At 33.6% G+C, this 121,365-nt stretch overlaps 13 protein-coding genes and 3 non-coding genes across 21 annotated transcripts; 7 read left to right on the forward strand and 9 right to left on the reverse strand.

The window, feature by feature from the left end:
* Window positions 1-4,229: 4,229 nt before the first annotated feature.
* Window positions 4,230-7,324, forward strand: LOC110599751 (solute carrier family 35 member F5). Of its 2 annotated transcripts, XM_021736326.2 has the most exons (8): window positions 4,232-4,578; window positions 5,400-5,804; window positions 5,886-6,103; window positions 6,239-6,309; window positions 6,400-6,501; window positions 6,643-6,760; window positions 6,874-7,009; window positions 7,109-7,324. In XM_021736326.2, exons 1-8 carry the CDS (start codon window positions 4,498-4,500, stop codon window positions 7,196-7,198), a joined length of 1,221 nt encoding a protein of 406 aa, XP_021592018.1. In that variant the 5' UTR covers window positions 4,232-4,497; the 3' UTR covers window positions 7,199-7,324. The 2 variants fall into 2 exon arrangements, with proteins under 2 accessions (XP_021592017.1, XP_021592018.1); XM_021736325.2 differs by having other exon boundaries at window positions 4,230-4,578; window positions 5,886-6,309.
* Window positions 7,325-8,518: 1,194 nt separating this feature from the next.
* On the reverse strand, window positions 8,519-12,920 carry LOC110599750 (ubiquitin C-terminal hydrolase 22). The gene is made up of 3 exons (XM_021736324.2): window positions 11,821-12,920; window positions 11,442-11,566; window positions 8,519-9,760 (listed from the first exon to the last, which is right to left on the reverse strand). The coding sequence occupies exons 1-3, from the start codon at window positions 12,699-12,701 to the stop codon at window positions 8,988-8,990; spliced, it is 1,779 nt and encodes a 592-aa protein (XP_021592016.1). The 5' UTR covers window positions 12,702-12,920; the 3' UTR covers window positions 8,519-8,987.
* A 1,993-nt stretch (window positions 12,921-14,913) lies between these two features.
* LOC110600031 (actin-related protein 2/3 complex subunit 3) lies at window positions 14,914-17,313 on the reverse strand. The gene is made up of 5 exons (XM_021736716.2): window positions 17,162-17,313; window positions 16,949-17,016; window positions 16,556-16,664; window positions 16,191-16,460; window positions 14,914-15,274 (listed from the first exon to the last, which is right to left on the reverse strand). The coding sequence occupies exons 2-5, from the start codon at window positions 16,949-16,951 to the stop codon at window positions 15,132-15,134; spliced, it is 525 nt and encodes a 174-aa protein (XP_021592408.1). The 5' UTR covers window positions 16,952-17,016; window positions 17,162-17,313; the 3' UTR covers window positions 14,914-15,131.
* A 1,658-nt stretch (window positions 17,314-18,971) lies between these two features.
* LOC110600030 (monogalactosyldiacylglycerol synthase 2, chloroplastic) lies at window positions 18,972-22,405 on the reverse strand. The gene is made up of 8 exons (XM_021736715.2): window positions 21,776-22,405; window positions 21,185-21,357; window positions 20,572-20,733; window positions 20,337-20,478; window positions 20,029-20,253; window positions 19,881-19,943; window positions 19,713-19,787; window positions 18,972-19,623 (listed from the first exon to the last, which is right to left on the reverse strand). The coding sequence occupies exons 1-8, from the start codon at window positions 22,097-22,099 to the stop codon at window positions 19,363-19,365; spliced, it is 1,425 nt and encodes a 474-aa protein (XP_021592407.1). The 5' UTR covers window positions 22,100-22,405; the 3' UTR covers window positions 18,972-19,362.
* A 5,910-nt stretch (window positions 22,406-28,315) lies between these two features.
* Window positions 28,316-28,389, reverse strand: TRNAR-UCG. Its single transcript has one exon. It is a non-coding gene; the product is annotated as a tRNA-Arg (tRNA).
* A 1,257-nt stretch (window positions 28,390-29,646) lies between these two features.
* Window positions 29,647-35,062, forward strand: LOC110600074. 3 transcript variants are annotated; one of them, XM_021736784.2, is made up of 3 exons: window positions 29,647-29,907; window positions 32,130-32,488; window positions 32,788-35,062. In XM_021736784.2, exons 2-3 carry the CDS (start codon window positions 32,142-32,144, stop codon window positions 34,904-34,906), a joined length of 2,466 nt encoding a protein of 821 aa, XP_021592476.1. In that variant the 5' UTR covers window positions 29,647-29,907; window positions 32,130-32,141; the 3' UTR covers window positions 34,907-35,062. The 3 variants fall into 3 exon arrangements, with proteins under 3 accessions (XP_021592476.1, XP_043806433.1, XP_021592475.1); XM_043950498.1 differs by having other exon boundaries at window positions 29,647-29,832; window positions 30,105-32,488; XM_021736783.2 differs by having other exon boundaries at window positions 29,648-29,832.
* Window positions 35,063-35,267: 205 nt separating this feature from the next.
* LOC110600075 lies at window positions 35,268-40,320 on the reverse strand. Of its 2 annotated transcripts, none has more exons than XM_021736785.2 (4): window positions 39,996-40,320; window positions 36,849-36,892; window positions 36,306-36,597; window positions 35,268-35,862 (listed from the first exon to the last, which is right to left on the reverse strand). In XM_021736785.2, exons 1-4 carry the CDS (start codon window positions 40,057-40,059, stop codon window positions 35,567-35,569), a joined length of 696 nt encoding a protein of 231 aa, XP_021592477.1. In that variant the 5' UTR covers window positions 40,060-40,320; the 3' UTR covers window positions 35,268-35,566. The 2 variants fall into 2 exon arrangements, with proteins under 2 accessions (XP_021592477.1, XP_021592478.1); XM_021736786.2 differs by lacking the exon at window positions 39,996-40,320 and adding an exon at window positions 39,805-39,980.
* Window positions 40,321-49,700: 9,380 nt separating this feature from the next.
* LOC110600150 (arogenate dehydrogenase 1, chloroplastic) lies at window positions 49,701-53,687 on the forward strand. 2 transcript variants are annotated; one of them, XM_043950563.1, is made up of 3 exons: window positions 49,701-50,969; window positions 51,635-52,610; window positions 53,306-53,687. In XM_043950563.1, exons 1-2 carry the CDS (start codon window positions 49,855-49,857, stop codon window positions 52,539-52,541), a joined length of 2,022 nt encoding a protein of 673 aa, XP_043806498.1. In that variant the 5' UTR covers window positions 49,701-49,854; the 3' UTR covers window positions 52,542-52,610; window positions 53,306-53,687. The 2 variants fall into 2 exon arrangements, with proteins under 2 accessions (XP_043806498.1, XP_043806497.1); XM_043950562.1 differs by having other exon boundaries at window positions 49,703-50,969; window positions 53,320-53,687.
* Window positions 53,688-54,197: 510 nt separating this feature from the next.
* Window positions 54,198-56,396, reverse strand: LOC110600151 (protein SRG1). The gene is made up of 4 exons (XM_021736913.2): window positions 55,505-56,396; window positions 55,168-55,415; window positions 54,720-55,047; window positions 54,198-54,567 (listed from the first exon to the last, which is right to left on the reverse strand). Exons 1-4 carry the CDS (start codon window positions 55,730-55,732, stop codon window positions 54,331-54,333), a joined length of 1,041 nt encoding a protein of 346 aa, XP_021592605.1. The 5' UTR covers window positions 55,733-56,396; the 3' UTR covers window positions 54,198-54,330.
* A 4,432-nt stretch (window positions 56,397-60,828) lies between these two features.
* Window positions 60,829-60,900, forward strand: TRNAE-UUC. The gene has a single exon. It is a non-coding gene; the product is annotated as a tRNA-Glu (tRNA).
* A 1,191-nt stretch (window positions 60,901-62,091) lies between these two features.
* On the forward strand, window positions 62,092-62,163 carry TRNAE-UUC. Its single transcript has one exon. It is a non-coding gene; the product is annotated as a tRNA-Glu (tRNA).
* A 1,083-nt stretch (window positions 62,164-63,246) lies between these two features.
* LOC110631178 (protein SRG1) lies at window positions 63,247-65,740 on the reverse strand. Its single transcript, XM_021778915.2, has 4 exons — window positions 65,434-65,740; window positions 65,116-65,363; window positions 64,072-64,399; window positions 63,247-63,594 (listed from the first exon to the last, which is right to left on the reverse strand). The coding sequence occupies exons 1-4, from the start codon at window positions 65,677-65,679 to the stop codon at window positions 63,358-63,360; spliced, it is 1,059 nt and encodes a 352-aa protein (XP_021634607.1). The 5' UTR covers window positions 65,680-65,740; the 3' UTR covers window positions 63,247-63,357.
* A 32,961-nt stretch (window positions 65,741-98,701) lies between these two features.
* Window positions 98,702-101,625, reverse strand: LOC110631248 (heparanase-like protein 3). Its single transcript, XM_021779009.2, has 9 exons — window positions 101,260-101,625; window positions 101,000-101,036; window positions 100,732-100,915; window positions 100,493-100,641; window positions 100,171-100,401; window positions 99,897-100,086; window positions 99,636-99,761; window positions 99,249-99,348; window positions 98,702-99,174 (listed from the first exon to the last, which is right to left on the reverse strand). Exons 1-9 carry the CDS (start codon window positions 101,506-101,508, stop codon window positions 98,794-98,796), a joined length of 1,647 nt encoding a protein of 548 aa, XP_021634701.1. The 5' UTR covers window positions 101,509-101,625; the 3' UTR covers window positions 98,702-98,793.
* A 5,803-nt stretch (window positions 101,626-107,428) lies between these two features.
* On the forward strand, window positions 107,429-109,402 carry LOC110631135 (monooxygenase 2). The gene is made up of 4 exons (XM_021778859.2): window positions 107,429-107,962; window positions 108,061-108,301; window positions 108,400-108,619; window positions 108,697-109,402. The coding sequence occupies exons 1-4, from the start codon at window positions 107,742-107,744 to the stop codon at window positions 109,275-109,277; spliced, it is 1,263 nt and encodes a 420-aa protein (XP_021634551.1). The 5' UTR covers window positions 107,429-107,741; the 3' UTR covers window positions 109,278-109,402.
* Window positions 109,403-109,745: 343 nt separating this feature from the next.
* LOC110600353 (triphosphate tunnel metalloenzyme 3) lies at window positions 109,746-112,808 on the forward strand. Its single transcript, XM_021737193.2, has 2 exons — window positions 109,746-110,720; window positions 112,490-112,808. Coding segments are annotated over exons 1-2 (606 nt in total). The 5' UTR covers window positions 109,746-110,115; the 3' UTR covers window positions 112,491-112,808.
* Window positions 112,809-113,495: 687 nt separating this feature from the next.
* On the reverse strand, window positions 113,496-116,801 carry LOC110630876 (phosphopantothenoylcysteine decarboxylase subunit VHS3). Its single transcript, XM_021778507.2, has 4 exons — window positions 116,650-116,801; window positions 116,394-116,526; window positions 114,110-114,168; window positions 113,496-114,016 (listed from the first exon to the last, which is right to left on the reverse strand). Exons 2-4 carry the CDS (start codon window positions 116,511-116,513, stop codon window positions 113,683-113,685), a joined length of 513 nt encoding a protein of 170 aa, XP_021634199.1. The 5' UTR covers window positions 116,514-116,526; window positions 116,650-116,801; the 3' UTR covers window positions 113,496-113,682.
* Between the last annotated feature and the right edge of the window lie 4,564 nt (window positions 116,802-121,365).

A 121,365-nucleotide genomic window follows, 5' to 3' on the forward strand; every position in this document is an offset into this window, starting at 1 on the left:
GGAAGTACTCGAAGGGAAGTAAGCCCATCCATTGGGCAAATAAGAAACTCATTGAAAGACTAAAAATTGAGGAGATGAAAAAGCTCATAGACATGTAAAATCTATTAATAACACGACAGCTATATACCATATTTAGAAAAGACGTATAAACTTTATCATTCGTTTTGATTCGCTAGTGAAAAATTTGATTTATACATCAGCACTTTTAATTTTATTAAAATTTAGAAGATAAATAAATCTTTTTAAAACTCGTATCACAAATAAAAATTACAAAGAAGATCCTCCTGATACAGATCAGGTAAATCAAACAAAACTTGATGAAATTAACTAAAATACTATAGAAATAAGATATAAACTAAACAGTTTTATATTTATTATCCGATCACTCATCATTAATCAGCTGTCTAATACATTTACGATGAAACATTTTCGTCCATTTTTTAGATCTAAATATATATATATCACTGATTTTTAACTCAAAAGATGTACTACATTTTTTTCTCTTCAAAAATAATTCTTAAACACATGATCGCTCTTTTAATTATAATTTTTTAAAAATTTATTTTTAATTTTAAATAAAAGAAATTAACAAAAAGAAATAAACTAAATGAAAATCCTTATCCCTTTAATTTGTTTTTTCCTTTTATATAAAATGAAATTATCTTTATCAACATTTGCTTAATCTAAACATTTTCAAACTTCAACTACTACACTTTTAGATCATATAAAAATTAGTTATTTAAACTCTTTTTGTTATATATATTAAAAAAATTAAAAATTATTAATATAAAACTCTAACACATCTTATTATATAAGCAAAACGTAAATATTAAATTCACTAAAAAACAAATATTAAATAAATAACTATTTTTAAAAACATTTTTATAATTATAAAAATAGAATAGGATTAATAATTTTATTATTAACAAAATTTTTAATGTAATTTTGAAAATATAAAATAATATTGAATTCATTATTAAAATAAATTTATGCGTCAGCAAATAACCCAAACTAATCCGCTTCAAAATGATATTGTAATTAATTTCAAGAATTCATTTTTTTTTCAAGAATTTAATTTTGAGTTTAGTCTAAAATCAAATTGAAATAATCTTTGACTCTCACGATAAAAAACAGTGAAATACTAAGAGCAATAGCAAAAAATTTTGCTCTAAAAAATATAAAATTTACTATTATAAATTTATAGTAGTAGTATATTAATATTATTATTATCATATATATTTTATAATGAAATTATAATTATTATTAAAAAATAGTTATTCACAATAATAAATATTACTATTTTTAAAAAAATTACTAATACTTACAATTTTTGTTATTATATCTTTTAATGTATTATTAATAAAAAATATTTATATATTTTTTTAAATTTTACTCAATATAACATCACAGTGAATGTTATCATTAGAGCAGGTTCGATTTTAAATTAAATTGAATTAAAAAAATTAAAAATTAAATATTAAAAATATTAAAAATTGAATCAAATTGATTATTAAAATATAATCAAATCGAATTAATAAAAATTGATTCGATTTAATTTGGTTATATCAAAATTGAAATTTATAAATTTAACACGTTTGGACTTATACTATTGGTTAGATTGAATAAGAGAAAAGAGATTGGATTTGGACTGCTGACCGAATTGGGTAAGGATTAATATAATAGTATATAATAAAATTGATTTGTTCAATTAATCAGTTATTTAATATGTTTAAACTGAATCAAATTGAAAATTGAAAAATATTAACCGAATCAAACCAAATGTTCTAATTAACCAAACTAATAAATTAAAATCAGTCAATTCAATTCGTTGAATTTTTTAATTTGAACCGAAATACGTTTCCCCTAATTATCATAAAATTTTTTTTCCTAATTTTAGTATTTGTTGTAATATCTAAATCTTACATTGTTTGAATTTAATATTAATTTTCATATTTAAAATGAAAGAATTTATTTTTTAAAAAATAAAAACATTATATTATTGTGTAAGAATTTATTGTTTACAAATGAATAATTCAAAAAAAAAAAAAACCTTCCACCATCAATTTTCTTTCAATTCCCTTTTCTTATTAAGAATGTCTAAAGTTAATGTCTTGCCAAAAAAATGGGAACAAATTTAAAAGTTAGGAACTATTATAAACCCTTCTTAAAGGATGTATGGATTAATTTATGATATAAGGTAATTTAACCTCAAAAATATTTAAAATTTAATTCAACATAATTTATTAATTTTAAATTAAATAAATAAATATTTTATTAAAAGCTAATGAAAGCAAATTTTTAATTTCCTTAATTAGTGTAAATTGATGAATAAAGAAAACATTTTGGTGAAATTTTAAAATTAAATAAATGATAATACTAATTTATGTAGTCAAACTAATTTTAACTATCTAATTTATAAATATTAAAATGAATTTATTTTTTATTTATTTTTTGAAATGAAAATTTATTTTTTACTTGTAAGCACAATTCATGGGTTATAAAAATCTATTAAACGAATAAGTAAATTTAAAGTTATAAATTAAATCAAACACATCTGTATATACCAATATTTATACAATATTTTTCCTATACCGATTTTGGTGATAGAAGAAAACTTATTTTAATAAGGACCGGATAGACCGAGCAAGATGATCGGTATTCGATTTAAACTGAAAAAATCGATGAAACTAAATTAATTTAAATTTTTAATTTATTTTTTATTCATTTTGGTTCGGTTTAGTTTAGTTTTTAATTTTAAAAATTTCAATTATTTCAGTTTGATTCGATTTTAATCAGAAAAAATTAAATCGAACCGATTAATAATAATAATATATTATTTTCAATAACATAAAAAATTAAATTATATTAAAAATTAAATATTTTAATTAAATTTTAAAATATTAAAAATACAGTATAAAAAAATTTATTAAAAATTCAAACTAATTAAATCGAATCAAATTAAATCAGACCGATTCAATTTAATTCGATTTCTGATTAAAATAAATTCAATTCGATTTTCATAAATATCAAAATTTTAATTTATTCAATTTAATTCAGTTTTAAACCGAACCGATCGAATGCACACCTCCATAAATCTTTAATGTGATGGTTAGCTTCATAAATTTTTATCGAAATGATAAATTCATCGAAATGATAAATAAACGTACTATAAATTATATTAATGTGGCGTAAATGAATAATAAAATAGAAATTAATGTACTTTGTATTTATTAATCGATTACTCAACATGTTTATAGCTGAATTAATCTGAAGAATTAATCTGAACCAACACAAACCGTATGTATTAATTTTTCAACAAACTAATCCCAATTCATTAATTTCTTATTTAATCAAATTCATTGGAAGTGTCCACATCCGGCGAGTCATTGAATGTCCATTCATCACCTCCACTATGTCGTAATACAATAATCATGCATTTATTTAAATTTAAATAAAATCTTAAAAAGTGGACCAATTCCAATTATTGTTTTATAATTGGACGATGATATTAACACTTTCCTATAGTGAACATATTCAATTTGAATTGAAATTTCAAATCTACTTTAGATTAAAAGTTGGATTCAATTTATCACGTAATTTACTTTGATTTAGTTCAAAATTTTAATGAATTTAATTTATTCATATCACTATTACCCATCAAATCATGTCCAAAAATAAATAAATAATTAAGCTAAAATAGTGAAAAAATCCAAGAATTCTTCCTGATTAAGTTATAGCTAATTCACAAAAAAAAGAATGCAGACAAAAACTTGGGTAAGGCTCGCATCATATATATAAAGATAGCAAAATCAAAAGAAGTCTGTCTGCCACAGCCACAACTTTCAATCTATGGATCAACTTGTAGTTCTAGTCATCTTGCAATTGCCCGTGGTCTAACATATCCCAATTCCGTACTATCTTTATATTTTAGAGCACTTTTAATAATTTATTGATTCGATTAACTTGAATTCGCGTCGAATATACTCATTAAAAAAATGATTTCTACTGCATTTTAAAATTACTCTCTATTTAGGACTCAAATTTACTTTGATTAAATAAAAATAATTTATGTCATCACGACTCACTTCTTGATATTTTAATATAATATTAATTTTTTCTATTTTTTTACAATAAAAAGGGAGCATCAATCTTTGATGGTGCAACTGTCAAGGCCAGTGGAAATAGGGAAATGGTGCATGAGATTTGATATATAGTAAAAGAAAGACTGGTGAACTAATAATAGAAGAAAGTTTTGTATTTGCTGAGAAATCCTTTTACATGCTTCAATGGGCTTCCACTTTTTTGCTTTTCATTCTTTTTATCTCCATTAAATTCTAAAGGAAGAAGAAGAAGAAGCAGAAGGGACAGCACTACCACACACTACTCACTAGTAGCCACCTTTTTAATAATCATTGAGAAATATTGGCTTTCTGTAGAGAGAGAGAGCTTATTTATGAGAAGAAGAGATACCCTTTAGTTTATGAGCAATTTGGAGAAATGGGTTGGAAATACAAAGGTGGTTTGATTCTTATCATCACAGTTGTGATCCTTTGGGTCACCTCTGCAGAGGTTACCCAGGTCAGCTCTCTCTCTCTCTCTCTCTCTCATGATGGCTTTATGCTTATATTTGCTTGATCTGTTTGAGTTGCAGACTCAGTTTCACCATTGATGTTGTTTGATTTTTTTTTCTTGGTGAAAGATAGCCTTCTTCATTCTTCAAATCTGAACTACAGATGAAATTATACTATACTGGCATTAGGGTTTAGCTTTTATCATTACTTTTTTAATAAATTACAAGTTAATTTTGAATATTATCATTATTAATCTGTGCTTCTTCCTTCCTCCTATTTAATTGTTAGTCTCAAAATAAAAACATTCCAATGTTGTTTGAATATGACCCAAATCCTCTGGAAAAAAAAATTTTAATTTTAATAAATGAATTAATAAATAATAAAATATCTAATTATTACTAAATCATAACTTTGCTTTATCTTTCCTTTTCTTTTTTAAATTGAAATTATTGTTCTTCTAGTGTTAATGCTTAGTGACATACTAAAAGCATAAGGGTTTTTATTAAGTGCACTAAAAAGCTCACTTTTTCTTTCTTTTGGACCTTTATTAACTTTTCCCTATTGATTTCTTGTGTGGTGGTGGCTTAGGTTGTTTTTTTCTCTTTTCTTTTTTGGTTGATTCTACTTTTCGGTTTAATATTTTTACACATTCGATCCCATTAAATTTTATTAATATATAGGCAAATTGATTAAAAAAAATTTATAATTTTATAAATTTTCATATTTATTATTAAAATTTTTAATTTTAAATAAAAAAATTTTACCACCCACAATGATTTATGTGGAAAAACAACTGGAGATTTCACCTGACTGATAATTGTTCAACAGGGTGTATTCACAGATTATAATCACCCATTTGCGGTGACATATCTGGGAACTTCTCTTTTAATTGTTTATCTTCCGATTGCATTCATCAAAGATTGGCTGCTAAAGTTTATGAGAAACCAGAATGGTAGAAGTGGCAAAAATGAAGCAACCTCTGATAAGCCATCTGCAGCAGGCATTGATTCTCCTGTCAAACAAAACAAGACACCAGATCATTTTGAAATTGAATTCCATGGACCTTCTGCTAATAAGGACTGTTCTATAGATCTTTTCTCAAAAGAGGATGGAAATTCATTAGTCTCTCAGAGCAACAGCAATGCAGAAATCCTGAAAGCAGACAGAAAGCTCACTGGCCGGGAGACTACACTGGTTGGCCTATGCATTGCTCCTCTATGGTTTCTCACAGAGGTGAGGAAGCAAAATCTGAAAGTTAGAGGGAACTTGAGTTTGACTGAAATAGTTTGTTGATGGTTTTTATGTAAACTGCAGTATCTAACAAATGCAGCACTTGCAAGAACAAGTGTTGCCAGTACAACATTGTTGTCTTCAACATCAGGCCTTTTCACTCTTTTGATCGGCGCGCTTCTGGGTGAAGAATCCATCACTGTGGTCAAAGTGATTTCTGTGCTTGTGAGCATTGCTGGTGTTGCAATGACAATCGTCGGCAAAACTTGGACTGCTGGTGGATCACAATCAAGCACAGCTAAGTATGTACTCTCGTTTCGCGATATAATTAAGTTCCGTTTGTTTCGCGGAAGATATTTTTTAGCATTTGCCACAAACATAGTCCTAGTAGTATTCTTTTTCCCTTTGTTTGTATGTTCTTTAACATCTGTGTTCAGAGATCAGAAGCATTCTCTTCTAGGAGATCTTTACGCTGCTCTATCGGCATTGACCTATGGTCTGTTTACAGGTGAGATACACAATACCTTGTAAAATATTCATGCCTTCTTCAAAGCTTTAATTTTCATGATTATAAGAAACTAACAGAAGAAAACTGCAGTACTTCTTAAAAAGTTTGCAGGAGAAGAAGGAGAGAGAGTAGATGTCCAGAAATTGTTTGGCTATATTGGATTATTCACACTCACTACCCTTTGGTGGATTGGTAAGGACAACAATGAGGTTTTTTTGGCTCTTGCCTTTGGTTTCTCCAAGTAATGAATGGCTTTTGCTTTGCATGGTTGGACAAATTTAACATTGATTGTTTCTAAGTAACCATTGATTGTTTTAACATTTTCATCTTCAGTGTGGCCTCTCACTGCCATAGGTGTAGAACCCAGTTTCAAATTTCCAAGTTCCACTAAGATGGAAGAGATTATCCTTCTCAACAGTTTTGTTGGGAGTGTTCTCTGTGATTATTTCTGGTACATCTAGGACAACAAAACAAATTTTAAAGAAAGAAATCTGTGAATGATTTCTATGTTTCTTTGTCTTTTTTCCTTTTTCTCCTGACCTGGAAGCCAAATCACAATTGCAGGGCACTGGGTGTTGTTTGGACCAGCCCTCTGGTGGCTGCACTAGGTGTTTCTCTTACCATACCACTTGCCATGTTGGAGGACATGATCATCCATGGCCAGCAGTATTCAGTAATTTATATAATTGGCTCAGCTCAGGTAATAAATCTAAAGGATTGCAAGAGAAATTAATTCTTCAGTTATATAATTTCAGTTGATGGATGAGTAATTTGAATCCTAATTTTGATGTCCAAACAGGTATTTTTGGGATTTATAATAGCTAACCTGGCAGATTGGATTTCCCAGAAGGCTAAAATGGCAGCCCTTTACATCACCAGAATTTTGTAATTACTGTTGTCTTTTTCTTCTTCTTTTTTTCTATTTTCTTTTTTGCTGATATTGTCTTTCCTAATGTACTTACTTCGTGGGCTCTTACTAATGTGATGAATAGCAATGATTTTCTTGGCCTTTTAATGGCTATATATTTAACAAATATTACAAAGCTTAAAAATATTATAAATTCTAGCAATATATAGTCAAATTTGCATTTTTTGCTAATAGAAATCCACAAGTCTTATTTCCCACTGGGTTTGTTATTCTGCAACTGTAGCACCAATTTGAAAGCTCAGCTTGCAAAAAATGACCTGAAAAGTTTATGCTAAAAGTAGCTTTGACACTAAATATCTGCCATCTTCTGATCTGTATTGTCATGTCGATATGGCTGCAAATCTAGACTGGTGGCCACTGTTGTACCCTAAAGGATGGGGAAGAAAATTACAATTCACAAGAGGTCCTCAACCTTGTAGGCTAAATTTGTTCTTTCCTCTGGGAACCCATATGGGACAAGCACTAAAAAATTAAAAGTAGAGATGGTTTGATCTTAAGAAAGGTGAACATCAGCTGACATGGATGAGCTCATGAAGAACAGAACAGGCTAGATTAATGCATCGAAAAGAACAAGCCCAACTAAGAATAAGAGAAACAGTATTGGGTAGCCTCAAGAATATTATACTAGTGACAAGTCTTCCTTGTCTTTTTATCTTTTTCCTGGAAATATTCCCCTTTACTGCTGCAGATATTGCTGTACAGGAAGAAAACAAGATTTTGTGCCCAAATTTCCTCCTAATGTGAAGACTGGAGGGGAGAAACTTTGCACCAAAAAAATAAATATGGGTATCCTACTTGCATCACAACCATTGCAATCACATCTCATTTGGTCCAACAAGATCAAAATTGATCACGCCATAAGATCTAAAATCCAACGCTTTATAAACAAAATGCATTTTGGGAAACAAACAAAATGATAACAATGCTATTATAAACCGGAAGAGGAGATATCCTTAAACTCATTGCAACAAATGCATTTTGTGAAATAAAGCCAATTGTTGTGAGTTGCTAATTGCTGTGCATTTATTTAGGGAAAAAAACTAACCCTGGGTCCTTTTTGGCTCAAATAACTGAGAGAGAGAGAGAGAGTGAGAGAGTGAGAGAGTGAGAGAGTGAGAGAGTGTGAGAGAGAGATTCTTTATGTTTTAGCCTGCAACAATGAACAGGCATAAACAGAGAGAGAGAGAGAGAGAGAGAGAGAGAGCCAACATTATGCATCAATTCTTTATATTTTAGCCTGCAACAATGAACAGGCATAAACCAAGCACCAAAGTCTTAATGGAAAAGAAAATGAACTCATATCAGATTTTATATGCCATGTAAGAAAGATTAGTACACTGTTGAAATACACTTCCAAGCACTGCAACTTCTGAGAGGATCCATGAGACAAAAAATAGAATCAACCCACCAACAATACTTGAATGAGCAGTGGGGAAACCCTCCTTAGGGGAAAACTTTTAAATCAGGAATCAATTTGTAAAAGTCCATACCTTCATAAAACTTAAATTCACCAAAATGTTGAAGTGCCTCAAAAATTCAGGCTCACTTAATGTTCCAAGTATAATAAGCCATGACTTAAAGAACTTAAATAAGTGTGATGCTTCAGTTTCACCGATAGAAAGAGCAACTTTCCAACATTTGCTTCCTTGGCATATAAAACCAGCCATGGATTCACTCAGACGTAGACCAAGACTTCATTGATTGCTATTTTCCAGTGCAGACGAGTCAACCACCAATTTTGGTCATCACATCATGAGGCTACTTGGTTCTCACTTGGTTTGTAATAAAACATCTTCTGTACATAAAAAATCATGTAGCCTTGTGCAGCCCTCACAATATTCTCATTGACTTGAGTGACCCAAGCATCATCACACTTGTACCATTGATTACTTAAGCGTAAATAGGTCACATAGTGACCAGCATCAAGTTTACCTGTGTGTGTGACGACAGCAAACAACTCAAACTCTGATGACATCTCATTTGAAGCATCTGGTTCATCTCCATCAAATGGGAAAATCCTATTACCAAATCGACTTCTCAAGATGGAAGAAGAAAGATAAGGTGTCATGTCCAATGAAAAAGGAAATTGCAAATAACGATCAATTTTCCTTGACATTTTCCTTATGGAAGAATGCTCAAATCTTTTGATGTGGAAGCAAGAAACCAAAGGAAGCTTCCTTATAGACATCTGTTTGAGAGACTCCTGCCTCACCTGACATTGTTGGCAAAAGAATTTTTGGTCAGCCCCCAATCTCTCAGGTCTAGTAAACCGGTCCAAACACCCCATTAGAGTAGATATCCCACAGTTTTGGCCAGAATTTATGCTATCTGCCTCACCATTGCAAGAATGATGAGTCTTCGTAGATGCTGACTTTGCAGAGCCCCCATGGTGAGATTCTAAATCCAGTGAGATGTCAACACAGGGGTCATATGTTGTGGATGTGAAACCACAAGCCATACACATAACATCGGATCGTAAAATACCGGAAAAAACTCTATGAGCGATACAACAGTCTCCATGGCCTGCAGTTCCAAAAGCACAATCCTCAAGAATAATTCATTGATACTTTAACAAACAAATTCCATTAAGGAATGTGCACAGAAGAGAATGCAAAATCATTTCAGGAACATAGCATAAGACAATCTGGTTATAAACACAAACAACTTTTATCAAAAATAGTAATCATGTATCTTGATTACTTTCAGCTTTCATGAAGAATGTAACACTCGTTGGATAGGATCTCTCCGTTTCTTGACTATAACTGTGAATCAGCCAGTATACTTAAAATTCCCTTTCATCAGAAAATCGGCAAAACTTGGGATGGCTCTACAGTGAATTATCGGCTCAGATGCTGTTATCTTAGAGGTAGACAAGACAAGTAAATTGATGCACTTACCCTATTTTCACTTGCCAAAATGGGCACTACAAACTTGTCAGCTCATTTACATTTTATATCAGATTTATAATTACTAATTATTGCCTATCAGCAAGATAAATAACTACAACTTGGAAGAGAATAAGTACAACCTATTTGCCAAGAGATGGAAAACTAAAAGGACAAACAGATGGTTGAAGCCGAACCAATTATGCAAGCAGCTGACAGTATATACCCAGATAAATATAAAATGATATTCCAATATCTTTGTCATATAATAAGTTTCACAAAGAAAGCATGAAACACAAGCAGCATGAGAATTGAAAATTTCCAACACATAAACAAGAATCTTATGCTGAAAGAGAACCTAATTAAACTACTTCATTACTCTAGGAACTGGGACCGGCTTTAGGATGACACAAGACCCTAGGAATAAGAAAAAAAGGTTGGATTAACACGAGCATTACAGTTGAGAATCCCACAGTGAAACCAAGTAGACTATGAAAAAGTTGGTTACTAGAGCAAAGCAGGTGACATCACCTAGTCTGAATGTTGTTGAAAATTATCCCTAAATATGGGAGCACTTGTCAATTCCTAGGGCAACGACAGAGAACTAGAACCACATCCTGCAGTTAAAAGTTACTTGGGAATCTTCCACGGTACTTTGGATAATGTTGATCAAAGAGAATTACCACAAATAGGAGGGTCATTAGCAGCTTAACAGAAATCTAGGTGATCTTGAAGTTTTTGCATGTTAACAACTTTCACTCATGCTATATGACCAAATAATCACTCTCTCTAGGGCCTCAACCAACGCAAAGTCCAGGATGTGCTCCAAAGCCTTCTACGGGATTCCCTCATAATTTTGGCCACCTAAAAGCTAGCACTACGAAAATAAGACATCCTAGGTATACCAAAACAGAAGAAAATCAGTATATGCAATTCATAAAATGGCTTAAATTAACAATTCAGAAAAAACAAGGTCTTAGAAAATATCAGGATACAATTAAGCAGACTCAAATTCCCAACAAAAATGGTCAATATAGCCTTGCACAATGCATGAAAATATTTGGGGCCCATATCTACAGTCTGATCAACACTTAATGTTAGTTCTAATACCACTAGCGATGTAAATTATCACAAAAATAGAACCCAGAAATCACTATATTCACATTCCACGTGTGACAGCACAAGTATAAATGCAATTTACAATAGCGCATTCCCTTAGTTGCAACTATTACGCTACTGAAAAAGGTAACTGGTACATCCAACGTGGCATGTACATCTGGCAGAAAGCATCAGAAAAACCAAAGAAAACGAATCTTTACCTTGATTGTGGGGCTTCCGTAGATCCTTCTCCACCTTTTCATGGATCCCATCAAGCATGGAGATGAAAAATTCATGGGCATCCTGTTGCTCATAACTTGCCAAGTTAGATGCGTGTTGCCACCAACTGCAACCAATATAATTCAAATCAATGAGAAGGGGGGAAATCTTAGGAAATGTCTAAAGTAAGATCCAAATAAAAATTACAAAGCGTGTACAAATCAGATCGAGAAGTACATAAATACTAACTGCTGCAGAATAAGGATAAAGCACAGAAACTAAATCCCAACAAATTCTTTAATAGGAACAGATAAACTAATAATGTCAGTGAAAAACCAAAAAGGGAAGTTGAAAACTTCACATTGGCATAATGCTTGATACCTGTACAAAAACTTTGCCGGGCTATAAGGCCTCCGATCCCCTGAGAAAACAGCTGAAAACATCGCATCCATGTCACAAGCCAAGCATAATCGCGCATTCTTTTCGCCATTACCATCACCAGTACACGCATTCCTCTTCCCATCAGCATTAGTATTAGTAACACCATTTTTCTGCTTACAATAGTACCTATTATGCCGATCGCTCAAGAAATAATTCCTCAATGGAGGGGTATGGAGCAATGCCTGAAGCACCGAGTTCATAAAGCAAGTGTTTCCCAGGTTATTCAACCCTCGCAAGCCTCGGGGCATATCAGACCCGTAATCCAGGGGACTCGAGCCGCTCTCCATTAACACACGATCCCGCAGATCAGGAGACCATGGACGGTAGTCGACTCTCCGGCGTTTACGGAGATTTTCCGGTTTCGTCGACTGGATTGTGGCGGAATTGAGAGTGGTGATTTGAGATAAGACCACCGCAGCATCGAAATCGCGGTCATAGATCTGATCGCGGCAGGCGCAGCAGAAGAGTTCCGCGCGATCAACGTCCACCGCAATCTCATGGCCTGGAGGCATGGACGTGGCATGCACAGCCGCATGAGATGGTCCGGGGGGCGCGTGGCAAGAGATAGCAGCGCACGCCACGCAAGCATAGAGCCGAGGCCGCGCAGACTCTCCGCAAGCGCCGCAGCGAGGAACCTCTGAAGGGTCCCGTCGTATCGCGGCTCGGCCGCCCGGTGATTTCGCCCGGAGACAATCTTGGAGAGCCCGAAAGGGCTTAGAGCCGTTCCGGGCACGGAACTCGGCTAAGTGGGGACAAGGAGGAGGAAAAATCTGGGCGTTGAATCTGTGGTGGTAGTGGTGGCGGTTGATCTTTGATGACATGGGTGGAGATTAGGGTCGTATGCGGCGGCTGACGGTGGAAACCCTCGATTTGAAGAACCTAAGATTCATGGATGAAGAGATCAACGGCTGGGACCAAAGGAATGAGAGTGAGGGAGCATGGAGAATAATGAGGTCGAGTATGATCTGGTGAGAGATTGTACCTGTTTGTTTGGGTAATAAAGTTAGTGCTTCTCTTTGCAAAATGAGATATTGCGAGCAGAACATAGACTAATTTTCTATTTCTTTCTTTTGTTTTTGGTCAATTTCTTTTTTTAAATTTCTTTCTTCTATTTTTTTCTGATTGGATACACATTTAACAATTATTTATTAATTAATATTCTTATGGATAATTAGTTAATCTTATTATATGCGATCCAAAAAATCAAAATAAATCAAATTCAAATCAAAAAAATCAAATCAAAAGAAATCAAACCTAAAATTAAATCTATTAGAACCAACAGAATTATAAAAATAATAAAGTCACACTGATCCACTAACAACGATATGAATCCGAAGCCGTCATAAAAAATGTGAAAGACAGAATGCCGAAGCTAGTGGTAATTTGGATTGATGGATTCACAATTCAGTAGGAATATAATTAATGAATCGTATAAAAGATTTAAAAATTAATATAATTCTTAAATTATATAAATTAACATAATATGACACCATTAATTTAAATTATATTAAACTTAATGTTACAATCTATCTAAAATGGTTTTGTATAATTCAACATATTTAATAAAATTATATAACATGTGAATTTTAACATGTATTAATTTAATAATATATAAAAAATAACAAAAATAATATTTCAATATTTAACTAATTAATATTTTAATAAAAAATATAAATATTTAACTTTGTCATATAAATATATAAATTAAATAAATTTTATAAAAAATAATAAAAATTGATTACTATAAAATAATAAATATATATTTACATTGATGGAATGCAGGTGAACACATTAAGATGAATAATAAATCTTATTATAAAATTATTAGATTTATTTATGTTCGTTTCTAAATGTTAGCTTCTTAACTTGAGACATATCCTAATTTCCTATCCTAAAATATTAGCCTCTTATTTGGCATAAATAATTTTATAAAAAAAGAATTTAAATAAATTTTTATAATTTTATCATGAAAATTTTTTAAATTAAAAAAATTTTTATTCTTTTATTTTAAATAAAAATTTTACAAGAAAATAATTTAATTAAATTAAATTTTTATAACCACAACTTATGACCTATAAAAGTGGATATTATCCACCAATATGTAATCAAACTTTATGCTTTTTCTATGATAATCGGATAATTTTAATGCTTCAATTTTATTCATAATATCTTAAGTATAGAAAAATAAATATAGAGAATCAAGTGAAAAAATAAAATAAAAATTTCACTTCTAACTTTTTTTATAAATATTTAGAGATTAGATATACATTATTAGAGCAATGTGTGATTTATTAATAGTTTGATTAATTTGTTTTTCAGTAATGTTGATTGTTTTGCTGCGATTTTGGAGCAAAGAATCCTTTCTTTTTTTTTTCAAATGTTTTAGGGGCAATTTTAAAAAAAAATCCTAAGCTGAGCAGATATTAACCAGGCAGAGCAACTGGAGGCCATTGAAAAACAGAAGACAGAATGCAAAAGGAACTTGCAAACAACTCCAAATGGAACATATTAATGCAGAATGTAGAACCAATATTCACCCATATTAAAGTCTGAACTTCCACTGGAAGTAAAATTATTCAATATCAACTCTGGAGTATGGCAATGTAAAAATTGGATTTTCTACAGGAACACACATGCCCTTTCTAAAGGAGCATCCACAACAGCTACAGATTCAATTTGCAGAGAAATTTAAATCTTTCCCATTCCCTTTTCTCTTATCATATCTAACCACGATTTAGATGATCGACATAATCTAGAAAGGAAACATAATGCAGTACAATGTTATATGTTACACGGTAGAGGACTTGAGACATATTAACACGTCGACCACTTTGAAATTCTAAATTTGAGAATCCCACACACAAATGACTCAAACAAAGTGAAAACACAAGAAATGGATCACTCAGATTCACTATATGAACATATTAGATTGATGTTGATGCATCCCACAAATGATTTTTAATGCATAAGGAAGCTTTTACGCTTCCTTTTCCTTCAAGAAAAATGAGAAAAAGCAAGGATACAAACTTGTTAAAAAATAAAATCAAATAACAGGTAATTTGCTTACCAGCTATCATGCCCATATTTTGGCAGTTATCAAACAACAGTTACACACGAACAATATATTTTTTTTTTATTATTTTGACAGGACTGTCTTCCATGGTTTGGTAACAGAGAGTATTCACACAAATAATTGTAAAATTCAGTCTCCTATTACATGCAACTTCTAATAGAACACGTAAAAAAATTACTCAGAGAGCAATGACATTCATAAATTTCCTCTTAGCAAATGCCAACCACCATTTGTTTGGAGTTCCATTAGGTCTATATGCAACGCTCAACAATCTTCCACTTGTTTCTTCCCTTATCTGCTTCAGGTAATCTCTGAACAGTTCTGCATGTAAGAAGTAAGAACTCAAGAAGAAATAACCATAAGAATTTTAGTCCAGGAAAAGCAAACCTAACTTCTGGTCTCATATAGTTGACTCGAAACATGGAATGCAGAATGTCAACTAGCTTCAAAAAGAACCAAAACCAAGGACCTTGATTGGTCATTTATACCATTCAGAGTAATGGCCTATATAGAAAATTATCTATTACAAATACTAGAGTCTACCATGGGCAATAATATTTTATTATATTTACTCATCATATTTTGGTCCCAGAATCCATAGCTAAGTAGATTTTAGTAATTTAATAAGGCCAGTGTTAAGGAGACCCACCTCAATTAGGGCAAGAACTAACAAAGATTATGCTAAGCAGATAACAATGTTATGGAAGGGCAAAGACAAAAACTGTTATGTCTTGAGAAGTAAGTCAGAATGTCAATAACATAAACTGTTTACCAACATATGGACCGTTCATAAGCAACTAAGATCAGAAAGGCCACAATGTTCTGTAAAGGTAAATGACGGAATGGATGAGAAAACTGAATTTACAATTCCTCTACTAAGAATAAGAAAGAGTAATACACAAAAAATCAGTTTAAAGTAGTTGTTTGAAAGCTCAAGTTGATAAATGTTTGATGGTACCCAAGCAGTGAAACCACAAAAGTGATTATTCTCTGAGTTCTCGGTAACTCCAGATGGTTAATGCAATTATTTTTATAATGTGCATGCATGCAACACACACAAAAATAAAAACCTACACAATTTGATGCTTTATCTAAAACAAGGCTTGAAAAGTTTAAAAACACAGTAAAGAAATTTGCAGAATAAAGAATTTATGGTTGTCTAAAAAGATTGGAGAGACATAGCTTAAAATATGTTCTCTAAATGTAACAATATCACAAAGATATGAATTAATTTCACCTGCTTCCTTCTGAGATTCAGGATGCACAAAAAGGCCAGGGAAAGGAAATTCAGGTTCTCCAGGAACAGGAACCTTCTCAAGACCCAAATTAATGATCGCTTTGGTTCCTTCGGCCAAAGTTCTGCATCCTTCAAGCTTCTTCAAAGCCACATTGATGTAGAATGTCAAATAAATGAGGAGCTTATCAGCTGGGCTTTTAATATCAAAATTTCTAAAGAAAACATTGGCACGAAAGAATGTAATTGCTTCATCAACTATATCAGTTCTATCTGCACAAGCAAAACATCCATAGTTGAAGAAACCAAACCACTTCCGGAACAGTCTTTCAACATAACAAAAAAATAAAGACAAATAAATGTGTAACCTTGATCTGAAACAGGAGCAGGACCCTTTATATGGCTTTTCAAAGGCAGTAAAGGACACCCACAAGCTCTTCTAACACCTTCCTCATCCACAAAGCTAGAGTGATAAACCTGCCAAAACAAATCAATTCTTGAGTTCTATAGTAGGCATTCAGGGAACAACTTCATATTAATAGAAAGCAAAAAAGACTCCCAGAACCAAATAAACCCAAAATCTAATCACTTCCGAGATGGTCCAATTTAAAGATTAAAACCAGAAACCTTAGATCTTCAATAATGTACATGGCCAATCATTTCAGCGTCAATCAATTGCAGGGAAAGAATCAAAATGATCACATTCAAGAGATTGTCAACTATAAGGATTTAAAAAAACGAATTAACTAGATTTGGGTTACCATTTCTAAAATAATGCGATTTCTTGAGCTCAAGAATCAAATTATCGGAGAGGTGCAGTCGCGAATACCTGAAAGGACGATTTGCAAGGCAGTCAATTACGATCTTTAAGAATGAATTAACGAATTGGAGATAAGAAGGATACAAAATTAAGATACATCGAAATGAGTGTATAAAAGAGAGGCCATTGAAGCTTTGGGAGTCGAATAATTTACCTGATCAAAGTTTCGCTATGGAGGCAGAGGAGAGGAACAAATTCAGCTTTCAAGAACAGTGGCTCGAGCTTGGTTTATTTCGCCCTTGTTCAATGTATCGGATTCGATCGGCAATAGCGGTTTGGTCGGAGCCGATTCAATTGGACCGTAAATTTTTAAAAGAGAAAGGAAAAAATTATTATTTAATCTCTATAAAAAAATTTAATAATTAATTTTAATTTTTAAAAATATATTAAAATATTTTTAATCTAGGTTATTCATTAATTTATTATTAAATATTTTACTATTTAATTTTTATAATTTAAAAAAATTAATTAATTAATTTTTTATATTAAAAATATTTAAATTTTTTATAATAATTAATAACTAAAATTAATAAAAAAAAATTAATTTTAAAAAATTAAATAATAAATTTTTTTATAATATTTTTTTAAAATCAATTACTTCAAAGGAAAATACATATATTTTTTAATTATAGTAATAAAAATTTTAATATTAAAAATATAAAATTAATATTTTATTATTTATATATTTATATTATTTTAATATTTTAATATTTTAATATTTTTTTTAGCAGAAAGGAGCAAACCTTTATCCTAAATCAAAATGTTTAGATAAATTGGGAAAACAAGTTAATTTTGGAAAAAAATGGATATATCTCCAAAATTCAGGAGTGAAAATGAAATTTACTCCTATAAAGAAATTTCATCAAGGAGTATATTTAATATAAGTTTGGTTTTATATCAAAATGAGTTTAACAGTCATTGAATGAAATGAAGTATCCAATAATAAGCATTTAATCATTTTTCTTATTTAAAATGAAATGAATTAATTATTTTTTATTTAAAATATTTTTCATTTTAAAATTAAAATCATGCATAATTTTATATAAATTTATTACAAAACTTATCAAAGAAGTACCATGAATGTTAGGTGAGTTTTTATAGTTACAAGAATTATTTAATATATTTTTAAAAACATAAAAAATAACTAATTAATTTCACCATACCACTTGCAATTTTAACAGTCAAGATTAAACCATTCAATTTCCAAAATGCAATATCAAATTATAATATCATTCAAAATTTTAGGGACAAAGCAGTAATTTTACATTTTGAAAAATATTTTAGAAGTTACGTAAGCACTGGGGACCACTAGCTTAAGATTTTCGGCAGGCCTTTTTGGACCAATTAAAAGATTTTCCTTAATTGACCAGTAATTTCCCTTTTTAAAGAAAAAAGAATGAAACAGACAGCTAAGTAATTTAATTTCCAAAGACACGTGACTTCCCAGCTTGTTCCACGTGTTGGAGAACATACAATCTGGCATTCATGTCCTTGTACCAACCACTCGGCAGGCAGCCAGCGACTCCACACGCCACAGCTTGGCTTTGAAACCTTAAATTTCCAAGCAAGAATCTTAGCCTGGAAGTTAAAAGCCGTTTTCTATTTTGAAGTCTTGCTTTTTGATGTGGGTCTTGTAGTTGTACCTCATTTTTCCACAATTAAGTCTGCTGTTTCAAACAGTGCTCAAATGAGTCAATAACTACCATTCTTCTATCCATATTATGAGTATAACAACCCCTCAAGTTGCATGATCTATCACCATAAATTATTCTGTGAAAATGATAGAAAAGCTCAAACTTTTTCATGTCCGAAGAGAGCTTCTACTCTTTCCAGTATCTGGATTAATGTCTTAACTTCAAAAGCAATCATATTGAAGGTGTTATTCTAAGACAAGCAAGAACTTGAAACCTTGCTTGGAAAGAAGATTCATCCTACACAAGCGTACATAGAGATTCAAGCATACAAGAACAAAACTTCAAGTAATAACATAACACATACAGAAACACTGATTATTATGAATAAATTACAACATAATTTTCACAACAATCCTAACTTCTCCCAAAACTAATACCCTAAAATCATAACCTTTTCAAACATCAGAGCACGCTTAATAGAATCACACGTCACATTTTGCGTTCAAAGTCCTTCCCCCAAAACCCTCCCCTCCTCTCCCCCAAACCTGCTTTTCCCCCATTGATATAAGAGCATGCTTCCCAGAATTTTACACCTCATTTCTGGTGTTTGAATCCCCCGAGGACAAAGAATGTTACTATTTTAGATAGCTGTACATGCATTGCAGTGGGACCTTGGTGTGATAGATTGTAATATAGTGGAAGATATAGATTGATATATCAATCAAATTAGACTTGTGAATGATGATGTCAATTCATAGGGCATATTCGCTAGAGGACCACGCTCTTGGGCAAGATTGTGAAGGTCTCTTACAATATCGAACACTGCCTCCGGTTGTGCTAGCTTAAGTGCATTTTCTGACATCCTCTTATGTTCGTCCGTCTTCGTGCTAAACCATTCTGTCACAATTCTTGCAGTTTCTTTAGGACTTCTGGTGAAGACACCGGCTCCGTTGTCTACTACGTAAGGCACATTGCCCTTTTCCTGGAGTTGCCAAATGAAGAAGAAAAAGAAGCTGAATTAGTGTCTGTCCTCCATTAGCGAGCGCAGTTACCAAATGTTTGAGCACTTACTTGTCCAGGAATGTAGTCATTGAGAACAATAGGAAGGCCTCTAATCAATGCCTCGGCAATTGTACCAGGTCCAGCCTAAAAACAACCGGAAATGATATATCTTATCAGAACACAGTAACAAAAAATATAACAACATATGATGCTAAGATAGAAATATCTCAAGCATACTTTTGTGATTATGCAGTCACAAGCTGCCATCCATTTCTCCATCTGTGTCTCAAATCCTCTAACCTGAAACAAGAAACCAAGAAAAATCAATCAATGGATGCTCTGAAGCTTCATGTATTATACAAATTCAAGAAGTAAACTTAATTACCTTAATTGGGATCTTCCAATCCATAGATTCTAGCGTAGATTTAAGAACCTTATTTCGCCCACATATAATAATCAATTGGCCAATTGGCTTATCAAACTCCTTGTTAACAAGTGATTCTCCTAGAGCCTCTGCAGTTTTTCTAACAGGACCCATACCTTCACCGCCTCCCATTAGCAAAACTGCAGGCAAATTAGGATCCATCTGGAGCTCTTCTCTTAGTTCATCCTGAAAAAAACATACCACGAAATGAGAATTACATTCTAATAGTAAACATGTGTGCATACGAATGTATGATTATAATTATTCACCTTGGAAAGAACTGCACGGGCAAAAGAAGGCCGGATGGGCAAGCCAAAAACACGGATTTGAGAATCTTCAAGGCCATCAAGTGAAGCTCTCTTGGCAACCTCCTTTGAAGGGCAGTAGCATCTACTGACTCCAGGATGAAACCTGAAATAATTTCAGTGTTTATATACATTAGCCACCTACTATCAATAAGCACAAATTGATATGAATATGTTCAAAATGATCTTGTTAACTAACCATGTACGATGGCAGGAGTTAAGATCCGTAATCACCGTGACGAAAATCACTTTCTTTTGCAGACCTTGCCATTTAAGAACCCATAAAGGAATATGCTGCATCATTGGATGAACACTGATGATAATATCTGGCTTGTACTCCATTAGACCTGCCTCCACCTCCCTTCAATCCCACAATGGAAAGGATATCAGAAAAATTCAATTAAATTATGAAGATAAAGTTTGGATTCAGTCATCTTTCTTGCAACCAATCACATTTGCAGTTCAAGAAACAAATTATTTTAAGTTCAACTGCAATCAAACACGGACTTAATTTTCTAACTTTCAGCATTGATTGAATGAGAAGTGGGTTCAGAAAAAAGAACCCTTCTGAAAAAGAAAAATACAAATGCATAAACAAAATTGAAACTGGTGAAAGCATTATGAACTTACTAGAACTTCCAATCAAGTATCGAGGCACATAAAATAACATGAGCATTGTTAAATAACAAAGAAATACTAATCACAATAACCAACTAGAACCCACTTGCATTCAATAAATTATATACTAGAATCACAAATAACTCCAAGTTAAAGATGATGAAAGGGAAAATGGTTAAGGAAGTGTAAAGTACTTGGCGTAGTAGGCAGCCATGGCTGCTAGGTAACAGCTGTGGATCCATCTTGGAGAGGTACCATGGAATGCAAACTTCCATAACTGTACATGTTTCACCATGAATTTATATTGTCTTTCCATGTCATTCAATGGCCAACCTGTGTACTCTTTCCACACATCCTTCACGATTACCTGAAACCAAAATTCTCTACTGCTAAGTTGAATCATAACTACAGAACCAATTGTATGCAATTGAAGGAGATTTTTTATTTTTCTTTTTTCTGTTTAAACAAGAAATTGAAATACTTCTTTAATACGCTTACGTATTTTGTCATAGTGCTTCAATAATCCCAAAATAGGAAACTTCATGGAGGAATTGATTGAAATAATCTCATTGAAGAGAAGATGAGAATAAAAGAACGTAGAAAACAGAGAAAATGAAAACACCTCAAACAAGAGAGTCGAAAGAAACAAAAGCAGAAGGCAGAGATCCAAATAAGAAGGGCATGTAATGAAAATACTATTCGAATACCCAGTGGCAAAATGAACCCAAAAGGAGAACAAATCCAAGAACATAAAGATCTAGACAAGAACAGAGACTAATACATACCCTGTATTCATCGCCATACTCCAGCTTGAAGGCATCGCGAATGGCTTCGGCGGAAGCACGATGGCCACCGCCGGTGTCACTCATAAGGATCAATACATTCTTGGTTCTTTCAGCGCCAATCTGGACCAGCTCCATAGTCCCATCTTCCTCCTCAAAATCATTCTCAGTCTCGTGAATCAAATATTTCTTGGGTTGATGATGATGATGATGGTGGTGGTGGTTGTTACTATACCCGGTACTAGTATTGGCGCTAAAATTCCCATACACTCTCTGCAAAACCTCCGTTAACGACGCCTTCCTCGGAGACGCCACTTTCATCACCATTTCCGTCCCAAAATAATAATAATAATAATAATAAACCAACCAACCAACCAACCAACCAAACTAACTAACAGAGCCAACTAACTTTCAAACAAAGACAATAATAATCACAAATCAAGTAAGAAAGAAAGAAACCCAGGTGGTTCCAACGGTTGAATTTTCGTTCCCGCCACCGGAATATGGTATACTCCGGAGGAGATGGACGGGGAGAGGAGAGTGAGAGGGAGAAGGAATTTGGAATTTGTTAATGTTTAGGGTGCTGGCTTTAAGGCTTGTGTGTCTGAGTTGGCGTTGTAATGATGGGTTAAAATTGTGTGTGGAAGATGGCATTGTGCCAAAGAATTATTCTATTAGAAGAACTTATGACCGTCAGATCCGCATTTTATTTTGGAATGTTCGGATGGGAAGATTCGAATCTTTTTTCTCGCCTAAAATGTTTTTAACATTTGAGCTGCGGATTTATTTTAGGTTTTTTGCTAAGATGCCCTTTGTTTTTTAGTATTTACTTGTTATGTCTGCTACCGAGTAAAATTGATTTGGCTCTTCTGCTCTCTGATGTGGACACTTTGCCAAATTTGCCCTTTGAAAGCGCCACGGACAACGGTTGTTATTTACTCCTTTTTGTTTCATACACATTATGGCGAGTAAAATTAATCTTTGAATTATAAAAAATTTTATTAATTGAATTTTTATTTTAAAAAATATATTAAAATATTATGAATCTTGAACATTTATAAAGGAAAATTGGTCTTAGATAATTTTATTTTAGATCATGAGTTAATGTATTATTTTAAGAATAAGAGATACGGTAAGAATTATGAAACGATATTAAAATTGAATGTGAATAAACAATATTAATATATAGAATGAGATTATTTCTATCATATGCTTACATGCTTAGGTTTCCATACACTTAGATTTCATGGATTAACATGTATCCACATTTATATATTCTTTGCAGATAAATGGCTAAAAAAATTCTTTATTATTGTTTATATCATAGCATTTGATCGGTTTAGAATTAAATTAAATTAAAATTTAAAATTTTAATATTTATAAAAATTAAATTAAATTATTTTTACAAATTTAATAGAATCAATTTGATTTAATAATTTTTTAATGAGTTTTTTTTATTTTTTACACTTTAATTTTAGTGTTTTAAAATTTAATTAAAATATTTTGATTTTATTTATAGTATAATATCCTAAATTATCAAAAATAATATATTATTATTTATTAACCGAAATTCTTTCTCAATTATTTTTGTTACCTCTTTTTCTCATTTAAAATTGTATGATTGTACTATATATTTTAATAACTTATATACATTTAAATAAGTGAAAATCATATATTTAGCACTTAACTTTGATATTTATTAAAAAAGTTACTTTGCACATTCACATTTTAATTGTATAACTAATGTGATTGATACAAATTTATACTCGTGTGGTATGAATAATTTTATATGAAAAAAATTTAAATAAATTTTTGTAAAATTATTTATGATTTCATTTTCATATAGAATGAAAAATCTTTAAATTATTTTATTTTAAACAATAATTTTATAAAAAAATTTAATTTAATTAAATTTTTATAAAATTTTTTATTTCAAAATCAAGTTTAAAATATACCGGCTAAGGGTTAATTTTGGTTTTGATGGTTTGATTTAATTTATGAATCGAATCAAAATCAATTCAATTTATAATGGTTTAAAAAGAATTAAAGTTATGATTATTTATAATTTCGGTTCTGATTTCAATTAATTATAAATTCTAAACACTCAATTCGATTTTAATTTAAAAAAATTAAATAAAATAAAATAAAAAAATAAATATAAATCTTAAATATTATTGAATTTATATTTTAATTAAATAAGTAAAATGTACAAAATATGCCTATTTGAATATTTGAATATTATATATAATATATAAAATAAAATAATATTATATTTAAATGGAAATAATATTTTTGTATAAGTGAAAAAAATATTTAAATTTAATTTGTGTATGTATCAATTGCAAGTAGCATAAATTTATTAAACGTTTATTTTAAATTTAAAATCAAACTGAAATAATCAATAGATTTCAGTTCAATTTCAATTTTAATTCAAAGATGAGAGGTCTATCATTAACGGCCTCCTAATTTAAAGTACTTCAAGAACGGAAACTAATAAAACAGATCAGTTTTAATCTGATTTATGGTCCAACCAAAAATGAAGTTCTTCAAGAACTGAAGCATACCTAATTGCAGCTAATAGGGGGCCAACAATAGAGCTTCAAGATCAGCCTAGAACCCTAACGATTGCTTAAAGACCCAAAGGACAATTTCATTCCAGAGTAAGAAGAACCCTTCTAGGCATTAATCCAACAGATCCACAAAGTGCCCAAGGAGCTCAAGTAAACATATGAAACCTATAAATTTTATTTTCCAAGTGTTGAGATTTAATTTTTAAAAATTACACTTTATACATCTAAACAATAAATAAATATGTCGAACTATTTATTTACAGTGAAACGATTTGTTTGGTTGATAAATGACATACAAAATTTATAAAATTTATTTCAGATTAAATCTATAATTAAAATTATTTCATATCAGTCGGTAATTATTTTATTTATAATATTTTTTTTTTCATATTAAAAGTTTAAGTAAGTTGGTGGAAAAATAATTATATACATTGGATGATTCAATATTAAAAAGGTGATCAATAATTGAATTAACAAAATTAATTTCTATTAATTTTCGTCATTCCAATTAAAGATAAAACAATTTTTGCAATATTTTCATTTTTAATCAAGATGGTGATGGTGCACATAATAATAACAATAATGATGTGAATCATGTTTTCCACAATGAAGACCTCTCGTAGAAAAAGTATTGGTGAAATTTTATTATTACGAAGCCGGATGATTCAAACTCGAATTAAATTAAATTAAAATTTTGGTGAAATTTTATTATTACAAAGCTGGATGATTCAAACTCGATTTAGTGTAAAATTAAATTAAATTAAAATTTTAATATTTATAAAAATTAAATCGATTTTAAATAAAAGTTGATTTAAATTGAATCCATATAATTTAATTGATCGGTTTAATTTTATTAATTTTTTAAATAAAAATTAAATTAAATAAAAATAATTAAAATTTTTAAAAATAAAAATTAAATAAAAAATATATAAGTAAATTAAATTTCTATGTATTGATGAATGTTTTTAATTTCCACTATTTTTTTTTAATTTAAACTAAATTTTTTAATTTAAATCAAATATCAAATATTACATACTCATCTATAAATAAATCACATTATCTCTATTCACTGCATGTCCCACTTTGTGCATAGTCCTTCATCACAGCTAATTATAAAAGCCTTGTTCTACAATATTAATATTTTAATATTTTTAATTTTTAGCAGCTATTAAGAAAAAAAGAATTAAAAGAGAACTTTTCATGAATTATTATTTAATAATATTTTAATTTTAATTAAAACACTAAATATTATCTTAAAAATTATTGTCAAATAAATTCAACAGAAAAATAATTGAAATGAAGTAGTTATGATAAAAAGAAAATTTGGAAAATTAAAAAATATTTAATATTAAATTTCACTTTATATTTACTGCAGGAATTCAATGTAGCTCATTTTTCAATTGTTTGTTCTAATTACTCCAAACTTTAAATTTAAGTTTAACTTAACTAAAAAATTAAGACAATTAAGAAATTAAGCTTCCTAATTTTTAAGTTAAATCAATAAATTAAGAAATTTTATTTAAAAATTCAAGAAATTAATCTTCTTATTTTTTATTTAAATAAAGAAATTTTAATAATAAATTAATAAATTCAATAATTAAATAATAAAGAGATATAGTTACCATTTAAACTAATATACAACTTGGGCAAAAAGAGAGCATATCGATTAAAATAATTTTTAAAATTAATATTTAAAATTTAATTTTATTTATAAAATTTTTAAAAATTTTAATTTAATAATTTTTGAATATGATGAATTAGTAATTTTTTAAAAAATTTAAAAATTTAGTAGTAATTATTAAGAAAAAGGAAGTACACGTCATATATTATTGGTAAAGGAAAAGGTACTTGATGGACACTCCAAGTAATGAAAACAAAAACTTTAGACCATGAAACCCCACAAACCTCATATCACCATTCCCCCACACACCTCTCTTATCAACAACAGGCAGCTGGGATTGGCCTTGAAAATGATTGCACCAATTTTTTATTATTTTTTTTGGATATAATTGAAAGGGACACTATTCTTGTGGGCGCAAATGGAAAAAAAGAAAAAAGTAGTAGTATTTTGGGGGGTATAAGGGAAGTTGTGCAAATGTGTAAGGGCTTAGTAGCAAAGATTTATGTGGGACCTTGTAGGAATTTTGAAGCAAGTTTTCTAGCTGGCGACGACGCCAAAGTGACGCTGTGGTTTTTGTGGAAGTCAAGTGGCTGAGTGAAGCCGTGAAAGAATTAAGAGAGAAGTACAAAAAGTTGAAAAAAAAAAATACAAAGAGTAAGACGTGATTTTATTTTATTTTATTTTATTTTGAGATTTATGGTTTATTTTAAATTTTATAATTCAATTTTTTATATTAAAATAATTTATTTTAATAATTTATTATTAATAAATAATAATAATTTTTAAATTTTATATTATGCAAAATTTATATTATAATATAAGTCTAATAAACTAAATAATCCACATATTTTTATATATTAAATTTTTAATTTTAAATAATTAAATTAAGTTTTTAAAATTTATTACGATTTATAAGCTCTAATCAATTTTAACCATAATTTAAAAATGATATATGTCGTAACTTCTTTTATTATTTTTTAATTGACTATATTTTTATTTTTTAGATGAAATAATTTAAATTTTATAACGAAATAATTTAAATCTTTTTATAATGTTATAATTATATTTCAATTTTTTAAATAAAATAAATTGAATTTTTTATAAATTTATATTTATACTTTAATATTCAAATTTTAAATGGTAAAAATATAATTATCAAAAAAATATAAAAAATCAACAACGGCATCCTTAATCATCCTTAATCAATGCATCAGTTTGAGAAAAAAATTAAATCGATTAGCGATTTTTTTACTATTCTAATTATAAGGAAAATGATAAAATTTAAATAAATAAAATGACCATAAAAAAATATATAAAAAAAATTAATTTAAAAAATAAAATAATTATTTATCTATTTATAATTCTCTTCGAACTAATTTTCTTTCTTATTATTTTTATTCTTTTTGTCATTTATTCATATTCTATTCTCTCCGTTATCCTTAAAATTACAAAAAAACCACTGATCAATTTTGAGTGTCTTTGATAATTATGTATTTTAATTACTCATGTTTTTGAATTGTGTTTTATTACATTGTCATATCTAGTGGAATAATTAATTTTTTTTTGTAGTTATAGCTGTTATTATACTGTCATATACAATTTTTTTTATAGTTTTACTATACAATTTTTTTTGCAGTTAAAAAAATTTACTATAATTCATACTTTAATTTTTTATAATGTAATTAATTTTTTATCTAAGTGTAATTTAATTTCCTTAAATAAATGTAATGTAATTGCATCGAATAAAACTCCATCACTAATTGCGCACTACGCTCTAACCAAAGAAGAGCTCAGAATAAAGACTTCCCCTATTTTGAGAGAAAAGGGAAAAAAAAATATTAGCGCCAACCCTGCCACTCAACAGCCAAGGAGATAGACCCAACGACCATGACATGAAATCCAAGTTGCAGTTCCTTCGCATAACCAGCAAATCAATTGGCAGAAAAATTAGCTCCTCAAAGTTAGCATGCAAAAGATCACGAGCAAGCGAAACATATAAATTTATAATTAAAATATATAGAAACATATTACATTATAAATCTATACTTTTCATTTGATATGATTTATTTTTTAAGAATTTAAATAAATTTCAATCAAATTATACCTGGTTTGATTTTCTTTAAAAATAAAAGTTTAGTAAATAAAAAAAATGAATTTTTTTATTTTAAATAAAAAGGAAAATTGAATTTTTGAAAAATATTTGATTTCATACATGAAGATATTGATCTCAGTAGCACGTGTCTGTGAATTAGAATATGGTGTTTATTATAAAGTTATTATATGCTTTTATAAGAGAGTTTTAACTCAAAAAATCAATTACTATTTTTAAATAAAAAAGTGAGAAAAAAAACTCGACCACAGTGGGAGTCGAACCCACGACCTTTTGATCCGAAGTCAAACGCGCTAATCCACTGCGCTATGCGGTCTCAATGTTAAACCCCTTTGCATTTAATTTAAATAACAAGTAAAAGCAGTAATTTTAAGATAAATTTTGATGGAGAAATGAACTAATTTGAGAATTGGGGTTCTATTGCTCCAAATCATCATAACATTCATCTTATCTAGATTTGCAGGAGATTTGATGGCATTACAGATCTTTCAGTGTTTGAAACTTTAGCATGTAGAGGAACTCTTCTCCTTATTAAATCACAGAATTTCTTTAAGATTATTGTTTCTATTATTTCCTCCCTTAAGATAATTGAAAATTAATTATTTTAAATTATTTTATTTTTATTATTAATTAATAAAATGATAATATTATTTTTTTTGAAATAAAAATTAAAAATTAAAAAAAACAAAAAAAATAATAATAATATATTTCTTATTAATTAAGTTTTTATTATATATTTTTATTTTAGATCTTCAATTTCCACCGTAGCATCTCTCCTCCCGAGTTACAAAGCGTACAATATGTTGGATGAATTGTTTACCAAAATTAATTACTTAATTTTTATTTTTGAAAAGATTAATTAAAACATTTCAAACGTTTTAATTATTTTATTAAATTAATTAAAAATATTAATTAATTATTTAATTTTATTGAATATTTTTTTATCCACTGATTTTAATTTTATTAAATAATATTAATAATTAAAATTATAAAAATTAAATATATAAGCACTCCAAGACTTATTCTTGTAACTTTGAAAGGTCTAAAATTCGACTCTCCCAATCCTTATTTCAAAAAAAAAGAGATTAAATATATAAATATTAACTCTACAACAAGGTGATTAACTTTTTTGTTGTTGAGATTAAAAGCTTTAATTTTTTTAGTTTAAAAAAAGCTTTTTATTTTTTTTTATTTTGATAAAATGTAGGAACTATTTAAAAAAAAAAATTTTTTTTGATTAATTATATGAACGGGATAGCAATTTATCCTAGAATATTCCTAAAATTCCATCACACCCCCTTAAATCTTCTTTACTTTCCAATTGTACCCTATTTCTGTTATTTCGTTTTCCAATTCGTCCTCCTCATTATTTACTTGCATATCCTTTCGTCGCCAAATTTACCCTAGAATAATATATTACTAAGATTCCAATATAGCCCCTTAAATCTTTTTTACTTTCCAATTGTACCCCATTTCTGTTATTTCGTTTTCCAATTCGTCTTCCTCATTATTTACTTGCATATCCTTTCGTCACCAAATAGTAATTTACCCTAGAATAATATATTACTAAACTTTCAATATAGCCCCTCAAATCTTCTTTACTTTCCAATTGTACCCCAATTCTGCTATTTCGTTTTCTAATACGTCCTCTCTTTAATATTTGCTTCCATATCCATACGTCACCAAATTTACGCAAAATTCCACAAGGCCCCAAATTCTAGGGTTTTCCTCCACCTAAAATCCCTGCAACTCTTCTCTGGTGAGTCCTTATTCTCTCCTCTTAGAATCTACGATTTCTATATTCTCTCAAATACCAATATCTCCTTTTTAACAGGTTAATCACGTACTCAATTAACTAATATAAACGTTATTATGTTAGTTCGATCATTTCGTTCTTTGTTTGTTGCTTAATTGTGATCTTTGGATTTTTGGATTTCTGAGTTTCTTATAGAATAAGCTTGTGCTGAGCAATTTTCGCTTCTGAGCTGAGTAGCACTAAGTCATTTTCTTTTTGGCTCAACTCTGATACAGAAATGGCCATTGGTGACAGTGCATGTGCTGAAAGTAGTAAAATTTTGGGTTTGTATGGGAACTGGGAAGTGATGCTGTGATCTTCGGCCTTTGAAAAGGCTCAGTTTTTTGTCCTCTGTGTGTTCTTGCTTTCTACATTATTAATGGTGGAGATACTTTATAGTGAAATCTTGAACTGGTCGACTATAATTTTACTGTAGGAATATCCAAGGATTTTTGTGTTGATAATTTTTAATATGTTTCATCATTGTGTTAGTTGGAAGCGGACGCAACATGCAAACTATCAGTCATCTATGCCTTAGGTAAATAGTGGCGGATTATAAGAGCAAGGGAGAATTACTATCAGGTGTCTAGATTTTTAGAAAATTCACTAATTTATCCTTAAATTAAAACCACTCGATTAAAACATCATTGTTTTTCTAAAATATAACTCATTAGTCATTCTGTAAAGGAACCATTATACTGATTTACATATTATTTAGTTCTTATAGTTTTAAATATTTATATTATTTAATTATTCGGACTAAACTTAAAACAAGTTAACTAATGGCTTATCCAACAAAAGGATTAAACAATTGATTTCACAAAATATGGGACATTGTAATTGGTTGATTTTGAAATAGAGATGAATTAGTGGTTTTCTAAAAACTCAGGGACTTGGTAGTAATTCTCCCTAAAAGTAAAGAATATACTTTTGAAAATTTACCATTTAGTCCTTAGGGTTTTTCACTGATGATGATTCGGTCTGTATATTTTGGAAAGACTATTTAATCCCTTGTTTTTTCTTCTGTCATATACTAGGTCCTTCCATCCCTTTGTCGTTATTATCTTAAGGTAAAATAATATTAAATCCCTAGATATTATAATTATTTACAGCTTCAACCGCTTAATTTTGTAATTATTTATTGCTTTATCTATTAGTTTTATATCTTCATCTTTCCTCTCTTCTATGGGGGTGGAGAGAGAGAGAGAGAGAAACAAAGAGAGACAGAGGTGAATTGATGAATGTGAGAGTTGATTAAATTAATTATAAAATTGAGAGATGAAACTATAAAAAATTGAAATACTCAAGAATTAAATAGTAAAAAACTAGTGTGTGACGGAAGCAAAAGTGAGGGACTAAATGGTCTAATTTCCAAAATACAGAGAGTAAATCATTATTAGTGATAAATCCCAGGAACTAAATAGTAAACTTGCCTAAATTTTTATGGAACATGTTTTAGCACCTACTTGGTAGAAATCCAAAACTTGCAGAGATTGTGTGATGCAGCTTATGTTTATGACTTCCCTGTCAAGATGGTTCTATCTATTGTTATTCTCAAATTGGTTGTGGCTGGACATACTTGCATTGTTTCATATCCGGAATAGTTCCATTGCTAATTTTTTTTTTTTCTTGTAACACCTTTCTCTAACATAATTGTCATTATCATGGTGCCATTGTGGAGCTAGAATTATTTAAAAAATTCATGAATTTTAGTTAATAAATAAATAGAAGGTGTGCTCCTTTCTTATTTCTGAGTGCAGTTTCTTGTATTTGCCAATTAATTTTCATTTTCGAGGTAAATATAATACATAAAATGATCTAATAATTTAACAATCTGTAATATCCATGAGAAATGTTAGATAAAGAACTAACTTCATGGTGTTCAAATTAATGAATGACACTTGTAAAGTATCTACTTTGTTGTAGCTCAAAATTAAATGTGTGTAATATTAGCATTTATATTTTTAAGTTTTTTTTTTAATAAGGCAGGAGGGGCATACAATTATATAGAGGAGGCATTTCTTTTTCCTATTTTGGGAAGGGAGGATGGTCTCCCCAGTCACTGGTATAACTGCATTTGTTTCTGATTTAGTTTACTAACTTCTATGGATTGGAGGGTGTAGACTAGGCATACAAATTATAACCTGCACTTTGCTTTGAAGTTAATTTGCATATAGAAGTGTTACCTTGGAGCTGGCATGTACTATAAGATATAGGTTTGTTTCTGGTTGCTGTATTTTAATAATTAATCTGAATTGCAGAAGTGATTTCCAATGTCGAGAAAAAAGCTTATACTGATATGTCAGTCTGGTGGTGAATTTGTTACAAGCGATGATGGGTGTTTATCATATACTGGCGGAGAGGCAAATGCTCTAGATATCAATCTTGAAACTATGTTTGATGATCTCAAGCTAAAAATGGCCGAAATGTGCAATTTAGAATATAAATCGATGTCCATCAAGTACTTTCTCCCAGGAAATAGGCGAACTCTCATTACTTTAGCTAACGACAAGGACCTGAAAAGGATGTATGATTTTCATGGTGACTCAATTACTGCAGATGTTTTTGTTCTGGGTAGAGAAGGTTTTAATCATGAAGACTTGCCCATGCATGCTAGCAGGTACATTTTCCTTGAGATATTTCATGCTTCTTGTTATGACTCTTGTGATTGCTACTTCCGTTGAAATTTATTGCTGGTAACAAACTGTGATAAAATGCCACTGCTTACTTGAGTGCAAAACATAATTTATGCAATGTAAGCATAGTAACCTTGGCTTGTTGCTGAAAATTTCCCCTTCATATAAGAAAATTTGACTCTGCACTTATCTTTTATTTTGCGACTCTGATTGACAATACTTTTTGCTTTTTTCTCCATTTTGTTTTGACTTTTATTGATCCGTGTTAATAATTACTCAACAGACCATGTGGAGTAAAACTGGCCGAGACTGTGCCTTCTGCCATGGCCTCTCAAGATGCAGCTGCTACACCTTTGGTTGCTCCCGGTGGTGATCCAACTGCACACAGCTCTATTATACTTGATATGAATGCTACCCCTGCTGATACTGTTAAGAAGCGTAGGCGCACTGCATCCTGGAAACTTGGTCCTACTGGTACTGCCATTGTTGTTTCTGACAAGGTTGAGGAGACAAGAAAAAGTAGATCACCGAAGAAGAGTTCTCAGAATCATGTTGCTGATGCCAAAATTTTTCAGGTGGAACAGCAACCAATATTATTTGATGTTCCATGGGTAGACATTTCTCATTATTCATCTGGTGGCATCAACTCCAATGGGGTTTCTCTGGAGAAAACCGTTGCCTCTTGGACAGATGTAATTATTGGTGTAGGCCAAGAATTTAACAATGTAGTTGAATTTCGTGATGCGCTACAGAAATATGCCGTTGCACATCGTTTTGTTTACAGGTTGAAAAAGAATGACACCAGTCGAGCAAGTGGTATATGTGTAGCTGAAGGTTGCTCTTGGTCGATTCATGCATCTTGGGTTCCTTCTGCTCAAGTGTTTAGGATAAAAAAGATGAATAAAGCGCATACATGTGGAGGGGAATCATGGAAGGCTGCTCATCCAGCAAAAGGTTGGCTGGTCAGTATTATAAAGGATATGCTAAGAGATAGCCCGCACCACAAACCTAAAGACATTGGTACTCGTATTTTTCAAGATTTTGGGATTAAGCTGAGCTATACACAAGTGTGGCGTGGAATTGAAGAAGCAAGAGAGCAACTTCAGGGTTCATATAGAGAGTCTTATTCCCAGTTGCCTTGGTTCTGTGAACAGATGGTAGAGGCAAATCCTGGTAGTTTCGTGAATCTTTTAATCGACGACGACAGCAAATTTCAACGTCTTTTTGTATCATTTCATGCCTCGAAACATGGTTTCAAGAGTGGTTTCCGTCCACTTCTATTTCTCGATTCTGTGAGTTTTAATTCAAAATACTATGAGACTTTATTGACAGCTACAGCATTAGATGGGGACGATGGTGCTTTCCCAGTTGCATTTGCTGTAGTAGATATTGAGAATAAAAATAGTTGGCATTGGTTTTTGGAGCAGTTGAGATCTGCAATTTCTACTTCTCAATCCATAACTTTTGTTTCTGATAAAGAGAAGGGACTAATGGAATCTGTGAATGAGGTATTTGAGCATGCTCACCATGGTTACTCTATATACCACCTGCTGGATAACTTCAGGAGAAATTTGCGAGGGCCATTCCTCGGAGATGGGAGAGCTTCTTTGCCCGCAAGTTTTTTGGCTGCTGCACATACAGCCCGACTCGATAGTTTCAGAATGTTCATTGAGCAAATTAAACAGGTTTCTGCAAAAGCATACGATGGGCTTATGCAGATTGAGCCGGAATGTTGGACAAATGCATTTTTCAAAGGTGAGCCTTATAATCAAGTTACAGTAAATATTTCAGAGTCATACACTAATTGGATTGAAGAAGCTCGGGAGCTGCCTATAACACAGAAGGTAGAAGCACTCAGGTGCAAAATGATGGAGTTGATGCACAAACGTGAAATGGATTCAAAAGGGTGGACTACAAAGCTTACTCCATCCAAGGAGAAAAAGCTGCAAGAGGAAACTCTGAAGACACGGGCTTTCAAAGTATTATTTTCATCTGATACCCTTTTTGAGGTTCATGACGAATCTATTAATGTTGTAGACATTGTCAAAAAGGACTGTACTTGTCTGGAATGGAAATTGACTGGATTACCTTGCAGCCATGCCATTGCTGTCTTCAATCGCACTGGAAGGAGTGTATATGATTATTGTTCAAAATATTTCACAGTTGATAGCTTCCGTTCCACTTATTCCAAGTCCATAAATCCAGTTTTAGCCGTTTTCAACCCTCTAGGTGAAGCAGTTGCCTCAGAGGAGAAGCAAGTGCTTCCTCCTACCACCCCTCGGCCGCTGATTCAACGGAAGGAAAAAGAAAATAGAAGAAAGGGTGAACTTAAAAGGGTAATGACTTGCACTAGGTGCAAGGGAGAAGGACATAATAAGGCTACCTGCAAGGAACCCTTGTAGTTCTGTCCTGGTAGGGCATAATAAGGCTACCTGACGAGGTTTCACTAATTGTAGAAAAGAAATAGGAGGAAATCTCATGTCTGTACTTTCTTTGTGCATGTGTGACATCGTACAGTTTTACTTTACTGAAGTATGAACAACACAATGCCTTAATCACTTTGCATTTTTCTAGTAACGTTGATTAACAAGAGTTCTCTGATATTGAAATTTGCTCAGCTCAAGAACTGATTACACAAAGTATGGGGTATGCATCAGCTGCAAGGGAATCATTGGTCACCAAGGGGTAAGAAGAAGACATCTCTGGTTGAAATTTGTTACCATTTTCACTAATGAATATGCGTGATAACATTAGGAACATGCATAAGAGAAAACTGGAGAACTATTAGCAATATTACACTGTCAATATTCTAGCTTCCATCAGTTAACAAAGACATGGTACTTCCTGCTATACCTAATACAGAATGAAGCACACATACACAGTGCTGCATTGAGAAATTCATGGGGCAATAAGACCTGCCAAATACTGCAAGTCATAATCCTCAAGGCAGTCTCCCTAGTCTAAATTAACCAAACTATGTTTCTGAGTTTCCAGCTAAATATTTGTGGTTTATCCTAGATAATCAGCATCATAAAAGTGAAGTCAATATCTGTACATTACACTTATTCTCTTGTGGTATCCTCTTGAGATAGAGGGCCCAAGCACAATGGACACGGGGGATCACGTTTATCTTCAAGACTTGTTCTCTGCTCCAAACAGTCTGCATGATAAACATGACCACAGACTAAAACAGCCACAACAGAACATTCCGCAGAGAGCGTCTCTCCTAGAAAATATGGTTTGCGTCTTAACAGCTTCTGGCAAATCCCACATACAATCTTCACTGTATCAGATGCATCCATAACCAGGGAACTAAGCCTAATTCGGTCTGGCCTGCCAAATGCTTTTTCCCTGCTACCTGAGAAAGTTGGGGGAGAAAAATTGAAGTCACAGCCGCAGCATAAGAAGATTATATGGTGAATCCTAAGTTATATTCACAATTGATACTAATCTAAGTAGATATTAAGTACTCTGATACATATAGTCTGCAGAAAATTTGAACTCAAAACTTCTACAAATTTGAAGCAATGCTACTTAATTTCTCCAGCAAAAGAAATTCCATTTAGAAAGATATGCATTTGAAATGGATGTGGATTTCTTTTATTTGTGTTTCAAATGAAAATATGAAATATCATAAAATTTCAACATTATGTCAAATTCAAATACCTTATCTTTTGAAATCCTAATCTATCTAAATGGAGCTTTATAGACTTTATTTAAGCACCCAATTCATTATGGAGCTTTCCTGACCTATATTAACCAAATATTGTATTCAACATCACAGGGCATAGATATGTTCACCTGTTTGGTGTCCAAACGCTGAACCAGAAAACATGAAGGGAGGTCTCTCATCACGTAAAGGGGCAATCTTCCCATGAGAAGTTGATGCTTTAGCATGGTTCCCTGAATTCCTCCGAGAGTATTTGTGACCGTAGTAGTGACGTGATCGTTTCAAGGATATAGAATGGCCGACATTGTAATGCTGATGTGCAACAGAAGAATGCACATTCAACAGCTTCATGGTGCTATCTGTGGCATCCATTCCAGGTGAAAGAGGCTTTAATTCACGAGATTCAAGGAAATAAGAAGGTTTCTGCAAAAATGAAAAACTAATGACTACCTATTTGAGAAATCAAGCACAAGAAAAGAAAGAGGAAAAGTCCATTGCAAACTGTTCAGATCCACATAATTTTCAATTTTCCCCCTCATTTATCAGGCAAGACGTTTGCATGAGGATCATTCTGTATGACAAAGAACTAAGAAAATATACAAGCAGCAACATACAATGAAATGCAAGAAATAATTGCAATTTTCAAAATTCAAGGAAAAAAGGATAAAACTCACCTCACTAGACAATAATTCTACTCGAGATGAGCATGGCATGTTGTCTGCAATATTAAAAAACAAACAAAATTAATAAGCATGTTCACAATTCAAGATGAGCAGGCATGTTGTCTGCAGCATTCATAAATAAACACAATTAAAGAGCATGTAGACAATTAATGAATCACAAATGAAATTATGAGAAAGAGTGAACGAGTGCAAATTTAGGGATACTACTAAGGTATCGGAGAACTAGTTTGGCTTTTATACTAGGTAGATCTACAACAAAGCCTATCCTTTTGTAAGAAGATCAAAGATGGAATATATAGGATGAGAAAAGGATTCCACATGATATTCCTAAACTTAGAGAAGCAAATAATACATTACCAAGAAAAATTCTTTGGTTAGTGTATGCTAAAGAAGGAGTCAATCTAAAGTATATAAATAATATTAAGGACATAATAGGCAATCACAAATGTAAGAACAATTGAGGGACACAAAAGAGTATCCAGTAATACTTGGTTATATTACGGATCAACTTTGAATTCATTCCTATTTACCTTATTTAATAATATCAAGGACATAATACTGAGGGACACAAAGAGTATCCTGTAATAGTAGGTTACATTAGGGATCAACTTTGAATTCATTCCTATTTACCAAGCTAACAAATCACGTTCAAACTTACAAATGATATTATCTTGGTGAAGGAAACTAGTGAAGCAGTTGATCAAAATTTGGAGTTGTAGAGAACTCTTGAGATATAGAGGTTTAACTTTAAGCTAAATAGAAATAAAATGAAATATATACAATCATTTGATGATTGTATAAGGTAGCTAAATGCAATCAATTCAAGTATTTAGCATCTATTATTTGAAATAATAGCTTAAGACGAGGATGTAACCAATATTATCAAAACATGATAGACTAAATGGAGGAGTCCAATGATTGCAAATGCAGCCATGAGATCCCTTACAAAGTGAAACACAAGTACTATAAAATTGTGATCGAAGTAGCTATGTTTTATGAGAGTGAACGTTGGGTATCTAAAGTCAGCATAGTCACAAGATGAGTGATTAGGTGTAGTAGATATGCAGATGTTAAGATGAACATCTGATGACATGATAACACATTAAGTTAGGAAAGAGCACAATACATTAAAAGAATACATGGCATACATTGGAGATAGAATAAAAGAGGGTCAAGTAAGATGGTTTGGTCATTCCAACATAGAGCACCAAATGCCACAAAACAGAAGTGTGACGAGTTAGCAAAGGAAAGAGTGAGAAGGGGAAGCAAAAGGGGAAGGCTGAAAATGTCATAAAGGGAAATGGCATCTAAAGGATTTACTAGTTTTGAAAATAAATGCAGACTTGGTATCTAACAAAGTTGAATGGGAAAAAAAGTATTCATTTACCCGATCACAACTAGTTTGGGATGAAAGCTTAGTTATTTTTTTACTGAGCATGTACTTGCTAATTGCTCTGTAGATCAAGAATGAGCGTAATAGCTTTCAGTTCTAATTCATAATTACACAGTATAAAATCTTAGATTTCTTGTTCTCAACGCATGCAAGGCAAACATTCAACCACCCAATAAAGTACTAGCATCACAAGAAAATGTGATAAACTTAACCACTAAAAGATCATAGGAAGGAGACAAAGGTGCTAAAGGATCAAAAACTGGCTACTAAGCAAGCAAAACCTTTAAGGGCCTAATAAATTCATAAGCAGGTCAGCTTTTCAAAAGTACAAAATGGAAACAATTAACTAGAGATTCCCCAACTACAGATGATTGGAAGGGAAAGAGGGAAGCCAGCTAGACAAAAGAGTTATCATTATTGCATGTGCAGTTCTATTAGACTATTAAATAGCTAAAGCAGCCCGTCTGGAAATAATGCTCTTCAGTTCTCAATCAAATCCCCAGGAAAGAAATAAAGAAGTTTGAAGCCTGAACCTAAAAAGAATCCACATGATAAAATTATGACTCCTGGAACTAAATGATTCAAAGTTAAATCGTCAAAAAAAAGTAGTTTAGACGATCCTTCAATTATCAAGAAAACAAATTGGTATTTAGAAAGTAGACAATATAATCAGTTTCAAATGTATCAAAAACATTTAAGGTCCATTTAACAGTGTCCTTGGAGTTACTATTGAGAAAAATACTTTTTTAAAATTTACTAGTCAGAGATAAATAAAAAATAATTAAAACTAAACTTGGCAAGTTTAGTTATAAGAACATTATGATAGCAAAACAAACTTTCCAAACTGCTTTTTGTTTTTAAACGTCTAAAATGGTGCTATTTCCCTGGAAAGCAGTTTTACTCTCAAATCAAAATGCCAAACTGGCACTTAGAGTAAATGAATGCTGTTGATCCACAATTCCAAAGCCAGGACCTGATTCTACAACTAAAGCATAAATGGCAATGTTAATTTATTAGATCACTTAGGTAGTCTTTTATTTCTTTTGCCATCCTCCCTTGTTTTTCTGATGTTTATTCATTTCCTTTTTGGCTGGATCATTCATTTCACTGTCATATTATTCAATTTCACAAAGGACACTTCAAGTCCAAGCCCTCAAATCAGAAAAAATCTTCAAGTACAAGTTTCACTGTTGTATAGCTCATTTTTACCTTTTCAGAATTAACTAAGCATTATCTCCTAGGATTCTCATCTCATCATTTTGAAAAAACAATACAACAAATCAAATCTTGTATTGGGAAAATGGAAAATAAAGGAAGATTAAGCATTAAGCCTTGATCAACAGACAACCAAGTAAAGCAGGAAAAAACATCCGAAACATTTTGCAAAGAGAAAAGAAAAATTAAGAACACAGAAATATTGCCAACCAAGATAAAACAAACCTAACTATCCATTTTGCTTTTAAGAGAAAGAAAAGAGAGAAAAGGGAGCAAACTCAAGCCTTTCATCATTTCCCTCATGTTCTATCAGATACCCAGAAAAATATAAACGCCCACCTCAACTCAAACAAAGATTCTTGAACAAATTGCTTCACTTCAAATTACCCTCCTCGTCAAATGTCACCCTCAACCCCAATTTGTGTTTTCAGAACAAAAAAATCACATTCTCCTTCTTTCCATCCCACTTTCTACCATTTCCTCAGAAACCAAAAAGAAAGAGGCAGTGAAGAAAAAGAAAGAAAACGTACCCGGGGAAGAAGGATGAAGATGGGAAGCGTTGTGGTGAGAAGAAGTTCGCTTTCTCTTGCCCATAATAAAAAGAAAGGTGGTATTTTTAATCAAAGATAGAAAGTGTATGCTAATGGCCAAGAATTGATGCGAATCGAAGGGTTTAGTTCGGTGGGATGGTTGATGGTTGAAGGTTTTTGTTATTGCTCTGTGGATTTGCGGTGTTGGAAGAGACGGACAAGGTGGCCTTTTGCTTGCTTGCGAGTCGCAAACGTGTACGGTTACTCACGTAAGAAAAGCTTTGGCACTTCGCTGTGGCCAAAGGAAACCAAAATCACAACAAAACTAGGGGCTTCCAAATAATAAATGATTGAAAATTGAAGGGATAGTTTATTTACGGAAAATAATTTATATTTAAAATATTATTTTTAAAAGATAATTGATTAAAAATTTGAGTATTTATATTTTAATTCTAATTTTTTAATTTTAATTTAATTGTTTTAAAATTTACATTTTAATATAATTTTTAAATTTTTAAATTTAATAATTTATATGAAAATTTGATTATCTAATTAGCATATTGCGTATTATTATAATTATTTTTTAATTGATTAATTAATTTAAATAATATTTGTATTATTTTATATTTTAATTTAAATATTTAAATTTTAAATAAATTAGTTTAATGTTTATATTATGATGTAATTGTAGTTTATTTTTAAAATTAAAATTAAAAATAAATAATTTAATTATTAAATATATAATTTATATTTTTAATAGTGATAAATTTTATTTTATAGTTATAATTATAAATTTGAATAATAAAAAAATTAATTTTTTAAAAAATATATATTAATAAATTTATATCTATTACAGTTTTAATATTTTTTTTTATATTTACAAAGTGTCGAAACAACTTCTTTTCGCTGCGCCACACGTGTACAACCCCATGCGTCTTCGATGTCTTTTCCTTCTCTTTTCTTTTCTCTATTTTTTAGTGTCTATTTTCACGAGGTTTCGCTGCGCCACACGTGTACAATCATGGATTGTGGCCAAATATTTTTTATTCATTCAGATATAATATTTTATTTTTTAAATATAAAATAATTTTATATATATAAAAAAATAATAGTTTATACTTGTATATTTAATCTTAAATCAATAATAATTATTAAATATACCATTCATATATTAATAATAGATAAATTTTATTTTATAATAATAATTATGAATATTTTATAATAAATATATTATTTAAAATATAATATATTTATTATAAATTATTTATATTGATTATTATAAAATAAAATTTACTTTTGTGATAATATAAATTATATATTGAATAATTAAATTATTTATTTTTATCTTATTTATTTAAAATTTAAATATTTAAATTAAAATACTGAATTTTTTCAGACTTTTTTCCGAACGCATGGTGGCAAACTGGCAATGGCCTTTTATGTGTCTAGGTACTGTTTCGTGTATATATATATTTCATTTATTTTATGGTTTTTTTATCAATTTAAAATTAAAATATATAATTTCATATAATTAATTTTAATTAAAGATTAATTTTATAACTTTATAATTATAAGGTAATTTTAATAAGTTTATAATATGATAGAGTATTTGTTGAAAATATATTATGAGCTGCAGTATATAACTTAGTTAAATAATCAAATATTATCAAACTATTTAAAAAAATATTTGAATATCATAACTATTGATATTCAAAGCAAGGATATCTCTTGAATTGGTCGAGTATTTTATTATACAAATTATCGTTAGATGATAGAATTTATAAAATTTATAAAATTTTATTATATCTATAATTATGGAATCTGTTATTTATTATTTAATAAAATTTTTAAAAAATTTAATAATTAATTTTATTTTTTTAATATATAAAAATAAAATATACATATAATTTAAGATACTTATTCTTATAAACTCAAAAATCTATTACATTCATTATTTTTAACCCATTACTAATTTGGGGTTCGGAGTATCTACTAATAAATGCCAAATACTTTACTCTTTTATTTTTGTATATTGACCTATCACATTTCAATTCAATTTCAACAATATTAATTTAGTTAAAATTAATGGGTATGTAAAATTATGGACTGGGATGTTATTTTTATTTTTAAAGTGTAAAAAATTAATAGCGTAAATAAAAATTTATATGAGAGTTCAATTTCAATATGTAATTTATAAAAAAAATCATATATAAATATAGAAAATACATATGTATGCGATAATTGTACTTAATTTTATTAACTAAAATCTATTAATAATAATTTTATTGTTAATATTTATAAATGTATTAATTAAAAAATTATATATTTTATAAAATGCCAATATTTTTTACCATAATCTTTCACTCAAAATCAGTTGATATTCTGAATTTTTTATATTTAATATTTTATATATTATTTTTATATTTAAAATGTGATATTATTTAATATATAATTGTCCTGATGTTCACTATTAAAAGGAAACATTTTTTTATTAATTAGTTTTTATTTTATTAATGGCAAATATAAGAAATGAATTTTTATAAATTATAATATATTTTATCATTTTTTTATAATTACACCATTTACATGAAATAAATATGATTGAGAACTTTTTCTTGAAAAAAAAAACATCCCTCAAAAATTTAAATTTATTTAATACCAAAATGATGTTATTAGTAATATTTTATAAATAAAAATTTTATAGTTGATAATGAGCTTATAGAATTTATATATTTTGTTTAGCTCTATAATCAGAGCTTTTTGTTATTAATTGGTAATTATTTATTTTTTTTATTTTAAACCATTATACCTTCTAAAATTCATTAATTATAATTTTTTAGTTTTTTTAAAATAATTTTTTACATCAATCAATTATTTAAAATTATAAGACTTTATAGATAAATAAAAAACATTATAAATAATAATTTAGCACATTTTAAACTCTTTATCCAAATTAACTTAAAAATTATAATTTAAACTTAATTTAGCATAAAAATAAGAAAATCAATAAATTAAACTTCTTCATGTTTAGCCTAAGTTAAGAAATCAAAGAATTTTGTTAAAAAATTTTAATTTTTAGACTAAATTGAATTTGAATTTTAAATTAATTTAGATAAAAAATGTAAAAGGGACTGATTATACTTTGGTGTCCGTTTAAACTTCTTACAATAAATCTTCGTTATTTAGACTCACATATTTAATTTGTGCATTTGAGTAAATTTGAGAGATTTTATATTTATTTTTTAATTCTCAATTTCCTTTAAAAAAATAAATTTATATTATTTGAAATTAATCTATTTAATATTTAAATTAAAATTAAAAATTATTGAATATATAAATTTATAAAAATTATCATATTTAAATATAAATTAATTATTTTCGATGTCTTACAAAAAATATGATATAGCTTACTTTAAATTTTATTAATATATAAATTTACATAAAATAATAAAAGTATATAATAAGATTATAATAAAGTGTAACTTTTTACAAAAATTTAAAAACACAATCAAATACAATTATCAAATTTTTAGAGTAATATTTGATGATCGTTTTAAATAATTAATACTGTGGTAAAGCATTATTTTGTTTTTAATAAAAAAATTAAATTGAACCGATTAATTTATTTTTTTTGTTAAAAAGGTTAGTTGGGTTATTATTTTGATAGAAATTTGAGATAATGACGATAGTAAATTCAAGTAGACATAATTTGTGTCAATTTTATAACCATGCAAACATTAATTTAACAAGGAAATAATTTAAATAAATTTTTTATATAATTTAAATTATTGTAATATCACGTTTCATAGTATAGACTATGCACTGAATTTCTGGTTAGAAGATTTTTTTTTATTATCAAAGATAATATGTATTAAAATAAAATAAAAAAAAAAACTAAAGCCCAGAGTATAAAGGTAGTCCATACAATAATATCAAAACCAACAATGGACGTCCATTGGCAGATAACATAAAATAATAATAATAATAATAATAATAATAATAATAATAATAATAATAATAATAATAATAAAATGAAACTAATAGTAATTTTGTGACTTTTAAAAAAAATCATATTAAAATTTAAAAGAAAATATAAAAAAATATATAAAGTTTAGAATAACGGTTTGTAATTATTAAGCTATTTCTTTAGATAAATATATCTATTGTAAACACTTTGTCAGATAAATATAGATATATTTAGATAAAAAATAATAAAAATAATATTTATCAGAATATAATTTTTATCTCAATTAATCACAGTGTCACATGCTAAGTGTTTTTTATTTATAATATAATATACCAATTTTGAATTTCTTTCAAAATATCTATCTAAAATATTTTGTATTTTTTTTTTTTTAAAAATGAAAGAAATAGTATTAACTCAAAGCGATCAAAGAAACTATATGAGGAGGAGGGACATGAATCCAAACTCCTTGACCTGACTCAGAATGAGTCGATGTTGCTAGAACATGAGCGACATCATTCGCAGACCTGTGAATAAAAGCACATCTTGCTTCCTCATAACTGGATAGAAGCAATTTACAATCTTGAACCAAAAGACCAAAAGGTGATAAATCATCTAATAAAGCATTGTTAATGGACACAATAAGAACCTGAGCATCCGATTCGAAAAGAACTCGATCCCATCCGCACTCTTTAATCCAGCTCAACGCCTCTCGAAAAGCCACTGCCTCAGCACACTTAACCTCCATCTGACTGCAAAAACAGCCTGCTTTAGCCGCTATAAATCTACCATTAGCATCTCGGACTACACAGCCAAAGCCTAGCGAACTTCGTTGCGAGTTTAAAGAGGCGTCAATATTAACCTTAATCCAACCCTGCGGTGGAGGAGACCAAACAGTCAAAGTCGATACAACATTGGTGCAGTTGGTAGAATCAGAACAGGCCCCCCTCCATTGCTGCAAAAAATTCAGTGCCATGAAGAACACATCACTCGCAGTTCGACCCTGAGCTTTCCAAACAACATTATTTCTGTTATGCCACAAAGCCCAACATATCATTAGAATAAGGGAAGCATTCTCCGCAGAAGCAGTAAGGAAGGCTAAAGAGAACCACTCTCTAAGAGAGGCAGCGGAGAAAGCAGGCCAACCCAAAGGCGAACTCAACCAGCAACTGCGGGCAAAAGGACACTGAACAAGAATATGTAGGATAGTCTCAGGAGTCTCATGACACAAAGGACACATCGAATCAACCGGAACTCTCCTGGACTGAAGCAAAGAGAGGCAAGGAACTACATTAACTAAAGCACGCCAGCAGAAATTAAGCACTTTAGGAGGCACCTTCGTCTTCCAAAAACGACTCCATATCTCACTACCTTCCCTATGTCGAAACCCAGCAACCAGAAATCTGTAAGCACTCTTAACAGAATAGTGACCCTTGGACGCAAACTTCCAGCACCACGCATCTGGATGCGAAGAAAGACTTAGAGGGATGTTCAAAATACAACTCCTGTCTCTATCATTGAACAACTGAGCTATTAAACTCTCATTCCATCTATAGCCGATCATAAGATCCGCAACAACAGAAAGAGTACAGTTCGGAGGAGGGGGTGTAGAAACCAATAAGTCGGGCGCCTCTTTCAACCAAGGGTGAGTCCAAATAGAAACTGACCTGCCATTCCCAATTCTCCAATAAGCACCAGCTTTAACCAAACTCTGAGTCGCCCATATACTACGCCACAAAAAGCTAGGATTGTGGCCCAAAGATGCTTCCAAAAAAGATGTTGTTGGAAAATAACGAGTCTTAAGAACGCGGGCCACTAAAGAATGAGGCCTGTTAATAATGTTCCAACCCTGCTTACCAAGCATGGCTAAGTTAAAATCATGGAGCGATTTAAAACCTAACCCGCCGTCAAGTCTGTGCTTCGCCATTCTATGCCAACCCAGCCAGTGAATACCGCGATTTTGATCAGCACCCTTACTCCACCAATACCGAGTCATCATACGCTGCAAATCAGCACATAAAGTCCGAGGCAGTAAAAACAAACTCATAACATAGTTTGGCATAGCTTGGAGGACTGTTTTCAAGAGGACCTCCTTACCTGCTTGGGACAACGCACGATGCTTCCATGAATTCAGCCGCTTCCACAAACGATCCTTAACAAAACTGAACACTTCCCTCTTGTTACTACCAACATGAGAAGGGAGTCCCAAATAATTACCCAAATTCGGCTTCTCCTCAATCTGGAGCACTGAACAGATAGAAACCCGAAGAGCCACAGGAGTATACTTGCTGAAAGAAAGATGATTTTTGAAAGTTAACCAATTGTCCAGATGCGTTCTCATAGATACGAAGAATACGCTTGAGCTCCAACGCCTCTTGAACATTTGCTCTGAAGAAAATCAAGCTGTCATCCGCGAAAAAAAGGTGGGAGATCTGCGGGCCACCCCGTGATATCCTGAACCCATGAAGACTGCCACGGTTTATACTGTCTTGTAAAAGGCGGGATAGCCCCTCAGCACAAAGAATGAATAAATAAGGCGACAAGGGATCTCCTTGCCTCAGTCCCCTCGTTGGTAAGATAGGGCCGATTTCCCTGCCATCATGCAGAATCTAATAACGAACAGTAGAGATACAAGAAAACACCAAAGTAACCCATCGTTGCGCAAACCTCATGCGGATGAGCATGTCACGAATGAAATCCCACTCTAGTCTATCATAGGCTTTGCTGATGTCCATTTTAAGGGCCCCAGATAACTCTTTCTTTCGATGAAACATATTAAATCCATGCATAGCCTCAAAAGCTAAAATTATTTTCTATAATATAAACACCGAGAAATCTTATAATTTTTCTATATGAAATTTTTTATATTTTATTTTTATAATTTATTTAAATAAGCTATCAAACTATTTTTATAATATCACTAAAATATACAATTTTTTCTAAAAAAAAATAACAGTAAAAGGCCATAAATAACCCATTGAAGATAATAGGAGAAAATCACAGTAAACTTAAACCTGAACTCACAAAACCCGAAGAAGAGTGCTACTAACACTACTAAAGATACATCGCCATATGTACAGGTGGTGAATTTAGATATTATAGAAGGAGAAGAGAAAATTGTAAAAGCAATTCTAAATTCTATTACCAACGCCTGAAGAGATTATCCCGGTGAAATTATATCGGCTAGTAAACAGAGGACTTTGTTAGTGCTCAAATTGCCATGATGAACAATCCTCCTTTCTCCTCAACTGAGAAATAACTTTAAAATCTAAAAAGGAAATCTCTAGGTTTGTTAAAAAATAAAAAAACATAAACACCCAAATACAATAAAAAGAAAATGTCGGCAAACCAAAGAAAACCTCCCTATAAAAACTGTTGCAACAAAAAATAAAAAACCCTGTGTGTGCACCTCCACTTGACAATGAAGAGGCAACCCATAAAACTTCTAAAGTGGGACAGAAAATTGATAATTCTAAGAAAAAGTGGACGTAAGACTTAAGAGTCTAAATGAATTAAACTGTTTATAAGCTCTCGAGATTCGACTGGATAAAAGTTTGACCAGTCTTGATTAGATAAAAGTTCGACCAGTCTCGACTCGATTTCTAAATAAGATAAATTCGAACTTAGTTTTTAGCATTGTTTAATAAATAAACTATCAACTAGTCTCGACTCGATTTCTAAATAAAACAAATTCGAACTTAATTTTTAACATTATTTAATAAATAAGCCAAATTTAAACTTCATAGTATTTGGTTCATTAAAACTCGTGAGCTCATGAATAGGCTCATGAAAAGATTTGCGAATAGTCACATTAAGCATGCCCATACATATACTTTTATAAACTAAATCTAAATTTTTTAAAATTTAACTCTATATAATTTAATTATAATATTAAAATTTACAAATATTTGGATTGTTAAAATTTAATAACTAGTTCTTTACAGGTTTGTGAGTTAATTTATATATATATATATATACTTATTTAACTAAAATAATTTAATTTTAAATTTATTAGTTTTAAATTAAAACTCATGTATTTATTCAAGATTAAACTCAATAAAAACTCAAATTTGTTCATTAAATGAATCAAATTTAAATTTATTGATATTATGCTCGAACTCAAAATAATAAAGTTTGATTTCAGATCAAATATAAAAAAATTTTAATGAACTAAATTTAAAATTTTTAAAATTTAGCTATGCTCAGTTTGATTTATTTACACAATTAGACTTTCAATAAGAAAAAGAGAAAATACAAAAATATACTATTTAGTTTTATCCTTTTTCATTTCTAATTCAATTTTTATTAAAATAATATATGTACTATCGAACGGTTAATAAATAGTATTAATTTTTTAATATTATTAAAAAATATTAATAAAAATATATAAAAAATAAAATTAATTTTATTTATTTTTTTATTTTAGAATTTACAGTATAATTTATATTAAATAATTTATATTAAATTAATAATCCTCAATATAATTTTAATATTAATATTTTTAATAATATTTAAAAATTATTGTTATTTACTAAACGAGTCCTGTTTTGATGTAAATTTAATTATATATTTAAAAATAAAAAATATATAAAATTACGAAAATACCTTTTTATATTTTTTCTATACAAATATTTCTCACCTCAAACAGTCTTTGGTCTAAAGATAGGGGTGTAAACGAACCGAACCGAGTCGAGTTTTGAAGAGCTCAAGTTTGGTTCGTTAAAATTTTTTCGAGTTCGAGCCGAATTCGAGCTTTACTCATATCGAACTCGAACTGAATATTAAGAAGCTCAAGTTTGACTCGTTTAGCAAACGAGTTTAGACGAGTCGAGTTTTTATCGAGCTGAGTCGAGATTTAATCAAGCTGAGTCTCGAATAGTTCACGAGTAATTTAATTTATTTACATGTATAATGAATTTTAGTTTAAAACTAATAAGTTTAAAATTAAAATAATTTTAGTTAAATAAGTATATTTATAAATTAATATATAAACTTATGAGTTTTTAAATCTCAATGATCCAAATATATGCAAGTTTAAGAGTGTAACTAAACTATATAGAGCTGAATTTTAAAAAAATTAGATTTGACTCATTAAAATATATGCAGGGTTTGAGTTTATTTCTCTTATGATAATAATTTTAGTTTGCTTAATTCACGAGCCTATTCGCGAGCCTGCTAATGAACTCAGAAACGAGCTGAGCTCACGAGTCTTAACGAGCCGAATACTATGAAGCTCAAACTTATAAACGAGCCTAAAAATTAAGCTCGAACTTGACTCGTTTAGAAATCGAGTCAAGCTCGGTCGAACTTTTATCGAATCGAATTTCGAATAACTCACTGAACGGTTTGGTTCATTTACACCCGGATAAGATTCACACAAAGCAGCTGTTGTAAGAGACACCATCGGAGACCCATCGAAGGACACATGGATTCTGTGTCATCACTTAACATCCTTATCAAGCTTCACTCTGCATTCTTCGCCACGCACAGAGGGCGACTCGTCACTGTAGATGAGAGCCCGTTGTTCATATTGTGACGTTTTCATAGTTGCACCGACTCTAATAAAGTTTCCTTGTATTTTCTTTTGAGCAATACAATGATATTGAATTTCAAGGCTATTTAATTAAAAAAACTCGGCCCATGTGTGTCAATTGCCGGAAGCGAACACTGACGTGGCTGCGATGCGAGGCTAGCTGAGTCAAAATACAACCATGTGATTTTCAAGAATCTTTATTTTTCAATTTTTCAGGCTAAAATCTCCATTAATCATAAAAACCCATAAACCCCAAGTGATCAATTTTGCCAAATTTCTCTTCTTTCTGGTCGTACGAGAAACTGGCTGTCGTTTTATTACACCAAATCCCTCTTCTTCTGTTCTGAGTCAAAATCTCCATTATGCTTTCTTTTCTTCCTCTCCTTTCTCCACCTCCAAAACCCTCTCTTTCTGCTCTTTCTGCTCTCTCTCGGCCGCTGTCATCATCTTCTCAACCTCTGCTTCTCACGTCCAAGCCTGCATCTTTCTCTCTCCGCATCCGATCCCTCTTCGCCGCTGCCACCACCACCACCACCTCCACATCTGGGGTAGACCCAGATTACGACATCCAAATGCCACCCACTAATTCCAGCCTTCTCAAAATCGCCATTATTGGGTTTGGCAACTACGGCCAATTCCTCGCCAAGACGCTTGTCTTCCAAGGGCATACTGTCCTTGCTCACTCTAGAACCGACCACTCCCTTGAAGCTCGTTCCCTTGGCGTGTCCTTCTTCCTCGACCCGCACGACCTCTGCGAGCAACACCCGGATGTGATCTTATTATGTACATCTATAATTTCAACGGAGAAAGTCCTCAAATCATTGCCATTACATAGGTTTAAGCGAAACACATTATTTGTCGATGTTTTGTCGGTTAAAGAATTTGCCAAAAATCTGTTGCTTGATGTCTTGCCTAGTGATTTCGACATCATTTGCACCCATCCCATGTTTGGTCCAGAAAGCGCCAACCATGGATGGGATGGTCTCTACTTCGTCTATGAGAATGTCAGAGTTGGCACCGATCAATCAAGAGTTGATAGATGTAAAAATTTTCTTGACATTTTTGCTAGACAAGGTTGTAGAATGGTGGAAATGAGTTGTCAGGACCATGATAAGTACGCTGCAGGATCACAGTTCATTACGCATACCGTAGGGAGGGTATTGGAGATGTTGAAATTGGAGTCTACGCCCATTAATACAAAAGGTTATGAGAGTTTGTTGGATTTGGTCGAGAATACCGCAGGGGATAGTTTTGATTTGTACTATGGGTTGTTTATGTACAATAAGAATGCGCTTGAAATGTTGGAAAGATTGGATTTGGCTTTTGAGGCTTTAAGGAAGCAGCTTTTTGGAAGGTTACATGAGGTTGTAAGGAAGCAGTTGTTTGGGAATGGAGAGAGGAGGCAAACTCGGCAAGGGACTTATGCTGATGGGCATCACAATGGTGCTGCATTGGCATCTGCTTCTAAAGCTGAAAGGTATGGGCGAAAGTAACTTTATTTTGTATTTTGATATGGGTTGTATATTTTTTCTCATTTTGCTATTTTATTTAGGTGAATCTTTTTTTTTAGTTCTAGATTCCCATTTCAGCTTTAGGAGTAGTTTCCATCTTAAATTGAAATAACAAAAAGAAGAAATTAAGTGCTGATTTATAATCATTTGTAATTGTGATAGTTACGCATGCTAATTATGTGATATGGGAAATAATTATGTAAATTTAGGATTTCATATTATCGATGTTTGATCAGTTGGGGTGGGTCAGGTTATTGAATTGGGAAGATCCTGAAATGGAATGGAGGAAAGATGTCCAAAACTTAACATTCGCTTGTGTAATGCACTAAATATTAGGAAAAGTAAGAGCTGAGGATTTATTTTACCTCCTTTAACTTGCAAATAAGAACTTGGGTCTATGATTCTACTAAAATGTAAAATCTGGGTAAAGTATCAATTCTTTCTCTTGGGTCTGGGGGGAAATTGTAAAAGGTGTTTGGAATCGGTGCTCTGTGCACAAACAAAATTGGGATTGTATTTGTGGGTGTCACATGGTCATGCTAACTACTGCCTGTTTCATGATGTTGGGGTTTAAAATATGCTATATGATCCTAAGTAATGATTTATTTGCTAAACTTACCTGGAACCCCAGATCTCAGATAGCTGCTCAACCGTATGAATACCAGGCTCAGATCTCCAACTGCATTGATGACCGTTCAAAGCTCAAGATTGCTATAGTTGGTTTTGGAAATTTTGGTCAGTTCCTTGCTAAAACCTTAATTCGGCAGGGCCACACAGTTTTAGCCTATTCTCGTTCGGACTACTCTGATGTGGCTCAGAAATTGGGGGTTTCTTACTTCTCTGATGGTGATGATCTCTGCGAAGAGCATCCAGAAGTAATTCTTCTTTGTACTTCTATTCTTTCAACTGAAAATGTTCTCAAGTCATTGCCAGTTCATAGATTGAAGAGAAATACTCTCTTTGTTGATGTACTGTCAGTTAAAGAGTTTCCTAGGAATTTGTTTCTTCAACATTTGCCACCAGATTTTGATATTCTTTGCACACATCCTATGTTTGGACCAGAGAGCGGTAAAAATGGGTGGAATGGCCTTCCCTTTCTTTTTGATAAAGTTAGGGTAGGAAGCAGCAAGTCAAGAGTATCACGGTGTGACCAGTTTCTTGATGTTTTTGCCAGCGAAGGATGCAGAATGGTGGAGATGTCCTGTGCAGAACATGATCGGCATGCAGCTGGGTCACAGTTTATTACACACACCATGGGAAGGGTTCTGGAAAAGTTGGGTTTGGAGTCAACACCAATTAACACTAAAGGTTATGAAACTTTGTTAAATTTGGTGGAAAATACTGCAGGGGATAGCTTTGATCTGTACTATGGTCTGTTCATGTACAATGTAAATGCAATGGAGCAGCTAGAGAGGTTGGACTTGGCTTTTGAATCTTTGAAGAAGCAGCTCTTTGGGCAGTTGCATGGTGTTCTGCGGAAGCAGTTGTTTGAAAATGCAGAGAAGTCTCAAGTCTTGAGGGCGGAAACTCCAGTGTAGCGATGCACTGACATCTTCTTGGGAGAGGCTTAATGCTCAAAACAGTTAAGCTCCATCTTCTTAGTATTGGTAAGTTGTAGCCACCACTTACTTTTGAGATTAAACCTCTTTTTGCCTTCTTGCTGCATGTGCATCACTAGGCATGAAAGGCGCAATTTGCAGTCTTAGTGCTATATGCTAACAATGAAGGAACTTTTGTGAAAGAGAAGTGTCTAAGGTAATTGTGGAAGTTTGGAGTGCAGCTGATTTAGTTTCCTTGTGTTTTCTCTTGTATTATTTAGAGTCCATTTTTGTAATCTTCCATAAGAAGTCTGCAAGTGTATCTCTAGTTTTTTTTGTTAGCATTTATTATTATCAGAGCTCTGAGAATTTTGTTGGATTCTTTCATGAGAGAATTGTTAATGCCATGAAGATTGCTTTTATACAAATTTAATAAGGCAGCCTCCTACAGTAACCTGAGTTGCTGTTCACTGCAATGCAGCCCAATGACCTTTGAATTTCATGCTTTTGTTGGTTGATTAGCCTTATCATTATTCTATCAATACCATATTGAAAACTCTGAAGCATCATATATTTTCCAACCCTTTTTCTTTAATTAATCATCAAGATGTTACTTGAGTATTTCCCCCTTATTCTTGCTTCCATATTGTCAGATTTCGTAATCTACAAATGATGTTTCATAATAGTTTCATGTAAGTGCAATATATTTGTTTTCAAAAGTGTAAATATTATTTTGATATTGTTCTGGATTAATCCTCGGATAGATCTCATTTTGCAGGAATTTGGTAAATCCAGCTAAATGGATCAACACTGAGGAAAAGATATGATAAAGTGCTCAAACATTGTATGTGTTGCTCTAGCCACTGTTTGCATAAAGTTCAATTCCTACACCAGTTGTTGGTCAAATTTTCATGTGGTTCAAGGGTCTCTCTCTCTCCTCAATTTTTATTTTTTATAGGCCAGATTTGCTGTATCTTTTTATTTAAGTTAGCTTGTGTGGAACTCCATTTTTTTTAATGAGAGGAGCTCCATTAGTGTTGTAATTTTCAAGTCCCTCAAAGGGGTTTTTCTTGTAGACTTATTCATCCCACTTCGAATGTTTCGATAGAATAATGATCTTATTATTGGTCCGAAGATTTGAAGTCACTATCCTGTCTCCGAGAAACTATATTAAGTAACTTGGCAAAAAAGAGAGATTGTGGTCGGATCAGCGCTTTGTAATTTATCCCAGGGCGGATTGGGATACTAGGAGGGCTTGTGGAATAATAGGAACTCTGTATCATTTCTTTCTTTTCAGGAACTGAAGTTCTTTATCTGGCAAGAGAATGGTGAGTGCTGATGCATCTGCATGTGGTTTTACCCCAAAAAATGATCAGGCCTTGAGCAGGGAGGACAGTAAGTTAAATCTATCCGTCTCTAGTGCTTATTCTCCATGCTGTTCAAAAAAGCACTTCTCTTCCAAGAATTTCATTTCTCTGTTGTGACTTCATGGAAATTAACGTAGGATTTCCCTGCAGAATTTCAGCCATTATATATTACAGCAGCGAATTGAAACTACTGCATCTGTTTTGTTAGGCTGAGTATATACTAATTGCAGGGCTACTAGATTAAATGCCTAATCTTCCGAATATTTGCTATCAACGAAGATTTTAGATAGGTGAAAATTAGGGCTTCATTAATTAGTAATTAAGCACAGAAAACAAGCTCAACCCTGGTATATGCCTTGAAGGATATGCTAAAATACCCACTCACAGATGAATTACATTAAGAAAATAATAATTTCTGGGAGTTATATTCTAACAGTTTCCAGTGCAATTTTCCCATTTTGGAAGCATTCAAAGTTGATGGCAGAATAATTTTTAAGCTTCCTGTACTGCTGTGGCCATTTTTCATCAATCAAACCTTTGACTGGTTCAATCTCCACTTCTGGATTTGGCAAGTGGAACACTGCCAGTGATATTCTGTCCTTCTCTGAACTTGTTGATACTCTGTGCAATGGGCTCTTGAAGATCCCATTACTCATTATCTGCATCAAATTTTCAACTTCAACATAATTATAAATCATCTCATTTCTTTCAATTATTAATACCAAATTAGAAATAGAATCATTTGATGATAATTAATGATTAGTTGTCTTCATCTAAAGTAGACTGTTTTTAATATCAAAATCTGGTTTACCTGGATCTGATCTCCGGCATTGACGACGAAAGCATGAGGGAGTATTGGAACTCTAAACCATTGATCATCTTTGAACATTTGAAGACCTTCCACCTCTTGATCTTGTAAAAGAATCGTTATAGCAGATCCATCAGAATGAGCTTTAGCTCCAAGAACTGAGTCTGGCTTTGGACATGCAGGATAATAATTAAATCTTGCAGCCATAAGTTCTTTATCTTCATATTGTTTCAAGAAGCAATCCTCCTCTAGATTCAATGATCTTGCCATCGCCTTGAGGAGAAGCTCCACTATCAGCTTCATGTTCACAGAATACTCATCCAATACTTCTCTGCAAGATTTTCAGCAATCTCATAGATTAGCATAGCAAGTTTTGTGTAGAGATACTGAAGTCATCTGTGGAACTGGGAGATTGTAGACTCGAATGCTAATTATTAGAAGTATTGAGTACCTAAATTCAGATGGATTGGCAGGCCAAAGGTGAAGCTTTCTTGAGTCTTGTGGGATTAGATTAAGGAAGAGACGATCACACCAGTCGTAAACTTGCTTATCAGAAAGAACAGGGTCGTTTCCATAGCCTTCCATGTCGTAGGTTTCACGAGCATACTTGAGTTTCTCATCTGTCGGAAGTGCAAAGAATTGTTTTGTGACATGTCGTATCTTGTCTAGGAATGAGCTGGAAATCCCATGTCCTATAGCCTGAATTGAATTAATCAAATTAACCAGGAACAATTAATTTCTTGAAAAGCACTGCATGATGAACAAAAAAAAAGAAAAAAAAGATGAACCTGGAAGCAACCCCAGGAGCTGAGGGCTGATCTGAGTTTTCCGAGCTCTTCTGGAGAAGACAGTTGGCTGAGATCGATGACAGGAACGGGGGCTGATGGAGGAGACGAGTTGGGAATCTGTTTAACAATATATCTTGGAGGTGGCTCATCACCATCTCTGGACATTTCTTGCACATACTTGGCCGGAGATCCTGTGGAGCTCACTGGCGCTTCCGCTGCTTCAGACATGGTGGTTTAACTCCAGTCCCAAGAGATTAGTGACAGATTTATTACAGGACATGTATATATGCAGTTTTTGTAGTTAAGATTGATGCTGGAAAATCACATGGGTTTAGGGAATATTAGGTGCGTAAGTGCAGAGGTTATGCCTTTGAAATAACGACATTTGAAGTTGAGAAGTATAATATTTTTATTTTATTTTGTGAATTGCAAGGACAGCTGCCAATTAATCAAGTGAATACAAAATTTTTTAAATAAGTTTTAATCTTTTATTGTATCCGATTCGGTTGTTCTTGAGAGTATGGACAAATTAATTGATTATTTAATTAATTAATACAAAGCACCACAACCAAGGAAAAACATTTGAGCCATTGGGAGGAACACTAACCAAAGCTCTTCGACGACTATCATGCACCTTGAGGATCGACCGAACATCACTTGTGAAGCGGTATACGAATCTAGACATAGTTAGCAATAGAACTGAAGTGAGAAACCTTCTTCATGGCCAAGATACATCTACGGCAAATTGAAGTACATATAGACGAGATCCGATGAAATGAAAGAAAGAGAAAGCCTCGCAGAGGAAAATCTCCTCTTTCCATAGCAAGCGGGAGAAAATACGCATCCTAAAACCAGAAATCGAATTGCCGACAAATTAAAGAAGATGCGCTCCTAAAACCAGAAAAAAGAGGAGAAGAAAACTCTCCCTAACGTTAAATTTCTTGATTTGGATCAAACTTCAAAAAGTTCAACTTCTTGATCTTTGTTCTAAATGTTTTAAGCTCTTAATTTGGCCATAAATTAATATTCTTTTTGGGCTAATTTGAAGTTAAAAATTACGATTTTTCTGCGATTTCAAATATATCTAATATATTTAACATTACTTTTAAAACTATCATCAACAAAATAACTTTATTAAATATATTAATTATGAAGTATTAAAAAATAATTTAAAATAATATTTAATATAATTTAATTTAAAAATATTAAAAATAATAAAATAATGTTTTAGAATATTATTTTAATTATTCTTTTAACTCTCAAATATAATATTAATCTATCATTTTTTTCTAAATTCTACTAATATTTAGAGTAGATTTAAAAAAAAATTAATAAATTAACTAATTTATTAAAAAACCCTATATTTTTAGTTTTTGTTGTAATTTTACTATAAATTTTTAAATTATTATTAATTTTATCCTGAAATTTATTAACATGACATTGACGTAGTAAATGATATAGTAATTTTATTAATTTTTAACGGTACAAATAATGATAGAATACAATTAAAATAATTTTATAAAATCAGGTTTTAATTGAAAAAAAAATATATAAGGCGTAATTATAACAAAATTAATAGTGCATATTGTTTTGCCATTAACTCTTTATTATGAAATAGTATATAACGTTGTTTTACATTGTAGTAGTAGAGAAAAATATAATAATTCTCAAACAGTTATTAATAATTTGTAATTGTAATTTAAATACTACTATTATTGGTGTAAATAATGTGTAACCGAAATTAAAAATTAAGATTAAATTTAAAATTTTTATCCATTGTATGCTAATTGGAATATCTCTTTATTTTGTAAACAAAACACCAATTCCAGGAACTAAATTTGTGAAGTATATCTGTAGTTTATCATCAATTGCATTTGCTAAACGAGTGTAAATCATCCAAATCATCCCAAAATGCCAATTTCAATTTACCAGAATTATTTTCTTTTCAAATGTGAAATTTATTTGCATTTAACATCAAACAAGGCAATTGAGAGATACATGAAACAACTAATACATTATTTATCATACAATAAGCAAATGATACAAAAAAAAGCCATGAAAATTTACGGTAATTCGATTCACCATGACTCTAAGAAATATTGAAATGAGTTCCATTTATTTTTATCTCCAAAATATTTCCATAGATTAATATACATAATAATTAAATTGCATTAAATTTGAGCATCTCAAGTGGTGCCTTCCCTTGAAAGAGGGTGTCATAGTAATGTCCCCTATAATTCTTGAGGTTCTTGTACTGTCGTGGTCTATTTTCATCGATCAAACATTGACCTGGTCCGATTTCTACCTCATATTGCGGCAAGTGGAACATTGCCACCGAGATCCTCTCCTTCTTTGATTCCACTACTACTCTATACATTGGGCTCTTGAATATTCCATTACTTATTATCTGCATCACATTAATTACAAATTGATGATCCGAGATCCAATGGAATAAGGTTTTACAAGGGTTTTGTATTACTGAATAAGGTTTAAGCTTTCTGAGGAGGGTCTCCTCTTTTATACATTATCTTGCTTGCTGGTGACGTGTAAAGGTTTCTCCAGGATTGGGCCACGCGTCTCTGCCATCCGGATTCGGAGGTACTAGGGTATCAGCCGCCTGCTCCATGCGTAACGGCCTCTGATTCTCCTCATGCGTACGTTCGAGCGGATCTGCCAGGCTGTCTGGTGAATATTATTCTGGATCCTGGACTGGGTTGAGAGTTGAGCCGGATGCTAAGCCTGAGTGGAGAGGGCCTGCTTCGTGCGGGCCGGGTCGGTTTGAGTGAGGAAGATGGGTCGAGCCCGGCCTTGAAGGTTGGATGAGCCATGATTGTTATATGTATCAGGTGTGTGGGCCTCTACGTCATGGGCCTTGGGCTGTGGTCAAGCCCCTGGTCCGGGGTGAAGGAATTCAGCGGTCATCACAAATTATTATTCAATTAAAATTTTTTATTTAAAAAAAATAAAATCTTGCATAATTTTCTAAAAATTATTTAAATTATTTTCTTATATAAAAAATCATGGCAAGGGTTAATAAAAAAAAAAAAAAAAAAAAGAAAGCAACAATTCTCTACTACCATACAACTCGTGTTTTAGTCACGTTATTGGAATTCAGACATAATAAGGGTTATGTTTGGATTAGATTTTGGCTGGCTTAGATTGATAATTTATCTAATTTTCAACCTTTCTACTCCTAATCTAACAATTTACTAAGCTTTTCGAGCTCATCGTCTTCTTCTCCTTCCTCAGAGGACAGTAGACTGATATCAATGGCAGGAATGGGGACCAACGGTGGATTTTCTTTCAGAGTACATAGTGGCGGCGGGTCACCGCTGTTAATAGAGATGTCTTGTTCGTGTTTGGTCAGCGACAACGATGGTGCGGCTACTACACCCGCCCTTGCCAGCTGAAATCTTTTGATGGTTTGTGGTGGTAGCTTATAACTAAGCCTATGCAAGTGATGAACTTGCAGGCGAAGAGGAGCTACAGTTCTAGCCATGGTATTCCAAGATAAATTACAGGTGATTATAGACTGCTATTTATAGTGAGATTTATCTCCAAATATTTCATTTCAGTTTATTTTCCAGTCCTTTGATTTTCATTTCTCGTCATCTCTTTCGTTGTTCTATTACTTTTCGTTTGGATAAATTACTATCACATCCATATTTTATTGAAATTTTTCTACTGATAAAAATTTAATTTCCTTTTATTCTTTAAATATTTATAGATAAAAAAATTATTAATTTTAGTTACACTAAAAAATTAAAATTTAGGACGACCATTATAAATTTAATGTATAATATTTAAATTTCTCTAAACTAATTCTATGTATTTAAATTTCTCATATGATTGGAATTTATAATTCAAAATTAAAATGTTTAACTACCATAATATTTTTGACTTATTCTTAAAAGCGTGTAATGATTTCATTAGCCTTGTAATCTCAATCCACATGTAAAAAATTAGAATTCAAATATTAATTAATTAATTATCTATTTCCTTTTAATTAATTTAAGTAAAATAAGTTTATTATAATTAATTTAAGTAAAATAAGTTTTAATTTTTAGGGTTTAGTGTATTTTTTGTCTATTTTTCTAAATAAAATTGTGTGAAACCATAAATGTTTATTTGTCAATAATTTCGCTTAAACCTTTAATTATTAAAAGATTGTGAAACTACAAAAGTACGTTTTAACAAATACCACAACTTTATGAAAAAATTTTATGGTTTTTATATTTATACTACAAATTTTTAATTTTGAATGAAAAGATTCTAAATTTTGAATTTAATATAATTATAATTATTTTTTAAATTAATTTAAATCAAATTTAAATTAATTTATACAATATAATGATTAATTTTTTCATATAAACAACTTGATTAATTAGAATTAAATCTTAATTAAAATTTTAAATCTTTAATTATATGAAAATTTTAAATCATATAATTAGAATATTTAATTAAAATTTTCAGTAATTAAAAATTTAAAATCTTAATTTAAATTTAATTTAAATTAATCAAATTATTTATATAATAAAAATAATAACACCTAATGTGATATGTGAGAGATAGTTTAAATTTAATAAAAATTAATTTAAAAAATTACTATAATTATAATAAATTTAAAAATTAAAATTTTTTTATCTCAAATAAAAAATTTTGGCTGAAGTATGAAAATTTATAAAATTGTAATTAATTTTTTTAATCAATAACCCTAAAATTAATAAAACAAACCACAATATGTATTATAAAATGGAACCACAGACATGTATATTAATGCAATGCCGACTCGGTGGATACGATCATTGGTGGCGGCGGCAGCAGCGAGCGGGGGCAATGGCGATTTGTTTTTTCAGTTTGATCGGAGAACATTAATTTATTTTACTAGAAAGGATTAAATACACATTATTTAAATAATGCACAAGTCCAAATTAGTACCTAATTAACATTAATTTATACATCTGTACCATGTTAACTGTGACATCCACCTATTAAAAATAAATAAATTTTTACAATAATTCAATTTGATTGGTTTTTTAATAATTGAAAGAAGTCTATTTTTATTATTCTTTAAAAAATAATTTTAAAGAATAAAAGTGATATTAAAAGTCCAATAATTATGTAAAATTTTATTTGAAATATTGATTTTTTCTGAGTATCAAAATATTTTCTCATATTTTTTTGATATTTATTTTTTACTTTCTTTTTTCTCAGGTGCAATCTCGTTATCAAACTTTTACACATTATATATAACATTGTAAAATATATTAGCAATTAATCAAGATATAATTCTTAAATTTAAATTTTAAGTTAATCTGCATGAATCCGTTGTCGTCCAGCGGTTAGGATATCTGGCTTTCACCCAGGAGACCCGGGTTCGATTCCCGGCAACGGAATTTTTAATTTTTTTTTTCCCTGCTTTTGTATCTTTTTGATCTCCCAGACGACCAGATTAACAATTTTTTCGTCCTTGATTATGAAACAGGATATGGGTTTGATAAGGCAACTAATTCTTCTTGATCTTTCAGTATGAGGTTTCGCACCAACCATGTTATTACTCACATAGCCTTCAACCTGATTCCCAGCTCCGCCATATTTCTGCTTCTCTTCCACTGGGAGTTCAAATAGCAAAACACCCATGACCCATTAACTCGAATCTTATCAAAATAATGAAAATATTGTCAAAACCTGGAAGCATCCTGTTGAGCTGAGAGTTGATCTTAGTGTTTCCAGTGCATGGTCTACTTCCTCCTTGCTGTTACCGTAAGCAGAAGACAAGGAAAGAAACTGATATCGATTACAGGAAATGGAGATGAGGAGGAGGAGGCGAATAAATCTGAAGGAGAAAAAGTGCATTCTTTGATAATGAATTCCGGCGGTGGTTCATCACCGGCGATGGATATTTCTTGTACGCTCTTGGTCAGGAACAAGACAGGTGTTATGTTTCTTAAAGGTCGCTTGCAGCAGCGGTCGCATCGTGTTTATGCCTTGATTGCATGATATGCACCATACAACTTGCTTTTGCTTTGTTTTAAAATATTTTGGATCAATCTCCAAATATTTCATTTGAGTCTATTTTTCTACTCCTTTGATTCTCTTTTGTTGTCAATCTCCTAAGGATTTTGTTCTACTATTTTCATTTCCATAAATTACTATCTCATTTTATCCCAGCACTACAATAATTTGAATTTTTAATGGCTTTTGAAGAAATTAATTTCGTCACTAAAAATTATTATCCAATAATTGCAATATAGAAAATTACTCAAAAAAGATCTATTTTCTTGTGATGCAGTATGCCACTGTAATACCAATTTTTTTTTTTTATTTTTTTATTTGTGCTCAACTTGTTGGATCTATACCCTGGCTGTCAATGGAGAAGGAGATCTCAGCGGCGGAAGAGAGTTCACGAGGGTGGTTGCTTGATGCTGATCATGGGTTCCTCCACAGCTTAGGGCTTATTAATATTGGACCCATGGGTATTTCTTATATGTTATTATAAAAATAAATAATTAAATTTCATCGAAATATAATTTTAATTTTTTTAAGATAAAAGACTTGTATTTGCGAATTAATTAATGTCGCATGAATCCGTTGTCGTCCAGCGGTTAGGATATCTGGCTTTCACCCAGGAGACCCGGGTTCGATTCCCGGCAACGGAATTCCACGTTTTTTTTTAATTTTCATATATGGATTGGCCAGATAACTAATTCCTCCTACCAAGGTCCTGCTTTTGTCCGCACAATGAACGACAGACCAAAACAAAACTTATTGCTTGCGATCAGTGACGGATGAAAAATTCAATTAAAAAGGCCCAATTTAAATAAGGCCCAAAAATTTACATTAACAATAGTTATCATACTTAATTGTCAAACCCCATATGAATTTGGCGAGAAAATAAATTGTGAATAACCTATTATAATTAAATTATGATCATTTTTATTTATTTTTTATTTATTAAAATATATTTTTGATGATATTATTATTACAGTAAGTTCATATGAATAAATTTAAAATATTTCAGATTTTACTTTTCCAATCTTTAATATTTTTATAAATATATTTTTTAATATAAACTATCTATCAATTATTTATAATTTATTATTATAAAATTAAATTGTAATAATATTTATGGTAGAAAATTTCTTTCAGTTATAAAATGTAAATTTATAAAAAAATTTATTAAAATAATATAATATTTTAATACATGATTTATTATTAAAATTTATTTTTTTTAAAAAAATATTCTAACTCATTAAAAATTATTTTCATATAATTTTAATTATATAAATAAATTAATTACTAAGTGAGATAAATAAAAAAAACCTATCACTTAATAATAAAAATAGTATATAAAAATAAATTAAATAATGAATGAATAAGTTAAAAAAAATTTAAGTGAAAACTTTGATTTTAAATCTTGAAAATAAAAAAGTAAATTTTTTAAATTAAAAAATAATATAAAAAATAAAAAACTAAATAGTAATTTTTTTTTTATAAATGAATTAAAGAATTTAAAATTATAAAATATAATAATAATTTAATTAAATGAGTTGGTAAATTTTTTAAAATGATAATTTTTTCATATTTTAAGAAAAATTATCTATATACCTTTAAAAATTTCAAAAATTTCAAGAAACCCTAAGTGGCTCCGTCCTTGCTTGCGATATGCCCAGTTGCCAAGATGCTATTATTCAATTGAACTGTCGCTGTGTTAGCCTTTGGACAAGCTTGACATTAAAAAATGAAAATAGGAAATAGTCTCCAGGAGTTGTAATGGATTAGAATCCAAGGAGTTTGTGGCATTATTACATTAGAGTCAAAATACATTCAACAGCAGATAGAACAGATGAGGATTATATTTTCACAGTCTCAAGGGCTACAATGCCTTTCTGGTAGCACTCATAGTTGATAAAACCATAATTTTTGACATTTCTGTATAATCTGGGTGTTTGCTCATCCACCAGGCTGTCTACAGGTCCAATCTCTCTTTCTGGCTCTGGTTCATGGAATAAGGCCACAGATATTCTCAATCTTTCTGTGCTTGTCACCACCCTGTGCATTGGGCTTCTGAATATTCCATTGCTCATTATCTGCATTATCCCATACAAAACCCATCTAAATTTGGAAAAAGAAAACAGTAATAGGTAGATTTCATCTCTTCTATACATACTAGTACAGATTATACGCTAATTGTGTATTAATATAAAACAACTGTAACTACTTTTTTTATTTAAATCGTTCAATATTTGAAATTTAGTAGTTTGATTAATCTGGATATATGTCAGACATACTCATTAAAGTACAAAGCACTTGTTTAGTACTTCTTATCAGTTTCAAACTTGAGACAACGGTTTAAGTGAGAGAAAACCTTACCATCCCATCTCACCTGTTAAGAATAGATTTATTGAGAATAGACTTGCAAGTGGTAAATATTATGATTGGAAGTTATCTTAGGTCTTATATATCGTAACTAAATTTCCTTTTAAGAAATCAAGGAGATACAAAATTTTTGTATTCTAAATTATATTAGCTTGGGAAATTTAAATGGGAGTAAGGGTGAAGTATACCTGCATTTGATCTCCGAGATTGACAACAAGAGCATCAGGAATAACGGGAACTCTAATCCATTTGTTATCTGCTAAAATTTCAAGGCCTTCAACTTGTCTGTCTTGCAAGAGAACTGTAATGCCTGACCTATCAGTGTGAGGTTTGACACCAAGAACCAAATCAGGTCTTGAACACTTTGGATAGAAGTTGAATCTTGCTTGCATTAGAGAACGATCACCAAACTGGCCTGAGAAGCTGTTCTCTTCCACATTCAGTGACCTTGCCATTGCCTTATAGAGAAGATCCATCACAGACTTTATCTTCAGGGAATATTCGATCAAGGTCTCTCTGCAATCAAGTGATTCACTTGCTCACTAATCTATCTATCTATGTAAATATACCAAGTTAAATCAAGAAATCATGAAATTGAGCTCCTTAATTATTTTTTAAAATTTTAAGTCAATAAATCAAGAAATTTAGACTTGAAATTTTTATTTTTGAGCTAAATTGAGCTTAAATTGAAATTTCTATGCTAATTTGGACAAAAATTGGAAAAGGGGTGAAATTGAACTTTTCCAATAAGTATAGGGTAAAAATTGAGCATTAAGCCATAGAGGCGTTTTTTCAAATACATGTCACATTTTACTAGCTTACAAAACTAAATCATTATTAATTCTTATATTTACAAAAAAATAATTATAAAATTTAAATATTTAATTAGAATTTCATATTAACTATAAAGTTTAATTAATTAATCTCCAATCAAGTCTAAGACAGAAATTTTAATTTTATATTTATTTTATGATAAGAGCATATATTTCAAATTTTATTATTTTTGTGAGGTATGTGGAGACAACTGCAATATCATTATACATCATAGTTTTTTTTTAATCCCAAAATTTTCATTTGAAAAAAAATAACGAGATTTTATGAATTTATTTGATAAATATTATCTAATAAATTTAGAATTGTAAGTAGAAGTAGAGGATAAATCTACCAAACCTCGTTTAGGAATCTACCAAAAAAATTTAAAATTAAATTAACAAGTAGAAAGAAAATTAAACCTGAAATCATTAGGATTTTCAGGCCAAAGATTGTTCCTTCTTCTATCTTCAGGAAATACCCTCAGACTCAGGCGATGAGACCAATCAAGAACTTGATTTGCTGAAACGACGACGTCGCTCCCATAGCCTTCAGATTCATTCACAGCTCTCGCATATTTCTGCTTCTCTTCCACTGGAAGTTCAAAAAATTGAATCGCCATTGCACGTACCTTGTCAAGGAATGAACTCGACATCCCATGTCCTACAGCCTGAAATCCAATAAATTTTTTCTTCAAATTAATTGAAATGTTATCAAAATAAAGAAAATGTTGTAAAAACCTGGAAGCATCCATTTGAGCCGAGAGCTGATCTTAGAGTTTCCAGTGCACTGTCTACTTCCTCCTTGCTGTTACTGTGAGCAGAAGATGAGGAGAAGAGACTGATGTCGATTACCGGAAATGGAGATGAGGATAAGGAGGAGGATAAATCTGAAGGAGCAAAAGTGCATCCTTTGACAATGTATTCCGGAGGTGGTTCATCGCCGGTGATGGACATTTCTTGCACGCTTTTGGACAGGAATGACATTTTTGCAAAGAGGAGAGATATAAAACTTCTTTCAGTTCCACAAATTTATTTGAGAAATTATTGGCAATTTCGCATCCACCCATTATTTTAGTGTCCATTTTCCTTAATTTTATCACTAATTTTTATTAATGATTTCCCACTTATTTATAATTTTATGTTAATAATATAAAATATTATAATTTATTATATTACGGTAATAAAATCACGTGTGATAAAAATATAATAAACTAATTTATAAAAATAAAGATCTAAACAATTATAGTACTTAGAACGGAGAAAAAAAAGATTTTTCCTTTAAAATAAATCAGCCTCAAATTAGACAGATTTGACATTTTAATTTCAGAGCAGAAACTCCATAACAAAATTAAGATTCAGCCTTTAAGATAGATTAGTCTCATATTAGACAAATTTGAACTTTCAATTTCAAAGTAAGAATTATCGTTACCAGTTATAATCTAATAAATCTCTTTATATTGCAATAATGAGATTTCCAACCAATTAGTCAGTAAAAAATTATTATCAATAAGTCAACCATATCATAGTCGGATTATCTAGAAAATATTATATTATATTTATTTTTTTATAGGATAAAAAAAATAATCACAAATGTAAAATATGTTATTTTTTCACACAATTGCTCTACATTATAAATGCCTATTCTTTTTTTTTTACTGAGTTGAGCGTTGATATAATTATTATAAGCGCCAACCACCTATTCCTTATTTTATAGGTAGATTAATTAGAGCACCGTTCTGCTTGAACAATTATAATATAACTCTATTTCGATTATATTATTAATTTATTTTCAATAATATCAATAATATTATATTATTTTTATGTAAGAATGTTATTTTATAATAAATAATTATATAAAATATATTTTTTTTCATAAATATTTTACAATCTCATCGATTTTAAACACAATTTTATTTAAAAAAATTTATGATCTTCAACCACCATGATATCAAAAGAGGCTTTAGTTTATACTAAAAATAGAAGAAACGGCCAAAGTAATAGGTGTGTTATTTCGTGGAAGAAAAAGCAAAGATCGTAAATAATATTCGTTACCAAATTTCACAAAGGTACAAATTTTAATATTCTTTTTTTTTATTGAAAAATAGAAAAAAATCGAATGCCTTTCTTTGAATACTCTTTCTAATATATGTATAGAGGTTGGCTTCTGATTGCGGATTTAAATATTTATAGTTTCAATATTGATAAGTGGAATCGCGTCCGGTGACTAATTATGTTGGCCATGAATTTCACAACTTCATGTTTAAAGTTCTCGCAGAATTGGCTTGTAAGGGAAATGGTTTTAGCTAGAGCAATATGCAATTATCTGATTGGATTATTAAATTAATTTAAATAAAATTTAAATTAATTTAAATAATATGGTTTTTAATATCTTATTAATAATATTATATATAAATTTACTAATATTTTTTATTTTATCAGCAATAAAATTAGTTATTATTATATTATCCTAAACAATTTTTTATCAGCAATAAAATAATTGCTACAGTTTGCAATAAAAAAACAAATAAAATACAGACTAAACATTTAAATAATGTGTCGGTGGGTGGCATGTGATTCTTATTTCGAGATTTTCATTTTAAATTGTGATCAATGTTTGCAGTTATCTAGAAATATAATTTATTTAATAAAAAGGAGAAAAAGAGCATGAAAAGGGACAGACGAAAGACTCATCCAAGTGCTAGTGATAATATTTTAATCTCAGTTGATTTGAAAAGAATAAATTTTTTGAAAAGTAATTTAATTGAAAAAATAGAAATTAATTTATTTTTTTTATAATAAAAAAATCATTTAACTTTTCAAAAAATTAAAAAATATTGACAATTAAATAAATAAAATCTTAGTACTTTCTATAAATTTTAATTTTTTTAATTAAATTATCTCCGACTAAGTAAGATCTTTGTTTCGGTTGATCAGTTTCGAGAGTTCTACTTTTATAGTCCATTTGGCCGTTGATCTTTTCTAGAGTGAAGAGATTTTTTTTTTTTTTTCAATTTTGTTCGAGTCTCCTTTCGATTCTCTCTCGCCGGAAGTGAATTGATTTTTTAATTTTATTTTCTTTCTTAATTTTTATTTTTTTTATAAAATTTAAGTCTTTAAATTTTAAAAATCAAATTATTTAGTACTTAAATTTTACTATCTATATAAATATATGTCTTTCATTTATTTTTTCATTAATATTTTAAAATAAATTATTACTAAATTTTTTTAAAATAAACCTATTAATTGTATTAATAAAATTTTATTAAATAGAGAAGAATATTATTTCAAATAGAGAGACGATTATATTTAATAGATTCTCTAACCAAAATATGAGCAGTTAGAGTAGTATTACGATAAATCTATTTAACAGAAATATCAGTTTTAAAATCTAATAAAGATTTACAATCATTCAAAATTAAACCCCTTACATAAAATAAGTTTGCAAATATGTTTCTCATTTTTTTTTATCTCTCGAGTATAAATCATTAAAATCTACCGAATAAAGTTATTGAAGAGAGCTTCTACTAGATAAATCTCGAATAAGATTTTAAGACTGATATCGTTGTTACAATTCCGAAAACTCATAATAACTAGTAAATTTTTATTAAATATAAACTTCTGAAACAACTGAATCAATAAAATTGAAAAAAAAGTTAACCACAAAAACAGACACATAAATTATTAAATATTAAAATTATTTACTAATTTTATATTTAATTTTGTAATCTTAATATTATAATTTTTTTTTCGTTATTTTTATCTTGGAGAAAAAGAGTGAGAGTTGGAGAAAAAAAAAAAACTGAGAACAAATTTTGTGAATAATTGTAATATTTAAAAATCAAATAAAAATTTATATTCCATAACTAACGAAATGATCTAATTGTGTGATTAGAACAAAATTGAGGGGTTAATATTATTTATAATATTATATTATATTATTTTTATGTAACATTATAATTATTTTATAATAAATAATTATATAAAATATTATTTTTGTTGGTCCATAAATATTTTACAATCTCACCGATTTTAAACGCAATTTTTTTTTCAAACTTTTAAAATAATATATTTAAAAAAAAAAATAAATTTATGATCTTCAACCACGTGATGTCAAAAGAGGCTTTAGTTTATACTAAAAATAAAAGAAACGGCCAAAATAGTACGTGTGGTTATTTGGTTGAAGAAAAAGCAATGATCGTAAATAATATTTGTTGCCAAATTACACAAAATTACAAATTCTAATACTGAAAAATAGATTAAAAAAATCCAATGCCTTTGAATACTCTTTCTCATATATATAGAGGTTTTTATGTATACAAAAAATTAATTTGAGAAAAAGGGGAACATATTTATACATTATAATATAAAATTAAACGATAAAAAGTTAATCTAAAAACATTATGGTAATTATATTCTATATTTTTTAATTAAATTTTAAATTTTTAAAATTATTTTAAATATATTCAATCACTACTCATATTTTTAAAAATTAATGAAATTATCACATCACATTAATATAATATTATTATATCATATCAGTAAAATTTAAAATTAATCTCTAAAAAAATATTATAATTTATTTTTATTCACTCAATATTTTTATTTTTTATTAATTAAATTTTATTTTTTTATTATCTCACCAAATGCATTCCACCGTTACTCCTGTGTAGTTGAAAACTTATAAAATCATCTAGTTATTTTTTTCACTTTTAAATATATTTAAAAATTATTATTTATATTTTTTTAATAATTTTATAATAATAATTTATTTTAATACAAAAATTATTATCCATAGATTTTTTTAAATTTATTTAATATGTTTACTATTTAATATTATTTTTAAAATTATTATTAAAAAATAATATTATTAAATATATTAGTTATAAAATATTAAAAAATAAAAAATAATTTTTAATATGATTTCCTTTAAAATATAAAAATAATAAAATGATTTTTTATGATATTTTTTTTAAATTAATTTTTTAACTCTCAACTATAATACTAATATGTTTTTTAATTATATTAATATTTAGAGTGAGTTTAAAAAAATTAAAAAAATATAAATTAAAAATTTAATTATCTAATCTAATTTAATTAAATAAATAAAAAAATATATAATTCATGTGAAGTTATAGATTTAAATTTTTGTTTTTTTATTTTCTAAAAAATTTATTAATAGAATAAATAATTATCAAAAAGAAAAATTCTATATTTTTAATTTTATAGTAATTCTATTCTAAATTTTTAAATTATTATTAATTTTATCTTAAAATACGTTAATATGATATATTGACATAATATTTACGTGACAACATAACATTTACACGGCGTAGCAAGTGATATTGTAATTTCTTTAATTTGAAATAATATAAATAATAATAGGATATAATTAGAGAGCAACTTTTAAAAGTCAAGGTTTAATTAAAACAAAAGCCTATTAATCCAAAAGTTTCAAATGTTTTGGTTTAACTCACTTATTTATATTCAAAACTTTTAATTTTGAATAATTAAACAAAATCTTTAAAATTTATCAGGTTTAATTCATGAAATTAAATTAATTTTAATTAAAATTTAAAAATACCATGTGTCATCCCACGTGATTTTTTTAATTATTTTTTAATTAATTATATTTTTAATTTTTTATAAAATAATTCAAAAATTTTTATAATTTTACATTTATATTCCAATATTTTTAATTATTAAATAACATAAATTAAATATTTTTACAAATTTATATTTATATTATAATATTTAAATCTTAAAAAGTGAAAATACAATTATTAAAAATAAAAAAAAATCAATGCATCATGGATCCCTCGTCAATATAGAAAAAAAAAAAAAGTTAAATTGATTGGTAATTTTTTTTGCAACTTTAGTTATCAGAGAGATAATAAAATTTAAATAAATAGTGATAATATAAAAAAAATAAAATTAATTTAGAGAAGAAAACAATTATTTCTATTCTTAACTGTCTTTTTTCTCTAAATTAATCTCATATACTCATTATTTTTATTTTTATTATCGTTATTTTAAGTTTTATTTTCTTCGTCAAAATTATAAAAAAAATTATAATAATTTAGTTTTTTCTTTTTCTTATCTATCGGTGCTTCAACTAAAAATGTAACCACTGATTTTTTTTAAAGATTTGATAATTATTTTTTAAATATTTAATATTAAAATATTAGAATATAAATATAAATTTTATGAAAATTTTGAATTATTTTGTTTAACAAACTAAAAAAGTTAGAATATTAAAGTAAATTTATAAAAATATTTAAATTATTTTAATCAATAAATAAAAAAATATAAATTAAAAAATAATAAAAATGTCAAGTAGAATGACAGTTGATAATTTTAGATTTGATTAAAATTAATTTAAATTTATAAAAAAAATATGATAAATTTTAAATGTTTGATTTAATTATTTAAAATTAAAAGTTTAAAATATAAATATGAGTTAATCAAAATATTTGACTTTCAATTAAAATATAAAATATAATTATAATAAAATTAAAAGTAAAAAAATTTCTTTTTTACCATTAAACACTAATTAGCTTTTCGCGGAATGGTAAGCAGTTGAGGAGAGGTTTGGAGTATGTTGACTTCCACATTTTTGTTTAGGTTATCAAATTATCAATCCCTCTTTTTAGGGAGGAGGAATAGTGCGTGAATAGCCGTTCTCAGACCAGGGAATCATTCGAAAACGTTAAGCAGTTGATTTCATTCTTCTAAGTTTTAATTGTATTAAAAGATTTAATTAGACGTGAAGATTTCATCAAGCTTAATTTGCATTAAAAAGTAGAAAAAATAAATAAATTTAATTGAGTAGTTGTGTAACTTGAAAAATATATATATATACACTTAGATTTCCCCCTCTTTCTTATATTTAGAGCAGAATTTTAGTTTATAAAAAGTATTTTTTTAATAAAAAATAAATTATTAAAAGAAACAATTTAAAAATATATATATATTCTAGATTTTAAATATTTTATTACCACTATTATATAAAACTTACTAATATCTTCTATTCTTGAAATTACATTTAAATAATAGATAATAAAAAATATTTTTCATAGAAGGGAAATATTTATTTTTATGGGGTAAATGGAGAGGGCTAGCTCCCATCATGTAGCTTATCAATTTTATCCGCATTTATATTTTTTAATATAAAAAAATAAATACATTATAATTTTTTTTAATAATATATTATGATTTTTACAATACATTCGTAAATATAAAAATAAAACTGATGATCTGAGATCCAATAGAATAGGGTTTTACCAGGGTTTTGGTATTGAAAAATAAACTTTTTTAAACTTATTCTACCTGGGGAGGAAGCTCCCCTTTTATCCATTTCGCTTTGCTTTCTGATGACGTGTAAAGGCCTCTCCGTGATTGGGACACGCGTCTCTGACATACAGATTCGGGTGTACGAGGGTATCAGCCGCCTGCTCCATGCGTAACGGCCTCTGATTCTCCTCGTGCGTACGCTCGAGCGGATCTGCCAGGCTGTCTGAGTAGGGCTCTGGACACTGGGCTGGGCCGAGAGTTGGGCCGGACGCTGGGTCTGAGAGGAGAGGGCCTGCTGGTCACGGACTGGTCCGATCTAAGTGAAGAAGCTTGGTTGAGCCCGGCCTTGAAGGTGGCACGAACCAGGCTTGTCTCGTGTATCAGGTGTGTGGGCCTGTCCAAGATGGGCTTTTGGCTATGATAAAGGCCCTGGACCAGGATGGAGAAATCCAGCGGTCATCAATTGCCCCTTCACCTTCTCGGTAGTTATTGCTCCTACTGCCGAGGGGGTGAATATCAAGAACCATTATGACCGCGCCTGTTCGTGTTCAGGTGCCTTAATAACATCCTTTCATCTTTCTGTCGTTGTGCAGTTTCCGAACCCTATCTGCTCTTTCCCTTTTCTGGCTTTTCTCCATTCTTCGTGTTCTTTGCTGTCTTTGTTTTCCTGTCATCATTATCTGGACATGTCCTTTCTTTCCTTTTCCGTGACTATCTTTTAAAATTTTGACACCGTTAGCTTAGAGTCTAGCATAGCTCTGCTCCGTGCTAAGGCCTCAGGCTCCGGGTATATATCAACGCTAACTTTTCTTCATTCTCAAATCCTCTGCTGGAACAAGAGGTTCTTCCTTTCCGTTTCTATGTCTGCTTTTTTCCTCCAGCGAGATTGTTTTGATGGTTCTGTTTTATCTGCAAAGGATCCATTTGACGCCTTCTTCAAACGGAATGAGGTGAGCTTGAGTTTGCATTGCTTTGTTGCCCCAGAGGTTAATCTTGCTTTTATCATCTTGATGGAGAATTGTTTCTGACTTGTCTCTGTTTTAAAACTTTTTGCAGTACCTGAGATAAGAATGGGTCAGTTCAAAATTCTTGAAAATTTGATGTTACCTCTAAAGAGTCTGGACGGTGCTTTGGAGATCCTTCTGGTAGGACGGCCGATGGGTGGGACTATTCGGCAAGCTACTGAGACTGTTTTACCCAGGTCGTCTGGCCGGCCTCCTCCTCAGTTTGCTGTCCGAGCTCCAAAGAGGTTCTGGGCTGATGAGAGGTCTGCTCCTTCTTCCGAGAAGAAAAAGGAAATTTCCTTAATGCCCCCGTTGTCTTCTTTTGATATAAATGGAAGTGGAGAGAATGATCAACTTATTGTTCCCTTTGATGTGAAGTACCAGTATTATGCAAGACTTTGGTGTGAAGTACCAGTATTATGCGAGACTGAGATCTGCTGCACTCAGTCAAGCTTCTGGCGATACCTTCGAATGTATGCTCAGCGATCTCCTTGGAGCCGTAACTAGAAAGCCCGTGTTTTCATGGTACATACGGACAAGCTCGGATATTATATCCTGTCCGTATGTATCGTGAATCACATCTGGGCCATCAGGTTGTCGACCTATTATAGGGGAACAGTGAGAAATACTTATGGGAATCAACTTGTTCAATTCCCCTATAATAGCGAGACATATCTTGGCCTTTTCTGCCAAACTCACATTCCGAGCTGCGAGAGTTCCTCCGAGCTGAAGATTAGAGTAGTGAGGTAGGTGATGACGATGTAATCGTAGATGGTGAAGTATCCGGACATGTAAATCCTTTAAGGATAGTCTTCCATTCTATAGGCCCGGACATGTAAATCCTTTAAGGATAGTCTTCCATTCTGTAATGTACTTTTCTTTTAATGAAATTCTTGTTTTTCGTTCATACTTGAGCTTGTTCTTTTCTTTGTCGTGGATGGAGTACTGATACTGCTTTCTTCATAGCCTTAGCCAACTAGATTTTGTTTTTTCCGAGCTGAACTGACCGTATTCGTGAGCTTTTGCTTTTGATCAATGATCTGAACTCCGGATCCACTTAGCCAACTGAGCTTTCGCGTTACTCTTTCCGAGCTGGACTTACAGACCTGTGAGCTCTATTTCGGTTTACTTTTTCCGAGCTAGAATGCCAACCTGTGAGCTCTACTTTTATTTCATAGGTTGAACTCTAAGCCCTTAGCTCTGTATGTTTCCGAGGTGCCCTTGTTGCCTCCGATCTCGCGGCATTTGTTCAATAACAATCGAATTAAATCTTATAACTTTTTGAGTGATAAGCAGGTCTGACCTTTATCATGCTCCCACCTGTTTGTACTTTTGAGTCTTTTCATAACTTGCCCCTCTATTTCCTTGGTATTTACCGTGGAAGTGGTGAAGTGGTGAATTTTTGCAGGTTGAGTTACTGTGACTGACGAGTTGGGCTTGTATTATGTAGATGGCAAATGGGCTTATGTAGATGGGCTGTCACTGTGGACTTGGCCCTTGTGGAGAAGCCCATCGATCATCCTTTTGCCCCTTTACCTTCTCGCTGGTTATTATATAACCGTTGAGAGGGTAAACTTCGAGAGTAATTAATGATCGCGCCGCTCCAAGACAAAACTGTTCAGATCAACGTTTCATCTCATTATTGCCTTTCATTTCGAATTCCTTCTGTCTTCTGAAGAAACTAGCTCTTTTCTGCTTTCTGTCTCCCTGCAACTCCTTCTGCTTTTTTCACCTTATTGCATTTTCAGGTACGCTTCCTTGTTCTTCCATGGCCCTTTCAGAGCTTCCTGATGTTGTTGACATTGAGTCGCATATTACTCCTTCCAACATAACTAAGTACATTTCCCGGAGGCTCTTAGATACTCCTCTGTATCTGATTCGAGCGCCTCTTCCAAATGAAAGGATAGTTCTTCCTTACCCACCCCCTTCGGGTTTGGTGGATCCCCAAGAGGGTCGTCGTATAGTGTTTTTCTTGAATCAGAGAGAATTCGGTCTACCGTTTCCTTTCACCCCTTTCTTTATTGAGGTCTTTGAATATTTCGGGGTGACTCCTCGGATGTTATCCCCAAACTCCATTTTGTTCATGTCCTATTTTGAGTCTATCTGCCTGGGTTGGGGTTTTACACCCACGGCCTGTCTGTTCGTTACTTTTTTCCGCCTGGTTAAGGCGGTTCAAAACTTCTATTACTTTTCCCCCCGTAGGGGGTTATCTTTTCTCACAGGCTACAAGGATTCTATAAAGGGGTGGGTAGAGAATTTCCTTGTGGCGGAGCTGAAATTAGAGTCCGCCAGAACGTGGGAGGTGGATCTAAGTTGGGGGGAGATCTTTCCGGGGTGCAACGAGTTGCCCCAATTGAGTCTTATTGAGCAGGTGGGGCTGCTTCGACTGACTTCTGTTGAGAAGAAGTATGACGTCGAGAAGTGTATGTTCGTGTCCAATCTTAGGGATATCCGGGACACGGGTATAGTGCCTTGTCCAATTATTCTATTTCTTCTTTGCCCGTAATATCAGAAGATATGCTGACTCTTTGTACTTTCGTGTTTTTTATAGCTTCTGAAGTAAAAATGGATGACATCAAGTTTCCCAAGAACTTTGTCCTATCTCGGGACAATATGCATGCGATTTTTGACGCTTTTGGGGATGGGCGTTCAGTGACTGAGATTGCTGCGGAGATGGTTCAAGCTGCTTCCTCCAAGAAGGTTAGCCGACCTCCCGCCAAAGCTTCTTCTAGAGCTTTGAAGCCGAGCTCCCGCAGCACCAAGCCATCTAGCCGTGGTGGGTCGAGCTCAACTCTTAGGCCTGCTGAAGGGTCTAGGTCTGCCCCAGCCTCCTCAGAGGGCGTGGGAGGAACCTCTCTTCCTATTGTGGAGCAGACCCCTACCGTTGAACAAGTAGAGCAGGGTATTACCCATTCTCCTGGAGGGGTGTCAGGGGAAAAATCTAAGTCCCCTGTTACTAAAGACAAGGAGGCCTCTGGGACAGGGCTGGAGATCGTCCTTATAGGGGACCCAATTCCAGAGGTTTCTACCCAGGATATCTCTGCCCCTGTGAGGACTGAACCTGAGGGCTCTGAGGGCATTCCATCAAAGACCGGGAGCAAGCGCCCGACCCCTCCTAGAACATCTGCCCTATCTCCTGCTCGGAAGAAATCCAGGGCTGCCGCAGGAGCTTCTCCAGCCCTTCCTTCCATTGGCAAAGGGAAAAGTGTTGCTGCCGAGCCTCCGTTGTCTTCCTCTGACAACGCTCTAAACACGTCGGACATTACCTCCGAGTCTCCGACCAGTGCTGTCGCCGAATTTCTCAAGGAACGAATATTCGGCGGAATCACAGAGGCTTCAGATCCTCGTCTTCTTGCCCTGACTGGTCTCTTAGCCAGTTCTACCAAGGAGCAAGTGTCCTTCCGATCTCGCTCTCGTGAGGAGCTCGGATCTTCAATTAGGGAAATGCTTCTGATGGTAAGTTTTTTTTTTTTTTTTTTTTTTAGGTTTGCTTCGTTTCTTTTTCTTGACAGTTGTTCTGCCTTTTTAGGTGACGGGCCTCTTTATAGAGGTGGATGCTCGTGATCGCTCCCTCCAGGAGTCCATAGACCGCCGGATTGAAGAGGCGCGTCTGGAGGAAAATCTGTCTGCAACCAGTGATGCGAGGGCTAATCTGGTAGCTGCTCGGGAGCAAATCCAGTCCCTCCAGGTGAAGTTGCACTCTGCGCTAGAGGCCCTTAAAAAGGCTGATGAGAAGGCGGCTGAGACAGCAAAGCATACCGAGTCTTTAGAAGCAGAGCTGTCTCAGACTCGTAAGGTTCTCAAAGTGTCTGATGAGAGGGCAGCTGCGATGGAGGTTCGTTGTGAAGAAGTTTTGAAGCAACTGTCCTCTATGACGCAGGCTCTTAAAGAAAGAAATGAGGCTGTGAGCCAGAAAGCTGAGGTCCAACGTCAATGTGATGCTTTAAAGGCCGATTTTGAAGGACTTCAGGCTCATCTCAATGAAGTGAAAACTCAGAAGGAAAAGGCCCTAGCTCGGATGGAGGTCCTTGAGCAGGAGTTGAGTACGAGCTCTGATCGTATCAGAGACCTGGCTTCATCGGCTGAAGAGTTCAACCTTCGCCATCAGCAGCTCAACCATGAAGTCAGGACCTTGGAGCGTAAGTGTTCAGCCCTGCTTAAGGTAGTAAAGCATTTTGAAGACAAATCTCAGCTGGTGCGTGAGCAATGCATAACGAAATATCAGGAGTCTGATGAGCTGAAAAGGAAGATCGAGCAGGCCTGTGAGGCTCACCTCCAGGACTACAAGGACTCTTCTGAGCTTAAGGAATTTGTGGCTGAGGCCTGCGAAGCACATCTTAATGAGTATAAAGCTTCTGGTGAAATGGGAGCGGCTATTCTTAAGAAAGCCTTCCGCATGTATGTGACCGGCTATAATCGTGGTTTAAAAGAAGCCAGACATGCTCCTGATACTCCTTTGGCCGAGCTTCGCAAGTACGAAGCGGACTCAGATGGCGAGCCAGTGTTGTATGGGGAGGATGATTTCCCTATGCCCCGAGGAGATTGCCGGAGGAACATATGCCGGCCAGCTGAGTCTTTTTCGGAAGAGTCCGAGCGAGAGGGGGAGGACGTGGAAGTCCTTGAGTCAGGGAAGGATGACCCTAACTCTGAGAAGGAGGATCTCCACCTTGAGTCAGAGATAGCTCCTGTTGTAAACGTTGAGGGCTCTGATCCAAGGGATTCCGAGCTTCCTTCAGATGTGACTGCAAGTATAAATAATGTAGGCGAGGGTGTTCTTACTGATGTAAGTCCTTTAAGGACTATTTATCCCCCCACCTCGTCAGAAGGATAATTTGTAATAGTTATTAATAAAATATCAGTTTTCTTTTTCCTCAAAATACTCTAATATCTTTTTTTCTCATATTTGTACACTATGTATTTTCATTCATAAGCTCTGAATTGCTCTTGAGTTGCAAGCTCAGCTAATAGTCTGAGAGATCAAATCTCATACCTTTTAATGGTGACTAGCATGTCTGCTTTTTGCTCTTAGCCCCTTCTTCTTGGTTGTAAATTTGGATGTTTGTTCCAGATAAACTGATCTGGGCTTTGAGTATAGCCCCTTTTTCTCCCTTATTTATGCTTCTGAAGATTGCTTCATTTATGAGCCCTTTTAGAGAGGGAGCTCGGCCTTTTTCTTTGGCCTTCATATCTTTGAGCTTTTGAGGATATAAGTCTATCCGAGCTGGGAGCCCGGCTTTGAGCTTTTGAGAATATAGGTCCGTCCGAGCTGGGAGCCCGGCTTTTTGTTCTATAGCCATACTTTTAACGTTAGCATCTGTTTTGAGGTCGGCGCTTCTTTAGCAATCGTGCCTCTTCAGGAGGTCGGAACCTAATTCTTCTTTGGTAGCTCTGGGCTCCTTTCTTTTTTGAGGTCGGAACTGTGTTTTTATGAGTTTGTCCCTGCATGGAAAATTTTCATTTCGGGAGGCTTTTAAGCCCTTCACCGACCATTTTTGTTTTCAGGAGATCTTACGAGATCCTGGCTGTTTTTGTTCCGGGGTGACCTCAGGGCCCCGCCGGCTGTTTTTTGTTTTGTTTTGTTTTCCCGGGAGTTCTGGGGGATTCCGGTCTTCTTTGTTTACCCGGGAGTTCTAGGGGATCCCGGTCTTCTTTGTTTATCCGGGAGTTCTAGGGGATCCCGGTCTTCATGCTCCGGGAGGCATCTTTATGATCCTCACCGGCCGTTCCGGGGTGACCTCGGGGCCCCGCCGGCTGTTTTTTGTTTTGTTTTGTTTTCCCGGGAGTTCTGGGGGATCCCAGTCTTCTTTGTTTACCCGGAAGTTCTAGGGGATCCTGGTCTTCTTTGTTTACCCGGGAGTTCTAGGGGATCCCGGTCTTCTTTGTTTACCCGGGAGTTCTAGGGGATCCCGGTCTTCATGCTCCGGGAGGCATCTTTATGATCCTCACCGGCCATTCCGGGGTGACCTCGGGGCCCCGCCGACTGTTTTTTGTTTTGTTTTGTTTTCCCGGGAGTTCTGGGGGATCCCGGTCTTCTTTGTTTACCCGGGAGTTCTAGGGGATCCCGGTCTTCATGCTCCGGGAGGCATCTTTATGATCCTCACCGGCCGTTCCGGGGTGACTTCGGGGCCCCGCCGGCAGTTTTTGGTTTGTTTTCCCGGGAGTTCTAGGGGATCCCGGTCTTCATGCTCCGGGAGGCATCTTTAAGATCCTCACCGGCCGTTCCGGGGTGACCTCGGGGCCCGCCGGCAGTTTTTTGTGCCTTCTTGAGGTTTTTGCACAAGATTCAGGCTCATTGGCCTTACTGTCGCTTCGTCATCTCAGCTGGTTTTTGTGCCTAACTGAGGTCTTGTTTCAAGGGATCTTTCTGAGCCCTGTTCTTTCTTTTTCATGGAGGAATATTATTCTTAAAGATAATTCATATTTGTATAAATAATTTTTATTTACTCATATTCGTCAAAATACAACGTCTTTCTTTACAAATATTTCAAGGGAAATACCTTTTTAGATGCTGGATGTTCCAAGCGTGGGCCTCGGGGTTTCCTTGCATATCTTCGATTCGGTATACCCCTGGCTTGACCACTTTTGTCACCTTGAAAGGACCTTCCCAGGTTGGTGCTAACTTACCCGCGGCCACTCTTTTTCCTGTAGCCTCTAGGTTTCTTAAGGTCAGGTCTCCCACTTTTAAGCTTCTTTCTCTGACCTTTTGGTTGTAATATCTTGCTGCTCGTTGTTGGTAAGCGGCAGTTCGGACTTGGGCTTCTTCCCTGACTTCCTCAAGAGCATCTAGGTTGCTTCTTAACTTATCCTCATTGGTATTTTCACTAACGAATTGGACTCAATGAGTGGGGATCTGCAATTCAACTGGGACTACGGCTTCTGTGCCATAAGCAAGTGCAAACGGTGTTTCTTTAGTGGGCGCTCTGGGAGTGGTTCGGAGTGCCCATAGTATGCTATTGAGTTCTTCTGCCCAATTCTCCTTTGCGCCATCCAGCCGTTTCTTTAATCCTTGAAGGATAGCTCTATTAGTCACTTCTGTTTGGCCATTAGTCTGAGGATGAGCCACGGAGGAGAACTTATGCCATATGCCCATGTTCGTCGTGAAGGCTCTGAAAATACTGCAGTCAAATTGTCTGCCGTTGTCTGAGATAAGTACTCTAGGCATGCCAAATCTGCAGATGATATGCCCCCATACGAAATCTATCATCTTGCGAGCTGTGATTGTGGCTATTGCTTCTGACTCTGGCCATTTCGAGAAGTATTCCACAGCCACCACGACAAATTTTCTTTGCCCCGTAGTCTTGGGGAAAGGTCCCAGGATGTCGATTCCCCATTGTGAGAAAGGCCATGGACTGGATATGCTTGCTTGAGGAGTGGCAGGGGTTCTGATGGCGTTAGCAAATCTCTGACATACGTCGCACCTCCGGACAAACTCTTCTGCTTCTTTTTTAACAGTGGGCCAGTAGTACCCTTGCCTGAATATTTTGTTGGCTAATGTCCCTGCTCCCTCGTGAGCCCCACATAGGCCTCTATGTATTTCCTCCATTGCCTTTGCAGCTTCTTCCGGACTCACACACCGGAGCCATGGGCTGGACTTCCCTTTTCTGTATAAGGTTCCCCTTATTGCTTGGTAGTTGGCAGCACGAGCTGCTATCTTTCTGGCTTCATCTTTATCTTCGGGGAGCTCACCCTCCTCCAAGTATCTCAGGTATGGGGTCATCCAAGTTTGGCTCTGTTCTACCTGCAATACCGTGTTTGTCTTTTTAAAAGCAGGTGTACGGACATGCTGTATATATACTTCGTCGGGAAGCTGTTCTAACTCCTCTTTGGTCAATCGACTAAGCAGGTCTGCTTCCTCATTTTCATCCCGAGGTATTCTTTGAAATCTGACGATAACTCCCCGACCCGTGAGCTCGGCTTCTATAGTTTTTACTTTATCAAGATAGTTCTGCATGATGGGGTCCCTAGCCTGATATACTCCCGTCACCTGATTGATCACCAACTGAGAGTCGCTATTCACCTCGAGGTCTGTTACCCCGACCTCCGAAGCTACCAACATTCCATTTACCAGGGCTTCATATTCGGCCATATTGTTAGAAGCCGTGAAGTCTAGACGCAAGGCATAACATACTTTAAAACCTTCTGGCCCCTTAAGCAGTACCCCAGTGCCACTACCCTCAGCACCTGATGCTCCGTCTACATACAGTTTCCAGCTAAATTCTTGGGGGGGCTCTCTCTCTTCCCCCTTTCTTGATATCTCTGAGGATGATCCTCTTTTCTCCTCATTGAATGCGCATTCTGCTATGAAGTCAGCCAGAGCTTGGGATTTTATAGCTGTTCGAGGTCGGTACTGTAACAGCCCGGAAACCGAACTGTCACCGGCACTAGGATCCAGATCGACTTAAGGTCGCCGGGACCCGTAGTAAGCCTGCTATCCTGTCTGTATACCTGTGAAATCCCATACATGATCATACATTTACTGTAAAAACATAAAACTTTTCTTCATTCCAAGGCTTAACCTGTGCATGCACTCTCTCTGTGCTCTACTAATCCCTACTAGAGCTCCTCATGGCTCTAGGCGGATCAAACTCATAATGTTAAGCCTGGTTTTGCTCATAAACATACAAGAAGAAAGAAACATATATAAACTGATCATGTGACTCCACAAAGGGATTACAAGTTTTATAAATCAAGCACCATTCTCTATACATATACACTATCTCTATACAATTACATGTCCACACTAGCTATTACAAAACTCTGTACTCTTCCTGTACCCTGCTGCGTTCTCTCTGACTTCTGAACCTGCACAACTGGAGTTAGGGGAGAGGGATGAGCTACAATAGCCCAGTGAGTAGAATCGTAATACAATAACAGGTGATAAAACATGCTCTCATGGAATGCAACACATAATCACATCACCTCGGCCGGACGGATCAAAACTCCCTCTATCTCATCTGGGGTACCTAAGTACCATGTGCCTGGTCCCCGTAGGGCTGTTCCAGGTCTTTGTGTTGTGCCTGGTCCCCGTAGGGCTGTTCCAGGTCTTCCTCTGAGGGCTAATGAATCCTCACGAAGTCCGTGCCGTCTCACATAAGCAATGTACAAGGAGCAATGCCAAGTACAAGGATAAATGCAATGCATCATCTTTGTGTACACTAATGCACTCACCCTATAGCATAGTCATGATGCATGAAGCATGATAAAATCTTCAGTTGTCATATTAAAACATTAAGTTAATTCCACTCACTTCTGTCTATCTCTGAACTGACTCTGCAGGTTCTGACACTGGACTCACTGCTGACTTCCCTGATTCCTCTAGTCCGTACCTACACAGGTGGACTCAAATGAGGGACCAAACTTACTCAAGCACATCTCTAAGAAACTCCCCAAAACCCCTCTAACCGATCCTAAAACCATCACATAAAACATGCAAAAGAAAGCTGGACAGGGCACGTTCGGCGGCAGGTTCGGCGGCCGAAACCCCACTCCAGAGACGAAACTCATGCATGTTCGGCGGCACCTTCGGCGGCCGAAGGTCTCGTCCAGAGACGAAACGCACACACTTTCGGCGGCCGAATTCCCTATTTCGGCGGCCGAAAGTCCCTTTCTAAACCGAAAGCCTAGCTTTCGGGGGCAACCTTTGGCAGCCGAACTGCCTCCACAAAGGGTTCGGCGGCCGAACCTTCCTTCGGCGGCCGAACCTGGTTTTGCCCGAAGGACAGAACCCTGCTCTGTTTCATGCAAACTTTGCCCAAAAACCTACAAACATGCATATCAACTACTCCCAACTAGCATATACACATATATATGCACAAAGGGGTCTAAAACTATCCTAAAACCCCAAACAAACATAGCACATAACACTTAAACATGTTGGAACACCACAAATCATCAAAAACCTCACCTAAACCTAAACATGCATACTACCCATACAAACTTCATAAAACCTTTCAAAACCATCAAAGAAGCTCAGGATCTTCACTTACCTCTTACACAACTTGAGGATGAAGGATCCTAACGTGGAGATATGAAGAACAGCTCTTCCAAAGCTCCAAGCTTCAAAACTTGGTTCTTTTGCTCAAAACCTTCATAAGTCACCAAAACTCTTAAAACTCTTGAAAGATTTGATGAAAATCATGGAAAACATGAAAGTCAACGTAGGAGAGGCTGAAACTCACCTCTGGCTGCAAGTGGAGGAGAAATAACCTCCTTCCACCGACCCTTGGCCCTTTTATAGGTGGCTGGCCAGACCACCTTCGGCAGCCGAACGTGAAGCCGCAACCATGCAATGTTCGGCGGCCGAAAGGTACCTTCGGCGGCCGAACCTTTGCATTTCTCCCTTGTTGCTTTTCTTTCAAAACTCCATGCTTTTACCATGTCAAAACATGAAAACAAGTGAAAATACCTTGGAAAACATATGCATTACCCTTCTCGAGGGTTCCGACACCCGAGATTCCACCAGACTACAGGAATGCCGATGCCGGACTCGAGCCGGGTATTACATTCTCCCCCCTTAAGAACATTCGTCCCCGAATGTCCCTAACACAACATAAACACATAGAAAAGGGGAAAAACTAACCTTAAAACAGATATGGGTATTGCTGGAGCATAGACTCCCGAGTCTCCCAAGTGCACTCTTTGAGGTTGTGGTGGTTCCACAGAACTTTCACCATTGGTATCTCCTTGTTTCTTAGCTTTCTGATCTGGGTGTCAAGGATCCGCACTGGCTGCTCTACATAGGTGAGATCACTTAAGATTTCCACCTCAGGTTCACTAAGAACCTTCTCTGGATCTGACACAAACTTCCGCAACATAGAAACATGGAATACCGGGTGAATTCGTTCCATCGAAGCCGGTAAATCTAGCTTCTACGACACGGGCCCGCTCTTCTGCAAGATCTCAAAGGGACCAATGTACCGTGGGGCCAGTTTACCCTTCTTTCCAAACCGAACCACTCCCTTCATCGGAGACACCTTAAGCAATACCATATCCCCCTCCTGGAACTCTATCTGCTTCCTACGGATGTCTGCATAGCTTTTCTGTCTGCTTACAGCTGTTCTGATCCTCTCTCTGATAATAGGCACTAACTTGCTGGTTATCTCAACTAACTCTGGCCCTGCAAGAGTTTTCTCTCCTATCTCTTCCCAGCAAACAGGTGTTCGGCACTTCCTCCCATACAGAGCTTCATAAGGAGCCATCCCTATGCTAGCATGATGGCTGTTGTTGTAGGCAAACTCCACCAGAGGTAGATGCTGCCTCCAAGAACCGCCAAAGTCTAACACACACATTCTCAACATATCTTCAATGGTCTGGATGGTCCTCTCTGACTGACCGTCTGTCTGTGGATGGAAAGCAGTGCTGAAATCCAACCTTGTGCCCATTTCAGTTTGCAGACTCCGCCAAAATCTGGAGGTGAACTGAGGTCCTCGATCTGATACTATCGACACTGGAACTCCATGTAATCTTACTATCTCGTCTACATACACCTGCGCCAACTTGTCCACAGAGTAGTTACTCCTAACTGGAAGAAAGTGAGCAGATTTAGTGAGTCTATCCACAATCACCCAGATGGAGTCTAGTCTGTTAGACGTCGCCGGTAATCCCACTACAAAATCCATAGCTATGTTCTCCCATTTCCATTCGGGAATCGGCAGTGGGTTAAGCATTCCAGCCGGCTTCTGGTGCTCTAGCTTCACCCTTTGACATGTCTTGCAGGCTGACACGAACTGTGCCACTTCTCTCTTCAGTGCTGGCCACCAATACACCCTTCTCAGATCTTGATACATCTTGGTGGCTCCCGGGTGAATGCTATACCGCGTATTATGAGCTTCCCGCATAATGTCTGCCTTTAAACTGCTCTCATCTGGTACACATAACCTCTTACCGTGCCGAAGAATCCCCTCACCGTCAAATCTGAACTCTGCACTGTTGCCCGACTGAACAGTCCTGGCAATCTTCACTAACTCGGGATCTTCGTGCTGTTTCAGAGCCACTTGCTCTAGAAACATTGGTGTCACTCTCATCTGTGCGATCAAAGCACCTGTACCAGATAACTGCAACTGTAACCCGTCTTCCACGAGCTTGTAGAACTCCTTCACCACCGGTCTTCTCTCTACTGCAATGTGGGATAAACTGCCAAGTGACTTTCGGCTTAAGGCATCAGCTACAACATTAGCCTTGCCCGGATGATACTGGATCTTACAATCGTAATCACTGAGCAATTCTACCCACCGTCTCTGCCTCAAGTTTAACTCTCTCTGACTTAAGATGTGCTGCAGGCTCTTATGATCCGTATAGATCTCACACTTTACCCCATAGAGGTAATGCCTCCACATCTTAAGTGCAAAGATAACAGCTGCCATCTCAAGATCGTGTGTCGGGTAATTCAGCTCGTGCTTCTTCAGCTGTCTAGAAGCATAAGCGATCACTTGGTCATTCTGCATCAACACACAACCTAATCCCACTCGGGATGCATCACAGAACACTGTGAAATCTTCATCACTGATCGGCAGCGCTAACACCGGTGCTGAAGTTAACCGTCTCTTCAACTCTGCAAAACTCTCCTCACATTCCTCTGACCACACAAACTTCTGATTCTTTCTGGTCAGTCTGGTCATAGGAGCGGCTATCTTCGAGAAGTCCTGAATAAACCTCCGATAGTAGCCTGCCAAACCCAGAAAACTCTTGATCTCTGTCACTGTAGTGGGTGTAGGCCAGTTGGCTACTGCCTCTACCTTTTTGGGATCTACTGCTATGCCTTCCTCTGATACAACATGTCCCAAAAAGGAAATGCTCCTTAGCCAGAACTCGCACTTGGAGAACTTGGCATACAAGCCATGCTCTCTCAAGGTTTGCAGTACTATCCGCAGATGTTGGGCATGGTCCTCTGCATTCCTGGAGTACACCAAAATATCATCAATAAAGACGATCACAAAACGATCCAAGTAATCCCGGAAAACCCTATTCATGAGATCCATGAATGCTGCAGGGGCGTTAGTCAACCCGAACGGCATCACAAAGAACTCATAATGCCCATATCTGGTTCTGAAAGCAGTCTTGGATACATCTCCTTCCCTGATCTTCAACTGGTGGTATCCGGATCTCAGATCTATTTTAGAAAAACAACCTGCTCCTGCCAGCTGGTCGAATAGATCATCGATCCTGGGTAACGGATACTTGTTTTTGATAGTGACTTTGTTCAACTGTCTGTAGTCGACACAAAGTCTCAGAGGTCCATCCTTCTTTCTGACAAATAATACTGGAGCACCCCAGGGTGAGGTACTCGGGCGGATGAAACCCTTAGCTACCAAATCCTGTAACTGTTCTTTCAACTCTCGCAACTCTGCTGGTGCCATCCTGTAGGGAGGAATAGAGATCTGTCTGGCATTGGGCATCAACTCAATCTCGAACTCTATTTCCCTATCCGGTGGCAGTCCTGGAAGCTCTTCAGGAAACAAATCTGGAAAATCTCTAACAACGGGTACTGAGGATGGTTCCCTAACCTGACTGTCTAGCTCTCTCACATAAGCTAGGAACCCCTGACACCCCTTCCGTAACATCCTACGAGCCTGGAGGGCTGATATCAAACCCCTAGCTGTCCCTCTCCTGTCTCCTCTGAAGACACACTCTGACCCATCCTGGTCTCTGACACTGACTACCTTATCTCTACAGTTCAGGGTAGCATCATACGTAGATAACCAGTCCATCCCTAGAATGACATCAAAATCTGTCAACTCTAGAACCACCAGGTCAGCTGGAAGGTATCTACCCTCTATGCACACTGGACTGAACCGACAGACTGACTCTGCCAAAGATGGATCACATTTGGGTCCACTGACCCATAGAGGACACTCTAACTCAGACACTATCAGGCCCAACCTCTCTGCAGCTCTAGAAGAAATGAAAGAGTGAGAAGCACCGGGGTCCATTAAAGCATACACCTCTGAACACCCAATGATGAGATTACCTGACACCACCGTGTTCGACGTGTCTGCCTCCTGCTGAGTCAGGGTGAAAATCCGTGCTGGGGCTGACGGACCTGCACCTAGGGAACCCATCCCTGATGAAGAGGCTGCCCCTCTTCCTCTTCCTCTGCCACTGCTTGGTGGTATGGCTGAAACTACGGGCTGTACTACACTGCCCGCACTCATCTGCTGGGATTGTGCAACCAAAGTCGCCTGAGGACATTCTCGTGCATAATGTCCCTCCTGCCCACATCTATAGCAGGCTGTGGATCCCAACTAACAAGCTCCTCTATGCTGTTTGCCACACCTCTTGCACACTGGAAAATCTGCACCAGAACTGGCGCCACTACTCAATCCCAGACCCGACTTAAGCCTGTTCCAGAACTTGCCTCTCTTTCCTCTGAATTTCTCCCATCTCTTCTTACTTGCACTTGCTGTACTCTGTGAGGAGGAACCGGGTTTAACACCAGAAGACTGTGCCTTGACTACACCTTGACTTATGGCACTGGCCTCCATCTTTCTAGCAGCATCCACAATAGAGTGGAAACTTTCCTTCTCCGCATGAAGAATCAAAGAGAAATACCTGGGATGAAGCCTTGTGGCATATCTCTTTGCCTTCTTCTGATCTGTATCATATGCCTGACCGACATATGGCAACAATTCCAGGAACTTATCTGTATACTCATCAACACTCATCACCTCCGTCTGTCTCAATTGCTCAAACTCCACAACCTTTAGTTCCCTAGAACTGTCAGGAAAAGCCCATCCAGCAAATTCGTTGGCGAACTCTTCCCATGTCATACTCTCTAGTCTCGGGTCCACATAGTTCTTGAACCATTCTCTAGCTTTCTTGCACTTTAAAGTGAACCCTGCCATCTCAATAGCTCTACCATCATCAGCTCCCAACTCACTTGTTATCATTCTGACTGCACTGAGATACTCAAAGGGATCATCTCCTGTATTGAATTTCGGAGCATCCAACTTTAAGTACTCGGTCATCTTCACCTTACTTCCCCCTGAAGAACTGGGTTGCTGTGCTTCCACAACAGGGGCTACTGGTTCAGGAGGCGGTGGTGGAGGAACTGGTTCTCTCACTTCAGGCTGTACTGGACTTGGATAAACAGGTGGGGGTGGATACATGTGATATGGTGGATAAAAGGAAGGATAGGGCATATATGGCATGTAGGGTGGATATGGGGCAAAGCTGGAGTAATCCGACGTGCCTCCCATCGGATACTCTGGGCCCTGAGGAAAGGGTGGATAACCAAACCCCGAGGCCTGAACGCCTCCCTAGGACTCCCCTATACCTTCTTCTGACCTTCCTACACCCATGCTTACATCTCTACTCTGATCCTCTTCCAGCCCACCTCTTTCTTCTACTGACCTTCCCCCTCTGTTTATTCCTCTCCTGCTCTCGTCAGAAGACCTTCTCGGGTCTCGTGACGTTCCTTCCCTGCTTGACCTGTGCGATCTTGCCCTTGGCAAGGCAGGTGGACGAGCAGCTGTACCCTCACTTACAGGTGGGACTCCAGTCAATCTCGCGGATCGACGAGTTCCTCGCATCTTCCCTCGCTGGAAAAACAACAAATCACATAACACATCAGCAACACATCAAAACCATGCACATGCATCACTCATGGCAGTGCACATCAGCATATAGCGACAGGACTGACATCCTATCCTAGTGGACATGTTTTCCTATGGTGCTTGACCTGCTAAACCTCTCTATGAGCCCAACTCTCTCTATAGGTCCGACCATATGAACCTAGGGCTCTGATACCAATCTGTAACAGCCCGGAAACCGAACTGTCACCGGCACTAGGATCCAGATCGACTTAAGGTCGCCGGGACCCGTAGTAAGCCTGCTATCCTGTCTGTATACCTGTGAAATCCCATACATGATCATACATTTACTGTAAAAACATAAAACTTTTCTTCATTCCAAGGCTTAACCTGTGCATGCACTCTCTCTGTGCTCTACTAATCCCTACTAGAGCTCCTCATGGCTCTAGGCGGATCAAACTCATAATGTTAAGCCTGGTTTTGCTCATAAACATACAAGAAGAAAGAAACATATATAAACTGATCATGTGACTCCACAAAGGGATTACAAGTTTTATAAATCAAGCACCATTCTCTATACATATACACTATCTCTATACAATTACATGTCCACACTAGCTATTACAAAACTCTGTACTCTTCCTGTACCCTGCTGCGTTCTCTCTGACTTCTGAACCTGCACAACTGGAGTTAGGGGAGAGGGATGAGCTACAATAGCCCAGTGAGTAGAATCGTAATACAATAACAGGTGATAAAACATGCTCTCATGGAATGCAACACATAATCACATCACCTCGGCCGGACGGATCAAAACTCCCTCTATCTCATCTGGGGTACCTAAGTACCATGTGCCTGGTCCCCGTAGGGCTGTTCCAGGTCTTTGTGTTGTGCCTGGTCCCCGTAGGGCTGTTCCAGGTCTTCCTCTGAGGGCTAATGAATCCTCACGAAGTCCGTGCCGTCTCACATAAGCAATGTACAAGGAGCAATGCCAAGTACAAGGATAAATGCAATGCATCATCTTTGTGTACACTAATGCACTCACCCTATAGCATAGTCATGATGCATGAAGCATGATAAAATCTTCAGTTGTCATATTAAAACATTAAGTTAATTCCACTCACTTCTGTCTATCTCTGAACTGACTCTGCAGGTTCTGACACTGGACTCACTGCTGACTTCCCTGATTCCTCTGGTCCGTACCTACACAGGTGGACTCAAATGAGGGACCAAACTTACTCAAGCACATCTCTAAGAAACTCCCCAAAACCCCTCTAACCGATCCTAAAACCATCACATAAAACATGCAAAAGAAAGCTGGACAGGGCACGTTCGGCGGCAGGTTCGGCGGCCGAAACCCCACTCCAGAGACGAAACTCATGCATGTTCGGCGGCACCTTCGGCGGCCGAAGGTCTCGTCCAGAGACGAAACGCACACACTTTCGGCTGCCGAATTCCCTATTTCGGCGGCCGAAAGTCCCTTTCTAAACCGAAAGCCTAGCTTTCGGGGGCAACCTTTGGCAGCCGAACTGCCTCCACAAAGGGTTCGGCGGCCGAACCTTCCTTCGGCGGCCGAACCTGGTTTTGCCCGAAGGACAGAACCCTGCTCTGTTTCATGCAAACTTTGCCCAAAAACCTACAAACATGCATATCAACTACTCCCAACTAGCATATACACATATATATGCACAAAGGGGTCTAAAACTATCCTAAAACCCCAAACAAACATAGCACATAACACTTAAACATGTTGGAACACCACAAATCATCAAAAACCTCACCTAAACCTAAACATGCATACTACCCATACAAACTTCATAAAACCTTTCAAAACCATCAAAGAAGCTCAGGATCTTCACTTACCTCTTACACAACTTGAGGATGAAGGATCCTAACGTGGAGATATGAAGAACAGCTCTTCCAAAGCTCCAAGCTTCAAAACTTGGTTCTTTTGCTCAAAACCTTCATAAGTCACCAAAACTCTTAAAACTCTTGAAAGATTTGATGAAAATCATGGAAAACATGAAAGTCAACGTAGGAGAGGCTGAAACTCACCTCTGGCTGCAAATGGAGGAGAAATAACCTCCTTCCACCGACCCTTGGCCCTTTTATAGGTGGCTGGCCAGACCACCTTCGGCAGCCGAACGTGAAGCCGCAACCATGCAATGTTCGGCGGCCGAAAGGTACCTTCGGCGGCCGAACCTTTGCATTTCTCCCTTGTTGCTTTTCTTTCAAAACTCCATGCTTTTACCATGTCAAAACATGAAAACAAGTGAAAATACCTTGGAAAACATATGCATTACCCTTCTCGAGGGTTCCGACACCCGAGATTCCACCAGACTACAGGAATGCCGATGCCGGACTCGAGCCGGGTATTACAGGTACTCTAGACAGTAAGGGCTAATCTCTACAGACCATGCCAACATCCGCCCTGAAGTTTCCGGCCTATGTAGAATTTTCTTTAAGGTTGGTCTGTCATCACGACTCCTTGGTGGCCTTCTAGATAAACTCTGAATTTTCGGACTGCTAGCAATAAGGCGTAAGCCAATTTTTCAATGTTCGAATATCTGACCTCAGTGTCTCTGAGTACCTTGCTAACGTAGAAAACAGGCTTCTGTTCTTCTTCTTCCACCCTTACTAGCACTGCGCTGATTGCTTGTTCTGAGGCCGCCAGATATATCAGAAGTTCTTCTCCTTTTATGGGACTGCTGAGCACGTGAGGCGAGCTAAGATACTTCTTAAGCTCTATGAAGGCCTTTTGGCAATCTTCTGTCCATTCGAAATTCGGTACTTTTCTCAACTTTTTGAAGAATGGCAAGCACTTCTCTGCCGACCTCGACATGAATCGGTTAAGCGCTACTACTCTCCCGGTTAGTCTCTGAACATCTCTTACACAGGTCGGTTCTAGCATATTCAGTATGGCTTCCACTTTCTCCGGATTAGGCTCAATGCCTTTACCACTCACCATGTACCCCAAAAATTTTCCTCCCCTAATGAAGAAGGCACATTTTGCTGGGTTCAACTTCATTCTATATTGATCTAACACTCCAAATACCTCCCTCAGATCTGCTATGTGTTGTTGGAAAGTGGGACTTTTGACCACCATATCGTCTACATACACTTCCAGATTTCTACCGATCTGGTTTTTGAAGATTTTATTCATCAACCTCTGATACGTTGCCCCGGCATTTCTCAATCCAAAGGGCATAGCCCTATAACAATAAGTTCCATCTTCAGTTATAAATGAGGTCTTTTCCTCATCCGACCTTTCTATTGGGATTTGATGATAACCCGACATAGCATCCAAAGAAGACATATAATCAAAACCGGCCGTTGAGTCGACCATTTTATTAATATCGGGTAAGGGATAACAATCTTTAGGGCAGGCCTTATTTAGGTCGGTAAAATCTATACACATCCTGTATTTGCCATTGGCTTTTTTGACTAACACAGGATTTGCCAACCACTGTGGGTACATGACTTCCCTAATAAAGCCTGCCTCTTCTAGCTTCTGCACTTCTTCTCGGGTGGCTTGTTGCTTCTCTTTTCCCACTACTCTCTTCTTTTGCTTTACTGGTCTGGCCTCGGGGAGGACATTCAATCGGTGTGTCATTACTTTGGGGTCAATTCCTGGCATGTCTGAAGGCTTCCATGCGAAGGTCGGCGCGTGACTTCGGATCAGGGCCATGACTTCACCTTTTTGTTCTTTGGTGAGGCTGGCATTAAGACTGAAAACCTTGTTTGCATCTGCTCCTGATAAGGGGAAGGTTTCCAACTCTCCAACTGGCTCTGTCCGGGCTTCTTTTGTTTCATCTCTGACCTCCAGAACTTCCGAGTCGAGTCCGTCTTCAGCTGAGCTCGGCTCTGTTACTGTGGCCAAGTATACCGCCCTTGCTTCTTCCTGGCTGCCCCGGACCATTCCCACTCCTTCTTCCGTTGGGAACTTAAGTGCCAAATACCTGATGCTAGTGACAGCTTCAAAGTCAAACAACGCCGGTCTCCCCAAAATCGCATTGTAGCTCAGTGGGAGTTTGACCACCAAAAACACCTCATGATGGGTGCGAGCTCTGGGTGCTTCTCCCAAGGTAAGGGCCAGCTTCACCTTTCCCTCTACAAGTACCGGTGCTCCTCCGATCCCCTTGATTGGTGATTGGTCCCGAACCAGCTGTTCCTCTGGAATTCCCATCTGCTGAAACACTCGGTATGGTAGCAAGTTGACTTTACTCCCATCATCCACTAAGACCTTCTTTACCCGATAATTATGAATGACGGCTTCAATGACAAGCGCGTCATCATGGGGCATCTGAATACCCTGAGCATCTTCTGAGGAGAAAGTGATGATCATGGGAGAGTGGTCAACGATTTGCATGACTTCACTATTGCTGGTCTCTCCTTCCCGGTTTCTCTTCTTTCCTCGACGGCTCATCCGTCCTCCCGTTCCTCCAACAATCATGTGGATGGTCCCACTGGACCCGTCATTCACTGGTCCGGCTCCTATTCTCCTAGGCGTCTGAGTTGTCAGACCAGGCTGAGGCCTCTGTCCCTCTGGTTTCTTCACAAAATTTTTGAGGTGCCCCCTTTTTATTAGCCTCTCAATCTCCGCGATTAACTGAAAACAGTTATTCGTATCGTGCCCATGGCTCCGGTGGTACTGACAATACTTGTCAGGATTTCTTTGATCTGCTTCCGACTTCATGGGTTTGGGCCACTGGAGGAACTCCTTATCCTGGACTGCCATGAGCACTTCGGCTCTGAAAGCGTTGAGGGGGGTTGGTTTCTCGGGAACCCAAGGAGGGAGCACTCTTGGTTCAAGAGCCCGAGGAGGAGGTGGAGGCCTTTGATCCCTTCTCTCCCAGGCCTGTTTGTACGGCTCAGGCCTCTTTCCATGTTTCTTCTCGTATCTCTCCGGCCTTCTCTCTTCCGGGGCTTTTTCTTTTCCGGCCATCCCTTTAGCAAATCTACTCGTCACCAAGGCGTCATCCTGCCTTATATACTTCTCCGCCCTCTTCATCAACTCAGCCAGTGAGGTCGGAGGTTTCCTGCTCAAAGAACCAAAGAACTCGGCAGAGGTTGTTCCCTTTTGCATGGCCTCCACCGCCCTTCCTTCATCCAGCTCGGGAATCTGCAGGGCCTCCGTATTGAAGCGGGCGACATACTCTCTGAGTGATTCACCTTCTTTCTGTTTCACTGTTTCTAGATAGCTCGTCTTCCAATCAGCTGGCACCCCGGCTATGAACCGGCTGATGAAGCGGGTGGCAAGATCTCCAAAACTTCTAATGCTTCCGGCTTCCAGGCTGTTGAACCACGCCCGCGCCGGTCCCGAGAGCGTTGTTGGGAACACCTTACACATTAAGGCATCTGACAGGGTTTGCAACTCCATAAAAGTCTTATAGTTCATGACATGCTCTCTCGGGTTACCAGCTCCATTATAGGCCGCCATTGGCGGCATCATGAACTTCTTGGGAACGGTCTCCTGTTGCATTATCTTTGAGAAGGGAGAAGAAGTGGGCAAAGAGGTTTGGCTCTGATCTTTCTTACCTAGCTCGGCTAAGAGCTGCTCTTTCAACCTTTTCAGCTTTTGGTTCATTTTCTCATCTTCCGGGCTGGATCCTTTGCCCCAGCTGTATTCCTCCTCCTCTGTTTCAGTTCTCGTTTCCCTGGTTGTTCCGGCAGAATAGTTGTCCGCCTCCTCATTTTCTATCAACTCTCTTGCCCTTCTCCCATGGATTCGGGCCTCCGGTTCTTCCTCTTCCCCGGCATCGTGGCTGTTAGGTTGGAGGCGGTCAGAGGTAGGTCGGGGTTCATTGGTTCTGGGTTCCTCCACTACTGGGAGTGCATTTACTGGGGTGCTAAGGCCCCTCTGTTGCATTATCTGCCCCAACCAGTGAGCAGTAGTCTGTAGCTGGAGAGCCATAGTTTGAACGTCCTGGTTAGACAGAGTCATGGTGGGAGTATTCCCTGCCAAGCTTGGCGAGGGATTAAGAGGAATAGGCGTTTGGTTATTCAACGTTGTAGGGCTAGAGAAGGAGAACTGCTGCCCATCTTGGACAGAGCTCAGGTCATTTGGAATGTTAAGGTTACTTTCTTGGTGGTTTGCCATCGTGGATCTCAGTGGGTTTTGAAAGTGAAAACTCCGGTGATGAAAAGATCTCCTTCAGTTCCCACAGACGGCGCCAATTGATGATATGAGATCCAATAGAATAGGGTTTTACCAGGGTTTTGGTATTGAAAAATAAACTTTTTTAAACTTATTCTACCTAGGGAGGAAGCTCCCCTTTCATCCATTTGGCTTTGCTTTCTGATGACGTGTAAAGGCCTCTCCGTGATTGGGACACGCATCTCTGACATACAGATTCGGGTGTACGAGGGTATCAGCCGCCTGCTCCATGCGTAACGGCCTCTGATTCTCCTCGTGCGTACGCTCGAGCGGATCTGCCAGGCTGTCTGAGTAGGGCTCTGGACACTGGGCTGGGCCGAGAGTTGGGCTGGACGCTGGGTCTGAGAGGAGAGGGCCTGCTGGTCACGGACTGGTCCGATCTAAGTGAAGAAGCTTGGTTGAGCCCGGTCTTGAAGGTGGCACGAACCAGACTTGTCTCGTATATAAGGTGTGTGGGCCTGTCCAATATGGGCTTTTGGCTATGATAAAGGCCCTGGACCAGGATGAAGAAATCCAGCGGTCATCAAAAACTACACGATTAAAAGAAATATACAGAATATATATTATCCTGAATATTTAAACATCGAACCATCGAATTGGTTCTCGAAAAAGAGAGGAGTCTGACAGCGAAATTAACATAATCATCGGTCTTGATTTCTGGCTCTCACTCTCTCTTCTTGTTCTCTCTTAAATTTTTAATATTTTTTTTAATTATGATAACCGATTGTGATATGCAATTATCTAGAAATACAATAAATTAATAATACTTCATTTAATAAATTTATTTTTTATAAGTTTTAATAAACACTGTAATTAAAGCAAATAAAAAAAATGAATTTATAACAAGAAAATGCTGCCCATCTCAAAGCTTCAAGTTATGTCCAACCTTATAGCTAATATTTGCTTGATCTTAGTTTATCAAATCAATAAATCACCTGTTTTTATTGTCATCATCATTATTATTATGAAAAATTTTATTATTCATTTCATAATTTTTATCATTGTTAAATTTGAGTTTTTATATTTTAAAAATTAAACTATTTACTATTATTATAAATTTATATATCTTTCATCTATTTTATTGCTAGGATTTTAAAATAAATTATTACTAAATTCTTAGATATTAAAATTATTTTACTAATTCCATCTTTAATTTTATAATCATTTACAATTTTATCTATTATTTATATCTTAGAAATCATGAGTGAGAGCTAGAGAGAATATAAGAGAATTGACTTAAAACACCTTAAACTTTATGACTTATTTAGTTTAAATCCTCCATTTTTTGAAAAATAATTTATAACTTACGTCTGAATAAGTAAATTACTTTCCTTCACTTCAAGAAAGTAACTTTTTAAAATTTTTTAGGAGTTGAAAAAAAATATCAACCAATCATGTTGAATATGTCATTTTTTAAAAATTTGAAATTTCTTAATTAATTTAATTCCAATCAAATAAAATTTTAATTCAAAAAAAAAAAACAAATCCCTAAACTTTGGGAGCAGCTGATGGTTGGTATGCATTTCTAGAGGCAAAGCCAGCCACCGCTGGCATAGCCCTAGGAAGAAGCTTTAGTTTTAACTTGGAAGCAAGCCATTACAAGGAAGCTCCTTCGTGGTCATTGTCATCGTCTCCACTCCAGTTCTTGAAAAATGGAAACTTTCCCTCTTTTCACTTGTCGCTTAACCTCTACTCTTTCTTTCTCTTCTTTATTTTCTCCAAGAAATGCCAAAGTTTACTTCAAAACGCAAAACTTTTGCTTTCTCTTGCACAGCGCAAACACACATGCCTTGTGTTTGACGTCAGTAATCAATACTTGCATTTATTTCCCTCCAACAGCATCCCATATTTTGATCAGTAATCAATACTTAGTATTTATTTTCCTGTAACCCCATCCCGATATTTTAGTTAGATGTAAAGGGTATTTAATTTAAATTAAAAAAATTAATCGAATTAAATTAATTTAAATTTTAATTTAATTTTTTATTTATTTTAATTTTATTTGATTTAATTTTTAATTTTAAAATTTTCAATTATTTTAATTTGATTTAATTTTAATCAGAAAAAATCAAAAAAATCAAACCGTTTAATGATAATAATATATTATTTTTAATAATATAAAAAATTATATCATATTAAAATTAAAATATTTTAATTAAATTTTAAAATATTAAAATTAAAGTATAAAAAATAATAAATTTATTAAAAATTTAAATTGATTAAATTGAATCGAATTGAATAGATTAATTCAATTCGATTTAATTTTGAATTAAAGTTAATTTAATTTAATTTTTATAAATAATAAAATTTTAATTTTAATTTATTTGATTTAATTTAATTTTAAACTAAATTGAAATAATGTTAATTCGATTATCTTGTAGCATCAAAGAGAAGTGATAGCGGATGAAATGGAGAGGAGGAATTTGACCAAGGATTCTGGGCTTCAATTAGGAAGGGATAGTGGGTCTAGAGAAGTGGGTTTTGATTTGAATTGAGCGCCATGGAAGGATGATTCTCGATGGTGACGGATGCAGAAATAAACATTTGAAATTATATTTTAAATGGCAGTTTATATGTTAATTAATAAAAAATTGCTTTGATAAAAAGCAATAAAAAAATCTCTAATTATATATATTTTTTAAATAATAATAAACTCTTTTTAATAAAGGTAATTATATAGTATATTTTAATTATTATATTTGATACAAAATTTTAGAAAAGAGAATGTCACTCTTTTAAATCATTTATAAGTAAATTTATACTAAATTTTTTTATAATCTTTTTATATATAATAACAAACCGTCAGAAAAGAATTCATTTATAATTTTGTTACAGAATTTGTATTAATGGTTATGTAAAATTTGATATTTCCATTTTTTTTAAAAAAAATTTCAATCATTAATAATTTTTTCATTTATAATAAAATGAAAAGGCATATATATTAAATTTTTATTATTTTACAAATGTAACTAATAAAATAAGTTAAGAGTATGGATTTTAATAAATATATTAAATAATAAACTACGATTAAAATATGTAAATAATATATTTAATATTATTTATATAAATAGGTCATTTTCTAGTTATTGGAACTGTTTTGAGAATAAATTAATTTAAGTTATTAGAAAAAACCTATAAATAAATTATTAGTTAATAAATTAAAAAATAAATTCTATTAAATAAGAAATTAATTCAAACAATTGAAAATTCTTTTACTTTTAACTTGAAGAAGTTAAATTAAAATAATTAGAAGAAAAATTCTACTAATAAAATAAATAATTAAATTTTCACAACTAATTATTTTTTATTAATAGCAGTAAAAATTTTCATTTTTGGCTTTATTCTAAAAATTTCTATTTTTAGCTTTATTCCATAGTCTACATATAATGCAAAATTTGATATGTGTTTATTCAAATTCATGTCTCACCCACTAACTATTATTTTATTTTTTTTAAAAAAATTACATATCTCATCTCATATGGGTAAATTCTAAATACTTTTAGTTAATTATTTATTAAAATAAAATATTTAGATATAAATTGAAATAAGTTTCACATGGCTAATTGCTTCAAAAAGAGTATTTTATAAATTGAATAAATTAAAAATATATATTCATAAATAAAAATCTATCATACAAATTGAGTAAATAAATTTTTAATTAATAAAAATCAATTCAAATAAGTTTCACAAATAAATTTAATTAATGAAAAAAAATTACCTCAAAGGCGGGAGAAAAGCTAAAAAAAGATAATGGGTTATAGCTGAGACACTCAAAAGACCAAAATCCAAGACAATGAATGCAACACATTTGCTCATTATCCTCAATCTTCTTATGTGTTAGAGAACAAAAGACTTGATTTTTCGTTTTTGTGTGCTTATATAGTCATATTGAACCATGTGTCTATCCATGCCCATGTGCTAATATGGCCCTCTTGAACCATTGTGTCTTTCCATGTACATGACCACCTTCGGCCAAAGGATGTCCCTAGTGTAGATATATATATATATATGTACGTGACCTTGACTGTATTGTTCACCAAGAAAAAGAATGACATTTCATGTATTCTATCTGTTATTTGATCAATCATTACAAGGAACCATTTTGTGTTCCACCTAGTTCTAACTAACTGCAAGCAGGGACAACATATGGTAAATGAACAAATACAACAGAGAACGGGGCAACCGATATCGGCTTTGATAAATTTACACTTACAGGTTCCAAGGCAGGTATGTCCCCAGATGAATTTACAGTTAAAATGTTCCCATTAAGTAGCATGGTTTGGCTGTGTAGATTTCCATCTTTCGCCGTTAGATGGTATTCCTCTCTTGTGCTGCTTTCAGAACCTTGAGGCAGCTTAATGTTCCTTGTTCTGTGAGACCTTTGATATTTATGGGATCTATGATGCTTTTGTTGATGATGCAATGTCGCTGTACCATTAAATGCTACCTTGACTTCAACGTTTGTGCTGTTGTCTAGGTTGATTAGCAGTAATGTGATTCCTTTCTGCAGGATCATAAATTTGATTAGATTACAAAGTTTTGAAACTATATGATAACTGCAGCATGTTATTAACTTACAGATTCTTTTGTGCAGTGAGCATAAGCGCGTATCTTTTTCGTCCCAGAAAATTTGGTTGAGAGAACATTTCTGCCCATCAGTCGGTGCCAAAGAAGAGCACTGCAGTGAAGAGAGACAAGTGATGAAGAAAGATAGTTTGATCAAGTTGTATTAAGCAAGATTTACTGCTCTTAGTTTTAAGAACACAACTACTTGAGATACTTTCACAATTGAATTGCCTAGGAATTTAGTTATAATAAGAAGATGATCAACTGCATTTCTTGATTCCTAGTCAAATGTCTGGTTGGTTTTCAGAATCAACCCAACATCACAGGCTTTAAGTTTCAGACATGTAAACAATTTGTATGTTTAAGCCTTGAATGAGACAAACTTTATTACTGGATTACCTGTAGTAATCTGGATTTGGTACGAAAGTAGTTGTGTTGAGTAAACCATAATTTCCTCCAATCAAAGATTGCCTGCAGTATGTTTTTGTATCATAAGCTGACGCCATGCCAAGCTGATCCAAGTACCTGTGCACAATCATTTCACTTAAGTCAGCAACAGACAATAACAACTAAGTTTTAATCTCAAACTACTTGGCTCGGCCACAGAAGTTTTTTCTTCCAACTAGCCAGAAACCACAAATTAAACTTGGTCTAATATACCAGAAACTATAAACAAAAGCATTGGAAACAAGGTTCCGGCCGCTGTTGTAAGCCCCTCCAGCCTCACCAACCCAGGCAGTTGCTGAAGTTGCAGAACTCTTGAGGGAATTTTGGAGGCCACTGAAAGTATTAGCCTCACCATCAAGATAGGATGGATTAAGAATCTTTTCTACAAGATGTTCATCAACTCCTACAATAAGAAGAAAGTGGGGAAAAAAGTCAAATCAGACCAGTTGAACCGCAGAAATTAATCAATCTCTTCAAGTAAAAATACCTGGACCCAGATTGTAAATGTGATGGGTGATCACATCTAAAGAATTTCCTGTTTTGTCAATGAATTCTTTAAACCAATTTGCATCAAAGAATCCTCCAGGTGCTAAAACTAGAGGCTTAGGTTCAACTCCACTGTAAATATTTTGCACTATCTTATACAGGGAGATGGTATCAGCAGCATATTGCTTTGCTGCTATTCTTGTTCCAACTCCACTTCCACTCAATTCATTCCCTGACCAGAATTATTTAAAGAAAAAAAAATGTTAGTAATCTTGATAAATCATATTAGCCTAAATCATAAAACAAATGAAGAATGTTCTTACCAAGCTCCCAGCCATGAATAGAGTAGTTCTTTTTGACAGTGTAACTTATAAAAGATTCAGCATTTGTATAGTTCCAAGTTCCAGTTGCAGAACCATCAGATTGTATGGACCGGCCGGCGAGAGCATTTAATCCAAAGATAATTTTAGCCCTGAGCAAAGGCAGAGTGAAGAAACATTATTAACTTGTAGAAATGTAAAAGAGAAGTGAAACAACACAGAAGAGCTTGATGTCTAATTACCCTGATTTTTTGAAAAATGCATTTAATTCATCCCATCTGTACATGGGTAAGCATCCTTGAGTGAAACCGAACATCTCAGTAGTATTCTTAACAAATTGCTTACAAGGTTCCTTATTATCTTCAGTGTCATATATGACTTTGTCTTGCAAAGTTCCTCCCAATCTGATCTTCAATGGTGAAAAAGCTGAAACCATTGTATACAGAAATCAAGTTTAGCTCAAAACCATAAAGAATCAGAAACAAACTTGCTAGAAAAAGCTATCCTTACCCTTTACGGCATTTAAGAAGATATTGCTGTTAATATCCTGCAGAAGATGAAAATGAAATAAATCTCACAAGGCAGTACACTTTGAGCAATTACTTCCTAAATAAATCAAGCACGATAATATTCAAAACTCTCAAAGAATTTCTTTATTAAGGAGAAAGAGAGGAGGGCAGGGAACTGGGGAAGAGAAAAATCCTGAATAGATATATAAATGTTCAGAAACAGCAATAAAATCAGCAATGCAGATGAAACAAGACACAGACCAGATTAATGAGAGAAGCATGGTCCCAGCTGCATGTTCCATAGTCGCATTTCTCAGGAGGCCACCAATCCAAAGTAGCACAAATGAAATCTTCGTCAATCTTTCCAATGGAAGTTTTCCCATCTATAAAAACAGTCCCTTTTACGCTACCATCTCCAGCAGCTGCAGCTTGTGAACTCAAAGAAACGAAACTGTAGCTGAAGATGCACGCCAAGAAACAAAACCCTTTTAGAAAAATCTGAGAACCCATCTTTCGGCAGAACTAGCAAGTTCAAGATCTGAGATTTTCTTTATAAATGGTTAAGGTAGCCATGAAAGTGCAGAGGTGGAGTGCTCCTGCAGGGCACAGGCCCACAGAATATAATAAATATAGAAAGGATAAAGTTTTGGAGTATATATTTGCAAGTTACAATAGTTAGATATACATGTATGATAGTTTCAAAATATATTGGAAAAATTACAATTAGATCCTTTAATTTTTAAAAAATTTATTAATTTATTCTTATTTTAAAATTATTCAATTAAAACATTATTATTTTTATAAAATTCAACTTTAATTATTCATATGATTTATCCTAATAATTTTAGCTATTCATATATTTTATTTTTTTAAACTAAGAAAAAAAAATTGATTAATATTTTATTTTAACGAAAAGATTAAAATTTCTATATATATTTTTTATAAAATAGAAGATATTTTAAATAATTAATTTTAATAAAATACAAAGGCATAACATTAATTTGCTCTTATAAAGGAAAAAAGTAAAAAGGAAACAAAGAAAAATAAAATTCAATTCTAGTTTTTTAATTGTTTTCTTTTTTTCAAACTTTTGATTTGAGAAAGCTACAACTTGAAGAAAGTTGCCAAACCAACCCGTGTGAACTGTGGACCCCACTGACCCCTCCTAATTTTGTAGGGCCCAAATCTTTTTTTTTTTTTTTTTTTCCTTCTTTTTTAACTTATGAACTCATCACAATCCCGAGTCTGATTAATACGTTTTATATTATCTATTATTGGATGTTTTATAAGTATACGCAAGTGCGTTTAATTATGACTATTAGATTAAATATTTATATAAAATTAATTAAAATGCTTTATTATCTCAGTATTGGTTTGAAACAAAAACTTAGTGTTAAAAATAAAAATTTGAGTAATCATTATTCTTGAAGATAGCTTTTTAGATTGAGCTAAATCACTCTATTTTCTCAACATCCTCCTGCTTTATATGCTCAATTTAGATATTTTTTCAAAATATATAAATATAAAATTATAAATCTAAGTAGTAAAAAATTTATTCCTTTTAAAATTATTGAAATACAATAAAAAAAGAAAAAAATCCTTCGGTTAGAGAGAATAAAAAATAAAGAGATAAATCAAGAGTAATATTAATAAGAATGAGTGTGTGATAGCAAGCGGTGCTCTTTATTTATATTTGATATTTTTTTTAGTATTTTCCTATCAATAAGAATGAGTGTGTGATAGCAAGGTGCTCTTTATTTATTTTTGATATATTTTTTAATATTTTTATAAATATTTTGAGAGTTATTGATTCTTTTTATTTTTAGACAAAAAAAATTTTTTTATTTATATTTTTTCGTTTGAGTTTTTTCTATCAATAGTTTCTCCACTTCATCGTCAGTGTAATTTTCATTTTATTGTGATTTTCATGGATCACCACTATTTTATTTGTTAAGAAAGTGTTATTATAATTCATCTGTTTTTTATTTAAAAATCTATTTATAGCTATTTGAAAGATTTTGCATATGTTGTTGATGACAATTTAGAGTTGCCATCATTATATCCATGATACATACATCTCATTATATCCGTGATACATGCATCTCAAAACTCATTGCAAGCTGTCATCTTCCTTATTTGGTCTATTTTTTCTGTTACTAGCATGAATTTGTGTTGCTTAACTTTTTTGGATATTGAGAGCCAATCATTAATGGTTGTTTCATTAGGTGTTGTTCAATTGGTGCAAACTTTGGTCTCTAACATTAGCTTCTGACTAGCAATCCATCATTATCTAGATTTTAAGTTCTACCATAGACTAGCTGAGTCACAACTCATAAGCTCAACCCTATCACAACAAACTTATCAATACCCAAATGGCAGATGACCATTATATCATAACTTAGAGTGTGAAAAAAAGCTTGTAGACTTTCCATTTCCTTTTCTTAGTTCGTTCCATTTTCATTTCTCTAACTAATTAGTTTGAGCTATGAAGCATCACCTTTCTACTTAATCATCTTTGATTTCATGAGGATGAGATGGAGAATGGGGATTTCAATATACCTATTAATCAAAGGTTAGATAAGAGAGAAGTTTGTGTTTGGTGGAATTCAGTTTAGTTCAAACCTAACACATTTCTTGCTTACTTAGCAATGAAAGATACCTTCAAGCTGTTTCCCACTAAACTTCACACCCCAAACAATCCCTTAACACTTGTATTCTTACAATCAAAGCTCTTCTAATCTCAAAGGCTATCTCTATAGCTATTCTTTTTTTTTTACCAAAAAGGAAAAAAAATGCAAATTTTTATTTATTCTTTTATTTTATAATTAAATTGATCATAACAATAACTTCTTTTTTTTATTATTTCTATAAAGTCATATATTGTTTAATAATAAATTTAATATAACTCCTTTCTTATTTTATTTTATAGAGATTTATTTTATTTTTATTTTTGTTGAGTAATTTCTCCATGTTGTTAACTTTTTCTCTTTTGTGAGTTTTTTTTTCATATTTTTTATAAAAATCTTTCAATCGATTTCATATTATTATAAAAAAATTATTATTTAATTTTTATAATATCTTTCGATTTTTAAAAAATATATTAAAACTTTAAGAAGTCTACTATTAAATTTTTTAATTAATTTTAATCGTTAAATGTTAAAAAAATTAAAATATCTTTAATATGAAAAAATTAATTAAGAAACATTTTAAAAATATGAGAAATCAATTAATAAATTTTTTAAAATTATAAAAATTAAACTATAAAATATTTATTAATTAATGTATTTTTAAAATATTAATAATATTTTAATATAACCTTTAAAAATTAAAAAATTAATTAATGAGTTTAGTATTATCAAAATTATCAAAATATGATATAGTAAAGATTTCTCAAACATCAAGCGAAACGCGTGAACCAATTTCTATCTTCATAATTTATTTTTATTATTTTTTTGAGGCACAATTTATTTTTAATTAATTAATTAGTATTTAAAGGAAAAAAAGTCCATGAGGGTAGGTCTACCTAATTAACGAATCAAACGATATATATAAATATTTATTTATTTTATAAATTCATTAGTATTAATGATTTAATTAGATATGGTGTATAAATCATGTAATCCATAATATTATATTAATATTTATTTATTTATTTTAAAATATTTTCACATTCTCTAATTTTTTAACCAGTTAAAGAAAATTTTTCCTAAAAACTTTAATTATTAATGCTCTTGACAAATTCAGAGTAATCTTCCTTTGCCGGCTTGAGAAAGTAGTGTATCGATCATTGAAGAAAAGTAGCCATGATGGAATGTTAATGTCTCCATCTAAACCCTAATTCCATACCATAATAAAAGACAGATTGGGGCTTCTAAGAAAGGGGGAAAATTATAATAATGAAGTATTTAAATTAGGTTTTTGAAGTTCTTAATTGGGTTCATTGGTACCTAATGTCTGTCGTTTTTGTTATTAGTCAATTTCATTAAACAACTTCACCAAATTATTTATCAACATAATCTTTTTTCTTCATAATAAGCAAACAAACAAATACTTAGAAAACAATAATAATTTATGATGCTTCATTTTTTTTTTAATGCTAAGGCACCGTTTATATTATAAAAAATAATTTTTATATTTTCTAGTATTTGGATCATTTAAAAAATTCAGTAAATGAAAAATATTTTTTTAATAGAAAAAATAAATAATTTTTCCTACATTAAAATTTTTATTAAGATTTATATATAAATTTATTAATAAATTTTATTTTTTAAATTAAAATTAAGTAATAAAAAATAAGTTAGAAAAAGAAATCGTTTATTTTCATAATTATATATGTTAATTAAAATTGATAATTTATTATTGATTTATCAAAAAAATTTAGTAGAATAGAAATATTTTCCTCAAATTAAAGAAGTAACAAATAGTTGCTAAATTAACAGACTACTGCTTTTTTTTAAAAAAAAAAATATTTTAAAATAATTATTATACCTACAAATGCAAATATACCAATGTACCCCTGATTCTTTATTGAAGTTCCTAGGAGCCCAATGCCCTCTTGGCCCAGGTCTGGTTTCATTCTTGAATCCCGATGTCTTCCTAAATGCAGCAGGCACAAGCTTCTAGCCCAGCCTCATTAGAAAGACAAAATTCTCGAGAAGAATAGTTATATAATGTAAGATGTTAGCATAACAATTTGATAGAAAATAAGATATTTATTTAAAAATAGTTTTTTTATTAAAAAACTGTTAATTAATTAATTTTTTTTAGAGTTTACTCTATTTATTTAATTTTTATTAATTTATTGTGGCGTATAAAATTATCTATTTGATATAACCATTGTAATGAAGGTATAAGGTGTTCTGTGGTGAAATTTACAGTTCTATTAAATTGTAAATTTGGTATAAGTTGATTACTTTATCATTTTACATCATCACCTTCAACCAAAGCTTCAGACTTTTAAATAATAGAATGGCAGACATTTTAATATTTTTACTTGTAAGACACTTTAATTTTAATTATAACATAATAAACACTGAAATTTAAAAAAATATTATTTTTAAATATTTAAATTTAAAAAAATATTATTTTAAATACCTAAATTTAATATATATATATATATATATATATATAATTTTAAAACTATAAATTTAAAATTTTACTTTTAAATACAACTTAAAACTATAAATTGAAATATAAATTTAAAAAATTACTTTTAAACACAACTTTAAAATTATATATTTTATAAAATTGTGTTTAAAAGTAAAACTTTTTAAAAAATTAAGTGCTTGTTAAGTCATAGCTTATTGGCTTAAAAGATTCAACTTTATAAATTTTCACATCTATATTCTAAATTTTTAATTTTGAATAAAAAAACTCCAATTTTTAAATTTATTGTAATTATGATAATTTTTCAAATTAATTTTGACTATATTTAAATTAACTCACATGACACACCATATGTCATTATTTTTACTATATACGGATTAAGATCTTAAATTCTTAATTATCTAAAATTTTTAATTAAAATTTTTATGTAAGTATGAGAGAATTAAATAGTTCAATTATATAATTTAGAAATTTTATATAATTAAAAGTTTAGAATTTTAATTAAGATTTAATTTCAATTAATTAAATTGTTTATGTGATAAAAATAATAATATATAGTATATATAAATTAATTTAAATTTAATTAAAATTAATTTAAAAAATTATTATAATTATAATAAATTTGAAAGTTAAGATTTTTAATACAAAATTAAAAATTTAAACTATAAATATAAAAAATCACAGTTATTTTTTTAAATTAATAAACTTTAAATTATTATTAAAATTGAGATATTTTATAGATAAAAATAATAAAATATAAACATATAAATATATATTTACTCTAAAAAAAAATAAAGAATATTTTAGAGAAAGCGAAAGCAATTGACCTTATAGGTAAATTTATCTTTTCTTCTTAACGAGAAAAAGCTAAGCCCAAAAACTGTGATTAATTAGGAAGCTTCCTGTCATAAGCAGTTGGTGCGTGCGTACCAAGCTTGTCATTTTACATAATTGTTGGCATTACAACAATATAAACAGCCGCCATGTTTTCATTTTTTTTTTCAGAAAGCTCTTTTTGACCTTTATAATATAGAACAATTTCTTACTATTAATTCTTAAAACTGTTTTATTCAATTAAGCACTTCAACTAGTGAAGTAGTCTACATAAGTTTTTAAAATTTTTAAATGGTTATTTGTATAATAATTTAAAAGACTTCTCTATTGTCTTTGTAGTAGTCAGTCTCACTGATTTGAATGATATCTGATTTAGATAATTTCGTGGAGAGGCGAGCTGAACATGCTTGCATTTGTAGCAGCATCTACTGTTGGCCAATGGGCTTCTGGGAAGAACATGACAATCATTGGAGAAGATGTCCATGTATATGTATGCGATGGATTTTACATTAACAAGATGTGGTTTTGCCTCACAAAGAGATCAAATCAAGCATTTTGAAGCCAGAGATACTAATACGAGGCACTAGGATTGGGATCTGTAGAATATGTTTGGGCAGGGAGATGGTGATGTCTAACATTAAAAATAGTAAAACGCCAATCTTTGACATTTGACAGCTTATCTTCAAATCCAGTCAATTATGGTGTCTCTGTGTAGGTCTTTATAAATAAGGGAACTTCGAAAACGTTCACTCTTCGCAGTTGCATGCTATGCACCACCAAACAGAGAATTGAAAGACACAGTGATGGAGATTGTGGAAGATGTGGTGATCGTTGGTGCTGGGATTGCTGGGCTCGCCACTGCAGTAGCTTTGAAGAGAGTTGGGATTCGAGCTTTGATCTTAGAGAGGTCAGAAACGTTAAGATCCACTGGTTCAGCCTTAACCCTCTTTCCAAATGCTTGGCTTGCTCTTGATGCTCTTGGTGTTTCTCATAAGCTCACTTCTCTTTATACTCCTTCCTCAAGGTATGCAAATCGATGCTTTCATCTGCGTTCTGATAATAGTTCATTAAAATGTACTTTAATTTGTAATTGATTACTTATTAATCATCTATAATTATCAGGGGGTCTGTAACCACGGTGGCTACTGGAGCTGTTCAGGAGATCTTCTTCTCTGGAAATGGAAGCAAAGCTCAGGGACCCAGATCAGTTCATCGCAAAGCTTTGTTAGAGGCATTAGCGCAAGAATTGCCTGAAGATTCAATTCGATATTCATCCAAGTTCACGGCTATTGAGAAACAAGAAATTGGAGATGCTTCCATTTGTGTACTTCATTTGGAAGATGGATCTACAATCAAATCAAAGGCATGTATTGAAATTGAAGCTTGTAAGAGATCCTCTTCTCTTCGAAAACTTTACATGGAGAATAGATGAAAATTTTGTGTGGGGATGATATTTTGCAGGTTTTGATCGGCTGTGATGGGGTGAACTCGGTGGTGGCCAATTGGCTAGGACTCTCTGCGCCAATTCATTCGGGTCGAGCAGCAGTGCGAGGATTGTCAGTTTTCCCACAAGGCCATGGGATGAAACAAGAAATCAACCAATTTGTGGATGTTGGCAAAAGGGCTGGTTTAATCCCTTTAAATGACAAAGAAGTTTACTGGTTTTTAACTTGCCCTGAAGGTCAGCTGCAACTTCTCTTCACATCTTTTTTCTGTCATTTTTCCCCAATTCACCAATTTTCTCTCAATCATTGGCAGGAGAAAACATGGCCCGAGATCCAGAACTGATACAGAAACAAGTGATTGAGGAGTATGCAGAGAATTTCCCATCAAAATACTTAGACGTTGTCCGCCAGGCTGACCTCTCAACATTGACATGGGCTCCATTGATGTTCAGAACTCCATGGAATCTGATATTTAGAAATATAAGCAAAGGAAATATCACAGTGGCTGGTGATGCAATGCACCCAATGACACCTGATCTAGGCCAAGGTGGGTGCTCAGCTCTGGAGGACGCAGTTGTATTGGGCAGACACATTGGGAGTTGTTTTATCAAGAATGGAGATGTTCTTGTTGCAGAGGACATAGCCAGAGCCATAGATGGGTATGTGAAAGAAAGAAGGTGGCGGGCTGCTTGGCTCATAACTGGGTCGTATTTCTCAGGTTGGGTTCAGGAAGGTGGTTCTAAGTGGTGGATGAGATTTTTAAGAGATGTGATTTTCTATGGATTCCTGTTCTCTAAGGTGTTTAATGCTGCAAGCTATGATTGTGGGATACTGCCTAGCGTTTCTGTTTCTGCCTCTGGTGATCTGCAATATTCCTCCAATAAATCAGACTAGACCTTGAAAATGGGAATTATAAATCCCAGCATTATTGTGCTTGTGAACATTGAGAACCTCTGCTTGAATCCACACCAAAAAGCACACAAATGCCTCCAAAATTTAACAGTGATCTTAGCTTACGCTACTCTTGTCCAACGGCTATTTTATTAGTTTATCAGTTGAAGTTTGAATTAAAATGAATTAAAGTACAAAAAAAAAGATAAATTTCATTAAAAGTTATTTAGTTTAATTTATGAAAATTAATTTATAAATACTAAATATTTATGTTATTTGAATACTATAAGTATTTAAACTTTTAAATAATTATGTATTTAATTAAAACATTTATAAGTGGGTGATTTCGTTAACAACTAACTTATAAAAAAAATTATTATTAAAATTATTATAAAATACATTAAATAAAATTATAAGCACAAAAAATATTACTATAAATAAAGATCTTAGTTTATTTTTGTAACTTACTGAGTTGCAAGGCGTGGCCGTGAGGCCCAAAGTACAATTCCGCAGGGCCTAAAGAACAATCCTCCTTTCTAGTCCCACTGGTGAAGCTACGCAACCCTGCAATTGTGGTTTGCGAGTTTTCTGACTTCTCAGATGCCAAACTCACCAAAATGCTGAGAAGAAAGCCAACCAAAATCCAAGTCAAAATCGAAGACAAAGAAGAACTCGAAGAAGCTCGCAAACGCGCCTCCGCCGCCACATCCACATCCACAGCCGCCGCCGCCACTGCCTCCACTTCTCTCCTTAACCTCCTTGACCGCAATCAAACAAACCCCTCCTCCAAATCCCACCGCATCGGCCTTTCCCCTTGAAGTTGAATCCTTCTTCACTCATTATGGAAGTAGAGGTGAAATTGCGTCTCCCTGATGAACCTAATTACACCCGCCTAAATTCCCTTCTTCATTCATTTCACTGCAAAACCCTTCACCAGCAAAACCTATTCTTTGATTCTCATGCTGCCACTCTTTCCTCTCAATGGGCTGTGCTTCGCATGCGTTTCTTTGACAACGACTCCCGTTGTGTTCTCTCCCTCAAGGCCAAGCCTGTTCTAATCAATGGTGTCAGCCGTGTCGAGGAAGATGAAGAAGAAATCGATCCTCTGATTGGTCGTGAATGCGTTGCTGATCCTTCCAAGTTAAGTTCGATTGAATCCAGGATTTTGAAGAGGTGCAAAGATGAGTTTGGGGTTTTGGGAGAAATGGGATTTGTTTGTTTGGGCGGGTTTGAGAACGTGAGAGAAGTTTATGAGTGGAGAGGGTTGAAGCTGGAGGTGGATGAGACTAAATACAGCTTTGGGGTTTCATACGAGGTGGAATGTGAGACCCCTGATCCTGAAGAGGCTAAGAGACATCTGGAGGAGTTTCTAAAGGAGAATGGGATAGATTATAAGTACTCAGAGATGTCAAAGTTTGCAGTTTTTCGATCTGGGAAGCTGCCGTAGTAAGTGAATTCACTGATTGAAGTTATTGCTTTTATTTATACTGAGGTGAAAATTGCCTAGGGGTGCAACGAATTACGAATGTTTGCGTGCATTAAGAGCGAATGCTTATCGTAATTTCTTTTGTGCCTTTGTGTTTGTTTGAATATTTATGGTCTATTAAAGTGAAAATTAAGCAAGAAGTGATTTACGAATGAAAATTGTGTTGCTTAGAGGTTCATTTGTTGCTTTATCTGTAACTAATCCAACCTGAAATGAGCTGTCCAAATTTATTTATTAAGACATAAAGACGGAGACTAAGCCTCGTACAGGTTTATAGTGTCATAATTAACCTAAATATTTTAGAGATTTATAGTATTTTCCTTCAATCAAATAGCAGTAATGTGTGAGGTTATTGAAGTTTATCAGTACTTTGATATCATCACAACTCATATGGACCTTTTCAGTGATATTTTTCATCTATGTTTGTCATTCAGAAATTACTCAATACCAATAAAAACTGGAGGATTATAAACTTAAACTTGCTTTTCCCCTATTATTTATTGTGTGCTCCAGTATGGAAGTGTGATAAATTAGTAGGGGAAGAAGTGAAAAAGGGAAAGAGAGAGACCTAAAATGGCATGAAGTGAAGGAGAATCAAAGAGTCTAGAATATTATTCGTGGCTTGGTGTCTAATAGAGCTAAATGGCAACAGAAGATCCACAGAGCGGGTGCCAACTAGTTTGGGATTATGACTTAATTGTTCTTATTGTTCTTGTTGTTGTTATATTCTCAGTGTGATTGGCTCAAGTATCTCTGAAAATAGAAGTTAATAAACAGTTGATTATTGAAATTTATTCATCATCTATGCTTTCTGAAGTCCACAATGCTAGTTTTATTGTCATCTTATATCATTTGTTGTTCATGGCTCAATCTTTTACAGTAAGCACCCTCTTTCTTTTCCAAATTCCCGTACCTGTGTCTGATTCCCATTTTCAATTGTCATCACACATTTTGTCACTTGTTTGGGCTTCTATTAATTGGTCTTCTGTTTGACCTCACCTACTAGAAATTGTTGTCCATGTCCTATTGCTAACAGTAACACAGATGCCACGGCCATAATAGTGGGATCTGCCCGAATCTTAAGTTGTCTTGAGTATCCATGAAAACTTTTAAGTTTCTTACTCTGTCACAGACGTGCTTTAGTTCAGTTGTAGCCTGTGAAAAGACCTGCTTTGGCTGTCAGGGATTATAAACCCATTCTTTCTCCTCTCTTTTCCTTGACCAGAAAGAGATGAAAATGCCATTACTAGGACTTGTAAATGCAACTACCTAATTTTAAAATTCATATGAGTTCATCCATTCTTGAACATTCATAAGTCTGCACAATGTAATTAGCATTGAAGGCAAAGCCAATGACCACCTTGATCAGCTGGTTGAGTCACACTCATTAATATCATTGGAAATAATTTCCTACCTTCAATTTGATTAGCAATAATTTGTCATTCCACATTCCACTACTTCTATAAAAGCTGTTCATTCGACTGGCTTTGAGCATGCTTACCTAGGGTGTTTTAGTAATTGTAGGGAAAAGGACAGCTGTTGACCTCTTTCTTTTATTTTCCTTGCTTCTTTTTTTAAGATTTAGAGAAAGGACATATTATGTTATTGATTACAATGTTTATAATGCTGCTTTTAGGAATGAATAATTGGACTTGAACTGTTACTGAAATTAAGCTTTGTTAGCAACATCAATAAAAGGCAATTTACATGTTTAATTCACTGTTTGTAGGTTAACCTGAACCATGGAGGGTCACGAGCTCATGGGAAAGGGATGGAGAACAAAGGCTTAGCAGAGAACCATCAATTTTCTTCACGCTAGTGCATCTTAAACACTCTAGAGTCTGGACACAACTAAGTTCTCTTTGGACGTTTCATTGACAATAAATATTTTCTTCTCATAACACTAAATCATATGTTTAGTGATGTGCTCATCGTGTCTTAATTTCAAAACGTCATTATTGCCAGAGAATATTGGCTATCATTTTGGTGTTGTCTATTTCTCACTGGACGTTTACTTTCATTTATGAAAATTTACTATTTAGTCCCTATATTATAAAAAATTCACAAATTGGTTTTTTTTATTTTAAAAATACATTAAAAATGTACTTTTAGTTTCTATAATATAAAAAAAATTATTAATTGACCTCTTAGTTTTATGAAAATATTAACTAAAAATATTAAAGATTAATTATTTATTTTAAAATTTTAAAAATATTTTAATATATCTTTTAAAATAAAAAACTTAACCTATGAGTTTTAATACACAAACTAAATAGTTATATATTTTTTTATTTATATTGTTGAATAAGAGAGGTACACTTAAAGTGGTTGATTGTTATGGAGCAATATTGCCATGCGAGAAGTTCTGTACCTAATCTTCAAGACATTCTCCTCTCTCCAGTTAGGCCAAGGTTACTGCCTAGTTCTGTATTGGTTTATTGGAATAGTAGCAACGATTTTCTTTCGATCCTTGTAAACAATGGTCAGAGGTTTATAATCTTCCAGAGCCCGTGAAATCTAGGCTTTCAGCTTGAAGCATTAGCCAATGTACCCGCTGGTTGGCGGACCAAAAACAAAACTAGAGATTGTGAAGCCCCAGTGAGCTAAACACCGTCTCGTTGAAGCTCTTCAAAAACATGCTTAACCAAAATTCCAAAAGCAACACATTTTTACTCGATCATGAAAAACAACTGGATTTAAGATCCATGATTACCACTAACTAAAATAAACAACGATTCCAGGAAAAATAAAATATTATACATCACAATAATCTGTGACAACATCACACCATTGGTACCAGAACAGAGGTTCATTCAGAAATAGTAATGGACAATTCTACTCTATGCATACTGAATATGAATCCTTGCCCCTACTAAAAGCTACCTATCCCAAAAAGGGGAACATAGAGCCTATGGCTGCTCTTCACTTTCTCTTCTTAGAAGGTGGCTGAGGAACCTCCTCCTCCTCTTCTTCTTCTTCCTCTTCTTCATCTTCTTCATCCTCATCATCATCTTCATCACCATCATCGTCGTCGTCATCATCATCATCATCACTTCCTCCTTCACCGTTAGCTTCAGGATCATCCTCCGGATCTCCAGCCTCTTCCCCCTCTTCCCCTGAGAAATCCCCATCGTTCTCATCATCCTGATCTTCTGCATTACCATCATCATCTTCTTCATCGTCATCTTCTGTATCACTAGCATCTTTGTTTTCTGAATCAGGGCGCTTCATCTTGAAAAGTTCATCTAGAGGAAACCTACAAAGGAGTCACCATTTTAATTGAATTCCTCTCATCCATTGCAGAATTAAAATTGAGGCACGGAAGGAAGCTTTTCTTTTTTTCTTTTACCTCTCATCCATTGCAGTCAATTTTGGTGATGCATTTATATCATTAGGCAATGACTCAGCCTGAAAAAAAAAAGGAATCATAAATCACATTAACAAAACTAATGCTAACCATAAATCTAATTAGTTATAACATACATTATGGTATATTTTTTTTCTATAGTATACAGGTTAAGAACAGTTAAAACAGAATCCATACTCAATGTGTTTAGATTTAAGAAAAGAAAAAAGGAAAACGAAGGCACCAAAATTGATTTTAGTTCATAGATCTATTTGATATTGTGACTACTGATAAGAAAAACATCTGTTTAAATATAATAGTTAGAAGATATTAAAAATTAACTTAAAATCAAATTTGACATGTTTAACCATAAGATATTAAAAATTAACTCCAAACAATTAATTTTTTTCAAAATATTTTTTTCAATATCATATAAAACTGGTGTTTTTCAAAAAAGCACTTTTTGACCTCCCAATCTCAACATCAAATGGGAGCACATTTAGTCAGCTTGTTCAACCCAGGTGAATAACAAAACAATGCATAGGAAATTTTGCAAGGCCAACCACTAGATAGCTGATTTGTTAAAAACTGGCCAAACCACTTACATCTCAGTAACTTTTCCAGATGCCAATGAAGAGAATCTTTCTCTCATTATACAACATTTAAACATGCCATGAAAGCATGCCAAAAGAATAAGGTTTTTGCCTATTTGGTGGGCAGAAGCAGAAATTGCAGCACCAGACTGAAATCATACTCGCGAAAACAGCACCAAAATAAAAATAATAGAGAAAACAAATAATTATCACATTCATACCAACTTAAGCTAAGCCCTAAAAAAACTGTCGTCCTCATCCCAGGGCTATATTTTGGTTATAAGGGTAGATTTTTGTTCTCTAAAATTCTGAAAATGAAGCTTTTCTGCACTGTTAATCCAAATGAAAACAGTGCACCAACTACAACAATATAATGATAATAATAGAAATAATATATAAAATAAAGCAAGCTCCAGATAGTATAGAGATATATGTCCACATAGTAGTGTATAACAAGTCAGCTATCCGATGCTAACTAAATATCATACAGCATGATCCTTGAGCACCTACAACTAAAAATTTTAGTAAGATGGCATTGCTCGGTTGCAGGAATAAGTCTAATTTCCTAACAGAAAGAAGCAATAATTAGATACCATTTAAGAAAACCATTAACTCTGGACAATAAAAAAATACACACACATTAATATGACACCTAATTTGGGCAGGTACTGTTTCAGAGAAACAGACAATTCCATAAGAGACAGAAAAAGGACTAAGTAAACAATTAGCCAATAATTAAAATAATGTACTGGCTACTGTCAGTGCAGAACTTCTACCTGACTAGCAAGAGAGAATATTGATCTTCTCAATCACAGGACATAAAACTACAGAGATCAGAAGGGGCACTTTCCATATAAATCATCATAACTGCTCAATGACGGACTAAGGAGACAGGCAGGGGACATCGCTTCCCTGAAATTTTAATTTTTAAATGGGTGTAGGTTGAATATGAGCTTATTTTTATGTACTGCCACATTTAGCCCCTCATTCTTAAAAAATAAAATTAGGAAGTTGATTTTTTATTGGTCTAACTGAATAAAAATTTAATGAGTTTAAATTTAAAAAATTAGAATCACATTTTTACTAAATCTAAGTCCAATTAAATTATAATTAGTTTAGTATAATTGTCTTGAATTTAAACTTAGTATATGTATGAGTTGTTACGTGTAAATACTATATTAGTGAATACTTTTACCCTCTAAATGCTGCATTGGTCCTTGAAATGTAAACAATGCGTATGTCACTGTACTGCTTGTATGGTTTGTCAAAGAAGACAAGATAATACCGTGAAATTTCAACACATTCATGCAGAGTCACAGTGAGCTCACACTAGTTAAACAACAAAAACCTAATTGGAAAAATCCAATGCAACAACCACCTGGGAGAAATGCCTCAAAGAAGAACAATTTATGAAAGAAAAAAAGATATTAGCATGAAACCTTAACGCACCTACACTACACAGAGCATGAATGACCTAATTGATAAAATCCAGAGCAAGAACCATCAAAATACAATTAACCCACAAAGCAGAACAAAGAAGAAACAACAAATATACAAGAATAACAACCACAAGTAATCAAACAACAATAAGAAGAAATGCAACAATGAAGGGGCAGACAAAGACTTCAGGAACACATGTTATTGACAAGTACAGTCTAATGGATAACGAAAAAGGGTAATGAAAGATGTAATACCATAAATAACAGACAAGCAAGAGACTTCCAAGCTGCAAGTGCAGTTTCTACCGCCATAGCTTCTATAACAGAACATGCCCACAAGTTCGTCTCCGCAGAGCTGACACTACCCACCTCCATTGCTTAAGAAAAACTAAGCTCGAAAAACACAGAAACAAAATCAATCAGTGGCTGGAATATAGAGCGAGAAAAAGCGAGAGAGAGAGCAGGAGCAGTCTCGAGAAAGTTAGTGAAAGAAAGGGGTGAAGGAAGGGACCTGATTGGCTTTGGGGGTCTGGATCCGGTTAGGGTAAACCCTAGGATTTGGTCCGATTAGGGGTTTTGTAAATAAATTTGATATTGCCAGATGTATTCTCTTTCATTCCAGATGAGAAAGTTCCAGATCCATGAATTGTTTTATCTCCACTTGCCTTGGAAGGATGGAAAATGGTTTGGAATTAGCATATTTAATTTCCCTTGAGTTTCTATCATGTAAATTATTAATAATATAAGTTTTTTTTTAATTATTGGTAAAACAAGTTAATTCAGAATAAGAAAATAAAAACCGCTCCAAAAATATTATATTTGATTAAATTTAATTATATTAAATTATTAATGTACATATAAATAGTAAATTAGTTGGCATTAGTTTTGAAATATTATCGTGGACAGGGGGTGACGCTTTGGATCTTGTGCAGGAAATTCAACGGGGAAATACATAGGATCTGTGGATCACCATCGAATGTAATTTTGCCACGTTTCAAAACAAGCTGACCCCATACCGATACTTTTACATGGTTGGTGGAGACTACTTTCGAAAAGTATCTTCGAAACACTAGTAATGCGCTATGTGTGATTCTATTAGTTTTTTATTTTAAAGTTTGTAATTTAATTTATATTAAAATAATATTTTATAATATTATATTATTAATAAATAATATATAAATTATACTATAAAATATCACTTTAATATAAATTAAATTACAAATTTTAAATTAAAAAATTGATAAAATTATAAAATAATTTTTTATTTAATTTTTTTAAATAAAATATTAATTAATAATTATATTTTAATTATTAATATTTTTTGACGCTATTTAAAAATTAATACGATTGTAATATTACAATACACTATTTTAATACAAATTAAATAATATATTATAAAGTGACTATGAGTATAATTACATTATACCTTTTATACTTTTATTATTACCGCATTCTTAAATTTTTAAAATTTATACACATTTTATTATTATTCAGTTAAAATATTACTGTAATTTATAAAATTAAACTATTTAATTTTTTAACATAAATCATTAATCATATTATTTTAGTCAAATACACTAATTAATAAAAAAATTATTATTTTAATTCTTATACAATTTAATTTGAAAAATATATAAAAATATGTGTTAATTTTTAAAAAGTTTACACATTCCATTAATTTTAATTATTAAGTATTGTATAAAAATTTAAAATATTTTTAATATAAAAACATTAATTAATAAATATTTTTATAAAAATAAAAATCAACTAATAAATTTTCTTATAACATAAAAATTAAATAATAAAATATTTAACTGTTAAAATTAATAGAACAATTAAATTAGTAAATTTTTTAAAATTTTAAATATATTTTAATATATTTTTTAAAATTAAAAATGTAATTAGTGAATTTATCTGTATAATATAAACTAAATAATAAATTTTTTAAATTATAATTATTAAATATTGCTAACCGTGTTTTTTAATAAAATAACTAAAAATTAAATTTTATAAAATATATAGATGTTTAAATATAATATAAATTTTTTAAAACTTTTAGTATTTAATAATAACCTATCCAATTATTTCCTATAACTGATCAAATAAACCTTTCAGTTTTACATTAAAATCTAAATAAAGTTCATTCAAGCTTTTTGTCTAAATAAATTAAAAGTTTTCGATTTAAGTCCATACCAATCCCAAATTCTAGAAAATTATAGCATTTGATAGGCAATTAAAATAACTCTATAAAGTCCTTGTATTCCTGCAGTTGTACTTCACAGGTCTGCTGAACCCTATCCTCGGCCGTTCAAGCATCTCTCAATAAAGAAGCGCACATATCCTTTAAGGTAGAAATCTCTTTGTGGAGTTGCTGTTGCTGAAGCCGAGACTTCTCCACCTCCGAAATCATGCCTTTCAGGTCCTTTATGTATTTGTTGAGCTATTGCTAGAGGACAGTAGCATGAGCCAAGGTCTCGTTGCGCTTGGTCTAGGTCTCATCGCGCTAATGATGGGTCTCCTCCAAAGCAGATAGTTGCACGAGGACTTCATCTTATTGATACTCCGCCGTAGAAGCCCGTTAAGAAGCCCTGGCGACCTCCTCCCTCATTTCCCCTAACTGTTTGGTGAGATCCTTGATTTGCCTCCGGAACTCGATAATGTGTCTGCAAGCCTCACCAGTGGCAACCAGATTCTCATCCTAGCATGCCTCAGCAATGTGTTGGTCCATCAAGCTCTAGAGAGGCTGTTACAAGCACCAATCTCCATAAACACGCCGAAAGCTTGCCACAAAAAAGTAAAGTTAAGTAAGCCAGAAGATTAAAAACACTTTCAAGAAAGATAGATAACCATGAGGAACATCTCCCTCAGACTGTCCCTAAGATCCTCCAGAGAGTGTGAGCTAAAGATCGCATGTTGTTTGGTAGAATAGGCCAGGTGGTTGACAAGGGCCAAGAAGCGGGGATCAGAAGCATCCAGACCCCCCAAACATCCTCTCACACAGCATCCCGATCATAGAGGCCGGTGTAGACCCAGCAGCCACCTCAGCGGCGTTCAATAGCTCATTGTCCAAGGCAGATGACAAATGCTCCACCACCTTTTTCCCCTTATCAACGGGAGGAGAAGGGGCTGCCCTTGCAGGTTCCGAAGTCCGGGCTTGCTGTAACAGCCCGGACGTGAACCCCGGCACTGTTACCGCTCACAGCCCGTGACCTTCCTCTGGGCCCAGCCACTGTGAGCAGCTCTTAACATCCCTTCACCCTCACGGGTTCCAGGCAGGATTTGTCCCTCGGGGGAGCCATTACGGCCCGCCCTAGCCCGAGTGGATTTGGCCCAATTCCTTCCTCTGGGAATTAGGTCGCCTCCCCCACTGCTCGAACCCTTGACCTCCCACTTTAATTGGAACAATTGGTACTCACTCTCACCAGACTATTCCCTTAAAGTGGGAGGTCAAGGGTTCGAGCAGTGGGGGAGGCGACCTAATTCCCAGAGGAAGGAATTGGGCCAAATCCACTCGGGCTAGGGCGGGCCATAATGGCTCCCCCGAGGGACAAATCCTGCCTGGAACCCGTGAGGGTGAAGGGATGTTAAGAGCTGCTCACAGTGACTGGGCCCAGAGGAAGGTCACGGGCTGTGAGCGGTAACAGTGCCGGGGGTCACGTCCGGGCTGTTACACTTGCTTAGTAGCCTTGCCTTCTATTGTGATAGCACCCACGGCTTGAATCGGTAGGACATCCAAGGGAGCAGTCTTGGTGCCCTCCTTCGAGCTGCTCCCAGCCAACTCGCTAACCATGATAGGCTCCTTGGGTATTTTCTTGGAAGCAAGAGAAGCCTTGGAAGGAGCCGACACTTTAGGAGAGATTGACGTCTTAAATGTCACTGAACAAGAGCCACTCAAACACGGGCACCAAAGCCAGAAAAGGCGTAGGAGCAGGAGCAAAGTAACGAGCTAAAGATGCAAGGTCTGCAGCCTGAAAAATCTCCCTGGCCACATCAGCTACTGACTTGTTGGCTTAAAGGCGGCCAGAGTCGCCTTCATGCTTTCCCAAGATAGAGTGAAGTTCTTGGAAAGCTTGATGGAGCCCATCGGCACGACAGAAGTTGAAAAGAAAATATCAGTCTAGTCAGAGTCCAAAAGAACAAAAGAAAAACATAAAAAGAAAGAAAACCAACAAAGAATATCATATTCTCAACTTTTAATCGAGTCCTTGTACCCCACAAATATAGACAATCTAGCCCGGGGACCGAAGTAATAAAACCCATGAGTAGACCTAACAAGATGGAAGAAGGTATAAAACAACTCGATAGAAGGGGCAAAACTCTAGCACAGACAGACGGACTCGAAGTAGCACATTGAATAAAATAGAGTTAAGGGACAACATTCGAGAAGTCACCCTAAAATGACAGAAAACCTCGATAAAGAAAGAGATAAAGGGGAAGGTCAGCCCGAAGTCGCGCTGTTTGGCAAAAAAAACCAAATTACACCATTGCTGAGTGTCTATCAGATCCACCAATGGTGGGTAGAGGAGAATAATTCGTTCATTAGGTAAAGAAGCCCTAATTCCAAAGATGGTGGTATCAGAATAGTTGCGAGAAAAATAGTGGGAGAAGGAGAAAGGAGTAACAGAGAACACCAGACCCACTACATCGGGAATCCTAATAGAAGTCATGAGAGGAGTAAGACGTACCTCAGATTGGAAAAGCAGGAATCACAGAGAAGAGAAAGAACAAGATAGCAGAAGTAGTGCAAGAGGCAGAACAGCAAGTGAAGGTAAGAGCGCAAGTTTGAAATGGGTAAAGACGAAGAGGAGACGTTTTGACAAAACTCTCCTAGAGCTGCATGGTAATAATTGGAATCTCGAAATTCACTCTCTCATTAATTGTGGAATAATTAATGAGCGAGTAAATGTGCATTTGATGACAACTGGGCCCTAAACGCCCCAGCCATGACTGAGCCCTTGCTAGGAAAGTTGAGTTTAGTTCTGTTAGGGCTCAATGCATGGGCCTACTCCATGTACAAATCTTAGACTTGCATTGACGAGTCGAGCTGGGTGCAGGCCTACATGCAGGAGGCTTGGTCATGAATAACCCATTAGCTTTGTGGAACAACAAACCTCATGATGCTCAGGATCATGTCCACATTGTAACAGCCCGGAAACCGAACTGCCACCGGCACTAGGATCCAGATCGACTTAAGGTCGCCGGGACCCGTAGTAAGCCTGCTATCCTG

This window comes from Manihot esculenta, chromosome 14 (genome assembly GCF_001659605.2).
Source record: "Manihot esculenta cultivar AM560-2 chromosome 14, M.esculenta_v8, whole genome shotgun sequence".
Taxonomy (NCBI): Eukaryota; Viridiplantae; Streptophyta; class Magnoliopsida; order Malpighiales; family Euphorbiaceae; genus Manihot; species Manihot esculenta.

What these genes read in the sequence shown, in the direction of transcription:
- LOC110599751 (XM_021736325.2), top strand. Translation starts at nt 4,498, where the DNA reads ATGGGTTGGAAATACAAAGGTGGTTTGATTCTTATCATCACAGTTGTG. An exon ending in CACTACCCTTTGGTGGATTG is followed by an intron (nt 6,502 to 6,642) that starts GTAAGGACAACA and finishes TTTCATCTTCAG; the next exon opens with TGTGGCCTCTCACTGCCATA. An exon ending in ATATAATTGGCTCAGCTCAG is followed by an intron (nt 7,010 to 7,108) that starts GTAATAAATCTA and finishes ATGTCCAAACAG; the next exon opens with GTATTTTTGGGATTTATAAT.
- LOC110599750 (XM_021736324.2), bottom strand. Translation starts at nt 12,701, where the DNA reads ATGTCATCAAAGATCAACCGCCACCACTACCACCACAGATTCAACGCC. An exon ending in CCGGCAAAGTTTTTGTACAG is followed by an intron (nt 11,567 to 11,820) that starts GTATCAAGCATT and finishes TATTGGTTGCAG; the next exon opens with TTGGTGGCAACACGCATCTA. An exon ending in ACGGAAGCCCCACAATCAAG is followed by an intron (nt 9,761 to 11,441) that starts GTAAAGATTCGT and finishes TTGGAACTGCAG; the next exon opens with GCCATGGAGACTGTTGTATC.
- LOC110600031 (XM_021736716.2), bottom strand. An exon ending in TGCTCCTGTTTCAGATCAAG is followed by an intron (nt 16,461 to 16,555) that starts GTTACACATTTA and finishes TTGCTTGTGCAG; the next exon opens with ATAGAACTGATATAGTTGAT. An exon ending in TGAATCTCAGAAGGAAGCAG is followed by an intron (nt 15,275 to 16,190) that starts GTGAAATTAATT and finishes TCTTACATGCAG; the next exon opens with AACTGTTCAGAGATTACCTG.
- LOC110600030 (XM_021736715.2), bottom strand. Translation starts at nt 22,099, where the DNA reads ATGGTGATGAAAGTGGCGTCTCCGAGGAAGGCGTCGTTAACGGAGGTT. An exon ending in AACTCCTGCCATCGTACATG is followed by an intron (nt 20,479 to 20,571) that starts GTTAGTTAACAA and finishes AAATTATTTCAG; the next exon opens with GTTTCATCCTGGAGTCAGTA. An exon ending in ATGACTACATTCCTGGACAA is followed by an intron (nt 19,624 to 19,712) that starts GTAAGTGCTCAA and finishes TGGCAACTCCAG; the next exon opens with GAAAAGGGCAATGTGCCTTA.
- LOC110600074 (XM_021736784.2), top strand. Translation starts at nt 32,142, where the DNA reads ATGTCGAGAAAAAAGCTTATACTGATATGTCAGTCTGGTGGTGAATTT. An exon ending in TTGCCCATGCATGCTAGCAG is followed by an intron (nt 32,489 to 32,787) that starts GTACATTTTCCT and finishes ATTACTCAACAG; the next exon opens with ACCATGTGGAGTAAAACTGG.
- LOC110600075 (XM_021736785.2), bottom strand. Translation starts at nt 40,059, where the DNA reads ATGGGCAAGAGAAAGCGAACTTCTTCTCACCACAACGCTTCCCATCTT. An exon ending in TCTTCATCCTTCTTCCCCGG is followed by an intron (nt 36,893 to 39,995) that starts GTACGTTTTCTT and finishes TTAATATTGCAG; the next exon opens with ACAACATGCCATGCTCATCT. An exon ending in TAGAATTATTGTCTAGTGAG is followed by an intron (nt 36,598 to 36,848) that starts GTGAGTTTTATC and finishes TCATTTTTGCAG; the next exon opens with AAACCTTCTTATTTCCTTGA.
- LOC110600150 (XM_043950563.1), top strand. Translation starts at nt 49,855, where the DNA reads ATGCTTTCTTTTCTTCCTCTCCTTTCTCCACCTCCAAAACCCTCTCTT. An exon ending in TCTGCTTCTAAAGCTGAAAG is followed by an intron (nt 50,970 to 51,634) that starts GTATGGGCGAAA and finishes CTGGAACCCCAG; the next exon opens with ATCTCAGATAGCTGCTCAAC.
- LOC110600151 (XM_021736913.2), bottom strand. Translation starts at nt 55,732, where the DNA reads ATGTCTGAAGCAGCGGAAGCGCCAGTGAGCTCCACAGGATCTCCGGCC. An exon ending in GCTCCTGGGGTTGCTTCCAG is followed by an intron (nt 55,416 to 55,504) that starts GTTCATCTTTTT and finishes AATTCAATTCAG; the next exon opens with GCTATAGGACATGGGATTTC. An exon ending in GCCAATCCATCTGAATTTAG is followed by an intron (nt 55,048 to 55,167) that starts GTACTCAATACT and finishes AAAATCTTGCAG; the next exon opens with AGAAGTATTGGATGAGTATT.
- LOC110631178 (XM_021778915.2), bottom strand. Translation starts at nt 65,679, where the DNA reads ATGTCATTCCTGTCCAAAAGCGTGCAAGAAATGTCCATCACCGGCGAT. An exon ending in GCTCAAATGGATGCTTCCAG is followed by an intron (nt 65,364 to 65,433) that starts GTTTTTACAACA and finishes ATTGGATTTCAG; the next exon opens with GCTGTAGGACATGGGATGTC. An exon ending in ATCTCGGAGATCAAATGCAG is followed by an intron (nt 63,595 to 64,071) that starts GTATACTTCACC and finishes GGGATAATGCAG; the next exon opens with ATAATGAGCAATGGAATATT.
- LOC110631248 (XM_021779009.2), bottom strand. Translation starts at nt 101,508, where the DNA reads ATGGGTTCTCAGATTTTTCTAAAAGGGTTTTGTTTCTTGGCGTGCATC. An exon ending in ATGCTTCTCTCATTAATCTG is followed by an intron (nt 101,037 to 101,259) that starts GTCTGTGTCTTG and finishes CATCTTCTGCAG; the next exon opens with GATATTAACAGCAATATCTT. An exon ending in CTCACTGCACAAAAGAATCT is followed by an intron (nt 99,175 to 99,248) that starts GTAAGTTAATAA and finishes ATGATCCTGCAG; the next exon opens with AAAGGAATCACATTACTGCT.
- LOC110631135 (XM_021778859.2), top strand. Translation starts at nt 107,742, where the DNA reads ATGGAGATTGTGGAAGATGTGGTGATCGTTGGTGCTGGGATTGCTGGG. An exon ending in GATCTACAATCAAATCAAAG is followed by an intron (nt 108,302 to 108,399) that starts GCATGTATTGAA and finishes GATATTTTGCAG; the next exon opens with GTTTTGATCGGCTGTGATGG. An exon ending in GTTTTTAACTTGCCCTGAAG is followed by an intron (nt 108,620 to 108,696) that starts GTCAGCTGCAAC and finishes AATCATTGGCAG; the next exon opens with GAGAAAACATGGCCCGAGAT.
- LOC110600353 (XM_021737193.2), top strand. Translation starts at nt 110,116, where the DNA reads ATGGAAGTAGAGGTGAAATTGCGTCTCCCTGATGAACCTAATTACACC.
- LOC110630876 (XM_021778507.2), bottom strand. Translation starts at nt 116,513, where the DNA reads ATGGAGGTGGGTAGTGTCAGCTCTGCGGAGACGAACTTGTGGGCATGT. An exon ending in TTGCTTGTCTGTTATTTATG is followed by an intron (nt 114,169 to 116,393) that starts GTATTACATCTT and finishes TTTTTTTTTCAG; the next exon opens with GCTGAGTCATTGCCTAATGA. An exon ending in TTGACTGCAATGGATGAGAG is followed by an intron (nt 114,017 to 114,109) that starts GTAAAAGAAAAA and finishes ACTCCTTTGTAG; the next exon opens with GTTTCCTCTAGATGAACTTT.